The sequence below is a fragment of the Mytilus californianus genome, unplaced genomic scaffold (assembly GCF_021869535.1).
Source record: "Mytilus californianus isolate M0D057914Y unplaced genomic scaffold, xbMytCali1.0.p SCAF_2, whole genome shotgun sequence".
NCBI lineage: Eukaryota > Metazoa > Mollusca > Bivalvia > Mytilida > Mytilidae > Mytilus > Mytilus californianus.
The window spans coordinates 84033182-84177360 of NW_026262668.1; the positions used below are offsets into that span (position 1 = coordinate 84033182).

At 33.9% G+C, this 144179-nt stretch overlaps 3 protein-coding genes across 3 annotated transcripts; 2 read left to right on the top strand and 1 right to left on the bottom strand.

The window, feature by feature from the left end:
- Window positions 1-256: 256 nt before the first annotated feature.
- LOC127727702 (pupal cuticle protein 36-like) lies at window positions 257-565 on the top strand. Its single transcript, XM_052234818.1, has one exon. It carries the CDS (start codon window positions 257-259, stop codon window positions 563-565), a length of 309 nt encoding a protein of 102 aa, XP_052090778.1.
- Window positions 566-12420: 11855 nt separating this feature from the next.
- Window positions 12421-14495, bottom strand: LOC127730329 (uncharacterized). Its single transcript, XM_052238704.1, has 2 exons — window positions 14402-14495; window positions 12421-12816 (listed from the first exon to the last, which is right to left on the bottom strand). Exons 1-2 carry the CDS (start codon window positions 14460-14462, stop codon window positions 12458-12460), a joined length of 420 nt encoding a protein of 139 aa, XP_052094664.1. The 5' UTR covers window positions 14463-14495; the 3' UTR covers window positions 12421-12457.
- A 52421-nt stretch (window positions 14496-66916) lies between these two features.
- LOC127730314 (NACHT and WD repeat domain-containing protein 2-like) lies at window positions 66917-117423 on the top strand. Its single transcript, XM_052238645.1, has 7 exons — window positions 66917-67723; window positions 76900-76988; window positions 99381-99497; window positions 104625-104828; window positions 105475-105619; window positions 106276-106832; window positions 110067-117423. Exons 1-7 carry the CDS (start codon window positions 67552-67554, stop codon window positions 113832-113834), a joined length of 5052 nt encoding a protein of 1683 aa, XP_052094605.1. The 5' UTR covers window positions 66917-67551; the 3' UTR covers window positions 113835-117423.
- The last annotated feature ends 26756 nt before the right edge of the window (window positions 117424-144179 follow it).

Below are 144179 nucleotides of genomic sequence, written 5' to 3' on the forward strand. Positions count from 1 at the left end.
GAGATGCACATTCGAAATTTTAAATTGTCTCTTAAACAGGAACTTTGTATGGATAAAAAGCGTGTGGAAAAGGGTAACTACAAAAGATTGGTGTATTTTTTTATAGGTTCTTCACATCATAATATGTTAATGAATGTACATACCTCCTAGGTACTTTCTTCTTGGTGGCATACCATAATCTGCAGGCTTAGGGACGTCAAAATCTACTGGTTGGTTGTCAAAATTGTATGGAAAATTATGGAGCATAGGATGAAGCATGAATGATCCTCCAGTACTTTTTATGGAGTTAGAAGATGACGTTTCACTTGACAATTGTTGTCCATTGCTTGGTATGGCACGTGGCTGTGGAACAACAGGTACTGAAGGCGGATTTCGTGGCACTGGCGGGGGAAGAATATACCCTGCAGGCGGACTGGGTGGCACTGGCGCGGGAAGACCATACCCTGCAGGCGGACTGGGTGGCACTGGCGCGGGAAGACCATATCCTGCAGGCGGACTGGGTGGCACTGGCGCGGGAAGACCATACCCTGCAGGCGGATTTGGTGGTGACGGAGGGACACCATAATTTGAAGACGGAGCGACCGGTGGTGGATAGTATCCGCCGGAACTAGGTGGACTTGGTGGACTTGGTGGACTTGGTGGACCAAAGTCAACTAAAAAATGATTAGAAATGAAGTTAATAGCTTTATTTTTATACATAGTTAATATTTCATCGATACAATGGATAATTAAACAAATCTTCATACATACACAGTTTTCTTCAAATATTTCTAATAAATTTCTATGATTTTGTACTTTTAGCATCCTGATTTAACCATCTAAGTTTGAAAAATGTTACTGAGAAATGTTTATGGTTCTACAATAATGCTTCCAAAGTTGCAGCCTGACTTTGCGTATTGAGACTATTTCCTTTGATTTTAAGGAAGGGATACAAACAGTAGTAACAGAAATGTCTCCTTATGTTGTTTTTTTTTATGAGGAAGGTGGCGCGAAATTCAAAATCGAGACCTTGAAAAAGAGACAAAAGATACCAAGAGCACAATCAAAACTTACCATTATAAGAAATACAAATGTGATGTAAGCAAATGGTTATTGTATTTCTTTTGATTAGCCTTCTGTGATACAACATACGTAAGCTTTGTTGAGGACCTAGCTCATACTTGTTGACATGCCGATAATCTTGCATTTGCACTATTATGTTTTAATTCAAATCATGCTTACTTTTTATATGGCAAATTTATGCTTTTATTTTCGGCACATTTGATAACTTATAGAATGACGTATAAGTTGTAGCTTGAACGATTCTTGAAGTTCTTTTAATGGCACAAAAAAAGATCGTCGGATGATTTTAATTTCTGGAAACTTTTTTCCATTCAAAGAGTATCTTTCAAATACGCTAAAAGCGTATTGCTTTAAAATAAGATTTATTTAATTTTGATAACTTACCGAAGGTCACACCGGGGTAACCCCCGCCAACTGCAACTCCAAATGCTGCAAAATAATAAAACCAAATTAATATCACAATACATATAATAATCTAAATTTAATTTTACATCTCTCTAGAACTAGTCTATATCCTTTTACGGCTAAATTTTTAATTAAATAAGATGAATGTTGTGTAATTCTATGCAATTTGAATTCCCAGCTAAACTGTTTAATGTTTAGTGCAAGATTTCTGCCCCTATTCGAATTGCCTTCTATGTCTAGCGACATCTAAATATTATTATTATAGTAAACAATGCCTTATGTTTATACAGACTTTTTTTGGCAAAAGAATCCCTTTCAAAGAGCGAACGAAAATAAAGTGATACATATAAGTAGGTATAAGAAGATGTGGTATGAGTGCCAATGAGACAACTCTCCATCCAAGTCAACATTTATAAAAGTAAACCATTATAGGTCAAGATCTGTAACTGGCAAAAAGGGTGAACGCGTGCAGAATGGCCTAAACAATAAATATTAAAGTCCAATATGACCATATAAATAGTTACTTAATGGATAGAACCTCCAAACCGGATATTTTTGTATAGTATTGAAAAATAATTATCGGTCCTGGAATTGGCGGAAAATATCATTTTCAGCTGACATTCATTGTAGCAAACAATTAATCTCTTACATTAAACACAAAAACCAATCGGAAACTTTTTCAGCTGTATATTTGTCACATTTGCAAAACATCATAGAGTTTATAGTATTTTTCGTCCCGATGGTACCAAAGAGTAAAGACACTGGACCAAGTTTTTTTTCTAACCGAGAGTAACAAATGTCTTCACAAGAAGCGTTTGACTTTGCGGGATGTATAAAAACGTACTCAAATTAAATTTGTATGAATTTATTTGATAAACAAAGACACAGTCACTGACCTACGGAAAATCAAATTATGCCTAATACAGAGGCGGATTTAGAGGGGCCCAGGGTGCCCGGGCCCCCCTTTTCTGGGAAAAATTTGGTTGATTATATATAGAATCACTGAAGCATGACCGGAAGTCACTGGGCCCCCACTTATGAAAATTTCTGGATCCGCCACTGTAATACATGATTGTTACATATGACTATATCATCATATGCAATCTTAAGCTAGAAAAAATATTTATCTTAATATTTGATAGATACAACTTTTCTCAAAATACAGTGAATATATATTCACGTTTCATTAAATCAATACAAAAGTTCATATACATTAAAGGATTTTTCTGTAGTAGCTTGAATATAATAACGTGTTTTATCAAAAATGGAGTTGAAATGGTAACTTTCTAAAGAACTTTTTCAATACTTCTTCGAAGGGTCTGTAGGTCAGCTGTTGCGTGATAAAAATTTCCCCGTATTCAACATGACCTCAAGTGACAGTTCAAATTATCTACCTATATCCCGATCGACCACTTTCCAAAACAGACATAATGAATGTATTGATAATTTGTTGTCTTTCTATAAATATGAATGAACTATTTGTCGCTGGAAACTCATCAAACAAACAATCGCCATATTTCTGTCATGTGTATCTAAATCGTAACGGTAAAAATACATACAAATCCACCCCATGCTGCTCACATAATACGATGACATTGACTGAACAAAAACTATAGTAAACCATTTTTTTAATAATCGACAATTTGGGTCTGATATTTTGAGGCTTTATTTTGTTGGAAAACTAAATAAAAGTTCTAAATCCAAATATTAAATATCCCATTGACAAACTCACTTTAGATAAAAAAAAAAAAACGAAAACAGTCCGTTACACTCATCGGCTGGACTACAGTTATCACAAGCCGTTTTTAATTTATATATGTACAGGATGTTCGTCGCGCAAAAAAAATCTGTTTAAATCAATCTGAAGTTTTCTATGTCGTCATTTCGTCGTTTTTCGTTTTTTTGTTATGACGTTGCCAGTTTTTCTTCGACTTGTGAGTTTTGAAAGTCCCCTTGGTATATTTCGCTTCTTTATAAATTACAATAAAAATGTATATTGACGCCTTGATGGGTTACAGTAACTGACAATCATAAAAGAATATACAAGCTATACTGAACAGTTTCGCTTGAACTCGAATAAGCTCCAGTGAGTAAACACAAATCATATATATGAGTAATACAAAGTAAACGAGTCAAGCTGCTGTTAGCGTATTTTTTTGTCAATTTAGGATAAAAGAAGACTATAGGCTGCCGATAAAAATCTATAAGGAGTCTAAGAAATATACGATGACATGCAACTATGCATTTAGAAGAAACTTTAGACCATTATGTTAACTTTTTTCAATATAAGAAGCTACATTTTGTTGTAAAATTTAGAAGTGTTTTCAAATTGTGGTAACCCATTCAACTTTTGCATATAATGAATTTAGGTCCGATGTTTGACCATCAGGTGGCACACTTAAAAATCAGGACAGTAATTCACCTACTCTGACTTACGATGGACAATTATACAAAAGGTCACGAAATTGAAATCAATAGCGAGCCACAGCAAACACATATGACGGCTAATTACTAAATGCTGTCATGACTTATTTGCAATAATAGTCTAATTGTGTAAGACTATTTATAATCCAGCTACCACTTTATAAATACATACCACATCCTATCACTACAAATGATATTGACAGCATTTTGTAAGTTTCCATTTTGCCAATCCAGAAAGAAATGTTAAAAGCCTCTCGTCTTTACCATTGATATATATGACTTCAGGAGATCAAATTAACCTTTTATATATCTATTAAAAATGCATATCATGTCAATAAACACTTGAAATTTTGACATTTATTTCTGTCACGAAAGCTGTTGGAAATATGCAGTATTTAATCCATAATTGTTAAGTAGGTGGGGATTGAGCACTTTTAAACTGATACAAACAAGAATAGCGAATCTTTAGATCACCAACTGCCAAGTTTGTAAATTGTTCTTCATTTAGAAATATCCAGTTTTTTAAATTATATTTGCTGGAAATTATCTGGTTTACAGGACAGCTTTTAAAAATAGACTCGCAAATACCAGGCCGAGTATAACGGGTTTTAATTTGTTCAATTATCCATTTTCTTCTTTTAAATTTTGTATTTTTTAATATTAAGATTAAAATGTATTCGCTAAAGTTACATTAAGCATACAAACTTGTTGAAAATCTACATTTGAATATATTAAGTGGTTATATATGCAACTCAAATTCTCCCTCAAAAATTCGTCCGAATTTAAAACATTTAAGGAATGACTGTAAATGTTGTTTCTGTCTATGAAGAAATAACATAAAAAATGTGGTGCAATGTGCACGTAGCGTGTTATTTAAAAGTGTACACCACAGTTTTTATGTTATTTCGAATAGACAGAAAAAATATTACAGTCATTCCTTATAATTTAATTCTAAAAAGGAGTAAATCATGATAAAAACGTTGATGACGTCACGGTCACATGCCAAAATTATGTCTAGGAGCTGATAGACAAAACACTTTCAGCCAATCAGAAGACGTGTTACATCCACAATTAAATTATTTCTAATATATATTGCAATTGATTCTTACAGTTTGTTCTTATGTTGTGCTGTGACACCACTGTCCAAGGTTAGGGGAGGGTTAAGCGCTCACATACATGTTTAACCCCGCCACATTCCCAAGTCAGGAGCATTGTAGTTCAGTGGTTGTCGTTGTTTCATGTCTGTCATATTTGTTTTCGTAAATTCTTTTGTTATAAATTAAGACGTTAGTTTTCTCAATTGTATTATTTCGTATTGTTTATGTTGGGGCCTTTTATAGCCAACTATATGGTATGTGTTTTTCTCATCGTTGAAGGACGGACGGTTTCCTATAATTGCTTACATCCACTTCATCTGAATTTTGGCGGATAGTTGTGTCATTTGCAATCATACCACATCTCCTTATTTTTATTTACATGAATAAATAAGAGGCAAGTTATAATAACATTAACAGTACCAATTTTTATGCACCAGATATTTAATGTCTCTTCAGTGATGCGCGAGGCCGACATATCTGAAAATCCAAAACCTGAGAAAAACGTTGGAAAAGCTGATCAAAACTATAATAGATAAAGTTTAGCCAAAACCAAGTAGGCTTAGTTTTCTCACAGTAATTTTGATAAACAAAGGAAAACAATTTTGAGAATTATATACCAAATTCAAAGAAACAGCCGTACATAGAAAATTAATGACGCAAGGCTAATTTGACAAATGAACAGTTTTAGCCTTAAACTTCGCGTTCTGCTATAAAGATGTCAGCATCTCCCTTATCTAAATTGAATTAAAGGATACCATAGAAAATGTTAACTTAAATCTAGAAACTGTATCATGAGGGTCGTATGAGAGCTAAATTTACGTAAAAAAAGAGATGATTTGATTTTCCAATCGTGAACTTTTCATTTCTGTTAAGTCACATTCCAGCACTGCTTACGTGTGAAGTTTATACATTTCCAACTTGATACGATATTTCAGGGCTTATGCTTCATGATTTCCTTGGCTGCTAATTACAAGGATTACTAAAGAGAAAATTGATTTGTTTACTCTTGCTTGTTTCACGTCCTACGGTTATGGAACAGCTGTGTCACAGCTGATCACGGACATTTCTAAATTGTCGTAGCTACAAGTTATTACATTTGTTTTCCTCGACTGTAATATCATTTAATGGTGTCTCTAATACAACTTATCAGAAGATTGCTACAAGGGGAACAGAAACTGCTTAACCTTCCGGAAAACCTGAGCTTTCCCCAGATTTTGGTAAAGGTTGTGTCTCTTAATAAAATTGAGAATGGAAATGGAGAATGTGTCAAAGAGACAACAACCCGACCAAAGAGCAGAAAACAGCCAAGGTCACCAATCTTAATCTTTACTTTTCTTTCCTGTGTTTTGTAGACTGTTGCTTGTCTTTTATTTTTAGCCATGTTGATGTCTGATTTTTTCGATTTCAAAGTTTTCGATTGCTTCTTTGTTACAATGTATTTCTCCTTTCAAAATACAACTCTCGTGGAAAAATATTCAAACCACGCTAACTCGTCTGATATATTGCTGTTATTATTTATCTTGTAAAAAAGGCTTTCTTAAGGACCCCTTCCCCCTCCTCCCCCCACCCCCCCCCCCCCCCCCCCCCAAAAAAAAGAAATTGATCGGACTTGATCGTGGAAATCGTTGAATATTATGATTATGTAAACTTTTCACTTACTTTTAGTCAAAATCTGTTGAGAATTGTAAATGACTGAACAACACGAACCCCATCAAAACCATGTAAATTTCGACATGCTTATGACGCCATGGCGCCATCACAACACTTAAGTGTCCAGTGTACATCAACATGTTCTTTTATCAATAAAATTAACATACATTTGATAAGCTTGAATAAGTCTTGTAATATGAGGAGCCTAACAGTTACTCTTAGAATGCTATCATAATACCTTCTCCTTTATTTACATTCTTACAACTATTTTCTGCATTTTGTCGGATAGAATATTGATTTTCATCCTGCACCTCCTCTCCCGAATATCCACGTCCCCTTGTAAAGTAGAATTACCATATAACATTTATTTCAGAAGGGGAAACTTTTTTCTATAAAAAACAGCAATCACTCCGCTCTTATTTTCGAGCTTACCCGAGAAATGCATTTTTTCCTAAATTTCTCCAGAGAGCTTACAATATCGATTTCCATATTAATTGCATTTCCGAGGGACATACCTCCCCCCAAAAAAATGAAGTTCTAATTTGATATACATTTTATCAAAATCCAAAGAGAACTGTAATCCAGTGTAGGAGTGCTTACAATGTTTGTTGGCTTCTTTTCCCATCGTTTCGCTTTGTGGCGGAGGCAAAGCAAATTTATATTGTGTTCATTTTATTTACCATATTTCATATAGTTTTGTAACCCTTTTTTGCACACACTAGAGTTATCTAGCACTATCAATTATCCTTTCAACGATTAACATTCTATAGATACAGTAATATAGGATTCCATTATATATAATAACACAGCTGTCTAAAGGTGCATATTATAAGATCGCATAAACCAACATTTAACACATATTAATTCCTTCTTTATATGTAAACGAATAAAATGTATAATACTACTGAAGTTTTGAATAGATAAAGACAGATTTACTACAGTTTTGGTCTAAGTCATGTGTAGAATTTAGAATGTAAGGCTTGCAGAATATGTAAACGTTTGCAAAAATATATAGTTGGATGCAGTCATATCTAGTTTAATTGAATGAGGTCTGAAAGGAGTAATACATGTACTTACCTTGACCTTTTTACATCGCGATGACCGTGAGGTCATTTCGATGTATTGCTATCGCCTAAATTTTTATTATGCAAATTAGTTTTGGGTTTTCAACCGATCTATAAAAATTATAGATCCGCGGTCATTATCTAGTGCAAAATAACATTACTTATCGCTTGTTTCAAATTCATTTTTTCAATGGATACTCCTATAAATATTTTTATTAAAACACAAATTAATTATATGAAAATGTGTTGTCGTTAGTTATATATATAAAAGTAAAAATCATTGATGATATCTATGCACACGTACCGAAAAATTGTGTTAAAGTTTACGGAAGAATATCTCAAGAACGTTTTGCGATACTCCCGGCAAGGACCGATAACTCTGTTATTGTTTTGCGGGAAAATATGAATGGCTTCTCATATCCAATCTTTTAGAAAAATCGATTTTTTTACAGAAGAGTGTCCACCATGCACTTGCACTGCACTATAATTAGAATAGTAGAATAGAATGATATACAAATAGATGAAAATTATATATACATGCAACCGTAATATTAATATAATATATAACAACAAACCGGTGTATACTCTGGGACTATTATTATATTTGTATAATAGTCCCAGGTATACTGATTTGTATCACTACAATATAATAGTTATTACGGTGCAGTTGAACTTCCTGTCATTTATTCATCATCCATGCATGAACTTGTATCAGAAAAAAATATATCAGTCTGTAAATTAACCTCAGTTTCAGGTATAGAGATGTGATCTATTTCTGTGACATGTGCTTTTGATCATCCACAAGAACCTGCGGTCATCCGATGTCCAGTACTTCAGTACTTTGATTATCATTGTAAAGAAGAAAACTCGCATATTCGAAGATACGCAAAATAAAGATGGTTTGATATTTTATTGTCTTAACGTACAGTGGCAAATATTTCAGAGAACTTAATAATAATGAAAACAACAGATAGGTTCTGCAATGGTGGTCTAGCAAATTAGAAATGATAGATAGTGGTAGAAATAAGATAACTACGGGCATTTAACCCTCATGATGAGATTTTTAGCCACAGCGGCCATGTGTCTTGCTATAGACTGTACTATTAAGAAAGAAAACTATAATTAAAACACCTTAATGATCAATAACATTGAAAAAGTACGTAGACGACGACGTGTCCGTGTCTCAACACACAACAGGCATGTTTTTTTCCAGTTTTATATCTTTAAATACCAGAAAAGTCATCTTATCCGTACATTTACCTATTCCCTATTGTGATATTTTGACAGAGTATGATTCCTTATTGGAGAATTTACCAATTATAGATATAAGAAGATGTGGTATGAGTGCCAATGAGACAACTCTCCATCCAAGTCAAAATTTATAAAAGTAAACCACCAAAGTACGGTCTTCAACACGGAGCTTTGGCTCACACCGAACAGCAAGCTACAATGTATAAAGGGCCCCAAAAATTACTAGTGTAAAACCATTCAAACGGGAAAACCAACCGTCTAATCTATATAAAAAACGAGAAACGAGAAACACTTATGAATCACATCAACAAACGACAACTACTGAACATAGATATAGGAAGATGTGGTATGAGTGCCAATGAGACAACTCTCCATCCAAGTTACAATTTATAAAAGTAAACCATTATAGGTCAAGGTAAGGCCTTCAACACGGAGCATTGGCTCACACCGAACAGCAAGCTATAAAGGGCCCCAAAAAATTACTAGTGTAAAACCATTCAAACGGAAAAACCAACGGTCTAATCTATATAAAAACGTGAAACGAGAAACACGTATGAACTACATAAACAGATGACAACTACTATAATCAGATTCCTGACTTAGGACACTCAGGTGCAAACATGTCCATTTGGATTGCTCACCGCCAATTTTGTCAATAAACCGGAACTATACACATTTGTCTTGCAAGTGGGAGGTTTAGATGGCTAAAAAAAACAGGTTGAACCCACCATTTCCCCCCAGAAAATGCATGTACCAAGTCAGTTGTTTTCCATTCGTTCTGTTGGTTGATATGGTATAACGTTTGATTTTGTCAGTTTTTATGGATTTTCCCCTTTTTAAATTTACCTTGGAGATCGATATTTTTGTTAATACTTTCTTAATGTGGGCGATGCATGCATAGCACGAGACGCTTATCCTTTCGAATTCGACGCACCTGGTCTCGATCTGTTTGGAGTTCATGCGATTCCCTCTTGTATTATTTATATATATAATTGGTGCCACGATATTTCAGTAACATGAGTTCGAATCCCGGCCAGGGAAGAACAAACAGGTCTAACATTGTTGGGCTGTTATTTAGACGAATTATACATATTCATATATATAGATTGTTACATTGGTAAACAACATTTTCCTTTATATAAAAATTCATACTAGGTCTTCTCATGAATATGTATAATTCTAACATTGTCCTAACTTTACATTGTAGATAATGTCCTCTCACCGAATAATTCAAAATTGTGTGACTGTTGATCGCCTATTTTCGTAAATAGTAAATGAATTAACGAGATTTGAACATCCGTTATTTGCTTTTGCCTGTACTTTAAAACTTAAAAATATAAACATTCGAAATTATCTAGACAGAATAGCCAAGATCACCTTAGAACACACTAGCTTACAGTTACATAGTTGTACGTGCTAGAAGTACAAGCACAATGTAATCATGTCAACACCGAAGTACTTGCTATGGAGCGAATGGTAGTATAGGGACTAATAGTCCACCAGCACTTAGACCAACCGAATGATCGTAAACTATTAAACGATTTTTATGTGGCTAGTACTTGGTTTTGGAAGACCCATTATTAGATAAATTCGAGATCAAAGGTTTGGTAAGCAACAAAAAACAACAACAACACACAAACAAAGCAGAAAAACAAACAAAACAAACAAACAAACAAACGAAACCCACTATTGATAGCATAAACATTAGTCAAAACAATCTAGGGTTATAACTTTCCTGGGAGTTCTATTCGGTATATTTTATTATGTTACTTTTTGCATTTGGGAATGTAAACCTTAACTTTATAGCAAGTTAAATATTTTGAACGGGAGTTTAACAAAATCATTATGAATTAGTTAAATCATGACAAACGAAAGTACTGGCTTATAGTTTCCCAGGGACTAAAATTTGCTGCGGTATTACCCTGTGATAACAAAATAAGTATGACAAGACTTCCATGTACACAACGCTTGTTTCCAGAATTATTTCGCTATAACTCTGCTTCTCTTGAAGGGAATTATATAATTTTATATGTAACGTATTGAGCTTACCACGCAACTGATGCACATCTTAATAAGGAGATGTGATATGATTGCCAACGGGAACCCTAACCATCAGACATATTTGGTTTCAGGAAAATAAAACAGTTTTCTTCGGCAAAGGTCACATTATTTCATTAAAAAAGGATTTTATTTAAATTATTGAGGAGGTATTATACTTACAGTGTATCTCACTTATTCTTGGCTGAGTTAGTCTTTACTCTTTATCTTTTTAAGTTAAATCAGCTCTTCAACAATTGAATAAAAAAATAATCAAAATATGTTTTGGAAGGAGTTGTTTTGTACTTGAAGTGAGGTATGAGCTTTGTTTTTAAGGTGAAAAAGGGATGCTTAAAACCAGTTATCAATTACATGTTAGTAGTGCATGTTTATTTCACATATAACCATCTTTATGCAGTATCTATGTGCAATAAACAAATCTAAAATGTATTGAAATTCTGTACAAAATAGAATTGAGAATGGAAATGGGGAATGTGTCAAAGAGACAACAACCCGACCAAAGAGCACAAAACAGCCCAAGGCCACTAATGGGTCTTCAACACAGCGAGAAAATCCCGCACCCGGAGGCGGGCTTCAGCTAGCCCCTAAAGAAAAATGTGTACTATTTCAGTGAAAATGGACGTCACACTCAACTCCAAAATATATAAATGAACTAAAATTTAAAAACATACAAGACTAACAAAGGCCAGAATTTCCTGACTTTGGACAGGCGCAAAAATGCGGCGAGGTTAAACATGTTTTGTGAGATCCCAACCCTCCCTCTATACCTCTAGCCAATGAGAATAAACAAACACACAGCAATACGCACAGTAAAACTCATTTTAAAAGACGTCCGAGTCCGATTTCAGAATAGGTAACAGAAGAAACTAAGCAAAATGACAATGATACATAAATTAACAAAAGACTACTAGCAGTTACTTACATGCCAGCTCCAGACCTCAATTAAACTGGTTGAAAGATTATGTCCATCTGGTTTTTTTAAATATCTTAAAACATTATAGATAAAAAGGACAACAAGAATTACCAAATAATATTGGACAGTCCAACAGACTACCGGCACCTGACTGCTCTACTCCGAGAAGATAAAGGATAAAAACGAACAAAACATTGTTTAGATAGGTTGACATGGTTACAAATTAATTGAATATGTGACTTTTCATTTGTCAAAAAGGATAGTTTGGTTTGAGTAGTGTTCTTGAAAAGCATACCAGTATACTCTGTAGGATCATTTTCTGCAAGATAGCATTCTCGTGGTATGGCAATATTAAGGAGTTATGTTGATTTATGCATATTAGTTTTTAATAAATGATGAATAATTATTTTTATATCATACTATAATTTAGAATCAATTGAATGTAAGAACGTTGAAATACACTTACATCTATATAAACATTACACATGTTTACTCTTTTTCATATAAAAAATAAAGAATAATTGTTCTTTGAATTAACCCTTTTTACCCAAATCTGGTAGGCTTTCAGACTTAAAAGGATCAATGTGTACGGAAGAATCACCACCACTAGATCGCTTTTCACGGAACAAAGCTGGAGGGTCTTCGGACTTTATAGGATCAACATGAGGAGAATCATCACCGTCAGATCGCTTTTCGCGCGTCAAAGCTGGTAGTTCTTCATACTTAGGAGGATAAGCTTGAGGAGAATCATCACCGCCAGATCGAATTTTACGCAACAAAGCTGGTGGATTGGTAGGCTGTTTTGGATCAACATGAATAGGAGGATCTTTTACTTCAGATCGTCTGACTCTTTGGCTGTCTTCGGTTGAAGCATCTCTAACAATACTAGCTGCTGGAAATAAAAAATATAATTTTCACGATAGGTTTCAAATAGTGATTAATGAAAGACTATATCAAGCTCTCTTTTTGTGTTTTTTTTTTAAGTTGTTAGGTTGCTATATCTCATTGTTGTTTATCCAAACATATTTTTACTTGTACTGTAACTTGTTAACAACAATATCCAAAAATATGAATAATTAATATTAGTAATGATTTTAAAGAGTAGCACTATAAGAATACTTTATTAAATTCATTAAATGAGAAGGAAAACAAGATCCCTTTTTGTTTTGTTAATGTATCAACGTTAATTACCTTTTTGGAAAGCAATATTATTTCAAATAACGTATATCAATCTGAATTAATATCAATGGGTAATGTATATAGTTACATTCAATCGTTATCCTTATCAGAATAAAATAACCCTCCAAATAACGATATGTTTTGTCCAAGGGTGACTGATAAAAGTAAAAGACGGACATTTATTACCCTCATCAATTGTTGGTCGCTTTAAAAAATAAACTCCCTTAAGTTTTTTTAAAAACTTTGATTTGTATATATTTTTTAGCTTTAAGCTTTCCTAATGTAGGTTAATCCAGAAATTCATTTTGGATGCATACCATTTATAAAGTGTTTTTTGACATTTTTTAGTGGATTTTCGAGATTTGAACATTGGCACAATGCTGTTGCCTCTAATTTCTCGACACTTATCTGGACTGTCATAGCATTTTAAGCATTTAATTATACGGCACTGTCCTCCATCGTACTGACAATTCCCAACAGCAGATATCTTTTTAACAACGCGTGTAAATAACAAGCACTGGCAGTGCTATGCGTCGCCAGTAAAACTGCATTTGCGACCGTTAAATCACCAATTAAGGACAGCAACTATTCAACTACAGTATTTTTATTGCTGAAATATAATTATTATGCTTCAAGATTTGTACTGTTTTCAAGGAATTTAGAATTTAGAATAACAAAAATAAGTTTTGAAGTATTGGTCTCTAAAAGCCATCATGTTGTCTTTGTTTCGATGGTATAACAGATTTTCTCGTGCTTTGGTGCTTTTTAAATTTTGTTGTTATGACGTATTTTTTCTTGACATATCTTTTCATATATATTCTACCGGTTCTTCGTTTGCGCTCTTTCGGCTTCTTGTTTTTAGAATTGTAGACATGTGTATGCCGTCCATTTTGTATGTTGTGTTTTGTAGACTGTTGTATGTCTTTTGGTCTTCCGCGTCTCTTTTGATACATGTTTGTTACTTTGAAATGAAGAACTGCAATAAAACACTGTTCCTTTGTTACTGGTTTTGTCTATATCGTATGCTAGTTTTTTTTTGTCATGAATTAATACACCTACTCTCCTTTACCATTACGTAATACTATAAATAAAACGTATAATCAAATAATATGTCAAATCAATGAAAAGTATCATAAAATCAACAACAACATTAATTTATAAAATTGGGGAAAATTGAGTTTTTAAGAACATTTAAGAATGCAAGTTAGGGAAATGTTGTACATTACAGAATCATTTTCATTATAATTTATTATGCTAAAACTAATATTTTTCATTAATAGCTTTTCAAATGTACTTACTTTCAATTGCATATTTCGTTAAATATATGCAAAGCAGTGCTACATGTAACCAAAGTCTCATTTTATATAATTTTCAAATCGTTGACACCGACAAAAGTTGCAGTTGCTTGAGATTGCAGTCTGGTTTTATGTAACAGGAGTTGTTAGGAGCTTTATATACTCCATTTTTTCTACTGTTATATATTATGTCTTTTCATAACTGAAAATAGATGACATTATGCATCGATGTGGAAAATGAAGAATTGAGGATCATACATCTGTTGACAAAAATTTTAATATCGTGCATTGATGGCTTGGTTTTGTACAAATGAAAACTAATGGAACGAACTTGGTGCATACTTTCAGTATATTACAAAAAGCACACACTCTGACGTACGTGACATGTGTCTAGTGCACAAATATATGAACAATTAATGAGATTTATATTGGAGTCAATATTGATTGAACTTTAACATACTAAGAAAGCAATAGACAATATGCCATGTAGAGTTAAAAAAATATTTTACATCAACAGTTTCGCATTTATTTCGATTTGTTTGCCATATGTATCGAAGTTATTTGATATATGTGTACTGCAAATTCCATATACATATGACTGAACATGTGAAATTTAATATACATGTAAAATATGGGGTATATATGTAATGTTTTATTATTCAATATAATATTAAAAATTACCATCAAATCATGGTTCCGTGCCAACAACCTGTTTCGCATTTATTTCGATTTGTTTGCCATATGTATCGAAGTTATTTGATATATGTGTACTGCAAATTCCATATACATATGACTGAAAATGTGAAATTTAATATACATGTAAAATATGGGGTATATATGTAATGTTTTATCATTCAATATAATATTAAAAATTAACATCAAATCATGGTTTCGTGCCAACAACCTGTGTAAAGACGATATATAGGTTAAAAACAGAAACAGGAGTATAAGTTTTTTTTATCTACTATAATGTTGGCTAACTATGAAAAAATGGGTAAAAATCATCATTAAAGGGCAATTATGCATATAAGTAGTCAACCCACGATTTCTGAAATCTTGACAAATTGGTAGATCTTATCATGTTGAATAGTGTTGCTGTTTATAGTTTTTCTTTCTTTGTATTTTCGACCAAAAATGCAAAAATTGTTATCGTCATTCATGGGCAATAACTCTTATAAGGAGTCTACCAACAATTTTGGCCATGCCGACAATTTTTGTAAATCTTGTCCTGTTGATCATTTTTGCCATTTAAAGTTTCTCTTCAAGATTTCAAAAGTATATACTGTTATAGATTTCAAAAGTATAAGCCTAGACGCAAACAATTGATAAAAAATCGTCCTTTAGGGCTATAACTCCTATATATATATATAGAGAGAGTCGAGCCACGATTGCCATGTTGACCTTTTTGTAATATTTAAGCATACAAATACTAATAATTGTATCGGTTCTTATTCTAGAATCTAGCTCTGACATGGTACGTAATAGAAAATACTGTTCCTTATACAATGAATTGTAATTGCTGTTCCTTTATCTCAAAACATCTAAACATGTGTTTATTCTGACAATTTTCTTCTTCAGTTCTATATGTTATCTCTGCTGTTTTGTGAATTGGGTAGAGTTATATATCTTTGCATACTAATATTTGTCTGTTAGAAAAATGAGCAGATTTTTTGTTATGCTAGAAGAACAAAGATTACTGATTGTTAATATAATTATAAATACAAACAGTTAGTTTTATCAGAGATGAAAAGTCAGAGTATGCTAGTCAACACATGATGTCATTTGACTCAATTAACTTTGTTCTTCAACTACTTCCAATTTGTGAATAGTTGAATATAAAAAAACTGTTTGTACCTTAACATGAGCATTCTTCATTTTAAAATAATGACATCATTCACTGCTTCACAAAATTAAGTTTGGATTATCTTTTGTTGTAAAAGCATTGTTTAATTGAAATATGATACACATTGCACTTTTTATCTTCTATTTTCTTATTTAAAAAAAAAAAAACGACAAACATATGACTCATTTCAGTTTCTCTATTTGTCCAAATGACGCGTTTCTTTGATTAAGGTACATTTGAATTAATTGTAATTTTGATAAAAAAACATATACAAAATATGCTGTACAAAAGTTAACTGCATTCCAAATTTAACGGTCCAGGTACATAAAATATAAATACAATGTATGTATATACGGCATTTTACTGTGACAAAATACCTCGGTTATATTTTTGAAATCGGAATACAGATAGTATATATATAAAATATATACACTAAACAACATTTTTTGTTAATCTAACTTTCAATGTGATGTTAAAAGTTTTAACATCTGGTTGATAAAGTTTAGATTCTATAATATAAGCTTTCAATTTAAATACATTTATTACATTTTTCTTGTAAATAAATAAAGGTTTGTTCAAACGCTCGCATGAAATCAATTCATATCGGTTTAACAGAATCAGAAGAAAACACGTTTTAGCTAGAATTAACAAAAACAAATTACTACGCAAAAAGTTAAAAAAAAATAACCCGTAAGCCAGTTCTTAACAAAGTAATTGAGCGGTTAAATAGCCTTATAAATGTCTGTTAGTAACATGCATCTATCAGCTTCTCATTTCATTCTTATTGCATAGTTTCTAACATTACCAGATTTAGATAATAAGGTGTACATTTAAGTGTAAATGAGATAATGTTAACAGTAATAATGTTCACAACATTTATTAAGACAAGATTATAAATATCAAAAAGAAGCGATATGAAATGTATTTATTAAAAAACTCATCAAAGCTATACAATTCTTATAATTTTGTACGCCAGAGGTGTCGTCGACATAAGACTCATCAAAGCTATACAATTCTTATAATTGTGTACGCCAGACGTGTCGTCGACATAAGACTCATCAAAGCTATACAATTCTTATAATTGTGTACGCCAGACGTGTCGTCGACATAAGACTCATCAAAGCTATACAACTCTTATAATAGTGTACGCCAGACGTGTCGTCGACATAAGACTCATCAAAGCTATACGACTCTTATAATTTTGTATGCCAGACGTGTAGTCGACATAAGACTCATCAAAGCTATACAATTCTTATAATTGTGTACGCCAGACGTGTCGTCGACATAAGACTCATCAAAGCTATACAATTCTTATAATTGTGTACGCCAGACGTGTCGTCGACATAAGACTCATCAAAGCTATACAATTCTTATAATTGTGTACGCCAGACGTGTCGTCGACATAAGACTCATCAAAGCTATACAACTCTTATAATTATGTACTCCAGACGTGTCGTCGACATAAGACTCATCAAAGCTATACAACTCTTATAATAGTGTACTCCAGACGTGTCGTCAACATAAGACTCATCAAAGCTATCCAATTCTTATAATTGTGTACGCCAGACGTGTCGTCGACATAAGACTCTTCAAAGCTATCCAATTCTTATAATTTGTACGCCAGACGTGTCGTCGACATAAGACTCATCAAAGCTATAAAATTCTTATAATTTTGTACGCCAGACGTGTCGTCGACATAAGACTCATCAAAGCTATACAACTCTTATAATTATGTACGACAGACGTGTCGTCGACATAAGACTCATCAAAGCTATACAACTCTTATAATTGTGTACGCCAGTCGTGTCGTCGACATAAGACTCATCAAAGCTATACAACTCTTATAATTATGTACGTCAGACGTGTCGTCGACATAAGACTCATCAAAGCTATACAACTCTTATAATTATGTACGCCAGACGTGTCGTCGACATAAGACTCATCAAAGCTATACAACTCTTATAATTGTGTACGCCAGTCGTGTCGTCGACATAAGACTCATCAAAGCTATACAACTCTTAAAAATGTGAACGCCAGTCGTGTCGTCGACATAAGACTCATCAAAGCTATACAACTCTTATAATTATGTACGTCAGACGTGTCGTCGACATAAGACTCATCAAAGCTATACAACTCTTATAATTATGTACGACAGACGTGTCGTCGACATAACACTCATCAAAGCTATACAACTCTTATAATTGTGTACGCCAGACGTGTCGTCGACATAAGACTCATCAAAGCTATACAACTCTTATAATTGTGTACGTCAGACGTGTCGTCGACATAAGACTCATCAAAGCTATACAACTCTTATAATTATGTACGCCAGACGTGTCGTCGACATAAGACTCATCAAAGCTATACAATTCTCGTAATTATGTACGACAGACGTGTCGTCGACATAAGACTCATCCAGGGCGATCAAATTAACAGATGGGAGGCAAAATCAAATACAAACTTGAAAAGCATAAATACAGACAATTCTGAAAAAAAATTGTGCCAAATACGGCTTAGGCAATCTATGCCTAAGGAAATAAAAACCTGAGTGTTTCGAATAATTGCAAGACGTGTCGTCGACATAAGACTCATCAAAGCTATACAACTCTTATAATTTTGTACGCCAGATGTATCGTTGACATAAGACTCGTCAAAGCTATACAGCTCTTATAATTTGTACGCCAGACGTGTCGTCGACATTAGACTCATCAAAACTATACAACTCTTATAATTATGTACGCCAGGCGTGTCGTCGACATGAGACTCATCAAAGCTATCCAAATCTTATAATTATATACACCAGACGTGTCGTCGACATAAGACTCATCAAAGCTATCCAATTTTTATAACCTTGTACACCAGACGTGTCGTCGACATAAGACTCATCAAAACTATACAACTCTTATAATTATGTACGCCAGGCGTGTCGTCGACATGAGACTCATCAAAGCTATCCAAATCTTATAATTATGTACACCAGACGTGTCGTCGACATAAGACTCATCAAAGCTATACAACTCTTATAATTATGCACACCAGACTTGTCGTCGACACAAGACTCATCAAAGCTTTCCAATTCTTATAATTGTGTACACCAGACGTGTCGTCGACATAAAACTCACCAAAGCTATACAACTCTTATAATTATGTACACCAGACGTGTCGTCGACATAAGACTCATCAAAGCTATACAACGCTTATAATTATGTACGCCAGGCGTGTCGTCGACATAAGACTCATCAAAGCTATTCCATTCTTATAATTTTGTACGCCAGATGTGTTGTCGACATAAAACTTATCAAAGCTATACAACTCTTATAATTATGTACGCCAGGCGTGTCGTCGACATAAGACTCATCAAAGCTATCCAATTCTTATAATTGTGTACGCCAGACGTGTCGTCGACATAAGACTCATCAAAGCTATACAACTCTTATAATTATGTACGCCAGACGTGTCGTCGACATAAGACTCATCAAAGCTTTCCAATTCTTATAATTATGTACGCCAGGCGTGTCGTCGACATGAGACTCATCAAAGCTATCCAAATCTTATAATTATGTACACCAGACGTGTCGTCGACATAAGACTCATCAAAGCTATCCAATTTTTATAACCTTGTACACCAGACGTGTCGTCGACATAAGACTCATCAAAACTATACAACTCTTATAATTATGTACGCCAGGCGTGTCGTCGACATGAGACTCATCAAAGCTATCCAAATCTTATAATTATGTACACCAGACGTGTCGTCGACATAAGACTCATCAAAGCTATACAACTCTTATAATTATGCACACCAGACTTGTCGTCGACACAAGACTCATCAAAGCTATACAACTCTTATAATTATGTACGCCAGACGTGTCGTCGACATAAGACTCATCAAAGCTATACAACTCTTATAATTGTGTACGCCAGTCCTGTCGTCGACATAAGACTCATCAAAGCTATACAACTCTTAAAAATGTGAACGCCAGTCGTGTCGTCGACATAAGACTCATCAAAGCTATACAACTCTTATAATTATGTACGTCAGACGTGTCGTCGACATAAGACTCATCAAAGCTATACAACTCTTATAATTATGTACGACAGACGTGTCGTCGACATAACACTCATCAAAGCTATACAACTCTTATAATTGTGTACGCCAGACGTGTCGTCGACATAAGACTCATCAAAGCTATACAACTCTTATAATTGTGTACGTCAGACGTGTCGTCGACATAAGACTCATCAAAGCTATACAACTCTTATAATTATGTACGCCAGACGTGTCGTCGACATAAGACTCATCAAAGCTATACAATTCTCGTAATTATGTACGACAGACGTGTCGTCGACATAAGACTCATCCAGGGCGATCAAATTAACAGATGGGAGGCAAAATCAAATACAAACTTGAAAAGCATAAATACAGACAATTCTGAAAAAAAATTGTGCCAAATACGGCTTAGGCAATCTATGCCTAAGGAAATAAAAACCTGAGTGTTTCGAATAATTGCAAGACGTGTCGTCGACATAAGACTCATCAAAGCTATACAACTCTTATAATTTTGTACGCCAGATGTATCGTTGACATAAGACTCGTCAAAGCTATACAGCTCTTATAATTTGTACGCCAGACGTGTCGTCGACATTAGACTCATCAAAACTATACAACTCTTATAATTATGTACGCCAGGCGTGTCGTCGACATGAGACTCATCAAAGCTATCCAAATCTTATAATTATGTACACCAGACGTGTCGTCGACATAAGACTCATCAAAGCTATCCAATTTTTATAACCTTGTACACCAGACGTGTCGTCGACATAAGACTCATCAAAACTATACAACTCTTATAATTATGTACGCCAGGCGTGTCGTCGACATGAGACTCATCAAAGCTATCCAAATCTTATAATTATGTACACCAGACGTGTCGTCGACATAAGACTCATCAAAGCTATACAACTCTTATAATTATGCACACCAGACTTGTCGTCGACACAAGACTCATCAAAGCTTTCCAATTCTTATAATTGTGTACACCAGACGTGTCGTCGACATAAAACTCACCAAAGCTATACAACTCTTATAATTATGTACACCAGACGTGTCGTCGACATAAGACTCATCAAAGCTATACAACGCTTATAATTATGTACGCCAGGCGTGTCGTCGACATAAGACTCATCAAAGCTATTCCATTCTTATAATTTTGTACGCCAGATGTGTTGTCGACATAAAACTTATCAAAGCTATACAACTCTTATAATTATGTACGCCAGGCGTGTCGTCGACATAAGACTCATCAAAGCTATCCAATTCTTATAATTGTGTACGCCAGACGTGTCGTCGACATAAGACTCATCAAAGCTATACAACTCTTATAATTATGTACGCCAGACGTGTCGTCGACATAAGACTCATCAAAGCTTTCCAATTCTTATAATTATGTACGCCAGGCGTGTCGTCGACATGAGACTCATCAAAGCTATCCAAATCTTATAATTATGTACACCAGACGTGTCGTCGACATAAGACTCATCAAAGCTATCCAATTTTTATAACCTTGTACACCAGACGTGTCGTCGACATAAGACTCATCAAAACTATACAACTCTTATAATTATGTACGCCAGGCGTGTCGTCGACATGAGACTCATCAAAGCTATCCAAATCTTATAATTATGTACACCAGACGTGTCGTCGACATAAGACTCATCAAAGCTATACAACTCTTATAATTATGCACACCAGACTTGTCGTCGACACAAGACTCATCAAAGCTTTCCAATTCTTATAATTGTGTACACCAGACGTGTCGTCGACATAAAACTCACCAAAGCTATACAACTCTTATAATTATGTACACCAGACGTGTCGTCGACATAAGACTCATCAAAGCTATACAACGCTTATAATTATGTACGCCAGGCGTGTCGTCGACATAAGACTCATCAAAGCTATTCCATTCTTATAATTTTGTACGCCAGATGTGTTGTCGACATAAAACTTATCAAAGCTATACAACTCTTATAATTATGTACGCCAGGCGTGTCGTCGACATAAGACTCATCAAAGCTATCCAATTCTTATAATTGTGTACGCCAGACGTGTCGTCGACATAAGACTCATCAAAGCTATACAACTCTTATAATTATGTACGCCAGACGTGTCGTCGACATAAGACTCATCAAAGCTATACAATTCTCGTAATTATGTACGACAGACGTGTCGTCGACATAAGACTCATCCAGGGCGATCAAATTACCAGATGGGAGGCAAAATCAAATACAAACTTGAAAAGCATAAATACAGACAATTCTGAAAAAAAATTGTGCCAAATACGGCTTAGGCAATCTAACCTAAGGAAATACAAACCTGAGTGTTTCGAATAATTGCCAGAGGTGTCGTCGACATAAGACTCATCAAAGCTATACAATTCTTATAATTTTGTACGCCAGAGGTGTCGTCGACATAAGACTCATCAAAGCTATACAATTCTTATAATTGTGTACGCCAGACGTGTCGTCGACATAACACTCATTAAAGCTATACAACTCTTATAATTGTGTACGCCAGACGTGTTGTCGACATAAGACTCATCCAGGGCGATCAAATTAACAGATGGGAGGCAAAATCAAATACAAACATGAAAAGCATAAATACAGACAATTCTGAAAAATAATTGTGCCAAATACGGCTTAGGCAATCAATGCATATTGATAAGGAGATAAAAACCTTAGTGTTTCGAATAATTCAACATTAAATGAACAGTAAATGTACAGACAATGAACATATCTGTGATAATATGTCATGTCAACACACAATTTACTATGTCGTCGACATAACACTCATCAAAGCTATACAACTCTTATAATTTTGTACACCAGACGTGTCGTCGACATAAGACTCATCAAAGCTATACAACTCTTATAATTGTGTACGCCAGACGTGTCGTCGACATAAGACTCATCAAAGCTATCCAATTCTTATAATTTGTACGCCAGGCGTGTCGTCGACATAAGACTCGTCAAAGCTATCCAATTCTTATAATTTATACGCCAGACGTGTCGTCGACATAAGACTCATCAAAGCTTTACAACTTTTATAATTTTGTACGCCAGTCGTGTCGTCGACATAAGACTCATCAAAGCTACACAACTCTTATAATTATGTACGTCAGACGTGTCGTCGACATAAGACTCATCAAAGCTATACAACTCTTAAAAATGTGAACGCCAGTCGTGTCGTCGACATAAGACTCATCAAAGCTATACAACTCTTATAATTATGTACGTCAGACGTGTCGTCGACATAAGACTCATCAAAGCTATACAACTCTTATAATTATGTACGACAGACGTGTCGTCGACATAAGACTCATCAAAGCTATACAACTCTTATAATTGTGTACGCCAGACGTGTCGTCGACATAAGACTCATCAAAGCTATACAACTCTTATAATTGTGTACGTCAGACGTGTCGTCGACATAAGACTCATCAAAGCTATACAACTCTTATAATTATGTACGCCAGACGTGTCGTCGACATAAGACTCATCAAAGCTATACAATTCTCGTAATTATGTACGACAGACGTGTCGTCGACATAAGACTCATCCAGGGCGATCAAATTAACAGATGGGAGGCAAAATCAAATACAAACTTGAAAAGCATAAATACAGACAATTCTGAAAAAAAATTGTGCCAAATACGGCTTAGGCAATCTATGCCTAAGGAAATAAAAACCTGAGTGTTTCGAATAATTGCAAGACGTGTCGTCGACATAAGACTCATCAAAGCTATACAACTCTTATAATTTTGTACGCCAGATGTATCGTTGACATAAGACTCGTCAAAGCTATACAGCTCTTATAATTTGTACGCCAGACGTGTCGTCGACATTAGACTCATCAAAACTATACAACTCTTATAATTATGTACGCCAGGCGTGTCGTCGACATGAGACTCATCAAAGCTATCCAAATCTTATAATTATGTACACCAGACGTGTCGTCGACATAAGACTCATCAAAGCTATCCAATTTTTATAACCTTGTACACCAGACGTGTCGTCGACATAAGACTCATCAAAACTATACAACTCTTATAATTATGTACGCCAGGCGTGTCGTCGACATGAGACTCATCAAAGCTATCCAAATCTTATAATTATGTACACCAGACGTGTCGTCGACATAAGACTCATCAAAGCTATACAACTCTTATAATTATGCACACCAGACTTGTCGTCGACACAAGACTCATCAAAGCTTTCCAATTCTTATAATTGTGTACACCAGACGTGTCGTCGACATAAAACTCACCAAAGCTATACAACTCTTATAATTATGTACACCAGACGTGTCGTCGACATAAGACTCATCAAAGCTATACAACGCTTATAATTATGTACGCCAGGCGTGTCGTCGACATAAGACTCATCAAAGCTATTCCATTCTTATAATTTTGTACGCCAGATGTGTTGTCGACATAAAACTTATCAAAGCTATACAACTCTTATAATTATGTACGCCAGGCGTGTCGTCGACATAAGACTCATCAAAGCTATCCAATTCTTATAATTGTGTACGCCAGACGTGTCGTCGACATAAGACTCATCAAAGCTATACAACTCTTATAATTATGTACGCCAGACGTGTCGTCGACATAAGACTCATCAAAGCTTTCCAATTCTTATAATTATGTACGCCAGGCGTGTCGTCGACATGAGACTCATCAAAGCTATCCAAATCTTATAATTATGTACACCAGACGTGTCGTCGACATAAGACTCATCAAAGCTATCCAATTTTTATAACCTTGTACACCAGACGTGTCGTCGACATAAGACTCATCAAAACTATACAACTCTTATAATTATGTACGCCAGGCGTGTCGTCGACATGAGACTCATCAAAGCTATCCAAATCTTATAATTATGTACACCAGACGTGTCGTCGACATAAGACTCATCAAAGCTATACAACTCTTATAATTATGCACACCAGACTTGTCGTCGACACAAGACTCATCAAAGCTTTCCAATTCTTATAATTGTGTACACCAGACGTGTCGTCGACATAAAACTCACCAAAGCTATACAACTCTTATAATTATGTACACCAGACGTGTCGTCGACATAAGACTCATCAAAGCTATACAACGCTTATAATTATGTACGCCAGGCGTGTCGTCGACATAAGACTCATCAAAGCTATTCCATTCTTATAATTTTGTACGCCAGATGTGTTGTCGACATAAAACTTATCAAAGCTATACAACTCTTATAATTATGTACGCCAGGCGTGTCGTCGACATAAGACTCATCAAAGCTATCCAATTCTTATAATTGTGTACGCCAGACGTGTCGTCGACATAAGACTCATCAAAGCTATACAACTCTTATAATTATGTACGCCAGACGTGTCGTCGACATAAGACTCATCAAAGCTATACAATTCTCGTAATTATGTACGACAGACGTGTCGTCGACATAAGACTCATCCAGGGCGATCAAATTACCAGATGGGAGGCAAAATCAAATACAAACTTGAAAAGCATAAATGCAGACAATTCTGAAAAAAAATTGTGCCAAATACGGCTTAGGCAATCTAACCTAAGGAAATACAAACCTGAGTGTTTCGAATAATTGCCAGAGGTGTCGTCGACATAAGACTCATCAAAGCTATACAATTCTTATAATTTTGTACGCCAGAGGTGTCGTCGACATAAGACTCATCAAAGCTATACAATTCTTATAATTGTGTACGCCAGACGTGTCGTCGACATAACACTCATTAAAGCTATACAACTCTTATAATTGTGTACGCCAGACGTGTTGTCGACATAAGACTCATCCAGGGCGATCAAATTAACAGATGGGAGGCAAAATCAAATACAAACATGAAAAGCATAAATACAGACAATTCTGAAAAATAATTGTGCCAAATACGGCTTAGGCAATCAATGCATATTGATAAGGAGATAAAAACCTTAGTGTTTCGAATAATTCAACATTAAATGAACAGTAAATGTACAGACAATGAACATATCTGTGATAATATGTCATGTCAACACACAATTTACTATGTCGTCGACATAACACTCATCAAAGCTATACAACTCTTATAATTTTGTACACCAGACGTGTCGTCGACATAAGACTCATCAAAGCTATACAACTCTTATAATTGTGTACGCCAGACGTGTCGTCGACATAAGACTCATCAAAGCTATCCAATTCTTATAATTTGTACGCCAGGCGTGTCGTCGACATAAGACTCGTCAAAGCTATCCAATTCTTATAATTTATACGCCAGACGTGTCGTCGACATAAGACTCATCAAAGCTTTACAACTTTTATAATTTTGTACGCCAGACGTGTCGTCGACGTAAAACTCATCAAAGCTATACAACTCTTATAATTATGTACGACAGACGTGTCGTCGACATAAGACTCATCCAGGGCGATCAAATTACCAGATGGGAGGCAAAATCAAATACAAACTTGAAAAGCATAAATACAGACAATTCTGAAAAAAAATTGTGCCAAATACGGCTTAGGCAATCTAACCTAAGGAAATAAAAACCTGAGTGTTTCGAATAATTGCCAGAGGTGTCGTCGACATAAGACTCATCAAAACTATACAATTCTTATAATTTTGTACGCCAGAGGTGTCGTCGACATAAGACTCATCAAAGCTATACAATTCTTATAATTGTGTACGCCAGACGTGTCGTCGACATAACACTCATTAAAGCTATACAACTCTTATAATTGTGTACGCCAGACGTGTTGTCGACATAAGACTCATCAAAGCTATACAACTCTTATAATTATGTACGACAGGCGTGTCGTCGACATAAGACTCATCCAGGGCGATCAAATTAACAGATGGGAGGCAAAATCAAATACAAACTTGAAAAGCATAAATACAGACAATTCTGAAAAAAAAATGTGCCAAATACGGCTTAGGCAATCTATGCATAAGGAAATAAAAACCTTAGTGTTTCGAATAATTCAACATTAAATGAACAGTAAATGTACAGACAATGAACATATCAATAATATATCATGTCAACACACAATATACTGACTTCTGGGCTAGTGATACCCTTTGAGGACGAAACGTCCACAAACAGTGGCATCTACTAAGTGGTAATAAAAAAATTTCAAAGATACCGGGCTCATAATTTTGTATGCCATACGCGCGTTTTGTCTACATATGACTCATCAGTGGCGCTCGGACAGCAATCAAATGACCAAAAGAAAAAAACATATTTTGTGGTGATAATATCATTAATTGCAAACAAAACATACAACCCAGAATATTGAAATGATAAATAAATAGCATTCATTCGTGTGAAAAGAAACAAAAAAAGCATTGAATTGTATACATATACACGTTACTGTCTTCGTGTATCATTTATGTATTATAAGCCGTCGTATTATTTTTTTTATATGTAAACACGAAGTCATTGTTACTACATTATCACAAGTATTCATTGTTACTACATTATTACAAGTATTCATTGTTACTACATTATTACAAGTATTCATTGTTACTAAATTATTACAAGTATTCATTACTTTGATATATTTGTGAGAACTGACGCGATCTTCAACAGTAGACTCTAATTCTCATTCAGAGTAAAATCGATTGATTATTTCATTGTTGTTTGTCTTACCTCGAGTCGCAAATATTTCAGTCATGTTCAGGACGAAACAAGAGAGCGAGAAGATAATAAGGGCTATAAACAAAATAAATCGAACAAATAAAAAAATCATGACAAAACAATTACAAAAAAGAAATCAACATGCATAAAACAGGTGGGCTCTGCAAGGTAGGTTGACTGTGATGAAGGCCAGTAAATTTGAACTGCCACTAGAAAATGATGGTAGTGTACAGGGTCAGAAATTTTGCATTGCAAAAACCACCGACGGACCCCTTGGAGAGTTGTCGTAAGGATTCCTTAACGAACAGAGAGTGTGACACCAAACCTACATGGAGCATTGGCGAATACAGTCGATACATACCGATCTAATCGGAAGATGTATTGAAATTTGTGTCCATTCTCTTTGTGCCTTCTTAAGGTTGAATTTCTGTAAATATGCACAATGCAATTTGCCATAGGAACTCCTTTTACGGCTAAGACTGTGACACTTTTAGTATGAATATTAAATATCTCCCCAAAAGAGGCGTGGTTATATGAAACAACTGTATTTACAAAGTGCAACCTTAAACTCGACAAAAATTTGACGGTAGAACTAAGTATAGATCAATTGAGGCTTACATGTCGTCAATTTGCGTGGGTTTAAACATGTTATTCGTTTAAATATGCAAAAGGGATGAAACACAAGTTAATAAAACTTATAAAGGCTTCTCCCAATTTGCGTGGGTTAACTCCAGTGATCAAACAATTCCACATCAAATAAAAATTTAGAGTTCAGCATAGTTTTTACTATCTTTCAAAACAGAAAATGTGTTTTATAAAACATATAAAGCTATAAATCGTCAAGGGTAATTAAGACCTACGAGCAAATTAAAGTATGCAAATATACTTATAAAAAGCGTCTTTCTCATAATTTTTTTTTTGATATATTGTTTAATGTCAAATACCGTGATAATGATTCAAATAAAATGGACTGAATCAATAACTGTCGATCTTTATTTAAATGATTAAAGTCATGTGAAACTTCAAATTTAAAAAAAAAGTTGAATATGTTTTATATACTTGAATGGCTAAGTTTTACTATAAAACAAGAGCACGTGAACTTTCTTGTAAAAGAAAATCCTTTATATTATCAAAATCTTCATAAATGTACTGCTATTAAATTATTGTCTTCCCGTACACTAATTTGCCGATATTTTCCCGTATGCAGTGACCTTTACTACGAACTCTCGTTAGAACTTCGGCCACCGCACAGCGCAAGTGCGAGGGGAAAAATCTTGATGAAAAAAGGTAAACAAACGTGTACTGGATGATAAATAGTAATAACTGATAAAAAACAAATTTGATACAACAAATCATTTAACAACTGTTAATGAAAAGTTTAATTAGCAAATGGGAACGCATGGAAAATATAAAAAAAAAATATCTTGGCTCTATCAATTCGATTATTTGTCGCTTATTCCACGTGCTCTGTGCTGATTGTTTATCAATATCGCGATCCGGTAAACTTTGGCAACAAACTCGAAAGGTAGTTAGCTTGCGATCAACTATCACTGAATGTCAAAATATTATTTGTCGCTAGTACGTTATAGATTCACAATAAATATAAAAAAATGTGCTTACAGGACTTAGTTTAGTATATATGCAAGCATTGGTTCAATGATTTCGATAAAATTAAAAGTACAAGAAACTCGTTTCATGTTAATGTGTTCAAAATACACTTGCCTTTGTAGAGGATACTACCTCAGAGTTGAAAGGTAATTTGATAAAAAAAATTAACTTCTAACTATCACATAGTGTTAGAAAAACGCTATAGTTTCAAAGAGCTGCAACAGCATTCATATATGTATATTTATAACAACATTTCAACCTGTATTTTGTTAAAATATTCATTCGCAGTTCTTTATGTTATCTCCGTTATTTTAGGAATTTGTCATAGCGGTATTAATATATGTATAGACCCTGATGTTATGTGTTGTTTAGACAGGTAAAGAGGAACTGTTGAAATATAAAGGAAAATGGACCAATCTGTTCGATATCCTTTGATCAAAACAGTCTGAAAGGTCAAACATGTATTTTACTTTTAATTACAGGGATGATCCTTTGTTGGTCAACACATAATGTCATTGCAAACTTTGTTCTGAAAGTACTTTCAATTTGTGAAAAAAATGTGTACATTCATATGAGCATTTCTTCTTGAATATAAACTCATCCTTCACTGGTTCACAAAATTAAGTTTGGATTATCTTTTGTTGCAGATGCATTGTGTGATTGAAAAATAAATACAAATTTGGAAACAGATTGTACTTTTTATCCACAAATATTTGGTTATTTTTATGACTCACGTAACCTTCTCTGTATGTCAATAGGAATTATAAAGTCTTATTTTCCCCACATATCTAATTAATTTTAAAAGAACAATTTGGACGACATCCAGAATCAACAATAATAAAATTCTCAAGATATGCGGTACAATTTTGATTAGCTAACAATGCAGTGCAAATAGATCGGTCTATGTAAATACATGTAAACGTTTAAATAAAATGCATGTATATCATATATTTTACCTTGAAAAATATTTTGGTATGTCTTTTTAAATTGGAATAAATATAGTTTATATTATTGATATAATATAATATGATATAATGTTAATGCGATATTCCAGGGCTTGTATTTCCAATCATGATTTCCTTGATAGAGGGTTGCTGCTCACAAGGAAGCTACTAAACCAAGAGTTCCAAATGGTGAAGTTGAAATCATCCCTTCGTAAATTTAACGGACGCCATCACGAGTTGGTTGACCGCTATGGAATATCGGTTTCACAGATGACAGAGGATATGTTTCAATTGTCTTAACTACAATCCAGTCCCCTTTTTCCCGAATGTGACCTACCGAATTAGACTTATCACCTGGTTTGTACTTACATGAGCAACACGACGACTGCCACATGTGGAGCAGGATCTGCTTGCCCCTCCGGAGCATCTGAGATAACTCCCAGTTTTTTGTGAGGTTCGTGTTGCTCAGTCTTTAGTTTTCTATGCTGTGTTTTGTGTACTGTTGTTTGTCTTTTTTTCTTTTTTAGCCATGGCGATGTCAGTTTATTTTCGACTTATGAGTTTGAATGTTTCTTTGGTATCTTTTGCCTCTCTTTTAATATGGTTTTATCAAAATAGGGTAAAAACAAACTTATAACATGATTAAATGAGGTAGACATGCTAGGAAGTGTTTTTACGAGGCAAGACAGTGATGAAGTAAATCTGTATGATCATACATATACAATGAAAGGTTCTATAAAATTTGCTAAGGTATGTTAAAAAAATGAACAGGAAAAAATAGTGGATAGAACAATTAGGGAAGAAGGCTGGGTAATGTCTTAATGCAGATGAAGAGGCGGAATAAACAAGGGGACACTAAAAACTCATAAGTTGACAGAAACTGACAACGCCATGACAAAAAAATGTAAGAAAAACGACGAAAAGACAAACAAGTTCACAAAACACTACACAGAATGAGCAACCAAAAACTGTGGTGATCACAGTTGTCGTGATGAGTAATCATATTCTGCTCAACTAGTAACACCCTTCGTGTTACTCATGTAAAGTACAAAGTCGATGTTTACCAAAGCATTAATTATAAATAACATTTTTATGCTAAACCATGAAATTGCTAGATATGTTAAGTTTTTCGTTTGTATTCTTACGAGTTGTTATTACGTTGTCATGGTCATGGGAAGTACGTGCAGTCTTGACTGTTGTATTTTAATAGGAGATAAAATATTACTTTGGAACATTGTAGTTTGTTAATTAAAATTACAGATTCTTATGAAACACACATGTGATATAATCATATTGCTATACATAACAACAGTACAAGTATACGTCATTGAAATTCTTAGGTTAATATCAATTCAAATGAATATTAGATATAATAAACAATTCAACCGAAAAATTTTGTCTGAGGGGAGAAGGAAGATATAAATATTAATTGTAAAACATTATAAAATAAAATGACGCCTTACTCAAATTATATAACACAAAAAGTAGCTTTCCGTTTAAGGCTGATATTTATGTTTTATTACAATGATATATCTATGCTTGGATTCTGTTTTATTTTATCGGTTAGCACTATTGTTGATTCAGCTAGGAATAATCACAGTATGTTTTAGTATTTTTTTTATTTTCTATTTTTTGAAGACATGTAAAGCATTGTCCGCTTATTATATTTCATGTTAATATGAAAATAAGAAAATGTGGTATAATTGCAAATGAGACAACTCTCCACCAGATACCAAATGACATAGAAGTATCAAGTATTTTTAACCGTACAGCCTTCAACAATGAGCAAAACCCCTACCGCATAGTCAGCTATAAAAAGCCCCGAAATGACAAATGTAAAACAATTCAAACGAGAAAACTAACGGCCTGATTTATGTAAAAATAAAAATGAACGAAATACAAATATGATATACAGCAACAAACGACAACCACTAAATTACAGGCTCCTGACTTGGGACAGGCAAATACATAATGTGGCGGGGTTAAACATGTTAACCGGCGCACATACTTCCCATTAACATGGGACAGTGGTGTTACAGTACAACATGTGAACAAACTATAAAAATCATATGAAAAGGGCTTAACTCGTCAGATCGATACAAAGCAGAAAAACATATAACAAAAACACAGACCGGACGTGGCAGGGCATTTATACATCCCTACAACAAAATGACACTAAGTACAGATCTGAGAGTACTCGCAGTTACTGACAGCTAGATCAAAGCCAATAACAACTAAAGTATCAATCAGTACACACTCAACATCCAATGGATTTAGAGTAAAGACGTGATTAACAGTCAGAGAAAAACATGACCTTGTGCAATGCCAAAATACAGGTATCGACAGATTGTAGAACCGTGAATGTGCATATGTATATAAGAATAATATTAGTTTGGTTTTAATTTACTGATAACAAAATCAATATTTATACCAATAAAAACAATATTTAAATATCTAATTACAGTGTTGAAATGGTAACCTGTTAGAATGATTTTATTTAAAGGATCGATTAGTTTACCCGGATCGTATCTAAATTTCCGGGCTCGGTAAACAACATCTCCGTAAAAATTAGGATGTACTATCCGGTTTGAAATAAGTTTTCTACAGGTACAGCCAAACTTACAAACCAAATATTTGTATCTATAGAAGAATTTAGTAAAGGTTTTAAGTAATTTGTGGTAACGAAATCTCTGACCTAACAATTTACCAGTAATACATATATTACGTTCATTGAAATACAAAACGTCACTACAGACACGGGTATAGCAAGATGGTGCCAAATGAACATCACCATCCAAAAAAGGAAAATTAACAATAGGGACAGAAAAATCGTTCTTTTTGTCGTAAATTTTAGTGTAGAGTTTCCCGTGTAAAACTGAAATATGTAAATCTAGGAAAGGACAGTATTACCGTTTCCACATTTGTATTTGATTTACTTAAAGGAAGTTCCTTTTGGTAAATTTCGGCAGTATATTTAGAAAATTCTTGATTTTTTAACGAAAAAATATCATCAAGATAACGATAAGTGTTGTTGAATTTATCAATTAAATGCAATTTAGACGGGTCTTTACTGAGTTTGGCTATAAACTGTACAAGAACAAGTCTGCTACTAAAGGAGCGCAATTGGTGCCCATACGAATACCTACAACCTGTCGATACACTTTATTGCCGAAGCTTACATAAATGTTATCAAACAGAAAATCAACCTCTTCAAACATTTCATCATAACTCCAGTAAGTATATCTAGCATATTTATCTTTCTCATTAGAAAAGAAGGCTTTGAATGAGTTGCAGCAAATATATTTGCAATTCGATTTTTCAAATGACCATTTAGTTAAATAGGAAAAATTTTGTTTGATAAGATTGTGTGGAAGTGTAGTGTAAAGAGTTGAAAAGTCAAAACTGTCAGCAAATTCAAAAGGACGTATATTATCTAAAACATCATTAGAATTTTTTACACTCCAAAAATAGTTAAGACTACTATTTTCATATGTTTTATTACAATAGTTAATGATAAGTTCTTTGATAGTAGTTAATGAACTAGTTAAATGCACTGAAATATTAGTTGTAAAAAAAGAAAACTTATTAGAGGCCGAGATGAAACGGTATTTTACGGTTTTTTTTGGTGTAGTTTAGATAACCAATACATATTAGTAGAATACTAAGTATTCTTTTACGGGTGAATTACGTTTTGAATTTGCTATATCTTACAGGAAAAACACTTGGTTAACTACAATATGATAACACAAAATTATAAATAATGTGGATTCATTTATTTTCGTGGGTACCAATTTTCGTGGATGAAGGAAAACTTATATGTTTGTGGATATTAAATTTCATGGTTTTGCCAAAGTCTGCATACAAGCCTATAGAAAGTTTGTCATTCTAATTACGACGACAAAAGTGTGTCCGTTCTGCAGACAGACGTCGGGTTTCATTAAAAGTGCCAACTTCTTAAGAAAAGGAATGATAGCGTTAACAAACCATGCTCGTGGACCCGAAGGAAAGTAAATAATTTGTGAATATGTGAATTAGGTCTCGAATTCCTCCAAGAATTCACATTGGAAAATAGGTGATATGGTACGGATTCACCGATGTAGATAGTAAAATAGCAATTGATAGTAAATAGTTAATCAATGTTGTTTCTAGTATATTTATGTAATTCTTAAACGAATAAAAACAAGAAAATAATTAAAATTGAAAAAAAAAAAATACTATGAATTTTGGAGAGAAACAAATTTCTAGTCCTTAATTACCTGTGATTTATACTAAATTCGTATTTACATGTGCTAACCTAAACTTTTCATGAAGGTATATTCTTGCATAATAAATAATGTCTGATGACGTAAAAATATATTTGTTTTCATTCTGAAAATAATTACATTAGAGTACAGTAAATGACAAATGACATTACAGATGTTTTTCATATTGATATCTATAAGATTACTGAATGTATGCTGCTTTACAGTTTCACTTCACACCATGACTGTCGCTGATACTGCCTTTTTAAGTTGATATATTATAGAATAATACTGCTCACTAAGAAAATAAATGCAGTATTGTTTAAGAAAACACAAAGGGGGCACATGACTTTTATTACCAACGTCCTTTAAGAAATCGTAGCTATAAGAATGCAAATGATATTAATACACCTTTCAGAATTCTCCATCAAAAAGAGCGAAGCGGAAAGTTTTCTGTCTAGAGTTAAAAGAAACCTCGCGAATTTGTTTGAACAGTGCATTGAAACTGATGGTTGTTCCTACGATGAAGTAAAGGAACAGAAAAGCTATCATGAAGACACGGTAATACAACCTTCTAATTTAAGTAACTATATAGATTGCATGATTTCAAACTTCGATTTTTTCATTTAAAGAAACGTTTCTTTTATATAAATAAACGAAATACTAATAGTTTATATATATAATTTGAGACTTATAATTTGAAAATGTTTGCTGCAACTATGGTGGAAAAGGAAAACTTTACTGTAGATGGTTTTTAAGGCAATTGCCTACCGTGAGACGGCCATATGTGTGACATAGATCAAGAGGTCATCATACCAAACTGTTCAAAGTTGATTCTTCCTCTGCTTTGCTAAAAATCCTATGTTTTTACTAGTTTGATGTATTAAGAATAAACAAATACAGTTAAAACAAGAGTGGACTGGTGACGCTTTAAAACATTAACTTCTAGATGTGTTTTGTATTTTAAGATATTTACCAATTAACTGCTTCAATAACGTTAACTTAGATGAATTAAGAAGAAAGCCAAGTAAAAAAGTGCGTTTTTGTTATTTCCATTTTGTTCTTTAGATTTTTTATCATAGTATCATTATGTCAGTTGTTGATTTAATATTAAAAATTCGAATGAATAACCCCTGGTATCTGTATTTAGTTAGAGTTGTATCGCCACAAGTAACTATATAGATTGCATGATTTCAAACTTCGATTTTTCATTTAAAGAAACGTTTTTTTTTTGTTATATAAACAAAGGAAATACGAATAGTTTATATATATATAATAAAAAATTATGATAATTAAAACCACGATTAGAATCTTCACATATTTTGCTGTAAAATTGCATAACTGCGTCACGGATACTAGTTAAAATGTCAGTTGGATGATATAAATGAGTGAGTCATTAAAAATATTTTATTACTCAAAGAAAAAGAACGGCATAAATAAATGATAGGAATCAGCTTGTAAAAAGCTAAACAAGAACATTGTTGAAATATACGCCTTGTATGGATATTTCTATAGTTTGCATAACTATAAGTGTGTTAAAACATCACCAGGTCATTATTGTAATATCTTCGTTTATCCCGGGAACGTACCATACACACCTTCGGGATATTTACTTATTACGTAACGTCGCTACGGTGATACGAATTGTATATTTATGATTCATAATCAAAAAACCATCTGAATAATCAAGCCTTGCTCGGATCTGTCAATGGCGACGAGAGTTAAAAAACAAAGAAATTATTAGAGAATAGCAGCGAAAACAAAGAAGAAAATTAAACGGAACAGAGAATACAAAGAAGATAAATCATAGTGAGGAGAGAAGATGTCCAGCACATGGTAAACAATGTAGAAATTGTGGACAATATAATCATTTTTCTTCAGTATGCAGAACAGAAAAGAGAAACGAAGTAGAACATGATAATCAGCAACAGAACAGATCTGTCAACTATAGGAACAGAACAAATGTGAAGAAAACAACAGAAGATACAAATGAAACACATTCAAATCTAGACAAATCAGATTATGAAGAAGATGAGGAATACTTTAGAGAAACTACCAAGCACATAATGAAAATAGGCAAAGTGAAGACCATACGTGGATTAAAATATATTGAAAATCCAGTGACGGTGAAAATTCATGATGTGGATGTGAATATGAGACCTGATAGTGGAGCAGATGTGAATGTGATGGATGAGAAGCAATTTTTACAGTTTCAGAAAAGAACATACGGAAATTTAGTGTTAGAACGGAACACAATCAAATTGAGTACACTGCAAAATTCACTACCAATAAAGGGAGAATTTAAGACTGTAATTAGAAATGAGACATACGGCACAGAGACAAAATTTGCTGTTGTTCAGGGAGAAATTAATTCTCTATCTTTGATAAGTAAATCAACCCTTATTGAGCTAGGCATGTTAAAGATAAGAGCTGATGGTGCGTTTGCAAAACCAAATCACTTGAGGATACCAGACAATGAATCACCTTTCAATTCAGGGGAATTTGTCATTGAACAAGGAGTTAAACACCAGGACAGCAGTTACCAAATGGAGAAGCTGACGTGTTAAGTAAACCCACCAAAAAAAAAAGAGCAAATAGCAAGGTTACAATAGAAAAACAGTATAACAGCTGAAAAGGAGATGCATAGAGGTTACCATTCAAATTTATATGAAGATATAAATGAAAGAGACAGACGATACAAGGAGAAAATTGAAAAGTATGCTGAGAACAGAAACAAAAAGATTAAGAAAATGGCCCCCCTTCGCAAGATAGGCGCGGTAGGTGGGCGGAGGATAAAAGTAATGGGCCCCCGCAAGACAGGCACGGGAGGGGGCGGATAAAGAGACTTTGTAAAACTAGAGAAAATGATCATGACAATCAACTGACGGAAGTTTAGAGAAATAATAGAAATCAGGAAAACTAACCAGAAGAACCAGCTGATAGACCAAAAAGAGACAGACGCGCACCTTAACATTTTAAAGATTATGCAAATGTGATTGCGGGTGCATTAGAAAGGATGTGAATTTTATTACATAAACATAAGTGAACACCACAGAGACTGTGATAATCTAATTCATATATACTTACTTTATTTTACACTTTTTAATTTACATTTACATACATGTAGTTCTTTTCTAATTCAAAGTTAAGGAGGAATTTAGTATCTTCGTTTATTCCGGGAAAGTACTTCTACTTCTACCATTATACGGCCACCATCAATATATTGATTATTTTGCCACTTTTGGATGCGCAGGTTAATATTTTATAGAAAAATAATGAGAAGATTTGTGCTATACATTCTATATACAGTGAGGTTAAAAAATCCTGGACGGTGGTCTAGATTGTCTCATATAGGTGAGTCTTGATACATTCAAGACTACCTGCACTGGCGGTGATGAGTGGAAGTGCGTTCCAGTCCCTTATTGTTCTTTGATAGAACGATTCTTTCCACACTTCTGTTCTACATGATGGTACTTGAAAACCGTTGATGTTTAAGTTACGGGATAGTCTGTCATGTGGAGTGAGAGTGTCTTCTGTATTAACATTAACCATCACGTTGGCTAGTTTGTACATCATTGCAAGTCTTGCTGCTTTTCTCTGATCTTCAAGGGTTTTCCATTCGAGTTTGGTAATCATGTCACTAACAGACGAGGTGTTGTGATATGTGTAAGTGACGTATGTTGCTGCTCTTCTTTGTACCATTTCCAGCCGGTGTTTGTTGTTCTGCTAGAAAGGGTCCCATACTGTGCATGCATACTCCAAGGTTGGTCTAACTAGGGATTTGTATACAGTTTTCCTTTATAATGGTGCTATTGATGTTGAGGTTTCGTTTCAGAAACCCAATGGTCTTGTTTGCTTTGTTACATATGTTTCAAATGTGTTCGTTCCATTTCAAGTCTGAACTGATGGTACAACCTAGATATTTAGTAGATTTTACAGATTCAAGGGTGTGGCCATGCAGTGTGTACTCTCTAACAATAGGTTTGCGTTTTCTTGAAATTGTTAGTACGTTGCATTTATCGGGATGAAAGGCCATTTTCCATTTTGTTTCCCAGATTACAAGTTTGTAGAGGTCCGCTTGTAAGTTCTCACTGTCTGCGTCTGATGCAATGGTAATATATACTATGGTATCGTCTGCAATGAGTCTAACCCGTGAGCGAATACCTTCTGGCATGTCGTTAATATAGAAGAGGAACAAACTGGGTCCGAGTACTCAACCTTGTGTGACGCCTGATTCTACGTTGATTGTATCAGATTTCCCCCCTTCTACAACTACCACTTGTTTCCTGTCAGAAAGAAAATGTTGTATCTATTTGTTGGTTTTACCTCTGATACCATACAAACCTTCGGGACATTCACTCATTACGTAACGTCGCTACGAATTGTATATTTATTATTCATTCTTAAAATATCATCTGAAGTCTTGCTCGGATCTTTCAATTATGACCCTCTAGAACAAATAGTTACCAAAAAAAGTCTTTTAATCTTTACTTGAAATCTTAGAAGCTCAGACCAATATATGTACTTTTAAAAGGTTCTAATAATATTTTGGCTTATTTCTAATCAGGTTAGAATTTTCCTCGGAGTTCAGTATTTTTGTGATTTTACTTTTTACACAGTTATCCCATTGTAAACTCCCGCCTGTCTTTTATTAGGGCATAAAGAATGCTGAAAGCCGCAATTTTGAGAGATTTTGGCAATTTTTGGGGTATTTATCCTAAAAATATACAAGGACATCGTTAACCAGGACCAAAATTATTTTGGGAGTATAGCTATGTTTTGACTTTTGGATACAAATTAAGTCATTTTGGTTACCGAATTCCTTCAAAGCAGACCCATATAAAATTTTCAATTTCTTATCAACTGCTTGAACGGTAACATGTACTATTGAATAACTTTTTGATTTAATGGAAATATGTAAAATTGTGAAACTGTATTAAAGTTATATGATATAAACTCTCTAATATTTAATTTGCAGCAGAATTTGATAAATTTTAGATTTTGACCCTTTGAGTGAAATAATTTCACGAGAAACAAGCCCTACTCTTTTGTCTTCCATTTTATGTTTTGACTTAGTAACGCTGTTACATAATGATATCTGGTTGAAAAAATCTCTCTGCAAAATCTGTAACTGTTTGAAAATTGAGTTGACAAAGAACCCTACGAAACAGACTAAAATTCATCTTTTATTTCGTATTTGAATCTTATACATGCACATGTATACGCATGCACATGTATACGTGCACTTGCATAAGGTTGATTTCTATCCGACGCAGCTCATATTATATAATATCGTTAGATACATTTAAATTCTTTCTCTTTGTATGACCCATTTCATAGATTACCTTGGATAAAGTCCCTATTCGTTGTTTAGTAAGTAATACATTTTGTTTAGCCTTTGAATATGGTAATATTCACATACAGGCTCATTCGTTTTTCGTTTAAATTGTCTCATAGGAAACCATATTTTCTTACTTCAGACTAGAAAATGACCGTTTTACGATGGTTATTTTTGTATGTGTTCACAATGAAATAATAATTTAGCTATAATAAACTATTAAAAAATAATTTAAAATTCTCTTGTTGTAAATATGGTTTTATTTTGTTAATAGGATAATAATAATTATACATATTGATTACAATATCCATATATGACGGCAAATTTAGCTATAGTATCTGATCGAGAGGCAATGTTTATTTACAGGTTGAATTTATGGTAAACGTTAAATGCAATCAATTCTGTACAGCTTCGTCTATTTGTACAAAAGCTAGTAATGCAGATTACAGTCATACACATGTGTTAACTGTAAAGGTAAGACTGTTGAATGTAAAAGTAAGGTGGTGTTAATTGTTATATGTACAGGTAATGATGTAGTATTAACTGTTGATTGAACAGCACTGTAAAAAATGTGATAACTTTTGAATATACATGTGAGATGGTGATATCTGTTCAATGTTCAGGTAAGATTGTGTTTACTGTTGAATGTTTTAGTCAAGATTGCATTAACTGTTGAATGTACAGGTGAGATGGTGTTGACTGTTGAATGTTTAGGTAAGATGATGGTAAATGTTGAATGTACATGCAAGGTTGTGTTTATTGTTGAATTAAATTTTCTCCTTCAGGTACAAGTGAATTAATACTGTGAATTTACCGTGTTCTAAAGTTTATACCTGAAATATTGAAGTTATATACTTGTCTGATCTCATTGTTTTAGACACACACATTCTGAATTGTACAATGTGATAGTTTAACAAATTACTTTTAACAAATTTTTTTACATATCGGTCAGCATTGAGTAAACGCATCTATTATTTTCGAATATTATATGTGATTACTGATTATATGATATTAAAACCATACATTTCATACACAGGAAACAATGTGAATAAAACTAACCGTGTTATAGATATTTAAGCAAAGGAAATACGTAATTATAATTTTTTCATTTTGACTATCAGCGCAAGTTCAACAATATGTTCTCCTATATAGCAACATATTCCTCGCACGGGTCTCGAATACCCATACTGTCAGACCAACTGTTTTAATAATTTATTCTTCCCTTCCTAATGTGTTCCCAATAATTAAGCAATTCAAGCCAATAACATCTTAGCCACACCAGTTACCAACCAATCGGAACTAAATTTTATCAAGTAATAATTTCAAAAAGGCGTACATATCGAAACTAATAGCTTCGCACCGTGATGAACAGCAAAAATCTTGGGAAAAATGTTTACATCCGGAATCTAAGCTGTTTTGGTATATCAGATTTCAGAGTGTTTGTGAACGACCTCAGCATGACACATATTTTTCTTTGACTGATCGAAACTGGGTGCGTAGACGGGGTAAGCGTCTCCTGCTATGTAATCATCGCCTTCCAAATGAATCCACACTCGGCTTTAATGTCACAATCTGTAAATGTTCATATCAGACGACTATTCTTGTATCTAAAAATCGTATCGGTTAACCGATTCGCGATGATGACCGTGAAAGGTATGTAATGTCAATTTAAGTCGTTCTTCTTCATTACTCCGTTAAATCAGTTCTTGGTAGGAGCAAACCTCTGTTAATGACATTTATTTTTTTATAATTCAAATAAAACGACCATGGCCAAAAACAACAACAACTCCATCTATGTCTAACACAGCATACGAAACCCATTTCTACTTCCAAAACATATAAAGAAAAAAAAAGCACACACCATGACCGCAGATCTCAGTGAACACTCCACCGAAACAATAACCACTCGATTGAAGATGCTAAAACATCAAACAACATTGAAATCACAATGTTTGTGTCTATTTAAAACTGTTGGAAATAGATGGGATTTTTTGAAAGATGACAATTATACGGTAGAAGAACTGAAACAAATTCTGAAGGAAGAATTGATTCAAATAAGAAACAATCTGACTGTTGATTTCGACACTTTAAAATCTGGTCTCCGGAAACGAATATCTGCAAATGATGTTCGCACGTCATCATCAACCATTGGGTATTTTGGTATTGTTTTTATTATAATACTAATATTACTTATTATATTAACTGATTTTACAAGGTGTTTCATGAAATACCGGATTCGTCTTATATAAAACACAATACCAAATGAGGTGTTAATCTTTTTATACTGAAGGGAATATGGCAGGCTGTTTGATGGAAAAAATAATAATTTAAAAGAAATAAAATTGTTATCATCGTAAAATATTTTGTTTTTTTGGGAGGTATTGATTTAATATTGGTTAATGTAAGCATTACTTATAGATATATTTCTTACCCTTGATTTTTTTCAGACGTATATTTGAACATTAATTAGAGATTTAGTGTAGTGCAGCGATGACGATATTATACATGTAAATGATTAAAAGGGGAAGAGTGTTCAAATTCCTGATAAAAAGTCCCAATACGCGCTTTGCCAAACCTAAACCAAAGAAACAACACGTGTTACAAATTTTTCATTTCAGAGTCTCATCAGTTATAAAGTATTATTGATATATCTGCCAGTTGATACGATATTACTGGACTTGCGTTCCCAACCAAGGTTTCCATGATAGAAAATAAGAAAAGCTATTTGCACGGAAGCTATTGAAGAAATGTCTCGCAATTGTAGTCTTTAAGTCTTCGTTTCGAAAGTTGTATTAACGCCATCATGACATGGTTTCCCGTCATGCAGTATCTTTGTCACAAATGAAAACAGACGTGTTCGACTAGTAGCCACAATCCCGTCCTCTTTTCCGCGGTTGTGACATAACTAGATACGACTAGACAGGATTTGTTTTGGCCTGATCAACACAACGGGTGCCATTTGTAGAAAAGGAACTGCTTAATCTTTTGAGGCAAAGGAGTTCACCTCCGAATTTTGGTTGGGTTTGTGATGCTCAATCTATAGACGAGTCCTCTTTGTAGTTTGCCCATGGTATTATCAGTTTCTTTTCAACTTGCGCTTTTGTAGTGTCCGTTGGTATCCTTCCTAATTGAAATTTACACATTATATACTTACCATTTGTGTATTTTTGAATCCAATAAAAAATTATACAACTTTATACACTTTATGTTCAAGTACATCATCATCATGCAACTGACCAGACATGAACTCAATGTACATAGTACAATGTACAGTCACACCTGTATTAAGAGACCACTTAATGGGGAAGACATAATAATGTGGTTTCTTAATACATGTGCAATTTGACTCATGTATGTGTGATAAATAAAACATATCCTTTAAGTAATAAAATTTTTTTCTTTATTTTTTTATCTTCTTTATCTTTTTTCATTGAATTGTACACCACAATAAAAGTTTCTGCTTATATTAAATGTAAATATATTCAAGGTTGTTTATAACATTCACATAATCTTCCAGTTTTCAACAACATTTTAATAAATGGCCCAATTATATATCATTCAGTCGACAATAAGTGTTTCTTTTTGAGAAAGGACTGCAACCATCAATTTGATACTCTAAAAACATGAACATGACTGAATAATTTATTGTTCAGACTTTTCAGATGATGTTAAGATCAAAATGACCGTTTAAATCTAGGCTCACGGTGTTTCGGCCCTTTGGTTAACACATTTCGTAAATGTAGTAAACTGATACCGTCAGACACATTATCATCATAGCCTAGGAAAACATTGTTTATTCATTAGTTAAATTGGATTTTGAACAAGTTTTCAGTGATGGCGAGTACTCTGAGACACCTTGTGTCTTATGTCTGTTATTTGTTTTGTGGTTAGTAACAACCTGTTGAATCAAGCCCTTATCATTACACTATCATATATATAAGCCACATGCGAAGTATTAGTATATACCAAAACACCAAACAGCAACCTGTTCGCATCACCATGGTAGTAAAACATGTGGCTTTTAAAAGGAAAATTATGTCGCACATGTTTGGTAATTGCTTTACATTAAAATATCAAAGATTTTTAACCAATGGGATGTGAAGGTACATATGTAAGTGGTCAAAATGAGTCCAATCCCTGATACTCAAATTGACTGTAAAACACATTAACATGTGAATAAATCGAGAGGGAAAAATTTAAATGTGCAATTGGAAAAAAACATAAGGTATCATTGTACTAGTTGCATTATTTCTTAACCATGGTCACATTGTTCGACATATAGTTGTTTGAATTAACGTCATTTGGACTCTATTGGATAGTTGTCTCATTTGCAATCATACCACATATCTTTATTTTATTTGAAAGGTAAAAAAACATATGTATATGGAGTATGGAATTAGTAGTGAGGTGGGTTTTGATTGAGAAAAGTATAAGTACATTGATATTAAATACATTTTGAACTAAAATTAAGCCATGATTGAAAAACTCCAGGGAAAAGAAGGATAACTCGAAAATAAAATATAACGTTGACAGAGAGAATTATTTGCGCATATATGTGGTGTAATTAGCCTGCTAGACTAACTTATAATGTAAAGAACGCGAACGCATGTTATAATGAAACGTTTATTTGCGAAAGTACTGCTACATGACATTATACTCGTACATTTCACGTACAATTATCATTAACATTGTATGCAGTTGTTAAATATCTTACTTTATTTTTTTGGCGTGCAACATTAATATATATAAGTTTTTTGGGAAAGAAACAAAGAGGTCGATGTCAGAAGTTTATTGACAGATAAACATTTGAAAATGGCAGGTGATGAAATAAATGCCTTTGTTATAACTATTTACTTGTGTTTATTTGTTTGAAAATTATGACAATGTGTTCGTTCAATTTTGAGAAATATGCTGCAATGAGACAACCGTTTTTTTTTTCACGAAAAGACAGGGTGCGATAACCTTTTTTCGTTATATTGTCACTGAAATGTTAACTCACGTTTATGCATATTTGGAATATTAAAAAAAATCAAGTTGTTTAGAATCTAGCATGTCACAAAATTGCATCCTTAAAAAAAATATGCTCAAAGTTTGCTTATCAATTTCAAGAGGTATTCGAATATAGAGCGCAAGCAAGTACCAATTAAATATCTCTTAACGGCGTTAGTCTTTATATTAATAATCATTATTTATCCAACAACGTTATAACATAAAATTGAGAATGGAAATGGGGAATGTGTCAAAGAGACAACAACCCGACCATAGAGCAGACAACAGCCGAAGGCCACCAATGGGTCTTCAATGCAGCGAGAAACTCCCGCACCCGGAGGCGTCCTTCAGCTGGCCTCTAAACAGATATGTGTACTAGTTCAGTGATAATGGACGTCATACTAAACTCCAAATTATACACAAGAAACTAAAATTAAAAATGATACAAGACTAACAAAGGCCAGAGGCTCCTGACTTGGGACAGGCGCAAAAATGCGGCGGGGTTAAACATGTTTTTTGAGATCTCAACCCTCCCCCTATACCTCTAGCCAATGTAGAAAAAACAAACGTACAACAGTACGCACGGTAAAACTCAGTTTAAGAGAAGTCCGAGTCCGATGTCAGAATAGGAAACAAAAGAAAATAAACAAAATGACAATAATACATAAATAACAACAGACTACTAGCAGTTACTGACATGCCAGCTCCAGACCTCAATTAAACTGATTGAAAGATTATGTCTTCATCATATGAATATCAGGCACAATCCCTCCTGTTAGGGGTTTAGTATTATACCATCATAAAATATATGAGAAGAACATAACCCGTGTCATGCCAACACCTGGTTTTAGAATAAATATGTTTAATTCCGATGCAAAGACCCTATAAGTGAATCAATATAAAAGCCAAAATATGCAATCTTTAATGACCTAACAACAGTATCGTAACTATATCCCTTCTTAATAAGTCTGTTTAAAGGTTTTGTTAGCTTTTGAGGTGAATACTGACATTTTTGTGCTTTGTAAAGAATATTACCATAAAAGATTGGATGTGAAATACCCGAACGTATAAGATGTCTGCATGTTGAGTTATATTTACGAATGATGTCCTTATACCGATGATAAAATTTAGTAAATGTTTTGACTAGTTTATGATATCGAAAACCCTGGTGTAATAATTTTTCAGTAATACATAAATTATATGTATAAAACATATATACACATAGTTAGAGGGTTCTTGGTGGTAGGTCCTTCATTTCTTTATTCTTAAACTTTTTTTTCCATTTTTCTCTATTCCTAATTTAATTTTGACCATTAATCTCTTATCTATATATTTCAACATCCCGTTATTTCTCTATTCTTAACCTTTTGTGCCTCTTTTTCTTTTTTCCCCTTTTTCTTGGCCTTTTATTCTGCACTCTTTGCTCATTATTCTCTATTCTTTAAACCCCCATCAAGACCTTCATAGTATACGTTGAATAGCAGAGGCATTGTGAAACATATGATAACAAGTCAGATCTTAATTTTTTAACACTTTAACATATATTTTTATGTTATTCTAATTTACCCAAAATCAGCCTTTAAAAGCAACATATTTGCAGTGCTGAATTGTATTTTGATTAAATTAAAAATCTGTAAAATTGTGGGGAAATCATTTAAATATATGATAAAGACTTTCATTTCATTTTTTAACTAGCGTTCAGATTTTAGCGCTGTGATTGATACACACCCAAGGAAAATCAAAAGGTGTGTTCATTGAAACGTCATGAAAAGAACGCTAATATGTAAATTTCAACAATAAGGTATATTTCTTACCTAGTCATTGTTTTACTATTATTCAATGTAATATTGGTCAATAAATCTTATTTGAAATTATAGCAAGAAATGGAGGCTTTCTAAGCGTCTTATCGAACTTACTCTTTTAACTATCTGTAATGAATAAATATCGTCACATGTATCAACGGGGTAATGTGGTAAAATCTATATGCAGAAATCCCAATACTAGTACACTGTTTATCGCACTAATTACGGCGTTTTCCAATTACTTCCCTAAGATATTTTTGTACATAGCATGCAACAAAGTCACGGAAGCAAGACTTAGACGTGTTGTTTCTGACGTCAGTGGCGTCAACATTCGTTTTAGTTTGAGGTTATGTCTTTTTAAGAGAAACCTACGAAAAGTAAATAATATCTAATATGCAGTTATATTAGCATTGGCACATCTCATTTCAAAAAATGATAATTTGCCTGTCCCTTAATTATGGTCTATTTGGAATAAGAGGTACCAATCAGGGTAAGTCAAAGACATCTGCTTTGCGTTGACTATTTCGTTTTCCTGGATAAGGCCTTCTCCCCTCTGTCTTGGTCTTAAATAAGAAGTGTTAATCCTTTTTTTTTAGATTTTAGTGGGATTGGAGGATTGCTGCCATCTCATACAGAAAACCCTATTACAGAAGTATCGCCTTTAAGCCCCATTGCATCCTTATCATCTAAGGAAAACTGGAATGATGTTTTCATAATAAAACCAAAATGGGAAAAGAAAAATCTGATTTCCCTGCCCGACGACAAAATCTTGGACCCACTATATGTTAGACCACTATAAAAGAAGGTTCAGGTTTCACTGACAATGGGAAGTTGCATTTATATAGAAGTATAAGCCACCTCTGAATCAGCGATTTTTTGCGGTCACAATTTCCTCAGAATCTTAATTTCTCAATTTGGACGCCGTAAGTCCACTAACAGGCGGCAAACATGTACCAAAAGCAGTAAGGTTGAGTTTCATAATAACGATGTACCAATATATTCCAGACCAAACAGTCTATCTGCTTTGAAAGTAGTTAAATTTCGTTTTGGTTAATTGCCCGACGATTTTATTAGCATAAAGAAACCAGATAGATTCATTTCAGTTTTTATTGTGGATCTTAGTTCTGTGGACATGAAATCCTTTTACGCAGATTATAATGCCGTTTGGAAATTTTCGTCACCGTACAGTTATTTCAAACTCCAAAATGCAAAACGGGAAAGTTAAAAATGTGTTTCAAGCTAACAAATTTTCATACAGCCATTTCATAAAGCGGCAATATGGTACACATCATGCAATATTTGTAGAAAGGGCGATCACGTTTCAGCGTAGTATTTCATCCGGCGTCAGCAAACACAGAAATGGGTAACAAAATGATGTTATAGTTAACCACATGGAAACGCTTGTAAGTCAAAGCGTAAGTGTGACAAAACCGATCCAGATGTGTTACAAAAAATAAAAGAAAATCAAAAACAAGAAGAGTGTTTAAAACTCTTGTAGATAATGCTGGTGGACCACCTTACTCGTCTTTATCCGCGTCTGAGCCAATAATTTTACAACATATATATTTATATATATAATGTAAGAAAGAGAGAAAAATGCTGCCTAAACAACAGACGACTTTATGCCGCTTATTTCACAAGTTAAGGACTCCTCTTTGTTAATGGCCTCACACAATAGACTCCAATGCAATTTAATATGTGCTAGTATCAGAGAAACAGCTAAATGAAATGGTTCACTGTTGTACACATCCTTATACTTTTCTGTATTTTCATCAGACTCTACTTATGATGTCTGTAGCTTATTCGTTACAAACAAATGTTTGAAGTGGTTCACGTTATGATGAATACCGTGGTAGACACCCTTTGGAAATGGGTCTAACATGTGTTCATACTAGTAGGAATACAAATGTCTTTATTTGGTTCTTCAGTTCTATCTTACAGAAACCTGACCCGAAGACCATTCGTGCGATAGGCAGTAATGGTAACCTGGCAAATATGAATGCTTCTCTGATTTGTTTTTAAGATTCACACTGAAAATCCTATGTAGCAATCATAACTTAGAAAGCATCGAAAGAAAATTAAAATGGGATTACAGATCACGAGAGGCTGCATCAAACCATTTGCTATCCGATATTTTTGGTATAGTTTATGATCAAATATATGAAAAGAGACTCATAGATTGCGCTTGAACCGTTGACTTAATTAAAAACTGGATTAAAATCTACTTGGGATTGCTTGGTACATGGGGTTTTTTTTTCTTGGTTTTTAAAACACACCTCATCAAGGATGTTACATATTTAGTGAATATATAAATGGACACTTTTCACACAACCGGACTGAAAGTGTCAACAATGATATTAAGGATTGACTTAGGCGATCCGCAAGCTTAAGTTTAGCAGCTGTGAATACAAACATTTAAGAATACGTAAAGGTCCACCAACAAGAGTTTGAAATGACTGTACATGTATATAGTAATGGTTCATATGAACTTTCAAGACACAGTCAAACTCGTAAGAAAAGACGACACACGAATGAGCGACGGGATGTGTTGTTTTTGTCGTCAATAGTTGTCAAAGTATGGAAAACAGTCATTGTAATAGAGCCTCCTTAGAAACCAGTTACTCGTGATCACCCAGTACAGTCGGATAGTAGGAAAGTTTTCATTCTATTGGACCATTCCGGATTGCTTTTTGTATCTATGAAAGTACTGAGAGAGATGTGGGATAGGGCAAATTCCTTAATGTCGATAACAGGTATCACTGTTAATGCTCCTGGTTACAATGCATTGATGGTCCAATATACAATTGGAGAGAAAAAAACAATCCTCTTCATCTTATAATTTCCACACAGAAAAGGAGGAATGGAAAAAAAAATCATCAAAGATACCAAGCTTATAATTTTGTACGCCAGACGAGCGTTTCGTCTTTTAAAGACTCATAAGTGACGCTCGAAAAAATTTTTAAAGGCCAAATAAAGTAGAAAGTTATAGAGTATTAAGTGCAAACAGTTCCCAAAGGTTAAGCCAAATACTGTTAAGGTGAACAAAAACCGGAGATCATATGTGCTCTGGAAGAGTAAGCAGATCCTGCTCCACATGTGGCGTTTGTCATGTTACCCATGTAAGTACAAAATCCGGTGATTATTCTAGTTCGGTGATGTCACAGGAAAAGAGGGCAGGATTGTGGTTACAGTTTGAACATATCCGTAATCATCTGTGAAACAGATTATCGATAACGCTAAACCAACTCGTAATGGCGTCCGTAAAAATTTAGAAACTTAACTTCCGCAATTGGCACCTATTGTTTAAGCAGCAACCGTCTACCAAGAAAATCATGATTGGAAATGCAAGCTCTATCGTATCAACTTGGAGATATGTTACCCATATGAAATGGTTGCTGAAAATTTGGCTTCATAGAACTGTAAAGTTCATAGTTGGGAAGCTGAAAACGTGTCTTTGTCATAAAGTTTCAGAATGTACCGCACAATTGCAATTCACTTGATTACACGGACAACTCATCTTACCGTCGGGTTAAATATACAGGAAAGACACTCATAAAGCTGACACTCATACTTTTTGATCCGAAAAACTGAACCTGAATGTGTTTAAATATCAATAAGGCATTTCTTAAAAAAAGAAAATTATTATTGTTTTTGAATTTTAAAGACTAAGATGCCAAAGTTTAAATTTTTTTAAAACAGATTAATCACCCCAGGCCTTACGGTCATAAATCTTTCAAGTACGATTATCGTACTCAGATTCAGAAATCAAACAATCAGCTACTGGATTCGATGTTTCGAGCACTAATTGTGTACTCCGAGTATTGAGTAAAGTTTTATGACCGAGGCCCCAGATATGAACTATAAGAATGAAAAGTAAAAATTGTAAGGAGAAAGATTATTAGTGACTTAATATTTGAAAGGAAGAAGCGCTCAGGTCGATAAGTTACGTTAAGCAATATCAAGTGCAACTTTGTTTTCAATGCTCAAGATCCAGGCGCCACTTTATATAAATGTTTTTTTATAATACATAATAATTCCACCTCCATCGGAATTCATATCTTTCCGTATAGTAGTTTCAAATCCTGTGAATGTAATTTTTTATGTTTTATGTATGGATAATATGTGTTTTTTTAATTAATCAACAAAGCCAAAATATAAATGTTATCCTATGCAAATGGCTTATCAAAAATATTTATGCAGGACTCACGCATCTTTCAATCTCAAAAAAGGTAAATAGACACTGTATCTACCGAACAGTAAAGTCATTGTAGTTATTGGGGACAGTATGAAAGCATTACATTCCATGTAGCATGATGTTCTGACCTTTTTTGGCTTTTAATCGTGTGACAGGAAACACTTAATCTTATTCAATAACTATAACAAACTGTCCACTGGCCGATGGTTTCAACTTCAACGAGATGTGAGTCGAGGTGGTCTGTTATATTTAGTCTTCATCAATGACGTCGTTATAGAATTAAGTAATGCGAGATGCGGTACTGTTCTCTATGAATTTCGAGTCGCATGTTCTGTCCAAGCGGATGATATAGCTCTTTTGTCTCCCACAACCCATAGAATACAAACTCTTATAAACATTTGCTAGTCAGGTAGTAAGTGTTGGGCCTTCAAGTTTTCATCAATTAAGAGCCATGTCCTACTTTACTGGAAGGATCAAAGTAACGTTATCGATATATTTGTTTCTATATGATTCAGAAATACCAATCGTCAATCCCTAAACACGTCGGTATTCTCTTCTATTCTATGGAAGATACGTTGGATGAATGTCAAATGTTATGAGCAACTTCTATTTCCATCTTGAACTATGGTGTTATTCCTGCTATAATAACTACATGACCCCCATACATTCACATGTTTGAAAATTGTGAACCAATTAGCTTACATGAAAGTATTGTATGGTTGCGGACAGTGGTGCGAGCTTACAAAATCTGAAATATTATTGCGTGAAAGAGCCCACCGATTTGAACGTAAAACAGTGCAATGTCTACCAAAAAGGCGAGATCAGACAAGTGTACCAGATTTCTTGCCTTAGCATTAAATGCTATATTTCTAATTTTCGGCAGATTATGAGGACTTGATTTAGCACTCCTACCAATGCAAAGTCGATAATGATGGCCAGACAGCTTGAGTGTAAATACGTTGCGTTGACGATCAGCTCGGTTTTATCCCTGATATATAAACTATTCAATATCACAATCTTCTACAGTATATGTTTAATCTTCTTGAACATGGAGGTTCTCCATTAAAAACTGTCTGGAACTATGTAGTGTCTTAAAACATTTACAGGATTGATCAACTGCAAAAAAAGGATTTCAAACGACATCAACTTTTTCAAACTTATGCAGTTGCATTGAGCATGACTAAAAGCGAAGAGATATCCAAAATTAAGAGTAGCTGTATCAAATTTATGTTATTGGCCTTTGTTATTTCTTTCAAGTTTATGTTTTTTAATTTTGAATTGTACTGGTGAGGTAGAAATACAAAATCGTATATTTTTTACATCAACTTTCTTAAACTTCTTTTTGAATGTTTATTTATTACAACATTTGCTTATGTTTTGATTTTGGCATTTTGTTGAGAAAATGAGATTGGCTTTGCGACATGAGCAACAAATAGTATTATACCTTTTCCTGCACATTTACAGACGGAAATAGATTGACAATCAGTACCTAGGTGTCTTTTTGTTTACACACTTGATAGTACAGAATTTTCGAGAGCGATGAGGGGTCAATGGAATTTAGTCTAGAGAAACAGACTGTGCGTAAATCCATAAGATCATCTTCCGAATAATATATTTTAAAATACCATCCCTTGATTAAATCTTATAGATTGAAATTGAATCATTTATCATCTTGCATGGTAGCAAATTTATTATTTGTTCTACCAATCTTGTACATTTTGATTCCAATAGTGTCACCTTTATATTTTTTTTTGCAAGGGATGGCTTGGACTCATGACGGATTCTTCTACGCTTTGCTTACCTCAAATAACTGACTGTTATTAAATCCCTGATGACATTGTGCCTAGATTCAGGAATATCAACAACCTGTAAAGCATGCTCTATATGTTCCAAGCAACAAACTAATACATTCATTAAAGTTATAATGTTCAAATCAGTTAACACGGTTGTAATTAGAAATACTCCGTATTTATCTGGTTGGATTTTAAAGTTGCGATCGGACTTCATCTCTTTCATGTAACAAGCCTTTGCTACAGGAACACCGTCTTGGACTAAAATGCTCTCTTTGGTTCGGGTTAAAAATAAAACAATAGCATTATATATTACCCTCATCATAATAGGATACCTTATCACATACTGGCAATTCTAAGTGATAAGTGATCAAGTGTACTCCATCAAACAACAATACCCTGCTGAAATTAGAGAATTTGAAGGGTGAAAATTTTCCAATGGTAAATTAATCACTGTTATACATGTATCATTCTTGTACCGCGATATGACCTCAACACAACTTAACAAGAGTAGCATGGCTGTATATCATTTCCATACCAAATCTGTAATCCGAGATATTGACCAATTCGGGTTTGAAAAACTTTTTTTCCCATTGAATTCATAATGATGGTTTAAACTTCCGTGTTATGATTCTGTTCTCAAGTTCACCACTTGACACTGGATTATGCTCATTTTTATCATCAGCATCAATTGCAACCTATAGGGTTTCTGAAAAGGGCACAAAGCCAAACATGAATCACATGTAAATACATATATATATTTTCAAAGTATGTATTGGCTTTCCTAAAGATTTGTAATATAATGTTACAATAAGATAAACTGTATATTCAAAATTATTATTTCATAATTTTTGGCAAAATATTCAAGTTAATTACATTGACCTAAAACTGCTTGAGTTAAATGCCTTCATTAGATGGTGCTGCTGCATTTATGGGATGGTGGTCACTTTTTCAGATAGTCCTGCACTTCCACTGGTAAGTCCTTCTCGTTCACTATTCCTTGGGCAGCGAGTTTTTCCATCATAGAAATCGAAGATCTCGGATGTTGTCCTAAAACTATCTCGTATGGGGTTGTCTTTGTAGTTGATGCCAATGAGGTTTTATACCATAAAGCAATTAATGCTGGATCAATACTCCATCCCTTCTGGTGATCCTCAATCTATTACCAAGTTTAATTTCCAAATCCCCATTGCCCTTTCATTGCATCCTTGTGATTGTGGATGTCTTGGACGGATATGAATGATAATCAAATCCGTGCAAGTATTTTTAGAGTTGTGATAACATTAGTAACAAACTCACATCCATTGTATGATTGCAGTATTTTGGCAGACCAAATTGAGTCATCAGTTTTTCGGCAATACCAGATGCTTATTTATTCACCAAGAGGTAAGCTCGGGAAAAATTTACTTAAGTGGTTCCTTGCTTGCAAAATGTAAGAAAAACCACTACCTGACTTTCTGAACATATATATCAAATATTACTGCATTCTTGTAAGGAATCCCAAAGAAATGACAGGTTTTCCCTCTACGGACTGCTTTAAGTGTTTTTTTGGTGAGACATGTCATACAGCTTTCAATAAACAATTCCATCAAAGGAAACCTGCATAGCTTTTTTTTTACTTCATGCCATGTCTTGTTACGACAAGAATGTTCAGTTCTAATATGACATTTAAATATGGCGCTAAATACCTCATCTCTTGTAACAACTTGACAGTCTGTCTTTAAGTAAATCAAAATATCCTTTTCACCAAGAGTTGTTTTCCTAAAATTGTTTTTTGCCCAGTATTTGAATTTTGCCTCTTCTACGGTTTCAACACCCTTTTTTAACTTCAAAATTGAAGTGTAAATTTCAATAGATAAAAATTTATCTTTATCATACTGTTTTTTTCAAATATAAATTGTGACTGTTAACTGGTACATTGATAAGCGAGTCACAATGCAAATGCTTATATATATTTCCAGAATCTTGAAAGTATGATCTAATTAAAATGTGGTTATGTACAATTTTCAAAAAATATACGAGAATGATTTGAAATGACCGCTGTAAATAAATTAGCTAAAACTCGAATTCGATTCAAAAATACAGCGGTCGTAAAGTAACAAGATCTACAATAATGTGTTCCTAAATTCTACAGGCCAGGGTCACGTGCTCGTATAGAACGCATAATATAAGGCTATTAGATATAACAGTAAAACTAAATCGTAAGACATTTTAACATTCACCTTGCTCCACATAGAAGTTACAACCTTTTATTCATTCTCAAAGGTGACAATGTTACAATTGATTTTCGTTCCCAAATTACACTTTACTTGTTTCTTTTTCGAGCATATCGTATGAATTTAATTGCAGAATTTGTGTTTTGTCTCGAGCATTGAAATCAGTATCACTCATTTATCTGTTGAAATTGACCGCTGTCATCAGTCGAACTACAGAAACGATCCAGTAGAAGATGTGATCGCTAAGTTCGGTCAGATAGACTTATTACATTTGACATATGTCATGTTACATTATTTAAAATATGTACTATTTTCAAGAAGCTCTCCGACACAACTCCATGGATTTCTTTATAAACTGCCTTACAACAGTAAAAAACAAAAACACACAGCAGTAGCGTGTGTTCACTATTCACTTCTGAGCACCCTTCCTCGGTTGAGGTTTTCGAAATCTCCGAAATCTGAATGGCCAGTGATATTTCCTATAAATCATGATTACTTCGACAGTCAGTATAAAAGATGACTGATAAGGCATGTCTTGGAACATGACATATCTTCAACTAGGTCGTTTCTGTAGTTCAACTAACGACAGCCTGGACAATTTTGACAAATAAACGAGTGATTCTGATTTCAATGGAAATTTTAAAGACGCCATCACGAGTTGGTTGACCGTTATGGAATATCTGTTTCACAGATGACGACGAATATTTTCCAATTGTCATAACCACAATCCCGTCTTCTTTTACTCGAATGTGACTTACCGAATTAGACTAATTACCAGGTTTGTACTTACATGAGGAAGACGACGGTTGCCACATATGAAGCAGAATCTGCTTACCCTTCGGGAGCACCCCTGGATTTTGGTGGGGAGCGTGATGCTCAAAATTTACTTTCCTGTTGTGTTTTGTTTACTGTTGTTAGTCTTTTGGTTGTTTGTCGTTTTTTGCCATGGCATTGCCAGTGCGTTTTCGACTTATGAGTTTGATAATTTCCCTTTGGTAACATTCGCCTCTCATTTGAAAAGCCATTACAAACGGTCATTTATAATCCCCTATGATAAGTTAAGTTACTAGCCTACTTTAATGTGTAGAGTGTATAATTATTCAAACATTGCGTATTTAAAGTTAAATAACAAAAATACCGAATTCCAAGGAAAATTCAAAACGGAAAGTCCCTTATCAAATGGCAAAATCAAAAGCTCAAACAGATCAAACGAATGGAAAACAACTGTCATATTCCTGACGTACAAGCATTTCCTTATATTATTTAAATAGATTTTTCTTCAGAAATAAGTGCAGGTAATCATACATACATACCTAAGTTTCCTTTCATATTATTCGTTATATTTATAGACACAATGTAAATTAAATCTTTCTATTTTTTGTGTGTATTTGTTTAAATATTTCCCCTACGTTATCAGTGCTACTGCAAACGAATAAATACCCTACGTTATCAGTGCTACTGCTAACGATTAGATAACGTTCAGGTTGTCCATTTTCCTCTACGATAGTCAGGAACAGAATATTGAGAGGGGGTTACGATAAATTGTTTGATTCTAAATTTCTTGAGAAAAAAAAACAATTGTTTCAAAGAGGTATTAGGGAAAATAGTTGATTTTTATTTAAATGAAAACAACACTTTACTTTCGTGCGTCCGAAGCGTCTTGTATGGATTAAACCTCATCAGGAACGCTCACAAACCCAAGGATTTGAAAACTAGGGATGTATAAATACATAATACTTTAGCAGCTATAAGGAACCCCAAAATAACAGCCAAGTTCACCAAAAGTCAACTTGGCCTGAGGAACCTTACTTTCTTCATAATTTATTAATTAATTAACGGGAAATTTAAGAACAATATCTCTTAAATCATGTCAATACCGAAGCAATATTTAATGAGCTAAAATTATGTTATGGAGGAAATAAATTCAACATAGAATTTTTAATATGTAGACAGTACTTATGCAATTTAAATAAATTTGTGTTAATTAGCACTGGTTAAAGAATGCTACGTTTATCATCAAAATAGTTATTCAGCTGTGCAAATTCAAAATATTCCTTATTGATATATCGATGTCGGTTTGCGACGCAATATTTAAATTTTAGACTTTGCAGGAACAAACCCTTAAAGTCAGCATCTTTACGTTGAATATTCCATCAAGTTTTACGGATTTGCTATTCCGTGTTTTCAATCATTAATTTCAATGTATACAATATAATATATATATATATATGTACTATATGAAGTTTTTTTTACGTTGAGCGTTTTATTTTGACGCGTTACATAGTAAATATTCACGTTATTTGACTTCTGGAGCTTACAAATATAAACGAATTGATGATGATGAAAAACTTTGATTTAGTAATTAATTTTAAGGAAGCTATCATAGTGATTTTTGCCGCTTTACTCTATTAAGTTTATGACTGACTGATAATAAACACCGCGTATTTGTTGAATTAACACCACTTTATTTCATTGGACAGAAAAACGTTTAAAGTGTTTAACGTGAGAATGTTTGATCCTATACATTTAGTCATGCACAAGTATTTGAACAAGTTCCATATCATGTTTAAAAAAAACTGGGTTATTATGTCGTTAATAGTTTTAAGAAATACAAGTACAAATAAAAGTACAAGTATAATACAAGTCTTGTACAATGTATTTAATCGTCCCTTCTTTCCAAAGACTCACATGTATATGGAAAGAGTCAATATTTGAAAACCATTTTTCATTACTCAAATTTATCAAATTATAAGTATTTAATTGAGAAGTTAAATATTGGAAGTAAATATTAAAGAATCGAAATTTTCGACCAAAATTTGGTAACTTGCTCTTAGTGGACTTAATCTAAAAAGAGGGTCAGAACGACTTAGCATGAATAACAGATTAAGAAATATATTGAAAGAACATGCCTAATCTTTATTTTATTTTATCTAGTCATAATCAGGCAGCCATATATATACGTACCTGCACAAATACTCTACAATATAAAAATAAGGAACTGTGGTATGATTGCCAATGAGACAACTATCCGCCAAAGTTCAAATAAAGTGGGTGTAAGCAATTGCAATTATGTCGCGCGGTATCTATAATACGATGGTTATTTATGTATATTGTCCGGAGTAAAGTTTTATATTTACGAGATTGCGAGTACAATATATGTTCTACTAGGGATACTATTCATCTATATTCATACAATAACCCTTTTGTTTTATAGCAAAGGTTGAAGAACTATTTTAAACATATTTTTGTCACTGATGATGTCGATAATTTGAAGCTATAATACTATATTATTGCATTTAACACTATTCCAAAATGGTATAAAAATAAAGACTGATAACCAAACAATAAGAATTCTTATGCAAATGTTCTGTGTCGTTTGATTTAATTGGCTACTATCATGTCCTGCGTTGAATTATCGATTCATACATACTCAACGTCTACTAAACGGATGCTATATTAATTATAAATTCTTTGAAATACAGAATTATTCAACAAAATGAGACGATTGTGTCTTTCTACACAATAGCCATGTCAAGTTCGGTTCTCTGTAATTGGCTAAGTGGTTTCAGATGAGATAAAGAAATTTGAAAAGTTAATGGACAGACATCGATGGCGAAAAGGTGAAAATATTTCGCACTGGCAATTCGAGCCAACTAAGCTAAATACCATTATAAACAAAGGAATTAAAGATATTTTAAATTTGGTTTCTAAGGTCAACATCAACATTTAGCACAATAGATTTCGGAGTGTACAGTACTAAGAGTCGAATTTGCGTTTAACATCTAATCCATCATCACAATTGTTACAATTGTTAGGATAGCTGAGTGGTTATAATTGCAAACTACCAATAGACACAAAAATATACGTCTGTTGTGAATCTGACATGTCAAATTTAGTTTGATATAACAAAAATATACAGTATAAAACGAACCAGAATATTTGACACACGATTCTAAATTTGCGATCTTTACAAACTTGTTGACAAATTTAAATATAAATTATTTCCAATGTAAAATGTGTTGGTATGAACTAGAACACGTTCAATAAAGGGAAAATGATTGGAAATATTTCTTACACAGAGAATAATTACGGAGGTTCTTTTCCCAAGCGCTCTGTTAACGGAGGCTAGCAAACCTAACGAACACCGCCATGAATCCACAAATGTTTTCCATTTATCTCACCATATTGACTAAGGAAAACATTAGCAAATTTGAAACATCACATTTATTCTACAAATGGATACACTAAATGACAAATTTTAATTGGGCATTAGCTGTCAAATAAATTTTCGCCGATTCGACTCAAAATTTCATATTCTATTTATAAAGATGCAAAAGATACCAAAGGAACATGCAAACTCATAAGTCGAAAATAAACTGACAAAGCCATGGCAACAAAGAAAAAAGACCAAAAGACAAACAACAATTTACAAAACACAACATAGAAAACTACTGACTGAGCAACACAAACCCAACCAAAATCGGGGGTGATCTCAGGTGCTCCGGAAGGGTAGGCAGAATTTGCTCCACATGCTCATATAAGTACGAACCGGGTGATAAGTCTAAACAGTAGCTCAAATTCGGGGAAAAGGAGGACGGGATTGTGGTTACGGCGATTGGAACATATTCGTCGTCATCTGTGAAACAGATATTCCATAACGCTCAACCAACTCGTGATGGCGTCCGTAAAATTTTTGAAGGGACGATTTCTCTTCATCACCTGGAACTCTTGGTTTAATATCTTCCTTGTGAGCAGCAAGCAACAAGGAAATCATGATAGAAAACGCAATACCTGGAATATCTTATCAACTGGGAGATATATACTCCATATACAGGCGCTGCTGGAATGTTGATACATAGAAATGGATAGTTCACAATTGGGAAGCTGAAATCATTTCTTTTGTCATAAAAATTTGTTTTCAACCGACCCTTATTGTTAAGTTCTAAATGTAAGATATGCGGCAGACTGAACTGTATCTGTTGTATCCTGTATTTCAAGTTCGAACGGCTAGATGCGTTCAACATATTCACCAAACTTTGATTTATATAGTGAGAGGACATCATCTATATGGCGGAAAGTGAATTCAGGATAAAGCTAGGTTTTATTCATTCTTCCTAAGAATCTCCTGTATGAAGTCAGCCTCATATGAATAAAGGAACAAGTCGGCAAGAAGAGGAACACAGTTTGCTTCCCATGGGAAAGCCGATTGTTTGTTGAAAAACACGTCCTCCAAACGTGACAAGTATGTTGTCAATCAAGAAATCAAGCATCTTTATAATGTAAGTTTCGGAAAAATTTTTGTTTGAATCAGAGTTGTTTTTGTACAAAGTACGATTTATCCCTCCCTAAGACAAGATACTTGGAGCTACGTTGGCCAATATTTTTTATGGAACAAAGCAGGACCGACTCTTCAATTTGTTTTTTTAGTTTGAAATGGGGAATACTTGTGAAAAGTGTAGAAAAGTCAAATGTGTTAATACTATTGCAAGATGAAAGAGTCATATATTGTAAGTTCTCTAACAGATCTTTGGAATTTTTCAGTATCCACGTCTGGCTCACGTTACCTCTAGAAGATGTAGTTTCACAATAACTTTGAAGCCCGGCTTTGATTGCTGATAAAATTGATGTTTATATTTTAGAAACAGGTTTCGTGGAACACTTGGAAGACCCAGCAATATAACGTTGTTTGTAATGACACTTGTATAGTTTAGGTATCCAATACAGTGAAAGAAGATCCAGTTCTTCATCTTTGGTTGAAATTCCAAAAGAACATAGAACAGACCTATGATTATCCAGGATTTCCTCCTTGGTAAGTGTCGTTGGGGGTATATTTTGAGTTTCCAAGTGAATTGTCAATACCTAATTCACTGATCAAGCAGTAGTGTGATTTACACACAAAAAACGATGTTGTTTGGGACTTTATTTGAGGGGACAACAACATACTAGTCATGGAAGAATGACAGGTGCTTTGCAATATTTGGATCTTTAAAGACAAGTGTAGCATGCGTATTAATAGACCCATTCAGTTTATTAATTCTGGTTTGTATCAACGACCTCACAGCATTGATACTTGGAGAGAGTGTCTACGTCTTCTTTCTCGCGTTTAACTCATTGCCTGGCATAATCCTCGACTGAATCACCAGTATTTTGAAGTTGTGTTTCCAACTGATGAATAACGTGGCCAGTCGGATTATATATGAAAGGGGAACTACCACAGGTGCAATCAGAAGGTTTCGACTTGAAGTCGTCAATATTGAAAGCCTGCAACACGTGTTTGTACTTGAAAATGTGAGTTGCAATTGGTTGGTATAGGTATAAGAAATGATAGGTACAGACTTATCTTTAAGATAGGGAGGTATTTTCGAGTGAACTGACCTATAATGACGGATATTGTCCAAGTTGATGGCATCGAGACCTTTGTTGGCAAAGGAAAGTTTTAGAAAGGATCTTTTCTCCTTTTCATTTTTCAGCGTACTAAAACGTCTATCAAAATAAAAAAGTCCTTAAGAAACAATTGACAAAGCATGGACTGGTTATCGTTATAACGTAACAACATGCCGTGTGTATTTTAGAATAAACGCCATCTAATTAACCATCGAGATGATTTCCGAAGAATTCTGTTGGTCATTTGAACTGTATAGCTGTATTTGTTTGTAAACGCGCTTATGGCGTACAAAATTTTAAGCCTGGTAGCTTTGGTGAGGATTTTTTGTCAGATAGCTTCTCGCGTGTTCAGGTATTTATACATCCTTGGCTTTCAAATGTTTGCTTTCCTGGTGAAGGTAAATCTTAAAAAGCGTTTCGGACGCAGCAAATTTATAAAGTGTCATATACACTGATAGCTGCTATCAACAGGGTTACGTGGAACTCTTTTCAAATTTTAAACTTAATTTCTTGTTTTTGTTGTTCTATCGAAGCATTATTTTGTGCGAATATTGAATGTATTGAAATCTATAGAATCAATTTTAAATATAGGTATTCGTTTTTATATAATATGGTTTTTACTGCCACTAGGTTGTTTCTGCTTCTTGTGGACTATCAGTTCCCAAGGGTATTGTCTAGATCTCAGTAGCCAGGCAAACGGTATTAGCATCATTTCATGATAAATTATTCTGTAATTTTCAGTTCATACAATTATGCAAATATGATAACACTAAGGTTGCAACTCCCTCACGCAAAGTTAACTTTAGACGATATCTAATATTCTGTTTAGGCACTTATGATTTTTCTACTATAAACATTTTGGCCTCCAAATTTATCTTCAACCACCTGATGAAGGTTATTCCATGTGTTGTGTGCACGTTAATCATATATGTTTTCCTACCACTGGGTCGGTACAAAATAAGTTGAAGATCTTCCAGTATTTTACAGTATTTTTGATATGCTGACTATTGACGTGTTCGGGTATTCCATGAGACTTGTTTTTCAATCACATTCACAGCACACCCATTGCTTAAAATATTGTTATATTGATAAATTGAAGAATATACATGACCAAGTATTGTCTGATCAATTGATATCATTTTTGGACATTATCTGTTGAAGACTTGATCTAGCAGTGGACTGATTTGAATGGGTTTTAAATGCCATACTGGACTGACCTCTTGGTGTGCAAAACTTGACTTCCTTGGTTCCAAGAAAAAGGATGGTAGTTTAACTTCATACACCCTAACGGTCGGAAAAACGCGCAACCATATCCCTCCACACTTTAAGAGTGCATACCCTACATACTTCGTATCTATTGTTTGTGGAGTAAGCTTGTATAAGTACAGTTTAGATCAGTTCTAACCTCTCTTAAATGTCAGGAGAACTGTTATAGAACAGTCTGCAAAAACAGTTCTCCAGTTTAGAACACTTTCTGTTAGAAACAGTTCTACTCTAGCACAATTTTGGTCATTTGGTCTCATTAGCAATCATACCATAAATACTAGTAATAATTTTTGTGTTGCATTTATGTGCATTATTTAGGAAAGAGCTTGGTTCTTTATAACCATGTGATATACTGTAACAGTTCGCTTAGATTTCTTAGTTAGACAATATGATATTCGTCATCGATTTCATGAGACAAATATCTATCGGAGACCAAATAACGTAGACATATATACATTACATAAAATTACACATATTTATGAGAGCTTAATTCTCCCCTATACTGAGAAACAAAAATATAAGAACACACTAAAAATCAGTTGAAAAGGGTTTGCATATCAGATCTGTGCTACGCTTAAAGACAACCAACAAAAAGATCAAAGACACAGTGATACCAATCAAAGAATATTCTCAGTTATTGAAAGCTATTTCAAAGCCCAATTTCAACTTATAATCAAAATGATGTTTTCCCGGAAAAAAATATCAATCAATACACCTTCAACGGATATTGTATAAAGACCTCACAAACAGTCAGAGAAAAAATTGAAGACATCATTCTTCGGGAGGCGTTGGAACCTAACGTTACAGTACACAAACAATATATTCTGTTACCTATTCTAACATCGGACTCGGACTTCTTTTGAAATTAGTTTCAATGTGCGTTTTGCTGTGTGTTGTTTATTCCACATTGACTAGAGGTAAAAGGGAATGGTTGAGTTCTCACAAAACATGTTTAACCCCGCTGTATTTTTGCGCCTGTCCCAAGTCAGAAACTTCTAGACTTTGTAACTCTTGTGTGTCCTTTTAATTTTGGGTTCTTTTGTATATTTCTGGGTTTAGTGTGGCGTCCATTTCGCTGAATTAGTATACAGTATTGTTTCATTATCACTGAACTAGTATATATATTTGTTTAGGGGCCAGCTGAAGGACGCCTCCCGGTGCGGGAATTTCTCGCTGCATTGAAGACCTGTTGGTGGCCTTCTGCTGTTGTCTGTTCTGTGGTCGGGTTGTTGTCTCTTTGACACTTTCCCCATTTCCATTCTCAATTTTATTTAAGGACCAGCCGACGCCTACCTCCGGGTGCGGGAATTTCTCGCTACGCTGAAGACCTATATGTGGCCTTGGGCTGTTTTCTGCTTTGGTCGGGTTGTTGTCTCTTTGACACATTCCCGTTTCCATTTTCTATTCTATTAAATAATCTGAATATGATTAAGAAATGTTTTTTTGTATTCGACATAAATTCATTTCTAACCACAAATATATAATAATAATAATGATACAGACAAAGTGGTAAAAAAGGGAGAAGCTACCTTGACCAAAATACTTGGTATTGGATGTGAATTTTAATTGACAGATCATCCAGACAAAAAAAGATCAATTGGAAATTTGTTTTTCTATTTGCATGGATTCATATCATTAATACTGTAATTTCTGAAACTATTTGAATTGCATGGAATCACACAAGATCACCAGATAGTGTCAAAAGATAAAATAAATAGCTTTAATATTTTATGCATCCTAGATCAAAAATAAAAGTAAATATTTTATTAATATGATCATTATCTGTCTGTATTTTCAGTCTATCTGCCATTTGTGTTGCGATTGTTAAATGGATTGTAGTTATTCTGGAAATAAAAACTGCAAAACAAAAACCCAAAAACATAATAAGGCCTGACATAGGCATGGCCTAAATATAATAAAAAAAGGTTAAGGATCACGTTTGTTTAAATAGTGTTTTTTATATTTTCACCAGCTTATATATGGAAATAACCGATCAGGTAATTGTTAGGATATTTTGCATACTGTTAAGCTCCCATGTACACAATTTTGATCCAAAATACTATTTTGAAATTTTGAGATTTAAGGAATCATATTTTTTACCAAAAATTTACATTTTAACAATTTCACTGAATTTTGTTCGAAGACTATCAGAATTCCTAGATTTAACAAGTTTTGGAGAACATTTGAAATATTTAGGGCTTTTTTGTTAAGGACCAACCATTTCCCCGTACCAAACATTTCCACCTTTGTTATTGTCTTTTCAAAATCGACATAAAAAAGATTGGTCATCAAATTTAAGGAAGAGAAGATTACACGGTAGCCAAGTTCCAGTAGAGTGCGATCTTTTTGTTTTGGATCAAAATTGTGTAGTAAAAGAAAACAGTTTCAAAATCTGTATTTTCAAAGGATCTGGTGTAGCATTGACTCCATAAGCTTTTTTAAGCGTTCAGCATGATAAAATCACAGATCAGTAAGTAAGAAGCTCCTTTGCCTCATTTTAAAGTGTACATTTTAGGAAGAAAATAAATTAGTTGAGAATGTAATTGTAAATGGAAGATCCTTAACTTTTTTGTCTAGTATGTGTAACAGAAGACCTCATCCAAACTACTTCTATATAAAATTAAGGAGATGTGGTATGATTGTCAATGAGACATCTATCCACCAAAGATCAAATAAATAGAGTTGATGTAAGCAATTATAGGCAACGGTACGGCCTTCAACAATGAGAAAATCCCATACCGTATAGTCGGCTATAAAAGGTCCCTACATGAAAAATATGAAACAATTCAATTGAGAAAACTAACAGCCTAATTTATAACAAAACAATTTACGAAAAACAAATATGATAGACAAGTACCAACAACAACCACTGAAATTTTATTGTTTGTTCTTTTATTGTTCTGTTATACCACTTTCGACGTAATGGAAAGGTTGAGAGGACACAGAAGTGTTTTACCCCGCCATGTTCTTAATGTGCCTGTCCCAAGCCATGAGTCTGTAATTGAATAGATGTCCTTGGTTGAAGTATGCTATATTTGTTTTTCAGTTATTGCTTTTGCATAATTCAGACTCTTTTTAATTGTTTCTCATTTTGACAGTCAGGGGCCTTTATATCTTAATCTAACTATACTGTATAGTTGAGTTGTGTTCATTGTTCGAAAGGCGTATGGTGACCTATAGTTGCTTACATCCTCTATCTTAAGGTTGTTTGTATCCTTATGACATAAATAACAAACTTATTTATCTAGCTTGGTAAATATAAATATTTCTTTTCTTCTATTCTGTGAGCACATATTAACATTGCCAATAATACTAAGAAATATATTGGAATCGAGATTGTAAATTTTAAATTGACAGTAAACACTGACATCTTGGAACAAACTTTAATAGTTATCAAACGAATGCGATAAATAAATAAACTTATATTTGTTACATAATCCTATAGTGTAGTCAAACCACTGTCTTTAGTTATATCCCAATTCAAGCAACAACAATTTGGAAAATCAAGTTAATCTAATTAAGTAATACGTAAAGTTTAGTTATAAATTACAAATAGATAGATATAGCATATTATTATTATACTAGATCTATTTGATCAAATATCAACATAAAGTATTACATATGCAATAATACAAAACAATAGCAGACATGCTGTTAAAATACTAAAATCATTAAATCTTAAAAACAAGCTTTGATACTCAATATGCATTGCCCACGAAAGCCCTACGGCCTATTTGCAATGGGGCTCAAGTTCATTTATGTTACATTCTTAAAATAAAATAACTCATTTAATATAAATGCATGTTAGGAGTTTCTGAATTTGTTCAAAATTCTGACAATATAGAAAACAGTGTGGTCTCCCTCAATACAGCGTTCTTTCGATCATAATGCTTTACAAATCCGAAAGTAAATAACAATAGATAAGGATTATCGCTCTAATTGCAGTAGTGTTTTACTGAAGCATAATTCCATTGCTCGCAGCTTTATGTTTATTCTGTATGTCTTATACAATTTCAACTATGTTTCATTAAAAACTGTCTTTACAAATCCAATAGTTTTGTTGAATATGGTTAGTTTTATGTAAATGTCTAAGTTCCTTTATAAACAATAAACGGCTAAAGCTTACATGGTTGTCGCAAAGGTAGCAGGTAAAAACCGATAACTGATAAATTCTATATAAATGCAGTTCATCGATCTTACTTTGTAATTACACTAAAGGATCGACGTGAAGTTGTGTCGCATTTAGCTGTGAAGGCGTCAATGTCCGAAGTCATTGTTTTTATAATCGCCAAACTTTGCTAGGAAAGACGGATTTCAGAGTTAACATATTTGATAAGAATTTCTACTACTATTTATATCGAACATATTTGATAAGAATTACTATTTATATCGACAAGTCTTTAATGAGTCTACCCGGAACCTGGAATTTATTCGGAATTGGAGAAAACTAAAATCGTTTGGTGAACTCGTGGTTTTTAAAATGCTGTATTGGTACAATATTTATCGTGTGTGATTATCTATTCACTGTCTAAATTACTACACAAAACAAACTCGTGTTAAATGTTTGTATTTATTGTCCAAATAAATGGCGTAGCAACGAAGGTTGACGATAAATGTTGTTCTAATATTTTCACTGATAATACCTTTAAGTTTAATCCGTAAACAAACGGGTGAAAATTTAATAAGACGGTGTACCTAGCAGGTCAAATATCGCGTGTAATATTTTATCCAAAAGTGATTGAGTGAAGCGATGTAGAACGAATAAATTCAACTAAAGAAATCAGTGATCCAGTGAACTTTTCAAAATGTTCTGTTGTAATGATATTACATAACTTTTGTGACAACTAACTTGCAACTAATATGGATGTAAATACAAATCAAGATGGGCATGTACCTGAAGCTGGACAGGAAAATGGTGATTTTTCGTCTGAAGACCAGGAAAGGTTAAAGCATGTTTTGTCTGGATCGTTGGAAAAGTTACCGGCTCAAAGTTCAAAAATTGTTCGTATTTTCACAAGTTCAACTTTTACAGGTAAGGAGTAAAGATCACTTGACATTATAAAAAAAATCCATTGTGTCTTTATCGCGATAAGATCCTCTTATATAAAATTTGATCAAATTACTGTAACAATATTCCGATACTAAGATTGGTGCAAACATCTTCTCAAAATTTATCTTTTCGTAGTAAAACTTGATTTTCGTAGCTTATTTTAGAACTTTTGATCTACATTATACCAAATAAAATGTCACACAACAGAATAATTCTGGAAAGCTACTTTGTTGGTAAGCACCTCGTGTGACAGTTGGGCACACATGACATATGTGTATATTTATCCATCCTATTTATATACATAAACCATGTGAATAGGTACAATGAATGAAATCAATATATTTCACTTTCTTCAGATCAAAAAATGCAAAATTCGAAACAATCCTGCATAATCTTAACTTACAATTCAGTCACACTTAGAGGTTTTATTTGTAAAATGTGTTCGACTAGTGTTGTTTTTAAAAGAGGGTTCAATCCTTGACAGCGTCATGTAGTTACTCCATATTAAAAGTAAGGATTATAAAACACATTTGTGAATATATATTCTAAGCAAAACCGTTGGTCGTTGTTTTCATTTCATGTGTCAACGTATATTTGTTCCGCCTAACAGAAGTTCCCCTGGAAACTTTGTGATAAACAATGTCAAAATATATGTTCCTGATGAAACAAATAATCTATACCCTTTATTCCGTAAGGAAAAATACTATAATATTTGTTCCAGTGGAAATAATGATACAGAATATTTCTTCCCCTTGGAATCTATATTATGAAGGAACTTCTATTTCATGACATTTACACGTCTGTGCGAAATAATGAGCAATCATTATGTTCCTCTCATGCTTTCGCAAGTTTCTTTTTACTACAAATTTATCACAAACAATTTAAATTATCATTGTCAGGAACGATTAAAACTCCATAATGATAACCAGACTAAATGAAAATAGAAAGTAATAAAGTAAACAAATCATCACACAATTATTTTGAAAACATAAGATGAGCTCCATATTTCTTTTGTGGATATTAAAGTTAATTTCCCCTAAGTGCTGTCCATGGCATGGTATTGTGTACAACAGAGTAAAGGAACAACGTTTATATTGCTGTTCTTTAAGAATACCTCATATCAATAGATGTACACCCTATTTAAATATTAATTTCAATTTTAATTTGGTTGTTGTAAGGGAACATTTTATAGTTGCGTGTATTAATCACAAACGAATAAAATAACTATGATAGTGCAAGTGTATTTTACAACTTATGTAGAATAACGATTGCAATTTTAATTTCAAATTCTAATGAATAGAGGAAATGAGTCGTGAAAATATATATTATATACAGGATTCAATATTTGTAAGCACCCCCGATAAATATTTAAATACTTTGGAAATTGAAATACTATATTAATGGAAGTTCGAATGAAATGAAATAAAAAAAAAAAAACAAATAAGAATAATTTAATTGTTTGAATCTAAAATATGTTTTCATTTAGTATTTTCATTATATGAAAGAGAGAAATAAACTCACATACATTTATAATAATACTAAAATGAAACAATTCCAGGTACAAAAGAGAGTAACGAGTAGATATTAATGTATAAGAATGATCACGTAAAACGTTTGTAATTTTTTTGTCTTTCTACTGAATTGTTTACCGAATGATAATTCATCCACAACCTAAAATATACCTTGACCAACTCGCACAAACTTCCTATTTTGACCATATGACACAAATAGTCCAAAGTGGACACCAATTATATTTTACGGAATGGGTGCTTAGTGAATGCAACTCAGGTATACAATGTATGTAAATTTGAAAAAGGTAAATATTAAATCACAAATTTACATTTCTTCAATGATTAGTTTATGGTGTAGTAAAAAGTCTCTATTATGAAACATTAACATTAACATGCTGGTTAAGCTTGCAAAGTTTGCACATTTAAATCAATATTGGGCGCTTGAGGTTAAGAAATTATCTTTTGAATACCTTTCCAACTTTATATTGAAACTACAAAAATGTATATGCTAGTTGAATTTTCCAATCTTTGGGCATAAAGCCAGCTAATTAGTCGAAACTCGTAGCCCAGCAAGGCAATTTATTTAGAAGATGGAAAACAAAAATAATATCAAACAAAGAGCGGATTCCTTTCCTCTGTTGAGCTTAAATTCCAATTCCTTGGACCTCACGTTTTTAGTGTTTATATAGAAATAAGTAGATGTTGTATAATTGCCAATAAGATAACTGTCCACAAGAGACCAAAGGATGTCGTGAGCTATTTATCCCTATAGTTTAAGGACGTCTGTTTTGCTGTGCTTGCTGTATAAATAAGCAGACATATTATGTTAGATTGGGGACTTTAAATCCGAAACTCTATGTCGGGAGCGTAACGGTCTCTAAATATAACCATTGGAACACCATTTGAATACTCCGTAAGTGACACATTGCAAGACAAAACTTTAATCATGGCCTCAATCCCTCTTTCTCCTGTGGTAGCCTTAAACTCCGATCCCTCATCCTCGTCTTTGCAGAACCTACACAATTGATTTATTTTTCAAATTTGTTGTTGCCCTGCATTTGTAAGAACTTTTTGTAAGTGGATGTTAATCAAACAACAATCAATCAATCGGTATATCACGTTCCTTCTGTTTTGGGACAATAAATATGAGGTATAGGCCGGCATATGCTTTTGATAGAATGCAACACTCTCCGCACGATATAGAGCCAAAAAATCATTTTAAGCAATGGCTGTATGGATGAACTGCTGTAAGGCTAAATTTTTTGCTCATGGTAAAAATAACATCATCAAAGATACCAGGCCCCGTATTCATAAAACTGTCGTAACGCTACGACTGTCGTCAGATAAAGTTTATAATTGTGTACGTCAAACGGGCGTTTCGTCTACAAAAGACTAATCAGTCTGTGATATATTTTAACAGAGTCAGTTTAAAAAAGTCTTGAACAGCTGCCAATTGATGAGATTGTTAAGTTGTTTGCTTTATTAAATAGCATAAAAATGTTTGCCATAGGACGTTGGGCAAACCACAGTTACTCTACAACAATTCAGTACCAGCATTTGATACTTACTATTAAAAAACATTTTTAATTTGTTTATGTGACATTAAAGATTGCCGTATTAATTAATTAAGCCTGATGGGGTTCGTGTTGCTCTGTTTTTCGTTTTCTTAGTGGTGTTTTAAGGAATTTTTCGTCTATTTGTCGTTTTTTTTTACTATGGCGTTGTCGGTTTTTCTTCGACTTAGCAGTTTTAAATATCTATTTAACATCGCATTTAATTCTGATTATATCTTTTTTTTTATTATAACCATGCCACATAACACAATAGAACAAAACGTTAACAGGAAGACCTAAGCGCCTGCTATATTGCTATATAATCGTGATTTTTAATTAACCGTGAAATATTTAATATTCCTTTGTTAAGCTATCTGTACAAGACATGTTGCCATTAACAACTTTCATCTGACAGCGATGTTACCTAATATTCTCGTATTATTTTCATCTGCAGTTAATGTTTAGTATTATTGGCAACACAATAAGCAGACAAAATCAATTCCATTTTCAATGATAACAAATGGAATAGTTCGATGTTTATAGATAAATTATAATCAGAGAGTGAAATGTTACTCCCTGCACTACTGTATGTCCTTATTTCGATTGATGTCCATTGTTTATATCGTTTGGTTTTTTTATCAATGTATATCGGAACTTTTATAATTTCAATTGTTCATTGTGTTGGGTGTCCGAATGTAATTGAAAACACATGTTTTAGTATCTTTAAACCAATTGTGTCGTTCATCCAGATCTATGAAATGACTTTGATCGGCCACAGTAATATAGAACAGTATATATTCATGGTTACTTGTACTAATTGTTAGTTACAGTCGGTAAGGAGTATATTAGATTTTTTTTATCCTTTACATACATGTAGGAGTTCTGCACATTTGTGCCTGTACCAAGTCAGTGTATGAGGATCACTTGTTGTTCGTTGTTGTTGGTCTTTCTTTGTACTATTTGTCTAAATCTCGCAGAAGTCGAGGTATCGGGGGTTGGTGGTTGTGTGGCCTGTTGTACTTTTTGTAGAATTCTCGCAGAAGTCGAGGTATCGGGGGCTGGTGGTTGTGTGGCCTTTTGAACAATTTGTCTATTTCTCGCAGGAGACGGGGTATCGGGGGTTGGTGGTTGTGTGGCCTGTTGTACTATTAGTCTATTTCTCGCAGGAGTCGGGGTATCGGGGGTTGGTGGTTGTGTGGCCTGTTGTACTTTCCATAGGAATCGCGGTATCGGAGGCTGGTGGTTGTGTGGCCTGTTGTACTATTAGTCTATTTCCCGCAGGAGTCGGGGTATCGGGTGTTGGTGGTTGTGTGGTTTGTTGTACTATTTGTCTACATCTCACACGAGTCGGGGTATCAGGGGTTGGTGGTTGTGTGGCCTGTTGTACTATTTGTCTACATCTCACAGGAGTAGGGGTATCGGGAGCTGGGTGGTTGTGTGGCCTTTTGTACTATTTGTCTAATTCTCGCAGGAGTCGGGGTATAGGGGGCTGGTGGTTGTGTGGCATGTTGTACTATATGTCTAATTCTCGCAGGAGTCGGGGTATCGGGGGCTGGTGGTTGTGTGGCCTGTTGTACTATTCGTCTATTTTTGCAGGAGTCGGGATATCGGGGGTTGGTGGTTGTGTGGCATGTTGTACTTTCCACAGGAGTCGGGGTATCGGGATCTGGGTGGATGTGTGGTCTGTTGTACTATTTGTGTGATTCTCGCAGGAGTCGGGGTATTGGAGGCTGGTGGTTGTGTGGCCTGTTGTACTTTCCACATGAGTTATTTATCTGTTCTTGTCATCAAAAGTTGGGGTTCCTGCATTTGTTTTATTTATAAACTGAGCCGACTCGTTCACAAACTGAATAATGTCCGAAGGAAAGTCCAAGATTATACATGAATAAATCCTCAAAAATTACCTTTATTAGTTATACCCCCTATACAATATTTTTTCATATGCCGTTGATAGTGTTTTGATGGTCCTATCCCTACTGATTTTCAAAAACTTTAAGTTTCTATTGAAGATTACATTCAAAAAAAATTAAGTATAATCAAACATGGTAAATTTTTATCGGAAAAGATGCATGTAATCTTGACCAAAATTATATTACATGTCTTCCCTATACCTATCTATGTATACGGTTTATTTAGAATAAAAAAATACAACTATATCACAGAAAACGAACATTTTTTCTTGCATATGAAGTCGAAACATCACGAAATCCATTGATCAATAACTACATTTTATGGTTTGCATTACGCTGACCATAAATCTCAAGCGTACAAAAATATAAAATTGGATTTATAATTGATTGATAGCCAAGCAATAAGTACACAAAAAATGTTAAACTACAAATTATTCTTTTGACATCGAAATAAAAGATAAGGAAATACTTCACATGCACATTGTATACATTGTTGTCAATTGCATGCGGATAATACACAAACTGTAGATGCATTATCGAAAATAACAATAAATGCAAGATATGACTTCATTTAAAGAATGTTGCTTAAAAACTTCTTCATTCTTTCTAACAGTTGATAATTTGTTTCATTAAGATCTTTGATACTAGTAGTTGAAATCTGAGTTTCTAGATGGATTCACTATTGTAATAACGCAGTTAAACAGTTATTTCCAACTATTCACTTTGGTTTTTATTATTGTGATAAGAAATGCTGTTAATACTTTCTTTCATATTAAACTTTGACTTTTCTATGTTTCACATGATTAGTATTACATTGCAAGTTCGATGCTACCTAAATCACAACATCAATTATTGATAAACACAAAGAAATATCTTAAACATAGAAATCAAAGAATGCAGAAACTAATGCACTGTTAAAGCTATTTACAAAATATAAATATTCCTCATTATATAGCTACTTTTCTCAATATCGAAAGAAAACAATGACTTTTTTAACTTCTTTGTTTTGAAGTTGTATGTCAACTATGTTTGTTTGAATCTATTTCAAAAGAAAAATATTTGTATAACCGAAAAAAGAAATAATTCAATCAATTATATGAAATTGCTTTATCAAAAATAATGATCGTAATGCATGCAAAGATTTTGAATTATTGTTCTAAAATTTGAAGAAATTTTTCAAAGCGATAATGTGTCTCGACTTATCAATCGTGCAAGCATTTTTAGTCAATAAATATAATTAAGTGATCTAGTGATCACTGCTTGCAGACAAAAAGTATTTTACGGTGAACACCAAAACATAAAGTTCCAATTGAATGTGACCTGCAATTTATGTTTTATAGCATTGTTTTAAAATCTAAAAAAAATAATAAAATAATACTTTCATTATCATCTAAAATGCTTTAAAAAGTTTTGAGGTTACTAAAGGGAATAAATAAACTCTTGAAAAGTAAATCTCTAAATGATAAAAATTGACTTCAACATGTATTTTAAGGCCTATGACATTATAGGGGTTTACCTATTGAACGGTAAATGTCAAAACCATGAAAATCGAACTGACCCTGTATTTAATGGTCTATGACATTGTGTTTAAGTTTCAAAAGATTTAATATATCATTATTATCTGAAGAAGTCACAACTTTTCAGGTAAGAAAGGGACATAACATGTTAAAACCATCAATATTAAACTTGACCTGTATTTTATAGTCCATGTCTTGTGTTAACATTACAAAAGATTTGGTCAGGCGGTTATTTGAGATTCACCCGGAAACTAAACTTGTGACGGATGAACGGTCTGACATGTGCATTACTATGTACCCACTCCCCTCTTCAAGTCAGTGGTGTTAAAGCTACAAATATATTTATTTAAACTTTATAGTATTATAATTTATTTTTACATGATGCTTATTCGATAACATTGCGGGTAAATTGCAGCATTACAGGTCGATTTAAAGGGGGGTGTCTTTGTTTTGTCAGAATGTATTTTTTTGCCTTAAAAGTGGCAGTTTTTGTGTAATAAACGTGATTTGACTCAATGTATAAATTCATAATTTAACAATAATATGTTTGAATCTATTTCAAAAGAAAAATATTTGTATTACCGGCATTTCTTTTTTTTTTAGAAAAAAGAAATAATTCAATCAATTATATGAAATTGCTTTATCAAAAATAATGAACGTAATGCATGCAAAGATTTTGAATTATTGTTCTGAAATTTGACGAAATTTTTCAAAGCGATAATGTGTTTTACTTATCAATCGTGCAAGCATTTTCAGTCAATAAATATAATTAAGTGATCTAGTGATCACTGCTTGCAGACAAAAAGTATTTTTGTCTGAACACCAAAACATAAAATTCCAATTGAATGTGACCTGCAATTTATGTTTTATAGCATTGTTTTAAAATCTAAAAAAATAATAAAATAATACTTTCATTATCATCTAGAAAGTTTTAAAAAGTTTTGAGTTTACTAAAGGGAATAAATAAACTCTTGAATAGTAAATCTCTAAATGATAAAAATTGACTTCAACATGTATTTTAAGGCCTATGACATTATAGGGGTTTACCTATTGAACGGTAAATGTCAAAACCATGAAAATCGAACTGACCCTGTATTTAATGGTCTATGACATTGTGTTTAAGTTTCAAAAGATTTAATATATCATTATTATCCGTAGAAGTCACAACTTTTCAGGTAAGAAAGGGACATAACATGTTAAAACCATCAATATTAAACTTGACCTGTATTTTATAGTCCATGTCTTGTGTTAACATTACAAAAGATTTGGTCAGGCGGTTATTTGAGATTCACCCGGAAACTAAACTTGTGACGGATGAACGGGCTGACATGTGCATTACTATATACCCACTCCCCTCTTCAAGTCAGTGGTGTTAAAGCTACAAATATATTTATTTAAACTTTATAGTATTATAATTTATTTTTACATGATGCTTATTCGATAACATTGCGGGTAAATTGCAGCATTACAGGTCGATTTAAAGGGTGGTGTCTTTGTTTTGTCAGAATGTATTTTTTTGCCTTAAAAGTGGCAGTTTTTGTGTAATAAACGTGATTTGACTCAATGTATAAATTCATAATTTAACAATAATATGTTTGAATCTATTTCAAAAGAAAAATATTTGTATTACCGGCATTTCGTTTTTTTTTTAGAAAAAAGAAATAATACAATCAATTATATGAAATTGCTTTATCAAAAATAATGAACGTAATGCATGCAAAGATTTTGAATTATTGTTCTGAAATTTGACGAAATTTTTCAAAGCGATAATGTGTTTGACTTATCAATCGTGCAAGCATTTTCAGTCGATAAATATAATTAAGTGATCTAGTGATCACTGCTTGCAGACAAAAAGTATTTTACGGTGAACACCAAAACATAAAATTCCAATTGAATGTGACCTGCAATTTATGTTTTATAGCATTGTTTTAAAATCTAAAAAAATAATAAAATAATACTTTCATTATCATCTAAAAAGTTTTAAAAAAGTTTTGAGTTTACTAAAGGGAATAAATAAACTCTTGAATAGTAAATCTCTAAATGATAAAAATTGACTTCAACATGTATTTTAAGGCCTATGACATTATAGGGGTTTACCTATTGAACGGTAAATGTCTAAACCATGAAAATCGAACTTACCCTATATTTGATGGTCTATGACATTGTGTTTAAGTTTCAAAAGATTTAATATATCATTATTATCCGAAGAAGTCACAACTTTTCAGGTAAGAAAGGGACATAACATGTTAAAACCATCAATATTAAACTTGACCTGTATTTTATAGTCCATGTCTTGTGTTAACATTACAAAAGATTTGGTCAGGATTCACCCGGAAACTAAACTTGTGACGGATGAACGGGCTGACATGTGCATTACTATATACCCACTCCCCTCTACAAGGCAGTGGTGTTAAAGCTACACATATATTTATTTAAAATTTATAGTATTATAATTCATTTTTACATGATGCTTATTCGATAACATTGCGGGTAAATTGCAGCATTACAGGTCGATTTAAAGGGGGGTGTCTGTTTCTGTATTTGTTGTGTCAGAATGTACTTATTTGCCTTAAAAGTGGCAGTTTTAGTGTGATAAACCTGATTTGACTCAATGTATAAAATCATAATTTGACAATAATACACATATATTCTAATCGTCTTTTACAGATACGACACTGGAAAGAAATGCATTAATGGAAAATGTGTATCCAAAGTTAAAAGAATATCTCCGTGAAAACTATGGTCTGGAATTTCAGGTAGGGATTTATCAAAATTCACTTAAATGTTTAAATTTAAATTTTGTATTCTTTCTTGTGTGATGAAGATGTCTAGGTTTACCTTATCAATCGTCCAAACAAACACACATATTATAAAGGTCTGTCAACAGACATATGTATTTATAATTATATTGTTAAGCCCTATATCAACCTAATATGTATAGAATAAATGATGTGTGATATATATATATACATAAACTGTGGAGGAAATTCAAATTTCTTTAAGATGAAAAGGAGGCGTGCAAAATTTCATAAATCATGTTTTATTCAAGCAGGGACTTGAAAAATTCAAACTTAGAATATGTGAAAAATTATCCAAATGTTAAGATGAGTAAAAAATTAAGCAGGGTGGATATGAATCGATAATGAGCGGTTGTAGGGGTTAAAGGTTTATAAAACCTTTTTTTTTGTGCTCTAAAAAGGACAATTGATGATAAATTACCAGTTGTTTGGACCTTGCTCAGCTCAGCATGGTATTTTACCACTTAACATCCCTTAACTGAATCTAACTTAACTATGAACCCGCCTTTAAAACAACGAAATATCATGATATTGCTAAAACATAAACACTATATCTACAAGACACAGTTTAACTTCAGGGAGATATTGATGTGATAATAACACTTACTCTAACTGTTGACAATGATGCACAAACAACCTAACATGTATAACGTTGCTGAATATAGCACTATGCCGAACAATAGTGTAGTGTTGAACTATTACACATATATACTCATAAAGTGAACTATTACACATATATACTCATAAAGTGAACTATTACACATATATACTCATAAAGTTCTCTGAGAAATAGAGTTTTGATTGATATATTATTATAGTTTTCTGTTTTAAACCTTCATAAATCATAACTTTTGTATAGACAAACATACATAATTAATACATATGGCTGTTCGGCCATTAGAAATAGGTCACCATTTAATGGCAAAGGTAGTCTTATAGATGCAATAAGACATAGGTAGATCATTTACTCCCCCAGGGCCCCTTGTCCTTTAACAATCAAATGGTAGCACTCTTTAGTGCATGTTAGATATATGCAGCATTTTGTGTAAACGGAAGCTATTGGCTGTGTTATGTATACAAGCAAGGTATACTATTCCTATTCCGGTGTGCCATTTACATGTAAGATGTTTATTTGTTTGTCTTCCACTCGAATATTGTACTCTTAATAAAAAAAAAAATCCATCGAAACGCAATAAATACGTCTGTTGAAAGATCAACGGACACCATCCTAATCAACTGCGACAAACTAAGTTGTGTAATACTTTGATAAGACTTAGTTCTTTAACAATTAGCACCAGACATAGCTTTTTTATATAAATGATTATATAAAGTTATTTTTGTACATTTTATGTAGTTCTTCAATCCCAACCCAACATGAAAACCCCAAACTTATTGATAATATCACCCATACAAGGTACTTATACACTTATTTGAATTTATTGGAATATAATTTAAATGGTTTAGTGAAAAGACGGAATTCTTATGGTAAGACGTATAATCTTAAGATTCGGAAGAGAACGGTGACCTACAGTTGTTAACTTCTATGTCATTTGGTCTCTGGTGGAGAGTTGTCCCATTGGCAATCATATCACATCTTGCTATTGTCATAATAACGAGTTCAAAACCTGTTTAATTGATCAAATATACGGACTTTGAAACTTTTAAATTCTAAACCGCTGTGTGATGATTTTTATCAATTCTTCATACCGTTGTTACTAACTATATATTTCTTTATGAAATGTGTCAACATAAAAGTTCATAAAGTACTTGACACTATTCAGAACAGTAAATTTATTAATTTAATGCAAAGAAGGATACGGTGCATTCATTCACGACACAAAATCTACAAATACTTAACAAACTAAACCAAAGAACAAGGGTTTTTCTACATGTACCTGGTAACCACGCTCTTTAAAAGTTATTTCGAAACCAAATTATACTTTTTTCATACTATTTGTTAAGCAAATGAATATTACGAATAAAAAGAGTGAAATATCATGCGTCTAACTCTAGTATCAACTATTTGCAGTGGTTTTGCCAAAGTTAGATATATTTATAATAGATATAATAGTTGTGTATTATATAGAACGTGCATGATTTATGACCAAGCTTCATACATTAAAAAATTGTCGATATTATATTAGACCTTATACGTCTTTTATAAATTTTGGTTTGTGTACAAAATTCGTCATCTTTTTATCTGCGTATGCCCCATACTAGCATTATTGACAGTAACACCATTTTATTGATGAATAATCCAAAACTAAATTCCGAGGATTAAAATTAACCCGGTCCACTTCCAGTATTGTTCATGCTAGATATACGCAACTTTCAAAATCAATTAACGCCTTTCTATGTCTTTCAGAAATGATGGAGTATTATCATCTGTGTGATTTAAATTGAAATCCAATAACTTCACTTTTTATCTGGGATTAGCCGTCAATTTCACAATTATGGTCCAGTAATTTTGCATTTGTACAGGAATGAATTAAAAACAACGACTTTAGTTCATCAAAATCGATTGTAGCAAAGGAGTATTTATAGCTTGCTATTATTTAATGATGCAGGTGCAAGTATGGAATGTTTCATGGTAATCAGCTGTATTTCCATAGTTGAATGTCCAACGGTCTGGTAAAAACTATCACTGTCGTTCATGTGCTTGTCAATATGAATATCCTGATTCATTATAAATGTTAAACAAAGTTACCTGAACAAAAAATGGCTGCGCGTAATTAAGTGAACAAGTGGCATATTGCAGCTAAGTGACCACTAAGTGGTCTCCAAGACTAATCATCAGTATGCATTAGATACTGATGAATTATATTTTTACCCCCCCCTTTTTCCACCCTCCCCCCCGAAAAAAGTTTAATGGACACGTGACACTTTCATGTACATTGGACAATTTTGTCCCCCATTTATAAACAGGATTTAATATTACACTCGATATGAGTACTCAGACGTCGAAAAGAGTAAATAGTTTATTTTGTACACAACATACTTACGAAAAATAAGGATTTGGGGGTATATTATTGAGTTTATATTGATGTTAGATGAATGACTTCATTAACAAATTGTCTAGTATCTTTAGAGTTTACCACGATGTATATCCATTATTTGACCGTCTATCCTTATCCGGCATATGGTAATCATTTCGGGGAACATTTATCTTTTTGTTATAAACATTTTGTATAAAACTTCATATTTCAGAAGGTAGAAGACCTGGCTGCTTCATACCTTATATGCAGATACCTTATGTTACGAAGTTTCCGTCTGTCATATGCCTTTGACCTCATTTTCATGGTCCAGTGACAGCTTAAAAATCAGTGATCAGTGACCAAGGTTAAGTTTTCGTGGTCAAGTTCGTATCTCAGATACTATAAGCCATAAGTTAACTATATTTGGTGTCGGGCGGATTCAGGCGGGGGCGTGGCGGACGTGCGCCCCCCCTAAAATTTGCAAAAGCATGGGTTGTCCTCAGCTTAATAAAGTATCTGAAGAGGCTCTAGAAGAATATTTCGATAATTTTACCTCAAAAAAATTTTCGCCTCGCTCCGCTCCGCGAATGTTTAAGTTGGCGCCCCTAACCTAAAATCCTGGATCCGCCCCTGGGTGTATGGAATGTCCGACTAGCAGATTTCATATAACCTTGACCTCATTTTCAGGGTTCATTTGTCAATGTTAGGTTTCGGTCGTTTCGGTTTCGGTCCGTTCGATTATAAGGTATGCATGTCTGTATGGCATATGTCACCTGACCTTGACCTCTTTTCATGGTTTATCGGACAATGTTAAGTTTGTGGTTTGGTCTATTTCGCAGATACTATAAACAATGGGGACACTATATTTAGTGTATGAAATATTTGTTACGTTTATATCTATCTGGCAGGTTCATATGACCTTGACCTCATTTTCATGATTCATTGGTCAATGTTAATTTTCTTTTTTTTTCTATATCTCAGATACTATAAGCAATAGACTATCTATAAATGTTACGTGTCTGTCTGGTAGGGTTCATATGACCTTGACCTCATTTACATGGGTTATTGGTAGTTTTAAGTTTGTGCTACTTGTAGTAAAACATCCATATTATTACTTTCAGTATAAGTTTAATCATGATATGTTAAATAGGCGAGACATTTCAGCGTGTGCTCTCTTATTATAATAGATAGTACTGAAGTTGCAAAACAATAATCGTATATATATATATATATATATATATATATAAATTGATCGTGGCTTACTTAAAATTCGACCACCACAACCTTACCAATCACATTATGACTTACACTATATCATTGAATTTTAGACATATTTATATTCATTAATAACCTAGTGTTTCGATAAACATGTCGACCAATGTTTACACCTTGTCATGGGATTTAAATCCTTTGATCTTTCTCTTAATCTTGGGTTCACAGATATTGGATGAAAGACAAACCAATTTTTATTAAATTTTATCTAATGGAAAATGCTTTAATTCGTGATGGTATTTCATTTGAGGCATCAACCCTTTATGATATAAGAATTTATAGCCACACTTTTAGTTTTTTGCACTCGATATATCTCCGTCCTCTTCATTGTAGTGTTATAGGCGTGGTTTTGTCTGAAGTTTTCTTTAAAAACAAAAAGAAGCCTTCCTCTTATTTTAACATCAAATTGTCGTAATAAAAACATGTTGTGATGTAGCGCCATAGTGAAAAAGACTCGATCTTGGCTGTATAATTTTTATTAATCTAAAGAAATTCCCTTCCCCATTTAATACACAGGTGTATTAAATTTTCAATCGTAAAAATTGAAATTGAAATACATGGAAACATCTTATCTGATTAGTCATTCGTGATCGGAAGAGAAGATTTTCACGCGACTGAATACATACGTAGACATTTTAGTTTCTTTCATAGATACATTATATCAGTATTTAACTTTCAAAGTCCACATTAGCACGCTTTCAATTAGTCGTAAAAAAACTGTCATTTGGCTGTCCAGAAGGGCTTGTTGAAATGAATAACTTTCGGTCCCCCTAAAATTGTCCTGCCTCTGTTTATGCAATATTACAAAATCTGATTCTTATTTTACTGGCCCATAGGGCCTGTTTTAAATACCTTTCACTGGTCCATCTATAAAGTGTTAAACATATTATGTATCTTGAAGGTGTAAAGCTAACTAAAAACTGACGCACTCATAATCCCCGTTATGTTCGTATCCTTCGGACAGGGCTGTTACCGCTATACTCTGTAGATTGTTACCGCTATACTCTGTAGATTGTTACCGCTACACTCTGTAGATTGTTACCGCTATACTCTGTTGATATGACATTTCTTTCGATATTTTATGCGCCTACAGTCGGACTTTTCGTTTTTTTTTAATCCAAAGTAACAACCGAAAAAATTACAGTGACTGAAATGAGTTCTTTTTATGCCTTTGGGCATATAACTTACATTTTCATTTCAAATTTCAAAAACACCACCATTGCGTCACATAATTAATAAACTGAGCTTTGCTTGACTCAAGGATTTATATTGTAATCATAATATAGATCCTTGCTTGACCACTGATATGTTGTGAATAAATAGGACCTCCCCTTTCTTGTCGAAATGAATGTGATTTTAACTATGTCGTGTCGGAAGGAACGTGGTCCTGCAAAAGAAATGACAAATGAGAGATTTATAGAAGGTTTAATGGATACAAACCATTTCAGTTTAGCGTTATTATTACAAAATGGTTTATAATTTTAACATTTTATACTTTTGTCCATAATACACAATAACTGCCCACCATCTACTGTAGTTCAATAAACAATTCTAATACGTTAACATCTTTGTGACAATTTCAGTATGAAGTCTACCGAGTTCTTCAAGTACATAGATTGATTTATTGATTTTAGGATGCTTAACGTCCAGTGGCCAATATTTCATGCCATGTACATAGACATATAGGTGCTATTTCTAAACTTCTGTGAACTTAAATAACAGTTTCAGCTGCAAGTCAGTAGCTAAATTTAACTTTTGATTTTTTTCTTAATTACTTATGATTTCCAAAAATTATATTTACATATTGCTAGATATTGTGAAATTTACTTCTGCACCCCCCAAAAAAATAGTTTGAAACAGGCCTGCATTTCATGAATTATTATAATTCGATAAAAATCACGAGTTCAAAAAAGTTCTGCCAAATCTTCGTTCAATTTTAGCACTATGTATTTTTAGAAGGTCATTACATTAGAATACATTTAATTATAATCTTACAAGACACGCTCAAAACTTTACAATATTACTTTTAGAATATCACTTTTAGTGATAATTTTGTAATTATAGAATACTAATTAAAATATTTACCTTTCTCTTTTGGTTTATGATTTTTTTTCTTATTACATTGTCCCTTTATTGGATGTTTGTGCATTATAGCAAATAAAAGATTCATTGTGTCTTTGTAGCAAATAAAAGTTAACAAATACCACTCACTATTCACTCAAGGTGTTCATTGACATTGGTGATTATCTCTAAAATCAGGGACCAAAACACCAAATACGTTTTTATTACGGAAATAATCCTTTTATGTTTCGCTCATTCACAACAAATTAAAGATTGGCAGATATCATGTCGTTTATTTGAGCTATAGTAGACAATTTTTAGAACATGTAGGAGATAAAATGCGGAACAATTTTAAGAAGTTGCCAAGTTAACATGCATGTTTCGGTAGGATGATAATTTCTGCATTTGACATATCTTTAGTATCTTTATATCCTGGATCTTAATATGTGATTGTTCTGATTACTATCTACCACCTGATTATTCTGATTACTATCTATCACCTGATTGTTCTGACTACTATCTACCACCTGATTATTCTGATTACTATCTACCATATGATTGTTCTGATTACTATCTACCACCTGGTTGTTCTGATTACTATCTACCACCTGATTGTTCTGATTACTATCTACCACCTGATTATTCTGATTACTATCTACCACCTGATTATTTTGATTGCTATCTACCGCCTGATTGTTCTGATTACTATCTATCACCATGTCCTTTTATATCTTTTTATTGTAGTCAGTTTATTTTTTGTAGATGTAAACAGATTGTAAATAATGAGATATACTACGTTTCTGTTGTTTGTTCTGAGAATTGACGTTTTCCCTGTTACAGTTGAATTAGCTTCATGATCATCGTGTCATGGTGATTGTAAAAAGCAAATTCCACTTTAATACCATAAAGTCCAGATGTTTAGAGCGGCCAAATAAAAAGCCATTATATATTACACTTTTGAATAAGTTAAAAGCTTTAAGACATTTTTCAGATTAATTACGGATACAAAATGCCTTCGCCCTCTTTTGTGGATATATCAAAGTCTATGTTTTGCTGTAGGAAATCCCACAAATCACTTGGATCAAAGATTAAGAGTACAGGAGGTGCCCAACGAAAAATATCGTATGAAAGTTTCATTGAACCCAAACCTGTAATTTATGAGTAGTTAACAAAAAAGATTCCTATCCCTTTTGTAAAAATGGAAAAGTCCATGTTTTGCCACGTAAAAGGCCAGTCATTGATCAAAGAGGAGCCATGGACACATTAAGAGGAAGTACTAACGTACTTAAATCCAATCACTATATACCGTTCAATTCACTAAAAGAAGGAATGTAAAGAGAGATACATTTATGGGATTAACTTCAGTGAGACAGCCATCCGATAAAACAAGATTTATATTCATAGATATAAGAAGATGTGGTATGAGTGCCAATGAGACAACTCTCCATCCAAGTCACAATTTGTAAAAGTAAACCATTATAGGTCAAAGTACGGCCTTCAACACGGAGCCTTGGCTCACACTAAACAGCAAGCTATAAAGGGCCCCAAAAATGACTAGTGTAAAACCATTCAAACAGGAAAACCAACGGTCTAATCTATATAAAAAACGAGAAACGAGAAACACTTATGAACCACATCAACAAACGATAACCACTGGAAATCAGGTTCCTGACTTAGGATAAGTGCAAACAAATGCAGCGGGTTTAAACGTTTAATAGGCGCCAACCTTCACCCTACCTGAAAAAAAATAGTGTAACATCACAACATAGAAAGACACACTATAAAATATCAATTGAAATGGCTTAACTCAATCATAAGGCATATTAACAAAAACAAGTGAACATACACTGAACGAATAAATTTGATCTATGACACAATGTAAATACAAAATTAATAAAACGAGAGAGTTAGATATTTAACAATATCAGAAAGACAACCATAACCTTGGACAAAATGCCGCCAAATAAAATAACGTACACAGGTAAATAAAAATAATTTTGTTGTAAGGTATACATGGAGTACGGAAATAATGTTTACAAAATAAATAATTTTGTTGTTCCTAGTACGAGAACATAAGAGAAAATTTATCGTCATGCTAAACACTTATCAAAGGTGGTATATATTAAAAATAGACTAGATAGAACACTGAACAAGTAACATTAAGTAACAAAAATACATTACAAATTGTATCAACAGGTCAAATTAACACGAAAGTACGATTTGAGAGTACTCGCAGTTACTGAAAGCTAGTTAAAAGCCAAAAACAATTAATAAAAAATAATCATGCATCAGAGACTAAAATCAACTAAAACACATCCCAGGGATTTAGTGTTTTAACGTCATGGACAGTCAAAGAATACATGACTTGTGCAATGCCAAAATAAAAGTATCGACAGGCAGTAGGATAGTTAGGAGTTAACCTGTTAATAAATATGTATAATGTAATATAGATAGAGTAATCTCTTTATAGAAAATGAACGTGGATAACCATGGATATGTCCCAACTGTCATAACCGTAACCCCGTCCTCTTTCTTCGTTTGTGTTGGACATCACCGAACTTGTACTTTCCATGAGCAAGACGCCGGTTCCACACGCGGAGAAGGATGTGCTTGCCATTCCGAAGCACCTGATATCACCTCGGGTCTTGGCGGGGATTGTTGCTCGGTCTTTAGTTTTCTATTTACTTGTAGTGTTCTGTAAACTATTGTTTTTCTTTTCATCGATTTTCGTTTTTTTAGCTCACCTGGCCCAAAGGGCCAAGTGAGCTTTTCTCATCACTTGGCGTCGTCGTCCGTCGTCGTCGTCGTCGTCCGTCGTCGTTAACTTTTACAAAAATCTTCTCCTCTAAAACTACTGGGCCAAATTTAACCAAACTTGGCCACAATCATCATTGGGGTATCTAGTTTAAAAAATGTGTCCGGTGACCCGGCCAACCAACCAAGATGGCCGCCATGGCTAAAAATAGAACATAGGGGTAAAATGTAGATTTTGGCTTATATCTCTGAAACCAAAGCATTTAGAGCAAATCTGATGAGGATAAAATTGTTCATTAGGTCAAGATCTATCTGCCCTGAAATTTTCAAACCAATCAGGCAACACGTTGTTGGGTTGCTGCCCCTGAATTGGTAATTTTAAGAAAATTTTGCAGCTTTTGGTTATTATCTTGAATATTATTATAGATAGAGATAAACTGTAAACAGCAATAATGTACAGCAAAGTTAGATCTACAAATAAGTCAACTTGACCAAAATTGTCAATTGACCCCTTAAGGAGTTATTGCCCTTTATAGTCAATTTTTTACAATTTTCATAAATTTTGTAAATTTTTGTAAATTTTTACAAAATATTTTCCACTGTAACTACCGGGCCAAGTTCATTATAGATAGAGATAATAGTAAGGAGCAAGAATGTTCAGTAAAGTAAGATCTACAAACACATCGCCATCACCAAAACACAATTTTGTCATGAATCCATCTGTGTCCTTTGTTTAATATGCACATAGACCAAGGTGAGCGACACAGGCTCTTTAGAGCCTCTAGTTTCATGGTATTGTCGTTTTTCTTCGAGTTATGAATTTTGATTGCCGCTTTGGTACGTTTAGTCTCTTTTTCCTAAATGAACATACATATTGATACTATCATACGGGTTCAACTATGAACAGATACTTACACCATATACAATATAGCTCAATAAGATTTAATCTTACCAGCTTTGTAAAAAAAAAGAAACAGCTGATTATTTAAAATAATCTTCAGACAAAACCATGTGAATGCAAACAACAAAGTGAGAAAACTACCATTACTCACAATGATACACAATAACACGTGGCCGAGTTTAAATAGTACTAGGTTAACTATTTGGTCAGTCTTCTATCACGGTCAGCGACAAAACCAGTACAATATAAGCCTTCTATTTTTGTCCATGACAGAACTTGTACAACATCATTCTTGTAGCATGGTCAGTAACAGAACCAGTACAAATTCAGTCAGTGACAAAACTAGTACAAACTCAGTCAGTGACACAACTAATACATAATCAGTCGTGTACAATGGTCAGTAACTGAACCAGTACTATATTAGCCTTCTATAGTCAGTGACATGACAGAACTAGTACAAAATCAGTCAGTGACAGAACTAGTACAAAATCAGTCAGTGACAGAACCAGTACAAAATCAGTCATGTACCATGGCCAGTAACTGAACCAGTACTAAAATAGCTTTCTATAGTCGGAGACAGAACTAGTACAAAACCAGTCAGTGACAGAACTAGTAAAGAATCAGTCAGTGACAGAACTAGTACAAAATCAGTCAGTGACAGAACTAGTACAAAATCATTCAGTGATAGAACTAGTACAAAATCAGCCAGTGACAGAACCAGGACAAAATCAGTCGTGAACCATGGTCAGTAACTGAACCAGTACTAAAATAGCTTTCCATAGTCAGTGACAGAACCAGTACAAAATCAGCCAGTGACAGAACCAGTACAAAATCAGTCAGTGACAGAACCAGTACAAAATCAGTCGTGTCACGGTCAGTAACTGAACCAGTACTAAAATAGCTTTCCATAGTCGGTGACAGAACTAGTACAAAATCAGTTCAGTAACAGAACTAGTACAAAATCAGCTAGTGGTAGAACCAGTACAAAATCAGTTGTGTACCATGGTCAGTAACTGAACAAGTACTAAAATAACTTTCTATAGTCGGTGACAGAACTAGTACAAAATCAGTCAGTGACAGAACTAGTACAAAATCAGTCAGTGACAGAACCAGTACAAAATCAGTCAGTGACAGAACTATTACAAAATCAGTCAGTGATAGAACTAGTACAAATCAGTCAGTGACAGAACTAGTACAGAATCAGTCAGTGACAGAACCAGTACAAAATCAGTCAGTGACAGAACCAGTACAAAATCAGTCAGTGACAGAACTAGTACAAAATCAGTCAGTGACAGAACCTGTACAAAATCAGTCGTGTACCATGGCCAGTAACTGAACCAGTACTAAAATAGCTTTCCATAGTCAGTGACAGAACTATTACAAAATCAGTTAGTGACAGAACCAGAACAAAATCAGTCGTATACCATAGCCAGTAACTGAACCAGTCCTAAAATAGCTTTCAATAGTCGGTGACAGAACTAGTACAAAATCAGTCGGTGACTGAACTAGTACAAAATCAGTCGGTGACTGAACTAGTACAAAATCAGTCAGTGACAGAACCTGTACAAAATCAGTCGTGTATCATGGCCAGTAACTGAACCAGTACTAAAATAGCTTTATATAGTCTGTGACAGAACTAGTACAAAATCAGTCGGTGACAGAACTAGTACAAAATCAGTCGGTGACAAAACCAGTACAAAATCAGTCAGTGACAGAACCAGTACAAAATCAGTCAGTGGTAGAACCAGTACAAAATCAGTCAGTGGTAGAACCATACAAAATCAGTCGTGTACCATGGCCAGTAACTGAACCAGTACTAAAATAGCTTTCTATAATCAGTGACCGAACTAGTACAAAATCAGTCAGTGGTAGAACTAGTACAAAATCAGTCAGTGACAGAACTAGTACAAAATCAGTCAGTGACAGAACTAGTACAAAATCAGTCAGTGGTAGAACTAGTACAAAATCAGTCAGTGACAGAACCAGTACAAAATCAGTCAGTGACAGAACTATTACAAAATCAGTCAGTGGTAGAACCAGTACAAAATCAGTCAGTGGTAGAACCATACAAAATCAGTCAGTGGTAGAACCATACAAAATCAGTCAGTGGTAGAACCATACAAAATCAGTCGTGTACCATGGCCAGTAACTGAACCAGTACTAAAATAGCTTTCTATAATCAGTGACAGAACTAGTACAAAATCAGTCAGTGACAGAACTAGTACAATATCAGTCTTCTATCATAGTCCGTAAGAGAGCCATTAAAACAACTGGAACAAGAAAAATCAATAACTTAATTCACTAAAATTGAAATGAAATATGAAAAAAATACAACACATCAACATTAAACAATGCAGTATAATCTGACTGCTTAGTATTATCATTCCTCTGATGACTATAACATGATGAACTGTCAGACATAAACATCGGCTGAATAACCGTTATATAGAGTTTCTTTAAAAAAACTGTTTTGTTAAACCAACGTGTTAATTAAATTGAAGATTAGGCTAAGCGTCTGACTGAGTAAATAGATTATTACTGAATGGAGAGTGCGAAGTTTATTGTAACTATTTTGACATAAATTTATGAAGTTTACATTAACTTTCAATGAACCAAATAAATATTCAACTTACAAAAGATTAACAAGTAATAAATATGACTCTAAAATATGCTCCATGTAATAAATGTAGAATTGGATTATTTATATTTAGTCCTTCAGTTAAGTGTATTAATAAAACATTTAACCTTAAGACGTATTAAAATGATTGAAGTGTGTTAAGGTTTTGAAATCTTTACCCCTCGGTATGATTTATGACTAGCCGACAAGTTTTCCATTTGAATTGCACAATATTTATTAAAGGATTTCATGTTTGGACTTCTTAAGGTGTGTCGACTATTGTAAGCTTTTGGGTTGATAGAAGAATGATTTATTACGAAGGATTTTAGATGTTTAGTGAAAAATTCTCTGAAGAATTATACAATGGAGGGACAGAAAGGATAGATATATGAATGTATTTGAAAGTATAAATCGATGTCTACAGAAAACCACATATTTAAAAAAAAGTTTATAATTTTTCAGTCACGATTTATTTTTTAAAAGGTTACGAACTAAGTCATGAAGGCATATATAACTATAGTTAATGTACACGTAAAAATACGAATCACCTCTCAAACCATTGTTGTAATAGTTTGTACATTGATTTGAATTTGAATTGCACTTTTAACAATAGCATACATTTTATGTAAACATCAAAATGCAAATACACGGTACTTTTTTGTCAATTAATCATTCCCTTTTCCACTTCTCAAATTGAGAAGAATAGACTAAATACTGGATTAAGTTTCATTTCAATGAAAGTTCGGTAAAGGATCAGTTTTATAATAGTATGGTTTTAAAAATAATTTAAAACATATTTATAATTGTTGAAATAGATAAATTCAGGAAGTGCGTCATTGCGTATCATTGTACGTATTTCTCGTATCATTGTACGTATATCTCGTAGCATTGTACGTATATCTTTTATCATTGTACGTATATCTCGTATTATCAATACCATACCGGTATCATGGTACGTATATCTCGTATTATCGATACCATATCGTTCAATCGATCCTTATTATTTTGATTGAAACCCGATGGAGACGACAATGTACCGCTGTGTCACATAGAACAAGTCAGGATTTGTTTTCTTTTTATTTCTTCTCTTCTCTAATAAAATAGGATGTTAAGTGATTGTTTAATTATAATGAATATTATCGAGAGTTTATTTTGATTTTCCTTTTGCGATCTTAAACAATGAGGTTATGTTATTGTAATTAAATTTGATAAAATTTAAGAAAAAGGATTCATGATAGATATTATGTGCAATTGTCAAGACTAACATTGAAGCAGTAATGTTTTTTTTGGTGGTGGTGGTTTGGGGGGGGGGGGGCATTTTACAAGGTACCCCTTGATGACAATGATACATCATTGACCGTCTGTGAATACGACTGTATATATCCTATGTCTCGGTACGTATGTTAAATATTGTTGGTTTCTTATAGAACATATTAACTGGTTGCTGAAAAAAGGACAATTTATGCTTATATGTATTATCAAAGAATCACTATTCACAAAAGGTCATGTGATTTTTAGAATAAAAACAAGAAATTTTTTTTGAGGCTGTATATATCCACTTGAAACAACAATGTTTTCGTTGGCGTCAGAACATCATCGACAGACTCAGTCAAGATTTATTTTTAGACTGTAGAAAAACTTGATCCTATTTATTGTATGATTGCTGAGTATCTTGAAAAGGGTGAAGTATTAGGTATGTGCTCAAAAAGGCAGGCTAGAAAAATATGAGCAGAGCTCATTATCTGTTGAAATGGTTTTTTTTTTCTATGTGAATACGCCAATTCACTTAGATATTAAAGACATGAAATGTGAGGTGAACAAAGGCATAATTGTATAAGAAAGCTTATGTGAATGTTTCATTGCAAACGAGTCAAAGTTTTAAGAGAAGTTATAAGATGCTTGATCTGGTAATACATATTTCCAAATCCCGGATACCAATAGAGTTATTTGATTGTAAAAACAAGTATTAATTACAAAGTGATTTTATATGACTTAGAAATGAGTTTTTTTCGCGATATACAGAAAATAGCATCGGAAGAAAAAAAATTGGTGGAACTTTTTCTGAATTTTACTGATAAATGGACTTTTTTGACAATCAGCATTGCACTTTTACACTGACAACAGCAATGGCAGGCAAATCACAGGGTTCCGGGGAACCCTTTCTGGATATTTTGTTTATTGTAATAATGTCTTTTAAAACAAAACAGAAGACGAAATAATCGATATTTCAGGTCTTAAAAAATCACATTATGCCAAATTATTTCAAGTAATTGAGATGTTAATTATTTTGTAATTTCCCTAAATACGATGTACATGTATCAATTGGAACATTGAAAAGGATTTTTTTTTATGAAATTAGCAATGGAGACTTTCGTCACGCTTTATATTGGTATATAATAGTTTATATTCGTATGTTGAAATTATTGAACAAGTCCTAGGTCAAGCATTATATTGAATGAGGTATCAGTTTGTTAATGGAACTTATTTCATATTATTGAATTATTTGCACATTGTATTGGCGAGGTGAACTTTATACAGGAAACTCGAGTATCGCATTAGTAACGACCTGTACTTGAGAACTGATAAAGCTATTGATTAACTATAAATAACAGTCTTCTGTCAATAATTAACTTTTTAATGACTACAATTGATAATGAAAATATAATTGTCATCAGAAATATAAATAAAACATAATTGATACAACTTTTATTTGACATATCTTTATTTTTCATTTTGATAGATTGTTCACGCATTTGTTGAACAACAAATATAACAATATTTCGATCAACACGAATTCCCTCCATTCTTTTTATCAAAAATAGGCAGAAATATCGATGTTGTGTTGGTAAACATTGATACTCTTACTCAGTTCATAAACAATTATACCTTTAAAGGTGAAATGTGAGTGTATGTGGTGGATAAAAAGTAATGTAACAAATAAGAGATAGTGAAAGTCCGAAGTTTATAATAAATAAAGTAGCAAATCCAATATCCAATGCTTTACTTTGTCATGGATATAATCAAATATCCTTCAAAATTGCTTTATTAATCGTTACTGAGAGTTACACGGTGCTGAGCATATCCTAATAAATGTAATCATATCCGATGCCAGGAAATTCTGTAGGTCAACAAATTGTCAACCTCAAATCTACTGAAATATTGTTACATAATTCATGTATCGACCAAGGTCGCTCTTGGAAGTCTATTTCCGAAGCATCATAGATAATTTGCTGATTTAAGTTAGTATAATAGAGCAATTTTTAAATGCAGCTTTCAATGAATTGTAAGTCGATTTTCAATTATGTTCATGTCTTACCGATATTCTGCTATAACGTGAAATAAAAATGTTTTAAAGCACCTTGTGTTTCAGTTGTTTTCGCGTGGCAGGTATTTCCGGTTAACATTTATTGCTCACGATAAAGCACTCAAATGACGCAGCTTTATAGCTAAAGCTTTTCAGTCAAAGACCCAATAACGTCGATTACAGCTTCCGGTACTTAAATAATTCAGTCATTGCAAATTATTGCTATTTTGTTATTTTCGTACATGTAATATTTATTCTAGTGTATTGAAGCATGCATTGTGATTTGTAAGTCATTTGTGCCCAGTTAGTAACCTGCTAGTAGCAAAATATCTGCCCTATCCAACATATAAATTTCTAGTGGCAATCACAATTTCTCACCATTCACCCTGTTCTCCCACTTTGTAGAACCTATCTATTGGATTTATTCTAATTTGTTCTCTTCCTGAATATGCATGAAGTATTTTTTCAACTGGACGTAAACAACAACAACAATCAATCAATCAATCAATCAATCAATCATAAATCGTCATAAATACATTAAAGTATCGGCCCGAGTCCAAAATACCTGGATGTAGAAAACTATAGGTCACGGTACGGCCTTTTACAAAGAGCAAAACCTTTGCAGCATATTAAGCTACCGACATGACAAAATTTGAAACAATTCTAACGAGGCAAAAATTAAGAAAAAACAATTATGACAGACAGCAACTAACTGCAACTACTGAATTACAAGCTCCTGACTTGGGACAGGCATATAAAGAAATTTGGCGGGTTCAAACATGTTTGCGAGAGCTTAAACCTCCTCATAAACTAGGACAGTGGTTTAATAGCATTGCATAAGACCCAATTGTATAAATCAGATGAAAGTGGTTTGACTCATCAGATGATAAGTTCTGAAAAACTATAATTGGCATTGTTTTACTTTAAAATGCCATTTATGATGCTTCAAGCTTTATCTTATTATCTATTTCTCTTAAGGTGAAAAATCTCTTTGTATTACCTGTTTTGTTGTTTCGATTGATAAGTCGACATCCAGACTGATATATTGGTGGGAGAATCTGACGTTTTTGTGTCGTCGCTTAAGGCCAAAATACAGGAAATAGGCTTTGTCACAGATTTTGGTAAAATTATGCATACAACTTTGGCTCCTTGAACTTTGCCTGAATACTGCTTTTATCTCTTTTATTTTCTGAAACATTAGTGAATTTATTCTTTCAAATAGGTGACCATTTGTATAAAAATAAAAAAAAAAAAATCGGCGAAAAACTTTCTTAATTTTGTTATAAAATCATCAGATTTCCAACTACAAATCTTTAGATTTTTCTTGTAAAAATGATATGTTGTTGAGCCTTAAAATTCCGTTTTAATAATGTAAAATAAGAGTAAGGTCACCGACCTTGTTTTTATAGTGCACACCATTCAAAGTGGTATAATATGTAAAAATAAATTTAGCATAACACGTCGAAATAAGCGTAACGTCATCGAATTATAAGTCGTATTTGTTTCGATTTCATTTCAAGTTTAACGAGCCAAAGTTGTATGCAAAGTTTTACCAAAATCTGTGACATAGCTCATTTACTGTACCGACCGATGCTCACAGTTTAGGAGATTTTAAGCTGGCGTCACGACCTTTCCTAGTCATCATTTATCCTTGAGGACCAAAAATAACAAATAGATAATAAGGTTTTGGCAGTATTTGGCCACAGCTTTATCTTGAATAAAATATAACATATATGATATATAATATGTATATAAAATTGGCAATCTTGCTCTTAAATATATTTACCAATGTCTGTATCTAATATATATGTAAATCATAATGTAGCTACCGCAAATTATGGCAGATCATTAATATAAATATATTTAAGTAATATGTCTGGTACGAGAAGTTGACTGATGAACCCTGGTAATCAGAGGCTTTCATAACTGTTCACTGAATATATGAATGTTAAATCCAGCACAGCGAAATGTGTCAGTCTGCCAATGTCCAACTTTTACATCTACATTATGTTCACTAGTTGTCTCCTACTCTCCTATCTCGGTACCATTACCAGAAATAAGCTGAAATATAATCTTAAAAGCAGTTTTTGGTTTCTTACTTCCATTCAGAACAAATAACATAAAATATTTACAATGGGAGAGTGGTGGGTTTTTAAGAAGATTATTTTCTCGTCAAATTTTCGTCGTCTGCAACCTTGCTGTCGTATTTCGAAAAGACCAAAGCGGGGTTGCGATCAAACTAATCAACACAAATGTTAAATACCCAATAGTGAACAACCATCTACCCAAATTAAGATATTTAAGTATGTACCCAATGAATAACTGGCTTTAAAATTGTAGATTTTCAATCCTTTTATCTAACGAACAGCCAATGAAAATGTAGCTATTTCGTTTTTCATTGTAGAATAGGCCAATCAAATTAACGAACTTAGAGCAGATGTATGACTTGTTTATATCACACTCCATGATTAGTGTGGTCTGGGACTAATAGTCCCAGGTGTGGTACGAGAAATATTTATCTCTCTATGAAGGGAAATCGTGAGCAAAGCAGAATTTGAAATAGTGTAATCTATTTTTTACTTCTTAAACACCAATCGAAAACGTGTTACAAAACTGGTATAAAATCTCTTTTAGAAGCTATAGAAATATCTTATGTTTTTTTTTTAAATATGCAACTTCAAAGAAAAACACAGGATATGGGATATCCATCCATGACACAAAATCAGTAAATGCACAGCAAAAAACACAACAAAGAGTACAGGAACAGCGCTTTTATTGCTGTTCTTCATCTCAAAGTCACAGTGAGGCCTTCAACACGGATCCAAAAAAAATCACCTCACTGCAATTTTAAGACGGCTCCTAGCGTTAGTGGAATTATTTGCAAAATGATTTGGATAGACTTTGTAAAATTTATCACCACCAAATCGGGCCCGGTCAAAAAAGAACAGACTAGAAAGTAGTACATATTTAAAACGTAATAGTTCCTACGCATAGGTGTAAATATAAAACTATAGAATATATATTTTAGTTATTAAGATATCAAATGATAGTTAAAGTACTGGTGATCCTTGTAGGACGCATATTGACTGATAATTTTGAATAATATAAAAATTGTTTGAATGAATTCTAAAATTGAGAGCATATATTGCCTGTTTCTCAGATATGAAATCACTGGTTTGGTGTATCCAAAGTTCCGGTAACCAGTACGGTCTAATGTATACATAACGGTATATTGATCCCGCCCCCATAAAATGTTTGGAAGTGAAAAATTTTACGTGGATAGGAATGAGGGCCAAGAATAGGCGGTATGCGTCTTATTGAAATTTTAGTACACAAACTGGCCTTAAATTGAGAGAATGATGTGGCACACATAAAAGAAGTTATCTCATGAATGGATACACAATACCTTTAAAAATACAGAAGATCATTCGTTTGATTAATAACGTAGTGTGACTAAAACATAATAGATGATCAGTATATAAAAGTGTAAGCTCCTTTTTGATGATCGGTATATAAAAGTGTAAGCTCCTTTTTGCGGCCTGTTACAAAACAAAGATATTTTTAATTCGTTTTTAAAAAGTGTGCTTTCATTGGTACAAAAAGTAATATTGAAATCAATCATGTCAGAAAACAGCTTTAAACAGTTGGTTTTCCCGTTTGAATGGTTTTACACTAGTAATTTTGGGGGCCCTTTATAGCTTACTGTTCGGTGTGAGCCAAGGCTCCGTGTTGAAGACCGTACTGTGACCTATAATGGTTTACTTCTATAAATTTTGACTTGGATGGAGAGTTATCTCATTGGCACTCATACCACATCTTCTTATATCTATTAAAGTTTACTAGACTTCTGAACATGATATACATGTATATAAAAGTATAATTTGTCTTAAAGGAAAGGACTGTAACTTTCTGATCATGTTTTTATTTTGTATTTTTGATACTTCGTCAGTCCTTCAATAATTATGCTTTTGTGAAATCTTATTATAATTTCTCCTCACAAATAGCAATAATTCATACTTTGAAACTATTTTAAGACATTTGTTTGAACTTCATTTCTGCAAATTCACCAAACCATTTGTTATAATTAACTCCACTTTAAGCTCTAATGTTGTCATTGAAAATAATCTAGAAATTAGATGGAATTGATAATTGTTCGACAATGTTAGACCGGAAGTTGTGTTTTCATTTACGGCAACAAATAAAACAACGTATCTTATCAAATGACAGATAATTGAGGGCGATGATGATGAAATAATGAAAGAAAAGTGGTCGTTTATGACAATTAATCATTTATGGCTTTTCATAATTGCTTTTGAAATGGACATAAATATTTTCAATTGATTTCTTCCAAATTGATAGAGAGTTGATGAATTATATTTTCCGGTTATTTGAAAAGTCCCGTGTCTTAGATTTTTAATTTTAAACACTGACAACATAAAGAACGCACCCAAAAATTATCTAAAGTTTTAGATAAGAACTGCGATTGTTTCCCTTTATCCTTAGATAAAGATGAGTGCGGTCATAACCTATACAACTAGTTAGCTTGATGACCAGACATTTTGTCTGTCCAAAGTTAGCTTGATGACCAGACATTTTATCTGGTCAAAGTTAGCCTGATGAGACAACAACCCGACCAAAGAGCAGACAACAGCCGAAGGCCACCAATAGGTCTTCAATGCAGCAAGAAAATCCCGCACCCGGAGGTGGTCCTTAGCTGGCCCCTAACTAAAATTGTGTGCTAGTTCAGTGAAAATGGACGTCACACTAAACTCCAAAACATATAAATGAACTAAAATTAAAAAACATAATAGACTAACAAAGGCCAGAGGCTCCTGACTTGGGACAGGCGCAAAAATGCGGCGGGGTTAAACATGTTTTGTGAGATCCCAACCCTCCCCATATACCTCTAGCCAATGTAGAATAAAGAAACACATAGCAATAACTTAAGCTTGCGACAGGTTTAATGACTGCTTCGACAGTCCTAGGACCAAAGTCAATGTAATATTAAAAACGGAATTTTTCCTAAGGCTGTTTTCATGTCTGCCGAAAACTTCATACTGAAGTTAACTTTTAAAAGGTCCACTACTGAATTTAACTTTTAATAGGTCCGCTACTGAAGTTAACTCGGGGTAATTAACTACGAAACCAGTCCTGCTCAAAAGTGAATTTCGACAAGACCGCCCAGACCTGTTCTAAAATATACTTTGGTCTGGTCTACTCCTCAAGTTGCAAAAGTAAAAGTCACATGATCTTTAAAATTTAACAAAATAGTTGAATATTTTTTATACACTTGAATGGCTAAGTTTTACTATAAAAATGTTGTACATAAACTTTCATTTGAAGGAAAATCCCTTTATTTTATCCCAATCTTCATAAATGTACTTCTGTTAAATTATGTCCTCTCGAACTCTAACTCCCCGAAGCTTTACCGTATGCAGTAACCTTAACCATGAACCCTCTCGTTAGAAATTCGACAACGAGAAAAAAGTGTATAGACCAAATCTGTTATGTCAAAGTTTAATTACAAATAGGAACCCATGGAAAATATTTTAAAAAACAAATATTTATCGCTCTATTTATGCTTTCATTATTACCTAACGTATTTTTCACGTTCAGCGTGATTCTGTGCTGGTCGAGGTATCAAAGTTATGATCCGAAAGTTTATTACCAGCCAAAATTATCGATAAACAATCACCGAATAAAATATATTTTGTCAATTATACGTCATGGAATCGTATAAAACGTTTAAAAAAACGTACACGGAGCACTTATTTTCGCATATATGCTTGCATTGGATCATGTGGCCTTTAAAAATTCGAAATATATATATATATATATATATATATGTGTGTAACACTGTTACATTCAAAAGTAGACCTATCTGCAGGTCTGAACAGGAACAGATCTGTCCTCACGACCAGTTAATTGCAGACATGTATTCTGGACAGGTCAAAAGCTGCTTAATTTCACGTCATTTGCATGGGAACTGGTTGACAGTTGTCTCATTGGCACTCATACCTCATCTGATTATTTTATACTGGAGTAGTTCTAAAAGGCAGACCTAAACTTCGTCTGCCATCTATAAAGTTAACTTGCTTGTCTGCTTGAAATAAAATTATATTATTTTAACTTTGAAACCATCCAAAAAGTCTGCTCAAAGTTAACTTTTGTACAGGTTTTGGCGCCACCATTTGTAGTTTGTATATACATAAAGTAAAAAAGGAACAAAAACGAAGTTGAAAAGGAAATGGGAGCTATACTACATTGTTCTGATGCAGTACTTTTGGCGTCCGCGTCCACACGAGCTTGCAAGTCCACGTCTAGTAATCATATTGGAATTAACATACAGGCATTTGATTTTGTGTGCTTTATAAAACGAAACGAACTAGAAATCGTGATTTATCTTTTTGCGATAAAATGCTCCTTTATAAATGTTTGATTGAAGTCTTCAATGTTAATTTTTCAGGTTGTTGACATGAGATGGGGTGTAAGAGATGAGGCGACAGATGATCACATGACAACATCACTTTGTATGCAGGAGATACACAACTGCCAGCGGCTGTCTATAGGACCTAATTTTGTGGTAAGAAGCATCAACAAATAACATAATTACCACCGAAATAAAATTGAAAGTATCGGTCTTTAATCAACTTGAAACTAAGTACATATGTTCATTGTGAGGAGAACTTTAAGAATTGTATGCCAAATTACGAGTTTCTCCCTGATTTCACGGTTCACTGAACATGACCTTATGATTGTGTGAGAGAGGCATGGTGTTCTGTGGACATATATTCGATACAATATTTTGTGATTTCTTGAAGGCATTTGATAAAATGCAGCATCATGGTTTGATTCAGACATTGCAATGCTATGGGGTATCAGGAAATATTATAAACATACTAAAATAAATATAAAATATATTTATATAAAAGAAAATTAAATTCACTCAAAATAGAAACCTCCTGAATCAAATTTATTTTTAACTAAATTTTGACTAATATAATCTATTGATACAGCCCACCTTTTGAAGGTTGTGGAATACATTTTTTTCTTCGTTTAATTCATGCAGAATGTATCAGTTTTCCACAATAAATCTCTATATCTATGATAACATTTAATTAGAAGTATTCTCGAAATCGTAATGCAAGATTAAGTTAACTGGAACGAATCTGACTGTTAATGACGTCTCTTTACTAAATCCATTGGATGTTGGATGTGTACTGACTGATAATTTAGTCTTAAATACATGATTTTTTTTATTAGTTGTTATTGGCTTTGAACTAGCTGTCAGTAACTGCGAGTACCCTCAGATCTGTACTTTGTGTCTTTATTGTTGTTAGGGATGTGTAAATACCCTTGCACGTCCGGTTTGTGTATGTGTTAGCTGTATTTCTGCTTTGTATCGATCTGATGAGTTAAGCCTTTTTCAACTGATTTTCAGAGTTTGTTCTTATGTTGTGTTGTAACTCCACTGTCCCAGGTTAGGGGAGGGTTGAGCTCTCTCAAACACGTTTAACCCTGCCACATTCTTTGTGTGCCTGTCTCAAGTCAGGAGCATGTAGTTCAGTGGTTGACGTTGGTTCATGCCTGTCATATTTGGTTTTCGTAAATTGTTTTGTTATAGATTAGGCCGTTGGTTTACTCAATTGAATTGTTCATATTTTTCATGTCGGGGGCCTATAATAGCCGACTATAAGGTATGGGTATTTGTCATTGCTGAAAGCTATACGATTGCTTTTAATTGCTTAAACATCCAACTTCATTTGCACTTTGTAAGATAGTTGTCTCATTGGCAATCATACCTCATCTTATTATTATAAGAAAATCCAACTTTAACCGAGATGAATCGGAAACAATGCTGACAGTTATTCAGATGAAAAAAATGCTGTAACATGTACTCGGGACATTTTTCGATTTTGTAATCACGGACAATCCTACTGTCGTCTAGGAAATCCAATGGATTTGCTAGATCTCTGAAGATCCTTATGGATATCCTAGTTTGCTCTCTTGAACGCACAAGCAAGATCAGTGCAAGTGTCATTTTATCAACTAAGAGAGAAATAGGGGTGCCTCTGACCACTCTTAGAAATTTCTGTTAAGTTTTCAGTATAAAAAGAATGGTGATACACTTAAAATTTGCTAAGTGTAATCAAAGATGATCTTAAGTTGATTATCGACGTTCGAGATACCCAGTCGTTACGATACTAAGATCTAGCGTTCATAGAAGGATAAAGAGTACTCTTATGCTTGCGAGTGCAACATGAATGTTAAGGGCGGTCAATAATTCTAAGATTACTTCAAGATACGCTCTTAGCAGTTAAGATGATCTTAAAATCATCTTAAGCACTAAGATTGCTTCATGATACTGGCCCCAGTATTGCAACACCCATTACTTAGTTCCTTTGTATTGTTCATGTATTGTATGTTGGTGGCGTCATTTGAATTAACAATAAAAATATAGTCTATCTTGGGCAAAGTCGTGTTCGAGAGGTTTAAAATATTTTAGAGGAGAATGTTTTTTTCAAACTGTTTGCTACTCTGAGTTTCGTACAAAGGCAATGTGATGAGAAAAGATGACGCTGGTCTTTCGGAACTTTCGGGACTGGCGATCTAAAAATAAAAATTGCATTGAAAAAATCAGAAGACATTGTAACCTCCGACTAAATACTTCTTTTTGTGTGTTAGTGTAGATATATATTAATCGTTACTTTCTGCTGAATTCAAAAGTGGTCTTAAGATACATTTTTGAATTTCAAAATTTCAGGGTGATATATTTGTGGCAGTATGTCTTGTCTGTTAAATTGAAGGTCACAATAGTAGCCATATTTAAACTACTTTAATAGTATGAAATCCCAACTGATATGCGATTGGAGTAACGTTTATTATGTTAACTTTGCATAATTTATCTTTAAGGTAAATTGTTAATTAAAGAAATAAATCGTGTCGATATTAGGGCGGATTCGGAAATGAGAAAACGGAAAATTGAAAATTGAAACGATTGAAGACGGTAAAAGTTACATACAAATTTTAATCCAGAAAGTAGTCAATTTAACACCAAACAGGATAGACAGAAAAATAAAAAAGGTTAGGCATCTGTCGCTTTGGCTCGTACAGATGAAAAATGGCCCTTTACTCCCAAAGTCTTCCCTTACTCTTAACTAAGTCACCCTGATTACAATTACAAAGCGGTCTGGTGTATACTGCCTCTTTTATTGTCTAACAGAAATATGAGGAGTAATCGCCCGACTCATTCATTGGCTGTTTTTATTGAACCAAGGAAGTTAATACAACACCCTTGATTTAACGAAGATCTTAATTCATCAAATGCATCAAATCAGATTGAAATTAACATTTAAAAATGTGCATATTTAGGATTTCTGTTAATTTGCAGCAGGAAAAAAAACATCTAGTCAATTTTAAAATGGTATAAAACTCCCAATTTGAATTTTTTGAATTATCTTGTTTAATTCAAACTAAAGCTATTTGGAATTCCATTTTCTCATTGATTTGACAATCGAACTCCACTTAGAAGATTAAAACTCGTTAATAGAAGTTGTACGAACTGTTTATGTTAACTATTATTACTCAGTTCAAGTCATTGAAGTATTATTTTTTAACATTTTGTGAAAATTAGAAGATAAAGATAACCGACGGAATGGAAGTGAACCGGGGCTTCGTTAATTAAATGTATATAAGTAACAAAATTTATTGAAATTTTTTTTTTCAAATTAACATTTTTGCTATTCATATAAGGTCAATCGTATTAAGAAACGATTGCAAATTACTTCTAAAGATCAAAATAATACATAATAAAAGGCGCCAAAAAAAATGACCAACATTAAATAAGATAAATACCAAAATAATACCTAACAAGACGCACAAAAACTTACAAACATTAGATAAGATAAGGACCAAATAATACCTCAGTCCTAACAAAACGCGCAAAAACTTACTAACATTGAATAATATAAAAAATGGAAATTTTAATAGTAGTGCAGCAGATTGTACCTAAATAATTTTATTCAATTGACTTTCAACCAAACAAAACTACCAACAAAATGCTATTTGGTGTATAACCAAACACGATCCTTTTAGTTCAGGTTTATTTCACGAGTAAAGTTGTTATGCGATGTTTTTTATAACCTTTTTTGTTTGTTCTAGTAGCATCTTTATCAATTTTGGAGCTACATTTATTGAAATACATAATTTCGGAAAGTACATTCAGACAAATCATTGATTTCTGAGCTACTTACTACTGTTACGGGTATTTTTAGGACAGTGAGCCATATTGATTGGATATAATTGTCGCGGACTAGAGAAGCGGTCTCCAAACAGGTCTCAACGCTTTCTAATATGGAAAAAATATGTTCAAAGAGATCTAAAAAAAATTACATATAGATTCCTCTTTTAAATGGTGCGATTTTTCAAGAGTTGAATTGGATGTTATCGACAATTAGAATGTAGTTGAAAGCAAAGTATTGATCATAAATTATCAAAAATCATCAAGAATCATTAGACATAACAAGCCAATTTACCTTTTATTTATTTTATTGTCTCTCTTAATCATAAAATATTCACAAGAAAATCGAATATAAATGACGATAAAATGTAAATTGTAACAACATCAGTGTTCAGTGTTGAAATTTCCATAATTTAATTATAAACTTTATTTGATCGGAAAGTATAGCTTGTAGCTTTCAATTGAAATTCGATAGGTACTGTTTGAAGATGATAAAAATTTTATGTAATAATTGAAACGAGACGTAATTAATTTATTTCTTCGCGTGCGTGAAACAAGAGAATGGGCTGAAACGGCCCCACATTTGAGTAAATGTCATCTTCATTTTTCTTGAATACCACGAGGCATACATACGAATTATTTCCGTTTGCTTCAGAAATATGCGCAAATTATTCGTTCGCGCACTTTCAACGTATTCATAGATTCCCCTTTCCTATTGAAGGGTGTTACACTCGAAATAAATATTCACATTCGAAGGAGGGATGGAGTAATTTACGCGCTTAGAAACATCGATTTTGTATGAATTAATGCAGCACAATATTTCATCAAGATATTTGTATAGATCAGAATGTAAAGACAATTTAACAAAACTCCAAGAAACTCAAGTTGTTGACAATTTAAGATATTAAACAATCAATGACATGCAAGAATGTAATATATAGGTAGAGGTTAGTTTGAATATCAAACGTGAGTTTTATTAAACCTTCTACCCACCACACAAAATTCATTACAGTATCCTTTTATTACTGGACACATTTTATAAAATTTTGTTTTAACGTATAAGCTTAAAAACGTTTTATTTAATCAGGCGGTATATATGTAAGCGATTGAAAAATTTAATTTACAGCGTTTTGGGTCGCTTAAGGACAGTGTTATACAATAAGTTATTCTTAATGAAGAAAAAAAATAATACATTTGATATACATAGCCAATATTGTTCTTTTCTAGATTTTGATATTTCAGATATATATGGTAAACTCTAAGCCAAAACAGACCATTTTTCGTTTCATAGTGTGAATGTTCCTTTTTAGGACTCAATTAGATTCATGACTATACATCTGGAGCTAATAGTGATCTTAAAATGACTTAAGTTAGACTAGTTGCATTGGATTCGCGACTATACGTCTGGAAGTTGTTCATTTTTAATTATTAAATTAAAATAACTTTATTTGAAATTATTGTTATTTACAGGTGTTTCTTGGTCAAAAGTATGGATACCGTCCGATACCAACACATATAGATGCTAAAGAATTCGAAATGATGAGAGACTGTATCAAGACGGAACCGGAAGAACTTGAACTGATGGACAAGTGGTACATTCAAGATGAAAATACGGTCCCTCCCGTTTATATCCTGCAACCAATCAGTTCGATTCTTACTAATTTTAACAACAAAGTAAGTTTAATCTCAAGAGAGCACTAGAGATCCATTTATTTTAAGCATTCATAATTTTGTATACTAGTATATTGAAATACAACATAATGCATTGTAACTAAATTTTAACTGGGACGAAGTTCTCTTATAAAGCTATAATTTTGCCTTGATATATGGAGTTCATCAACATCTGTCCAATCATATTCCAAAGAATCAGGAATAATAAAACTTATACGTATGACTAGGAAAAATCATTTTCCCTCCGAATAACGATGAGAAGCTTTTAGTTTAATTCGATATTCACGCCATCTTGAAATCATAACTTTAAACAATCGGTTCTGATTGATTGCCTTATGATGTAGCAATGATTCAATTGGCTAGAATGAGATATAGATTTGGAAACATGTCCCGGACAGGAATAGACATTTAATACGGAAGATACGGGAATTAATTACAGTATGGGTATTCAAACCGGATAAAAAAATATTGTTGACGTAATCTGATAGGTATCAGAATTATGCTTTTATTAATCAAACAAAATATAAGATGCATGATAATACCGTTCCTTTGCTGCAAAGATATGATGGTGTATACAAAATAATAATGAAAACATTAGTCAAAAATGATTAACTTGCACTTTATAATATAATTTACACCTTTTTTATAGAGACACAAAGGTCTGCAAGATGCTGATCAAGCAACATGGTGGGACACGTTTACAAAACTTCAACGAATTTGCAGAAAAGCTGCGCAAGTTTTATTCATTGCTAAAAGGATAGACAGAGAACAAATGCACAACTTTTTCATGTCTGGTAAGTTTTATTTAGAAATCAGATACCATTTGAAAATAAATTTAAATAACAGGAGATATGGGATAAACATCAAAGAGACGGCAACCCAACGACTGCAACAATAGACAAGTACCTATACTGGATGTAAAGCTCTTAAATCGCCCCAAGTCTAGGTAAGTTTTGAAAAAAATGTAATATGTCGCAGATTACGAGACAATGGGTTTGTTATCAGACGACGGAGTACACAATCGGCATAAAACTTTATATTTCAGAAGGTAGAAGACCTGAAAACCATATCTTTTATGCAGATGCCTGATGGTCTTAAACTTCCATCTAGCATTTTCCGTTATCGTTATCTCATTTTCATGGTTCAACGACTGCATGATGAAAACAAAATGCTTAGTTTTTTCAATGCGATATTATTTATCGTTCTGCTGACCTTAACTTCTTTTTCATAGAATCTATGTCATACCACTAGTAAGACTTTGATATTAAAGACTATCAACATCAAACCCAATCATGATCAGTAAAGACATTTCTGCATGTGCACTCTTATTTAACAAACTTTTAATGAAAATTTATTTTGCATTGTATTTATAGCATGCAACGAATTGGGATGGTACAGAAATGTATTTGAAACTAACACACTGTTAAGTGTCAATGTTTTTAATTTACAGTTACAGAAAGAGAAGTAGAGCACGGTATATTAAAGGCTCCAAATGTAACAGACCACACTCTAGCTTACATACGGGAAATTAGCAATATCAATGTCGGACTTCTCAGGTTTGCTGCAAAATTTATTGACTTTGCAGCTCGAAATGTTGATGGCGAAGCACAAAAGTTACTAAAAACATTACGTGATGAAAAACTTGCAAAGAAAATGCCTGAATCAAATGTTGCTCGTTTTACAGTGGATTGGTCTGGAAAGGAAGGAATCGATATGGAATCCCATTCAGATTATATCAAGGAATTCACAACTCATTTTCATACATCTATTCTTAGTTTGGTAGAGAGGGCAATGATGCAACACGAAAAGTTATCCCAGGACCCAGTATACACGGAAGTCTTACAACATTCCCACGCTTGTGTCAATTTTTGTAAAGTGTTTCAAGGACGACAGGATATAATTGACCAAATTAAAGCTTACGTCACAGGAGATTCTAATTTCCCATTTGTTCTGCATGGTGAAAGTGGCTGTGGTAAGACATCTTTAACAGCCAAAGGAGCAAGTCAAGTAAGTACACAGTAAACAAACAAAAAAATGTTTTTCGTTTGTTATTTTTTTTTAATCAATTCATTTTGTCTCGCCTCGACTAAGTCAAAAAGCGATACTTAAGCAGCGTCAAAAGTTTGTTAAAGTTTTTGCCAGGTCAGTTTAAAAGGGAATCATTAAAATGTGCATGCAGTTCAAAACGTTTTAACACATCTCATATCTGTGTAGGTTATTAACCCCGCTCCCTCAGCCATGGTCTATTGATTTTGAAACTTTTGCTTAGTTTTAATGTTAAAGTTTGTGATTAGGTCAGTTTGAAGGGAACCACTTATGGTAAGTCAACAATATTTGGTGTGTAGTTGTATTGGTGTTAGCCCGTCTCATTTCAATGGAGGTTATATGGTCATTGCCCCTTAGTCATGGTTCAATAACTTTCGAATTTTTGTATAGTTTTCATGTTCAAGTATTGCAACAGTTTATTATTGTTTTTGTATAAAAAAATGCTTATTTATAATCCGTGCGTAAATTTATGATGAAGCTCATATAAAATCAAAGAAAGTAGATTTGTAGGAAGTATGATAAATTTGTACTACAAATTAATTTGACTTCTAAATATCTTTTTATAATTTGAATCATTCGGTTGCTGTCTCAATTACTTATTTTTGTTTAAATTTGGTTGATTTGCAATTCTTGTAGACACTTTTCCTTCGTTAAGCACTATATGTATAACCGCTTGTTATGTTGTCGAGCCTGCGACTTTTGTCGCAGAAAGCTCGACATAGGGATAGTGATCCGGCGGCGGCGGCGGCGGCGGCGTTGGCGTTAGCTAACTTCTTAAAAGCTATATATTTTAGAAGCTAGAAGACCTGGATGCTTCATACTTTGTATATAGATGCCTTACGTTACGAAGTTTCCGTCTGTCATATGTCCATTGTCCTTGACCTCATTTTCATGGTTCAGTGACTACTTGAAAAAAAGTCAATATTTTTTGTAATGTTAATTTCTTTCTTATTATGAGTAATAGGATAACTATATTTAGTATGTGCGTACCTTGCAAGGCCCGTCAGACAATTTTCATTTGACCTCGACCTCATTTCATGGATCAGTGAACAAGTTTACGTGGTCAAGTCCATATATCAGATACTATAAGCATTAGGTCTACTATATTTGGTATATGGACTGATTGTAAGGTGTACATGTCCAACTGGTAGGTGTCATCTGACCTTGACCTCATTTTCATGGTTCAGTGGTCAAAGTAAAGTTTTAGAGTTTTGGTCTTTTTTTCTAATACTATATGCAATAGGTCAACTATATTTGGTGTATGGAAATATTTTATGATGTACATGTCAGTCTTGCAGGTTTTATTTGACCTTGACCTCATTTTCGCGGTTCATTTCTCAGTGTTAAGTTTTTGTGTTTTGGTCTGATTTTCTTCAACTACAAGCAATAGATCAACTATATTTGTTGTATGGAAGGATTGTAAGGTGTATATGTCTGTCTGGCAGGTATCATCTGACCTTGACCTCATTTTCATGGTTCATTGGTCAATGTTAAGTTTTCTTGGTTAAGACTGTTTCTTAGAAACTATAAGCAATAGGTCAACTATGTTTGGTTTATTGAATGATTGTAACGTGTACATGTATTTTTCGTTTGGTTTATCTGACCTTGACCTCATTTTCTTGGAGCATGTTAAGTTTATGTGTTACTTGTAGTAAAGCTTTATATTTAGGACTATCAACATAAAATCAATGGTTAGTAAAGAAGGCGAGACATTTCAGCGTGTGCACTCTTGTATAATTCACTTGCTGTCTTTTTAAAGTTCTAATACCCGCCATTTTCTTTTAATCGACCTTTAACGAATTTTTATTGAGCTTATGTTCGAACTCGATTTATAACTGGACTGTAGCTCTAACTTTAATTTTAATTTTAATGAGATAGAACTTGAACTATTTTTAGAACTTGAACTTCAACTTGAATTAACATTTGATCTGAAGAGCAGTTATTAACTCGTGCTTGAAATCCAACTCGGACATAGACGTTTACTCATTGACTTTTATTTTCATATCAAAATAGGTTGGAATTTCGATTTTAAATTAAGATGTTAATACTTTAAAATAAAATTCAGTCAAGACATACAGTCTATCTACTCTAATGCCGGAAAATTTGAAAGAATGAATATCGTGTGGACGAGGAAAAAATTCTTACAAAAAATATTTGAAAATTACTTAGTATGTAAGAATGTTGACGTTCTGATCTTCATCGTAGGAGTTTATAAGATACTAGCTCTATTGGACTTTCAAAATTAGATCCCTTTGATATGTGTAATGAGTATTCGTTTTCAAGTAATTATTTCATCTGAACCTAAAACTTTAAAGGCATAATAAAAACAGCACAGTTAGTTGTAATTCTATAATAAACTTTAACTTCCATTTTTTAAAGATTCAAATGTGCAATTTTTTAATTTGCACTCAGCTTAAAACCCCCGTCACTTTCTTTATGTGCCTGTTCCAAGTCACGAGCCTCTAGTTCAGTGGTTGTCGTTGGTTCATGTCTGTCATATTTGTTTTTTCGTAAATCATACCACATCTCCTGATTTTTAAATCATTTGAAAATTTTGAATGCATTTCAGTTAAAACGTAGTTCGCTAGCCTGTCAACACCGAGGTTATGAGTTATTGCTTAAGTATCTAAGTATGTTGGTCTTTATTATTTTGTTTAGATTTGGTTGATTAGCAGTTCTTGTGAACACTTTTCCTTCGTTAAGCAATAGCGCAGTATGTATAACCCGCTTGGTTTTTTTTATCATTTACTTATTGTCTTGTATAACCCGCCCGTGGGCCTACAAAGTGTGCTTGACTCTGATCTTATTGCCTGTTTTCCTGTCGAAGTTCATTGGTTCTCTCCGGATACTCCAGCATATTCCACTAATAAACACTTGCCGCCGTGAAATATTCAGTAGTGCTGAAAGTGGCGTTACACACTAACAATCAACATCAAATCAGTAAATAGCAAGTAAACAGATGTGAAATGGCTCTTATAATTCATTATAGCTCGATAAACCTAAGTTTCGTTCTAAAATGGACATACTTTCTTGTAATACAAACACAATTATGCATACTGCAGTGTTTTAAATACACAATCTTCAATAAGTTGTGCAATTTTTTATTAATACTATTCACAAAATGCAATAGACTTTTGTTTCTGATGCTGCTTCAAGTAAACACTTTGATAACTAGTGATTTTGTTTTAATTTCAGTCAAGGTCATGGTTGCAGAAAAAGGACAACGAACCAACTCTAGTTCTACGATTTCTAGGTACAACGCCAAACAGTTCTACTATCATCCCATTGTTAACGAGTGTCATACAACAGATATCTCTCATGTACGACCAGCCAGTTGACAATATACCTGATGAATTATCTCCCTTAGTAGGTCATTTCAAAAACTTATTAACACTTGCATCTGAAGAAAAGCCTATCGTGCTGATATTTGATTCACTGGACCAGCTATCGGGGTCAGATGGTGCTCATCAGTTAGCATGGTTACCCGCGGTTCTGCCTTCTCACGTCAAACTTATTGTGTCAACTCTCCCAAACATGTACAATATATTAGATAATTTAAAAATCATGATTGAGCCAAAAGAAAATTATGTTCAAGTATTGCCACTTGGCGAAAATTTGAGTACGACGATTTTGAAGTTTTGGTTGAAAAATGCAAATCGAACAATATCAGAGGAGCAATGGAAAATTGTTAATGAAGCCTTTACAAAATGCAATCTGCCCCTTTTTGTAAAACTTGTTTTCGATCAAGTTTGTCGTTGGAAGTCATATACTAAACCACAACAAACTGTTTTAGACTTCACAATTCATGATAGCATTATGAAACTGTTTGAACGTATTGAGAATCAACACGGCAAAACATTAGTTGCACATGCATTAGGTTATATCACTGCAGCAAAAAGTGGAGTATCTGAGAGCGAGTTGGAGGACTTATTATCTTTAGATGAAAAGGTTTTGAATGACGTTTATCAGTATCACTTGCCTCCAGTTCGGAGGATCCCACCTTTACTGTGGACACGAATCCGTAGTGATCTGCCAGGATACTTATCGGAGCGAGAAGCTGACGGCGTAAGTGTCATTAATTGGTACCATCGACAATTTATTGAAGCGGCACGGGAAAGGTATTTCAGAAATTTGAACTTTGTTGCACAAATGCATGCATCAAATGCTGAATATTTCATGGGAACATGGGGTGGAGGAATTCCAAAACCATTTGAATATTCAGAACACCAACGAAGGATGTTTCAACTGAACGAAATGAAAGGCGAAAGTGATCGCAAAGTTCCTCTTCAGCCACTTGCATTTCATGACACGGACGGCAAGCTTACTCGTTACAACCTTCGGAAGTTAAATGAACTTCCCTTCCATCTTGTGCGTTCTCACCAGTACGAAGACTTGTATAACACGTGCCTCTTTAATTACAACTGGTTGCATGCTAAGCTATGTTCAATGCCACTGCAAGCGGTAGTGGCAGATTTTGAAGATTTGTTAGAACATGTATATCAGAAAGATGTTAAGTTAATTGCTGATGCAATTCGCTTATCCAGCTCCATATTGAATCATTATCCAAGTATGCTTGGCCCTCAGATTACTGGTAGGTTATTGCCATACTTTCAGTCTAATATGAATATTCGAAGTTTGATTCAACAGTGCGATTCTGATGGTCTAGTCAACTGTTCATTAGTCCCTGCTCATCATCATTTGCATACTCCAGGTGGCCCTTTACAGTTTTCACTGGAAGGTCACCCTTTTGCACCATTTGGAATATGCTGTACATCTACAGGAAGGTATCTAGTCTCAGTGTCAAATAAGTTTATTATATGGGATTTACATAGTGGAGATGTTTTCCGACAGATCATACCCGGAATAGAAGGCATAATGCAAAATCTCGCAATATCACCAAATGATATTTTTGCCGTAAGTTACACAAACAATAACCAAATAATCGTTGCTTGTATCATGACTGGTGATTTTATATCAATTACCCCAACAACCAAAGGAAATACAGAATCTGTAATTGGTACCCAGGTTTCAAATACACATGTTGCAGCTTGGACTTCCAAAGAATGGTATTTATACACAATCAACGGTGTTTATATTTCGTCACATACAATTCAACTCAAAATGCCACTGATGTCAGTCGACTTTGGTGTTGACGAGAAAACTTATCTTATTGTTAAAAGTGGCACAGATCGTGACAATGACATGGCTATAGAGGTTCAAGACCAATCTATAGAACCATTTGAATTTCATAGTGCAATAGCTGTATCCAAAGACAAGATGATTTTGTATACATGTATTGAAATAAGCGATAATAATATTGCTGTTTACAAGAAATCGGATGATGCCTGGCATTACGACAGAACTTTAGGAGATAATAAAGATATGGTGTTCAGCTTAACTCTATCCGAAGATGAAAACTATCTTGTTGCGACAATAGCTTTAGGTTTCAAATTGTGGAATTTGAAAAATGATTCATTGGTGGAACTTAAACTTCCTCCTGCTACCAGAAACATTCCTAACAGGAATCCACTCCTGAGCTCAGTAGTATTTACCAAAAGCAACCATTTTGTCGTGGCTGCTGTACGGAAGAATTTGTATGTATGGGATACAAAGCAAGGGAATATGGTGAAAGTTCTAGATGCTCACTTTGGAAGAATTATAGCACTTACCTCAGTAACAGCAGGAACAAACAAACTAATATCATCCTCTATCGACAAGACAATCAAGGTCTGGAATTTCGATAACATTTTGGAAGAAGTGTTCTCTATTGATAGGCTTGAAAAACCAATTGAATACATTCACCTTGCACGGGAAACTCATTTTGGCGTTACTACAAGTCGTAACTGTGTAGGTGTATGGAATTTAGCGACAGGAAAATTAGAACATTCACTGGAAACAAAATCTGTTGTCTTACTTGCCGTCATCAACAAGGATGCAAAGTTTGTCGCTGCTGCAGAAACGGGTAAATTGGTGATTTGGGAAATAAGTCAGGAAACTGTGGGAAAATCAATTCAGCAAAAAGATATTCAGCAACTCTTATTGAATGAGGATGATACTCGTGTGATAGCAATAGGTACATTGGCTTTTAACAAAGGTCATTGCGTTGCATACACGTTTCCCGAAGGCGAATCGGTGTTCACATTTGAATACAACATTAAAAAGTTCAAAAAAGGAGTTCTTACAATGGATGGGTCATTTCTGGCTGTTCCAGCAAGCGATAAAAGTGGAGATATACTCGGAGTTTATCATGCTAAAACTGGAACACATTTGTACAACTTGCAGTTGAAGTATAATGATTACAAAGAACTGACATGCTTAAAGCCAATGCCACATGATCCGAACCAAATTGTTGTAGTTGACGAATTCAAAGGTAACATACTCGATTTAAAGAAAAAAACTTTAGTGCGATCTACTACTAGATGGAACGGCATGGCGATGAAAACCGGAAAACAGGGACTTTTTGCACCAAGTCGAGGTGGTCTTGAACTTTTAGACTTAAAATCTGGCAAAACATTACGAACATATATTCCTCGCATTGCAGAAGGTGTATTCAGTATCGACGTTATGTTTACAGAAAACGACCGCCATGTTGTATATTATCATTCTGGTCATCGCACCATCCGCGTGTTCCGTATATCAGATGGGAAGCGTATCGCAAATTACAAAGCGCACGCAGAAGTTAAAGTCATGTCATGTACACCGGAAGGAGGTACGTTAGTTATAGGGGCAGTTGACGGAAGTTTTACTGTGTTAACAATAGCCGATCCTGAGTATGAAGAAAGTGTCGAGCTTTTGCAGTGCTTACCTAGTAGGAATACGCAGGGCAATCAGCAAAATGGCTATCGATCAACAAACGGTGATATTATTCAAGGCAAGAATAGCTTGGGAACAGCCTTACAAGTGGCTAGATTTGTTGCTAAGGCACGAGCAGCACAGAAGTCAAGGGCATGTTGTGTATCTTGACAAATCTTGTTGCTAAGGCACGAGCAGAACAGAAGTCAAGGGCATGTTGTGTATCTTGACAAATCAATATGTGTGTAGTTGTTACTAGCAATAACATTACTATTTGTTAATTTAAGAATGGGCTATTTCAATAAATATATATTGGATTTTTTTTTTAAAAAAACCTCTTAATATTAGTTGCAAGGTAATAAGTATGATTATTATAATGAAATCATAATTAACAAAAACTCATTCGAAAAACATTAGTCCCAGTTTATAATTTTAGAAGCGACCGATATAGCTCAGAATTTTAAAATGCGGCCATTGTTATACACAAATTAGGCATGGCATGATGATCACGTTTAAAGACAATAATATACGGTGTATCCATAGAAAAAGATCATTTGATTGGTTTGCATTCTTATTTCGCAATGCCGTTTCTTTTATTTGGAATATTCAAAATCAAAGTATTTGTTTTCTTGTGGATAACAATGCGCAATTATTCAGTTTTTCAGAATTATGACCATTTAGAAATTTTGTTAGTTCGTAGAATCCGAGTGCTGCTTGTATGACTTCTTGAAGTAACAATTACAAAATGTAACGGTGTGCAATAAAACTATGCCTCTATGAATAACTGACTAGGTATGAAGTATTATTTATACGATATCTCATATATATATATATATATCATGTTATGAAATTTATTGTTGATATGTCATCTGTGCCATTTTTATGTAATAATATATTTTTATTAGTACAATGTTATTAATCATATGCTTGGAATGTATCGGTCTTTAGTTATAGAAATAGTGCTAATTTACAATTAAACCAAATTTATTGCGTGCGAAATGTTATTCAGGCTGAATTTACCTCCACCATTGTTTACTCGGAACCAAAAAGTTTGGAAAGGCACACATTGTATATATATAGATTCTACCACTGCATCGAGTGTGATACGATATTTATCCACTCGAGACAGTTAAATTTTCAAATTTAAAACGCGAGGCTCGCCGAGCGTTTTAAATATTTAAAATTTAACTGTCGAGAGTGGATAAATATCGTATTACACGAGATTTGGTGGTGGAATCTGTTTCTCTAATGATTTTCAAACAATACACAGGCACATTTATTCCTTCTTTTCGAATGATCTGCAAAAAGATGTGTTCTTTCTATATGACGTCATCAGGCATGGTCGCCTTTTTTCATGCCGTCACAATGGGAAATTCAGAGGAAAGCAAGAAAATTCGACGTCATAATCGGATTTTAACCAATACCAATGAAGAACTGAGATCAAACAAACCACACGTTGATTAATTTTTTTTTATACAATGGGTGCAGAAAGGGATAAATTGACGAAGAATTAGAGAAAAATATTTATGAATACTTTGTGTTTGAAAAGGAGAAAATAAATATATAAACTACTAGAAGCGCGGCTTGAAGACTACTTGAAATGTTAATTGTGATACACAGCACAGCCCTACATCGTGCAGTTTGGTTCGTGTTTCTCAAACTTTTTTTTGTGCACTGATGCATGGTGTTGATCGTTTTTATTAGTTTGTCAGTTCCTCTTCAATAAGGAGTTTGAATGTCAAATTGGTTGCATCTGTCTCTGTGTTACATAGGTGCTCCGAGATAGGAGGAAATAACTAAGATAAGAAGAAGACAACAATGATGATTAAAACATTTCTTCAGTGCTGCGAGCTTATAGTATTTTTTTCGAGTGGTGCGAGTCAAGTTCTGTCTCTGTGTGATAAGGGTGCTCCAAGAACGGAGGAAATAACTAATAGAAGATAATCTAAAACTCTCTGATGATCAAAAACAATTCTTCAGTGGTGCGAGTTTGTAGTATAATTTATTTCTTTTTGTTCTAGTGATGAACAAGTACAAGTACAAATAAGGCAAATATTTATTTGTATACCTGTTATTTGTACATTAGTTGGCTAATTGCATGATAAATAATTATTATGGTCAACTGAAAAACGAAAATTGACATTATAAGAGAGGTCGGAATCGTCTGTAGTCAACCTTCATGAAATATTTCGAACTTAAATTTCTATAGAAATTAAACAAATTCATCAGCTGGTAAATTACCGGAATGTATGTTAGAAAACCATGGCGTTTGAAACTCTCTAACAAGGCAAAACATGCATAGATAATGTAATTGACTTGAAATAATATTACAGCATCTGTACATCTTTTTGTATTCAAACGACATGATGTTTCGTTTTAAACAAAGACAGTATGCATAGAAACGTAGTGTGTAGTAGTTGTTTCTAGTATACTTAAGTTGATATGTTAAACAAACCTAACGATATACCGTCGGCGTATAAAGATATTTATGCAAATGCTTAAAACGAATTTTATTTGTGTTAATTTTATATTACTTGCATACATTTGAAAGGTTGAAACGAAATATCCTTAAAAAGGAATTAATTAATATAATAGAAATTTCTAGAGGCTTTTTTTTAAAGCATATAAATAGTATCATTATTTATTAATTCATTCAAAATGAATATATTTCATAAGACATTATCCAGTCGGTTAATGAACATATTTTTTGAAGATGTGACGACAATCGTCTTAAATATATCATTCTTATCATTTATGTTACTATAAATTTTACTATTTTATTGTTTGCACTAGTTATAGATCACTTTTTAATATTGCTGTCAATATTTTGTGTAGATTGGTCCAGTGGTTCGAATAAAACAAGAAATGGATATTTTTTTATTTTTGACCACACGCAGTTTGAGCTGCATATGAAGTACAAGAGTAATTGTGTGAAAGTATTTATTATAGTTATATTCTAAGTGAACAAATTGTTGCATTTACAACAGTATTTTTTATTATCAATTCAGAACTCAGATTCTGCATCAGTACGTTATTTTTCACACTTGTTACTTATGCTATTTTTAATTTTTTGTTGTCTATTTGTATTATTACATTTCAAATCAAAAAATGTTTTGATTCGGGTACATCATCCGTCCTTCTCTCGCCCAATTTCTGACATTCAGTCTTCTAACGTGCTTTCTGTCATCCGTCCTTCTAATGCGTCTCCTGCCATCCGTCCTTCTAACGTACCTTCTGTCATTCGACATGCTTGCTCCGGTCCTCGTGAACCAGTGGTAAACAGTTACAAAAGTCGGACTTTTCAGGTCTGATTTTCATAATCTCAATTATTTCTAGTACAAAGATTTCGTAAAAAGCTAAATACTGTGCAAGTGGTAGCACTTGCATTACAACTTTGATTTCGAGTCTGTTAATCTACAAGATGGACACAAAAAGGATGTAGGCTACTTAAAAAAAACAATTGAGACTATAAATCAGTGTTTCTTTTTCTCGTTGTTAAAGTTCGAATTATTGTCCCGTATGTTACCTTCAATCAATTGGTTAAATATGGATAGCTAACCAACTAGACATGTATCAACGGACTGGTTAAGCAATTGGTGCAAAAAAAAACACTTTGTGTAAATGAAAAATGACTGGTGTTATTAATTTAAAATATATTGGTATATGTGAGCTACAGTAGTCATTTAAATTCAATGAATTTTTATTGCAATATTATATTTGTTCTTTGTTGTTTATGAATAAAAATTCATGTTGAACTGTTTTAACTTTGGATTCTCTTTAAACTAATGAAATAGTTTTTTTTTTTTTTTAAGTAATTACCCACATGAGGATTCAATGTTAATATGGATGTGCTCGTCTGTTAGTAATAATTACGTCTTGTTTGTGATGATGATCCCCATGGATACTTGAGATAGGTTGTTAACCGATACGATACTCGCCATTCAGTTTATTGTGCCTGATTGTTTGTAAAACAGAATAAATAGGATTTTGAGTGTCTACATTCTAGAAAAATACCAAAATGATGGCTAAATCCATATCCATTCACACGTTGAAGAAGGGGTGTTTGTGAATTGTTAATTCTTTACAATAATTAGTAGAGATAAGTAATACAGTAGGGTCCAGCATCGACGTTAAAGGTTGATAAGTAATACAGTAGGGTCCAGCATCGACGTTAAAGGTTGATAAGTAATACAGTAGGGTCCAGCATCGACGTTAAAGGTTGATAAGTAATACAGTAGGGTCCAGCATCGACGTTAATTGTAGTTTGTTGTTTGTTTTTTTTAACTTCTAGAACACTACTAATGGTTGAGTTTTAGTGTTTTGTTTTCAAGCTTTGAAAAAAAATCAATTCGAAAGCTTATGAATGAAAGGCTAAAATGATTGCTAAACATATGTAACTCAATCGAGATCAAGTACTGAAATCGGATAAAATTACACGAAACGATCTTAAATCGAATACAATTGTACACCCAAAACTGAGATACTTTAACCAGTTTTTATTGTCGTACTGATAACCATCGTTATACCGATAATTTGTGAGTATGTAATGATAGAAGATTCACTAATATACAAATGAAAATACTTTTAATTGTCCGTGCCAGTATACAGCAAATTCCATTTGGGCTTCAACATTTGTTTTTCAAGGAGCGGATTTCCGTCATCTGTGAAATCATTTTCACATATAGATGTATACCAATATCAGTAAATGACAGAAAGACAACAATGAAAACAAACACACCAAAAATTAATAGAAGTAAAATTGATAAAATTGAGAATGGAAATAGGGAATGTGTCAGAGAGACAACAACCCGACCATAGAGCAGACTACAGCCGAAGGCCAACAATGGGTCTTCAATGCAGCGAGAAACTCTCGCACCCGGAGGCGTCCTTCAGCTGGCCCCCTTAACAAATATGTATACTAGTTCAGTGATAATGGACGTCATACTAAACTCCAAATTATACACAAGAAACTAAAATTAAAAATGATACAAGACTAACAAAGGCCAGAGGCTCCTGACTTGGGACAGGCGCAACAAAATTAAACATGTTTTTTTGAGATCTCAACCCTCCCCCTATACCTCTAGCCAATGTAGAAAAAACAAACGCACAACAGTACACACAGTAAAACTCAGTTTAAGAGAAGTCCGAGTCCGATGTCAGAATAGGAAACAAAAGAAAAATAAACAAAAAAATTCGTAAGGGTTCCGCGGAACCCAGTGTCTCGCCTACTTTTGCTGTTAATCGCAGGCTCAACAAAAATGAGGAAAAAAAATAATAAAAATATTCCTCTCTATACTATCTTTTGATTGTAAGTAGCTTCTGTCCAAGTTTTGTAAAAATCCAGGATAGTTTATGAATCTAATAAATGTTTTAAAAACTTAAACTGCAGACTGTATGTAATGTTAACTGGAAGAAAAACTAAGTCCATTTATAAGTAAAATACGGAAAAAATGGAACAAAATTTTTACAAAATTTCCTTCTAGATACTATCTTTTAATCATAAACAAGCTTCTGTCCAAGTTTGGTAGAAATCCAGGGTAGTTTAAGAAAGTTGTTATAATTTGAAAAACTTTAACCACAGAGTGAATGTAATGTATATGGCAGAAAAACTAAGTCCATTTATAAGTAAAATACGGAAAAAATGGAACAAAATTTTTACAAAATTTCCTTCTAGATACTATCTTTTAATCATAAACAAGCTTCTGTCCAAGTTTGGTAGAAATCCAGGGTAGTTTAAGAAAGTTGTTATAATTTGAAAAACTTTAACCACAGAGTGAATGTAATGTATATGGCAGAAAAACTAAGTCCATTTATAAGTAAAATAAGGAAAAAATGGAATTTTTTTTTTACAAAATTTACTTCTGGATATTATCTTATGATCATAAACAAGATTCTTTCCAAGTTTGGTAGAATTCCAGGATAGTTTAAGAAAGTTATTAAAATTTCAAAAACTTTAACCACAGAGTGAATGTAATGTTTCCTGGCAGAAAACTAAGTCCATTTATAAGTAAAATACGGAAAAAATGGAATTTTTTTTTTTACAAAATTTACTTCTGGATATTATCTTATGATCATAAACAAGATTCTTTCCAAGTTTGGTAGAATTCCAGGATAGTTTAAGAAAGTTATTAAAATTTCAAAAACTTTAACCACAGAGTGAATGTAATGTTTCCTGGCAGAAAAAAAATAAGTCCATTTATAAGTAAAATACGGAAAAAATGGAATTTTTTTTTTTACAAATTTACTTCTGGATACTATCTTGTGATCATAAACAAGCTTCTGTCCAAGTTTGGTAGAAATCCAGGATAGTTTACGAAATTTATTAAAATTTCAAAAACTTTAACCACAGAGTGAATATTTGTGGACGCCGCCGACGACGACAACAACGACGACGACGACGACGACGACGCCGACGACGGAATGTAGGATCGCTATGTCTTGCTTTCTCGACAAAAGTCGAAGGCTCGACAATGACAATAATACAATAATACATAAATAACAACAGACTACTAGCAGTTACTGACATGCCAGCTCCAGACCTCAATTAAACTGATTGAAAGATTATGTCTTCATCATATGAATATCAGGCACAATCCCTCCTGTTAGGGGTTTAGTATTATACCATCATAAAATATATGAGAAGAACATAACCCGTGGTAGTGTCCAGATGCACAAACTGTTACATCTATCATCGCCTGAAATCAAAAAATAAAATTATTAAAATGGATATATTCAGAATACGCAATAAACATTAGCTATTGAATTGTGTGAATGTTTATAAACACACTTCGTTTAAAACAGACTAACAACAAACATACATTTGCCCTTCCGACGATAGGAGAGGAACATGATGTTTTCCAGACTGTGCCTCCGTTTGTCCGTTGTCCGTCCCTCTCGTATCTAATTTTGGTTTAAGTATGTTTTTAATAGGGTGGTTTTTGGTCAAGTTAACTAAAAACCTGGTACACATGCTTATTATGATATGAAAGATACCAAAGGGATATTCAAACTAACAAGTCGAAAACGAACTGACAATACAATGGCAAACAAAACGACCAAAAGACAAAACATACAACAGAATAGAATACTAAAGACTGAGCAACACGAACCCCACCAAAAGCCAGGGGTGATCTCAGGTAAGGAAGGATAAGCAGATCCCACATGTGACGTCCGTCGTGTTACTCCTATAGAATATGTTGATAAGCTATACATATGATGCGGCACAATAGAGGATTGGTAATCGACTCTTAGCTTACACTAAGGCATCACCAAATTCTTATTTCATCGGTCATGTTAATATTCTAACCCTGACACTTGGTCCAAGGACACAGTTATCGTCCTTTGGTTACTAAGTCCATTTATAAGTAAAATACGGAAAAAATGGAATTTTTTTTTTTACAAAATTTACTTCTGGATATTATCTTATGATCATAAACAAGATTCTTTCCAAGTTTGGTAGAATTCCAGGATAGTTTAAGAAAGTTATTAAAATTTCAAAAACTTTAACCACAGAGTGAATGTAATGTTTCCTGGCAGAAAAAAAATAAGTCCATTTATAAGTAAAATACGGAAAAAATGGAATTTATTTTTTTTACAAATTTACTTCTGGATACTATCTTGTGATCATAAACAAGCTTCTGTCCAAGTTTGGTAGAAATCCAGGATAGTTTACGAAATTTATTAAAATTTCAAAAACTTTAACCACAGAGTGAATATTTGTGGACGCCGCCGACGACGACAACAACGACGACGACGACGACGACGACGCCGACGACGGAATGTAGGATCGCTATGTCTTGCTTTCTCGACAAAAGTCGAAGGCTCGACAATGACAATAATACAATAATACATAAATAACAACAGACTACTAGCAGTTACTGACATGCCAGCTCCAGACCTCAATTAAACTGATTGAAAGATTATGTCTTCATCATATGAATATCAGGCACAATCCCTCCTGTTAGGGGTTTAGTATTATACCATCATAAAATATATGAGAAGAACATAACCCGTGGTAGTGTCCAGATGCACAAACTGTTACATCTATCATCGCCTGAAATCAAAAAATAAAATTATTAAAATGGATATATTCAGAATACGCAATAAACATTAGCTATTGAATTGTGTGAATGTTTATAAACACACTTCGTTTAAAACAGACTAACAACAAACATACATTTGCCCTTCCGACGATAGGAGAGGAACATGATGTTTTCCAGACTGTGCCTCCGTTTGTCCGTTGTCCGTCCCTCTCGTATCTACTTTTGGTTTAAGTATGTTTTTAATAGGGTGGTTTTTGGTCAAGTTAACTAAAAACCTGGTACACATGCTTATTATGATATGAAAGATACCAAAGGGATATTCAAACTAACAAGTCGAAAACGAACTGACAATACAATGGCAAACAAAACGACCAAAAGACAAAACATACAACAGAATAGAATACTAAAGACTGAGCAACACGAACCCCACCAAAAGCCAGGGGTGATCTCAGGTAAGGAAGGATAAGCAGATCCCACATGTGACGTCCGTCGTGTTACTCCTATAGAATATGTTGATAAGCTATACATATGATGCGGCACAATAGAGGATTGGTAATCGACTCTTAGCTTACACTAAGGCATCACCAAATTCTTATTTCATCGGTCATGTTAATATTCTAACCCTGACACTTGGTCCAAGGACACAGTTATCGTCCTTTGGTTACTAAGTCCATTTATAAGTAAAATACGGAAAAAATGGAATTTTTTTTTTTACAAAATTTACTTCTGGATATTATCTTATGATCATAAACAAGATTCTTTCCAAGTTTGGTAGAAATCCAGGATAGTTTACGAAATTTATTAAAATTTCAAAAACTTTAACCACAGAGTGAATGTAATGTTTCCTGGCAGAAAAAAAATAAGTCCATTTATAAGTAAAATACGGAAAAAATGGAATTTTTTTTTTACAAATTTACTTCTGGATACTATCTTGTGATCATAAACAAGCTTCTGTCCAAGTTTGGTAGAAATCCAGGATAGTTTACGAAATTTATTAAAATTTCAAAAACTTTAACCACAGAGTGAATATTTGTGGACGCCGCCGACGACGACAACAACGACGACGACGACGACGACGACGCCGACGACGGAATGTAGGATCGCTATGTCTTGCTTTCTCGACAAAAGTCGAAGGCTCGACAATGACAATAATACAATAATACATAAATAACAACAGACTACTAGCAGTTACTGACATGCCAGCTCCAGACCTCAATTAAACTGATTGAAAGATTATGTCTTCATCATATGAATATCAGGCACAATCCCTCCTGTTAGGGGTTTAGTATTATACCATCATAAAATATATGAGAAGAACATAACCCGTGGTAGTGTCCAGATGCACAAACTGTTACATCTATCATCGCCTGAAATCAAAAAATAAAATTATTAAAATGGATATATTCAGAATACGCAATAAACATTAGCTATTGAATTGTGTGAATGTTTATAAACACACTTCGTTTAAAACAGACTAACAACAAACATACATTTGCCCTTCCGACGATAGGAGAGGAACATGATGTTTTCCAGACTGTGCCTCCGTTTGTCCGTTGTCCGTCCCTCTCGTATCTACTTTTGGTTTAAGTATGTTTTTAATAGGGTGGTTTTTGGTCAAGTTAACTAAAAACCTGGTACACATGCTTATTATGATATGAAAGATACCAAAGGGATATTCAAACTAACAAGTCGAAAACGAACTGACAATACAATGGCAAACAAAACGACCAAAAGACAAAACATACAACAGAATAGAATACTAAAGACTGAGCAACACGAACCCCACCAAAAGCCAGGGGTGATCTCAGGTAAGGAAGGATAAGCAGATCCCACATGTGACGTCCGTCGTGTTACTCCTATAGAATATGTTGATAAGCTATACATATGATGCGGCACAATAGAGGATTGGTAATCGACTCTTAGCTTACACTAAGGCATCACCAAATTCTTATTTCATCGGTCATGTTAATATTCTAACCCTGACACTTGGTCCAAGGACACAGTTATCGTCCTTTGGTTACTAAGTCCATTTATAAGTAAAATACGGAAAAAATGGAATTTTTTTTTTTACAAAATTTACTTCTGGATATTATCTTATGATCATAAACAAGATTCTTTCCAAGTTTGGTAGAATTCCAGGATAGTTTAAGAAAGTTATTAAAATTTCAAAAACTTTAACCACAGAGTGAATGTAATGTTTCCTGGCAGAAAAAAAATAAGTCCATTTATAAGTAAAATACGGAAAAAATGGAATTTTTTTTTTTACAAATTTACTTCTGGATACTATCTTGTGATCATAAACAAGCTTCTGTCCAGATTGGTAGAAATCCAGGATAGTTTACGAAATTTATTAAAATTTCAAAAACTTTAACCACAGAGTGAATATTTGTGGACGCCGCCGACGACGACAACAACAACGACGACGACGACGACGACGCCGACGACGGAATGTAGGATCGCTATGTCTTGCTTTCTCGACAAAAGTCGAAGGCTCGACAATGACAATAATACAATAATACATAAATAACAACAGACTACTAGCAGTTACTGACATGCCAGCTCCAGACCTCAATTAAACTGATTGAAAGATTATGTCTTCATCATATGAATATCAGGCACAATCCCTCCTGTTAGGGGTTTAGTATTATACCATCATAAAATATATGAGAAGAACATAACCCGTGGTAGTGTCCAGATGCACAAACTGTTACATCTATCATCGCCTGAAATCAAAAAATAAAATTATTAAAATGGATATATTCAGAATACGCAATAAACATTAGCTATTGAATTGTGTGAATGTTTATAAACACACTTCGTTTAAAACAGACTAACAACAAACATACATTTGCCCTTCCGACGATAGGAGAGGAACATGATGTTTTCCAGACTGTGCCTCCGTTTGTCCGTTGTCCGTCCCTCTCGTATCTACTTTTGGTTTAAGTATGTTTTTAATAGGGTGGTTTTTGGTCAAGTTAACTAAAAACCTGGTACACATGCTTATTATGATATGAAAGATACCAAAGGGATATTCAAACTAACAAGTCGAAAACGAACTGACAATACAATGGCAAACAAAACGACCAAAAGACAAAACATACAACAGAATAGAATACTAAAGACTGAGCAACACGAACCCCACCAAAAGCCAGGGGTGATCTCAGGTAAGGAAGGATAAGCAGATCCCACATGTGACGTCCGTCGTGTTACTCCTATAGAATATGTTGATAAGCTATACATATGATGCGGCACAATAGAGGATTGGTAATCGACTCTTAGCTTACACTAAGGCATCACCAAATTCTTATTTCATCGGTCATGTTAATATTCTAACCCTGACACTTGGTCCAAGGACACAGTTATCGTCCTTTGGTTACTAAGTCCATTTATAAGTAAAATACGGAAAAAATGGAATTTTTTTTTTTACAAAATTTACTTCTGGATATTATCTTATGATCATAAACAAGATTCTTTCCAAGTTTGGTAGAATTCCAGGATAGTTTAAGAAAGTTATTAAAATTTCAAAAACTTTAACCACAGAGTGAATGTAATGTTTCCTGGCAGAAAAAAAATAAGTCCATTTATAAGTAAAATACGGAAAAATTGGGTTTTTTTTTTTTACAAATTTACTTCTGGATACTATCTTGTGATCATAAACAAGCTTCTGTCCAAGTTTGGTAGAAATCCAGGATAGTTTACGAAATTTATTAAAATTTCAAAAACTTTAACCACAGAGTGAATATTTGTGGACGCCGCCGACGACGACAACAACGACGACGACGACGACGACGACGCCGACGACGGAATGTAGGATCGCTATGTCTTGCTTTCTCGACAAAAGTCGAAGGCTCGACAATGACAATAATACAATAATACATAAATAACAACAGACTACTAGCAGTTACTGACATGCCAGCTCCAGACCTCAATTAAACTGATTGAAAGATTATGTCTTCATCATATGAGAATCAGGCACAATCCCTCCTGTTAGGGGTTTAGTATTATACCATCATAAAATATATGAGAAGAACATAACCCGTGGTAGTGTCCAGATGCACAAACTGTTACATCTATCATCGCCTAAAATCAAAAAATAAAATTATTAAAATGGATATATTCAGAATACGCAATAAACATTAGCTATTGAATTGTGTGAATGTTTATAAACACACTTCGTTTAAAACAGACTAACAACAAACATACATTTGCCCTTCCGACGATAGGAGAGGAACATGATGTTTTCCAGACTGTGCCTCCGTTTGTCCGTTGTCCGTCCCTCTCGTATCTACTTTTGGTTTAAGTATGTTTTTAATAGGGTGGTTTTTGGTCAAGTTAACTAAAAACCTGGTACACATGCTTATTATGATATGAAAGATACCAAAGGGATATTCAAACTAACAAGTCGATAACGAACTGACAATACAATGGCAAACAAAACGACCAAAAGACAAAACATACAACAGAATAGAATACTAAAGACTGAGCAACACGAACCCCACCAAAAGCCAGGGGTGATCTCAGGTAAGGAAGGATAAGCAGATCCCACATGTGACGTCCGTCGTGTTACTCCTATAGAATATGTTGATAAGCTATACATATGATGCGGCACAATAGAGGATTGGTAATCGACTCTTAGCTTACACTAAGGCATCACCAAATTCTTATTTCATCGGTCATGTTAATATTCTAACCCTGACACTTGGTCCAAGGACACAGTTATCGTCCTTTGGTTACTAAGTCCATTTATAAGTAAAATACGGAAAAAATGGAATTTTTTTTTTTACAAAATTTACTTCTGGATATTATCTTATGATCATAAACAAGATTCTTTCCAAGTTTGGTAGAATTCCAGGATAGTTTAAGAAAGTTATTAAAATTTCAAAAACTTTAACCACAGAGTGAATGTAATGTTTCCTGGCAGAAAAAAAATAAGTCCATTTATAAGTAAAATACGGAAAAAATGGAATTTTTTTTTTTACAAATTTACTTCTGGATACTATCTTGTGATCATAAACAAGCTTCTGTCCAAGTTTGGTAGAAATCCAGGATAGTTTACGAAATTTATTAAAATTTCAAAAACTTTAACCACAGAGTGAATATTTGTGGACGCCGCCGACGACGACAACAACGACGACGACGACGACGACGACGCCGACGACGGAATGTAGGATCGCTATGTCTTGCTTTCTCGACAAAAGTCGAAGGCTCGACAATGACAATAATACAATAATACATAAATAACAACAGACTACTAGCAGTTACTGACATGCCAGCTCCAGACCTCAATTAAACTGATTGAAAGATTATGTCTTCATCATATGAATATCAGGCACAATCCCTCCTGTTAGGGGTTTAGTATTATACCATCATAAAATATATGAGAAGAACATAACCCGTGGTAGTGTCCAGATGCACAAACTGTTACATCTATCATCGCCTGAAATAATAAAAAATAAAATTATTAAAATGGATATATTCAGAATACGCAATAAACATTAGCTATTGAATTGTGTGAATGTTTATAAACACACTTCGTTTAAAACAGACTAACAACAAACATACATTTGCCCTTCCGACGATAGGAGAGGAACATGATGTTTTCCAGACTGTGCCTCCGTTTGTCCGTTGTCCGTCCCTCTCGTATCTACTTTTGGTTTAAGTATGTTTTTAATAGGGTGGTTTTTGGTCAAGTTAACTAAAAACCTGGTACACATGCTTATTATGATATGAAAGATACCAAAGGGATATTCAAACTAACAAGTCGAAAACGAACTGACAATACAATGGCAAACAAAACGACCAAAAGACAAAACATACAACAGAATAGAATACTAAAGACTGAGCAACACGAACCCCACCAAAAGCCAGGGGTGATCTCAGGTAAGGAAGGATAAGCAGATCCCACATGTGACGTCCGTCGTGTTACTCCTATAGAATATGTTGATAAGCTATACATATGATGCGGCACAATAGAGGATTGGTAATCGACTCTTAGCTTACACTAAGGCATCACCAAATTCTTATTTCATCGGTCATGTTAATATTCTAACCCTGACACTTGGTCCAAGGACACAGTTATCGTCCTTTGGTTACTAAGTCCATTTATAAGTAAAATACGGAAAAAATGGAATTTTTTTTTTTACAAAATTTACTTCTGGATATTATCTTATGATCATAAACAAGATTCTTTCCAAGTTTGGTAGAATTCCAGGATAGTTTAAGAAAGTTATTAAAATTTCAAAAACTTTAACCACAGAGTGAATGTAATGTTTCCTGGCAGAAAAAAAATAAGTCCATTTATAAGTAAAATACGGAAAAAATGGAATTTTTTTTTTTACAAATTTACTTCTGGATACTATCTTGTGATCATAAACAAGCTTCTGTCCAAGTTTGGTAGAAATCCAGGATAGTTTACGAAATTTATTAAAATTTCAAAAACTTTAACCACAGAGTGAATATTTGTGGACGCCGCCGACGACGACAACAACGACGACGACGACGACGACGACGCCGACGACGGAATGTAGGATCGCTATGTCTTGCTTTCTCGACAAAAGTCGAAGGCTCGACAATGACAATAATACAATAATACATAAATAACAACAGACTACTAGCAGTTACTGACATGCCAGCTCCAGACCTCAATTAAACTGATTGAAAGATTATGTCTTCATCATATGAATATCAGGCACAATCCCTCCTGTTAGGGGTTTAGTATTATACCATCATAAAATATATGAGAAGAACATAACCCGTGGTAGTGTCCAGATGCACAAACTGTTACATCTATCATCGCCTGAAATCAAAAAATAAAATTATTAAAATGGATATATTCAGAATACGCAATAAACATTAGCTATTGAATTGTGTGAATGTTTATAAACACACTTCGTTTAAAACAGACTAACAACAAACATACATTTGCCCTTCCGACGATAGGAGAGGAACATGATGTTTTCCAGACTGTGCCTCCGTTTGTCCGTTGTCCGTCCCTCTCGTATCTACTTTTGGTTTAAGTATGTTTTTAATAGGGTGGTTTTTGGTCAAGTTAACTAAAAACCTGGTACACATGCTTATTATGATATGAAAGATACCAAAGGGATATTCAAACTAACAAGTCGAAAACGAACTGACAATACAATGGCAAACAAAACGACCAAAAGACAAAACATACAACAGAATAGAATACTAAAGACTGAGCAACACGAACCCCACCAAAAGCCAGGGGTGATCTCAGGTAAGGAAGGATAAGCAGATCCCACATGTGACGTCCGTCGTGTTACTCCTATAGAATATGTTGATAAGCTATACATATGATGCGGCACAATAGAGGATTGGTAATCGACTCTTAGCTTACACTAAGGCATCACCAAATTCTTATTTCATCGGTCATGTTAATATTCTAACCCTGACACTTGGTCCAAGGACACAGTTATCGTCCTTTGGTTACTAAGTCCATTTATAAGTAAAATACGGAAAAAATGGAATTTTTTTTTTTACAAAATTTACTTCTGGATATTATCTTATGATCATAAACAAGATTCTTTCCAAGTTTGGTAGAATTCCAGGATAGTTTAAGAAAGTTATTAAAATTTCAAAAACTTTAACCACAGAGTGAATGTAATGTTTCCTGGCAGAAAAAAAATAAGTCCATTTATAAGTAAAATACGGAAAAATTGGGTTTTTTTTTTTTACAAATTTACTTCTGGATACTATCTTGTGATCATAAACAAGCTTCTGTCCAAGTTTGGTAGAAATCCAGGATAGTTTACGAAATTTATTAAAATTTCAAAAACTTTAACCACAGAGTGAATATTTGTGGACGCCGCCGACGACGACAACAACGACGACGACGACGACGACGACGCCGACGACGGAATGTAGGATCGCTATGTCTTGCTTTCTCGACAAAAGTCGAAGGCTCGACAATGACAATAATACAATAATACATAAATAACAACAGACTACTAGCAGTTACTGACATGCCAGCTCCAGACCTCAATTAAACTGATTGAAAGATTATGTCTTCATCATATGAATATCAGGCACAATCCCTCCTGTTAGGGGTTTAGTATTATACCATCATAAAATATATGAGAAGAACATAACCCGTGGTAGTGTCCAGATGCACAAACTGTTACATCTATCATCGCCTGAAATCAAAAAATAAAATTATTAAAATGGATATATTCAGAATACGCAATAAACATTAGCTATTGAATTGTGTGAATGTTTATAAACACACTTCGTTTAAAACAGACTAACAACAAACATACATTTGCCCTTCCGACGATAGGAGAGGAACATGATGTTTTCCAGACTGTGCCTCCGTTTGTCCGTTGTCCGTCCCTCTCGTATCTACTTTTGGTTTAAGTATGTTTTTAATAGGGTGGTTTTTGGTCAAGTTAACTAAAAACCTGGTACACATGCTTATTATGATATGAAAGATACCAAAGGGATATTCAAACTAACAAGTCGAAAACGAACTGACAATACAATGGCAAACAAAACGACCAAAAGACAAAACATACAACAGAATAGAATACTAAAGACTGAGCAACACGAACCCCACCAAAAGCCAGGGGTGATCTCAGGTAAGGAAGGATAAGCAGATCCCACATGTGACGTCCGTCGTGTTACTCCTATAGAATATGTTGATAAGCTATACATATGATGCGGCACAATAGAGGATTGGTAATCGACTCTTAGCTTACACTAAGGCATCACCAAATTCTTATTTCATCGGTCATGTTAATATTCTAACCCTGACACTTGGTCCAAGGACACAGTTATCGTCCTTTGGTTACTAAGTCCATTTATAAGTAAAATACGGAAAAAATGGAATTTTTTTTTTTACAAAATTTACTTCTGGATATTATCTTATGATCATAAACAAGATTCTTTCCAAGTTTGGTAGAATTCCAGGATAGTTTAAGAAAGTTATTAAAATTTCAAAAACTTTAACCACAGAGTGAATGTAATGTTTCCTGGCAGAAAAAAAATAAGTCCATTTATAAGTAAAATACGGAAAAATTGGGTTTTTTTTTTTTACAAATTTACTTCTGGATACTATCTTGTGATCATAAACAAGCTTCTGTCCAAGTTTGGTAGAAATCCAGGATAGTTTACGAAATTTATTAAAATTTCAAAAACTTTAACCACAGAGTGAATATTTGTGGACGCCGCCGACGACGACAACAACGACGACGACGACGACGACGACGCCGACGACGGAATGTAGGATCGCTATGTCTTGCTTTCTCGACAAAAGTCGAAGGCTCGACAATGACAATAATACAATAATACATAAATAACAACAGACTACTAGCAGTTACTGACATGCCAGCTCCAGACCTCAATTAAACTGATTGAAAGATTATGTCTTCATCATATGAGAATCAGGCACAATCCCTCCTGTTAGGGGTTTAGTATTATACCATCATAAAATATATGAGAAGAACATAACCCGTGGTAGTGTCCAGATGCACAAACTGTTACATCTATCATCGCCTAAAATCAAAAAATAAAATTATTAAAATGGATATATTCAGAATACGCAATAAACATTAGCTATTGAATTGTGTGAATGTTTATAAACACACTTCGTTTAAAACAGACTAACAACAAACATACATTTGCCCTTCCGACGATAGGAGAGGAACATGATGTTTTCCAGACTGTGCCTCCGTTTGTCCGTTGTCCGTCCCTCTCGTATCTACTTTTGGTTTAAGTATGTTTTTAATAGGGTGGTTTTTGGTCAAGTTAACTAAAAACCTGGTACACATGCTTATTATGATATGAAAGATACCAAAGGGATATTCAAACTAACAAGTCGATAACGAACTGACAATACAATGGCAAACAAAACGACCAAAAGACAAAACATACAACAGAATAGAATACTAAAGACTGAGCAACACGAACCCCACCAAAAGCCAGGGGTGATCTCAGGTAAGGAAGGATAAGCAGATCCCACATGTGACGTCCGTCGTGTTACTCCTATAGAATATGTTGATAAGCTATACATATGATGCGGCACAATAGAGGATTGGTAATCGACTCTTAGCTTACACTAAGGCATCACCAAATTCTTATTTCATCGGTCATGTTAATATTCTAACCCTGACACTTGGTCCAAGGACACAGTTATCGTCCTTTGGTTACTAAGTCCATTTATAAGTAAAATACGGAAAAAATGGAATTTTTTTTTTTACAAAATTTACTTCTGGATATTATCTTATGATCATAAACAAGATTCTTTCCAAGTTTGGTAGAATTCCAGGATAGTTTAAGAAAGTTATTAAAATTTCAAAAACTTTAACCACAGAGTGAATGTAATGTTTCCTGGCAGAAAAAAAATAAGTCCATTTATAAGTAAAATACGGAAAAAATGGAATTTTTTTTTTTACAAATTTACTTCTGGATACTATCTTGTGATCATAAACAAGCTTCTGTCCAAGTTTGGTAGAAATCCAGGATAGTTTACGAAATTTATTAAAATTTCAAAAACTTTAACCACAGAGTGAATATTTGTGGACGCCGCCGACGACGACAACAACGACGACGACGACGACGACGACGCCGACGACGGAATGTAGGATCGCTATGTCTTGCTTTCTCGACAAAAGTCGAAGGCTCGACAATGACAATAATACAATAATACATAAATAACAACAGACTACTAGCAGTTACTGACATGCCAGCTCCAGACCTCAATTAAACTGATTGAAAGATTATGTCTTCATCATATGAATATCAGGCACAATCCCTCCTGTTAGGGGTTTAGTATTATACCATCATAAAATATATGAGAAGAACATAACCCGTGGTAGTGTCCAGATGCACAAACTGTTACATCTATCATCGCCTGAAATAATAAAAAATAAAATTATTAAAATGGATATATTCAGAATACGCAATAAACATTAGCTATTGAATTGTGTGAATGTTTATAAACACACTTCGTTTAAAACAGACTAACAACAAACATACATTTGCCCTTCCGACGATAGGAGAGGAACATGATGTTTTCCAGACTGTGCCTCCGTTTGTCCGTTGTCCGTCCCTCTCGTATCTACTTTTGGTTTAAGTATGTTTTTAATAGGGTGGTTTTTGGTCAAGTTAACTAAAAACCTGGTACACATGCTTATTATGATATGAAAGATACCAAAGGGATATTCAAACTAACAAGTCGAAAACGAACTGACAATACAATGGCAAACAAAACGACCAAAAGACAAAACATACAACAGAATAGAATACTAAAGACTGAGCAACACGAACCCCACCAAAAGCCAGGGGTGATCTCAGGTAAGGAAGGATAAGCAGATCCCACATGTGACGTCCGTCGTGTTACTCCTATAGAATATGTTGATAAGCTATACATATGATGCGGCACAATAGAGGATTGGTAATCGACTCTTAGCTTACACTAAGGCATCACCAAATTCTTATTTCATCGGTCATGTTAATATTCTAACCCTGACACTTGGTCCAAGGACACAGTTATCGTCCTTTGGTTACTAAGTCCATTTATAAGTAAAATACGGAAAAAATGGAATTTTTTTTTTTACAAAATTTACTTCTGGATATTATCTTATGATCATAAACAAGATTCTTTCCAAGTTTGGTAGAATTCCAGGATAGTTTAAGAAAGTTATTAAAATTTCAAAAACTTTAACCACAGAGTGAATGTAATGTTTCCTGGCAGAAAAAAAATAAGTCCATTTATAAGTAAAATACGGAAAAAATGGAATTTTTTTTTTTACAAATTTACTTCTGGATACTATCTTGTGATCATAAACAAGCTTCTGTCCAAGTTTGGTAGAAATCCAGGATAGTTTACGAAATTTATTAAAATTTCAAAAACTTTAACCACAGAGTGAATATTTGTGGACGCCGCCGACGACGACAACAACGACGACGACGACGACGACGACGCCGACGACGGAATGTAGGATCGCTATGTCTTGCTTTCTCGACAAAAGTCGAAGGCTCGACAATGACAATAATACAATAATACATAAATAACAACAGACTACTAGCAGTTACTGACATGCCAGCTCCAGACCTCAATTAAACTGATTGAAAGATTATGTCTTCATCATATGAATATCAGGCACAATCCCTCCTGTTAGGGGTTTAGTATTATACCATCATAAAATATATGAGAAGAACATAACCCGTGGTAGTGTCCAGATGCACAAACTGTTACATCTATCATCGCCTGAAATCAAAAAATAAAATTATTAAAATGGATATATTCAGAATACGCAATAAACATTAGCTATTGAATTGTGTGAATGTTTATAAACACACTTCGTTTAAAACAGACTAACAACAAACATACATTTGCCCTTCCGACGATAGGAGAGGAACATGATGTTTTCCAGACTGTGCCTCCGTTTGTCCGTTGTCCGTCCCTCTCGTATCTACTTTTGGTTTAAGTATGTTTTTAATAGGGTGGTTTTTGGTCAAGTTAACTAAAAACCTGGTACACATGCTTATTATGATATGAAAGATACCAAAGGGATATTCAAACTAACAAGTCGAAAACGAACTGACAATACAATGGCAAACAAAACGACCAAAAGACAAAACATACAACAGAATAGAATACTAAAGACTGAGCAACACGAACCCCACCAAAAGCCAGGGGTGATCTCAGGTAAGGAAGGATAAGCAGATCCCACATGTGACGTCCGTCGTGTTACTCCTATAGAATATGTTGATAAGCTATACATATGATGCGGCACAATAGAGGATTGGTAATCGACTCTTAGCTTACACTAAGGCATCACCAAATTCTTATTTCATCGGTCATGTTAATATTCTAACCCTGACACTTGGTCCAAGGACACAGTTATCGTCCTTTGGTTACTAAGTCCATTTATAAGTAAAATACGGAAAAAATGGAATTTTTTTTTTTACAAAATTTACTTCTGGATATTATCTTATGATCATAAACAAGATTCTTTCCAAGTTTGGTAGAATTCCAGGATAGTTTAAGAAAGTTATTAAAATTTCAAAAACTTTAACCACAGAGTGAATGTAATGTTTCCTGGCAGAAAAAAAATAAGTCCATTTATAAGTAAAATACGGAAAAATTGGGTTTTTTTTTTTTACAAATTTACTTCTGGATACTATCTTGTGATCATAAACAAGCTTCTGTCCAAGTTTGGTAGAAATCCAGGATAGTTTACGAAATTTATTAAAATTTCAAAAACTTTAACCACAGAGTGAATATTTGTGGACGCCGCCGACGACGACAACAACGACGACGACGACGACGACGACGCCGACGACGGAATGTAGGATCGCTATGTCTTGCTTTCTCGACAAAAGTCGAAGGCTCGACAATGACAATAATACAATAATACATAAATAACAACAGACTACTAGCAGTTACTGACATGCCAGCTCCAGACCTCAATTAAACTGATTGAAAGATTATGTCTTCATCATATGAATATCAGGCACAATCCCTCCTGTTAGGGGTTTAGTATTATACCATCATAAAATATATGAGAAGAACATAACCCGTGGTAGTGTCCAGATGCACAAACTGTTACATCTATCATCGCCTGAAATCAAAAAATAAAATTATTAAAATGGATATATTCAGAATACGCAATAAACATTAGCTATTGAATTGTGTGAATGTTTATAAACACACTTCGTTTAAAACAGACTAACAACAAACATACATTTGCCCTTCCGACGATAGGAGAGGAACATGATGTTTTCCAGACTGTGCCTCCGTTTGTCCGTTGTCCGTCCCTCTCGTATCTACTTTTGGTTTAAGTATGTTTTTAATAGGGTGGTTTTTGGTCAAGTTAACTAAAAACCTGGTACACATGCTTATTATGATATGAAAGATACCAAAGGGATATTCAAACTAACAAGTCGAAAACGAACTGACAATACAATGGCAAACAAAACGACCAAAAGACAAAACATACAACAGAATAGAATACTAAAGACTGAGCAACACGAACCCCACCAAAAGCCAGGGGTGATCTCAGGTAAGGAAGGATAAGCAGATCCCACATGTGACGTCCGTCGTGTTACTCCTATAGAATATGTTGATAAGCTATACATATGATGCGGCACAATAGAGGATTGGTAATCGACTCTTAGCTTACACTAAGGCATCACCAAATTCTTATTTCATCGGTCATGTTAATATTCTAACCCTGACACTTGGTCCAAGGACACAGTTATCGTCCTTTGGTTACTAAGTCCATTTATAAGTAAAATACGGAAAAAATGGAATTTTTTTTTTTACAAAATTTACTTCTGGATATTATCTTATGATCATAAACAAGATTCTTTCCAAGTTTGGTAGAATTCCAGGATAGTTTAAGAAAGTTATTAAAATTTCAAAAACTTTAACCACAGAGTGAATGTAATGTTTCCTGGCAGAAAAAAAATAAGTCCATTTATAAGTAAAATACGGAAAAAATGGAATTTTTTTTTTTACAAATTTACTTCTGGATACTATCTTGTGATCATAAACAAGCTTCTGTCCAAGTTTGGTAGAAATCCAGGATAGTTTACGAAATTTATTAAAATTTCAAAAACTTTAACCACAGAGTGAATATTTGTGGACGCCGCCGACGACGACAACAACGACGACGACGACGACGACGACGCCGACGACGGAATGTAGGATCGCTATGTCTTGCTTTCTCGACAAAAGTCGAAGGCTCGACAATGACAATAATACAATAATACATAAATAACAACAGACTACTAGCAGTTACTGACATGCCAGCTCCAGACCTCAATTAAACTGATTGAAAGATTATGTCTTCATCATATGAATATCAGGCACAATCCCTCCTGTTAGGGGTTTAGTATTATACCATCATAAAATATATGAGAAGAACATAACCCGTGGTAGTGTCCAGATGCACAAACTGTTACATCTATCATCGCCTGAAATCAAAAAATAAAATTATTAAAATGGATATATTCAGAATACGCAATAAACATTAGCTATTGAATTGTGTGAATGTTTATAAACACACTTCGTTTAAAACAGACTAACAACAAACATACATTTGCCCTTCCGACGATAGGAGAGGAACATGATGTTTTCCAGACTGTGCCTCCGTTTGTCCGTTGTCCGTCCCTCTCGTATCTACTTTTGGTTTAAGTATGTTTTTAATAGGGTGGTTTTTGGTCAAGTTAACTAAAAACCTGGTACACATGCTTATTATGATATGAAAGATACCAAAGGGATATTCAAACTAACAAGTCGAAAACGAACTGACAATACAATGGCAAACAAAACGACCAAAAGACAAAACATACAACAGAATAGAATACTAAAGACTGAGCAACACGAACCCCACCAAAAGCCAGGGGTGATCTCAGGTAAGGAAGGATAAGCAGATCCCACATGTGACGTCCGTCGTGTTACTCCTATAGAATATGTTGATAAGCTATACATATGATGCGGCACAATAGAGGATTGGTAATCGACTCTTAGCTTACACTAAGGCATCACCAAATTCTTATTTCATCGGTCATGTTAATATTCTAACCCTGACACTTGGTCCAAGGACACAGTTATCGTCCTTTGGTTACTAAGTCCATTTATAAGTAAAATACGGAAAAAATGGAATTTTTTTTTTTACAAAATTTACTTCTGGATATTATCTTATGATCATAAACAAGATTCTTTCCAAGTTTGGTAGAATTCCAGGATAGTTTAAGAAAGTTATTAAAATTTCAAAAACTTTAACCACAGAGTGAATGTAATGTTTCCTGGCAGAAAAAAAATAAGTCCATTTATAAGTAAAATACGGAAAAAATGGAATTTTTTTTTTTACAAATTTACTTCTGGATACTATCTTGTGATCATAAACAAGCTTCTGTCCAAGTTTGGTAGAAATCCAGGATAGTTTACGAAATTTATTAAAATTTCAAAAACTTTAACCACAGAGTGAATATTTGTGGACGCCGCCGACGACGACAACAACGACGACGACGACGACGACGACGCCGACGACGGAATGTAGGATCGCTATGTCTTGCTTTCTCGACAAAAGTCGAAGGCTCGACAATGACAATAATACAATAATACATAAATAACAACAGACTACTAGCAGTTACTGACATGCCAGCTCCAGACCTCAATTAAACTGATTGAAAGATTATGTCTTCATCATATGAATATCAGGCACAATCCCTCCTGTTAGGGGTTTAGTATTATACCATCATAAAATATATGAGAAGAACATAACCCGTGGTAGTGTCCAGATGCACAAACTGTTACATCTATCATCGCCTGAAATCAAAAAATAAAATTATTAAAATGGATATATTCAGAATACGCAATAAACATTAGCTATTGAATTGTGTGAATGTTTATAAACACACTTCGTTTAAAACAGACTAACAACAAACATACATTTGCCCTTCCGACGATAGGAGAGGAACATGATGTTTTCCAGACTGTGCCTCCGTTTGTCCGTTGTCCGTCCCTCTCGTATCTAATTTTGGTTTAAGTATGTTTTTAATAGGGTGGTTTTTGGTCAAGTTAACTAAAAACCTGGTACACATGCTTATTATGATATGAAAGATACCAAAGGGATATTCAAACTAACAAGTCGAAAACGAACTGACAATACAATGGCAAACAAAACGACCAAAAGACAAAACATACAACAGAATAGAATACTAAAGACTGAGCAACACGAACCCCACCAAAAGCCAGGGGTGATCTCAGGTAAGGAAGGATAAGCAGATCCCACATGTGACGTCCGTCGTGTTACTCCTATAGAATATGTTGATAAGCTATACATATGATGCGGCACAATAGAGGATTGGTAATCGACTCTTAGCTTACACTAAGGCATCACCAAATTCTTATTTCATCGGTCATGTTAATATTCTAACCCTGACACTTGGTCCAAGGACACAGTTATCGTCCTTTGGTTACTAAGTCCATTTATAAGTAAAATACGGAAAAAATGGAATTTTTTTTTTTACAAAATTTACTTCTGGATATTATCTTATGATCATAAACAAGATTCTTTCCAAGTTTGGTAGAATTCCAGGATAGTTTAAGAAAGTTATTAAAATTTCAAAAACTTTAACCACAGAGTGAATGTAATGTTTCCTGGCAGAAAAAAAATAAGTCCATTTATAAGTAAAATACGGAAAAAATGGAATTTTTTTTTTTACAAATTTACTTCTGGATACTATCTTGTGATCATAAACAAGCTTCTGTCCAAGTTTGGTAGAAATCCAGGATAGTTTACGAAATTTATTAAAATTTCAAAAACTTTAACCACAGAGTGAATATTTGTGGACGCCGCCGACGACGACAACAACGACGACGACGACGACGACGACGCCGACGACGGAATGTAGGATCGCTATGTCTTGCTTTCTCGACAAAAGTCGAAGGCTCGACAATGACAATAATACAATAATACATAAATAACAACAGACTACTAGCAGTTACTGACATGCCAGCTCCAGACCTCAATTAAACTGATTGAAAGATTATGTCTTCATCATATGAATATCAGGCACAATCCCTCCTGTTAGGGGTTTAGTATTATACCATCATAAAATATATGAGAAGAACATAACCCGTGGTAGTGTCCAGATGCACAAACTGTTACATCTATCATCGCCTGAAATCAAAAAATAAAATTATTAAAATGGATATATTCAGAATACGCAATAAACATTAGCTATTGAATTGTGTGAATGTTTATAAACACACTTCGTTTAAAACAGACTAACAACAAACATACATTTGCCCTTCCGACGATAGGAGAGGAACATGATGTTTTCCAGACTGTGCCTCCGTTTGTCCGTTGTCCGTCCCTCTCGTATCTAATTTTGGTTTAAGTATGTTTTTAATAGGGTGGTTTTTGGTCAAGTTAACTAAAAACCTGGTACACATGCTTATTATGATATGAAAGATACCAAAGGGATATTCAAACTAACAAGTCGAAAACGAACTGACAATACAATGGCAAACAAAACGACCAAAAGACAAAACATACAACAGAATAGAATACTAAAGACTGAGCAACACGAACCCCACCAAAAGCCAGGGGTGATCTCAGGTAAGGAAGGATAAGCAGATCCCACATGTGATGTCCGTCGTGTTACTCCTATAGAATATGTTGATAAGCTATACATATGATGCGGCACAATAGAGGATTGGTAATCGACTCTTAGCTTACACTAAGGCATCACCAAATTCTTATTTCATCGGTCATGTTAATATTCTAACCCTGACACTTGGTCCAAGGACACAGTTATCGTCCTTTGGTTACTAAGTCCATTTATAAGTAAAATACGGAAAAAATGGAATTTTTTTTTTTACAAAATTTACTTCTGGATATTATCTTATGATCATAAACAAGATTCTTTCCAAGTTTGGTAGAATTCCAGGATAGTTTAAGAAAGTTATTAAAATTTCAAAAACTTTAACCACAGAGTGAATGTAATGTTTCCTGGCAGAAAAAAAATAAGTCCATTTATAAGTAAAATACGGAAAAAATGGAATTTTTTTTTTTACAAATTTACTTCTGGATACTATCTTGTGATCATAAACAAGCTTCTGTCCAAGTTTGGTAGAAATCCAGGATAGTTTACGAAATTTATTAAAATTTCAAAAACTTTAACCACAGAGTGAATATTTGTGGACGCCGCCGACGACGACAACAACGACGACGACGACGACGACGACGCCGACGACGGAATGTAGGATCGCTATGTCTTGCTTTCTCGACAAAAGTCGAAGGCTCGACAATGACAATAATACAATAATACATAAATAACAACAGACTACTAGCAGTTACTGACATGCCAGCTCCAGACCTCAATTAAACTGATTGAAAGATTATGTCTTCATCATATGAATATCAGGCACAATCCCTCCTGTTAGGGGTTTAGTATTATACCATCATAAAATATATGAGAAGAACATAACCCGTGGTAGTGTCCAGATGCACAAACTGTTACATCTATCATCGCCTGAAATCAAAAAATAAAATTATTAAAATGGATATATTCAGAATACGCAATAAACATTAGCTATTGAATTGTGTGAATGTTTATAAACACACTTCGTTTAAAACAGACTAACAACAAACATACATTTGCCCTTCCGACGATAGGAGAGGAACATGATGTTTTCCAGACTGTGCCTCCGTTTGTCCGTTGTCCGTCCCTCTCGTATCTAATTTTGGTTTAAGTATGTTTTTAATAGGGTGGTTTTTGGTCAAGTTAACTAAAAACCTGGTACACATGCTTATTATGATATGAAAGATACCAAAGGGATATTCAAACTAACAAGTCGAAAACGAACTGACAATACAATGGCAAACAAAACGACCAAAAGACAAAACATACAACAGAATAGAATACTAAAGACTGAGCAACACGAACCCCACCAAAAGCCAGGGGTGATCTCAGGTAAGGAAGGATAAGCAGATCCCACATGTGACGTCCGTCGTGTTACTCCTATAGAATATGTTGATAAGCTATACATATGATGCGGCACAATAGAGGATTGGTAATCGACTCTTAGCTTACACTAAGGCATCACCAAATTCTTATTTCATCGGTCATGTTAATATTCTAACCCTGACACTTGGTCCAAGGACCAGATGCACAAACTGTTACATCTATCATCGCCTGAAATCAAAAAATAAAATTATTAAAATGGATATATTCAGAATACGCAATAAACATTAGCTATTGAATTGTGTGAATGTTTATAAACACACTTCGTTTAAAACAGACTAACAACAAACATACATTTGCCCTTCCGACGATAGGAGAGGAACATGATGTTTTCCAGACTGTGCCTCCGTTTGTCCGTTGTCCGTCCCTCTCGTATCTAATTTTGGTTTAAGTATGTTTTTAATAGGGTGGTTTTTGGTCAAGTTAACTAAAAACCTGGTACACATGCTTATTATGATATGAAAGATACCAAAGGGATATTCAAACTAACAAGTCGAAAACGAACTGACAATACAATGGCAAACAAAACGACCAAAAGACAAAACATACAACAGAATAGAATACTAAAGACTGAGCAACACGAACCCCACCAAAAGCCAGGGGTGATCTCAGGTAAGGAAGGATAAGCAGATCCCACATGTGACGTCCGTCGTGTTACTCCTATAGAATATGTTGATAAGCTATACATATGATGCGGCACAATAGAGGATTGGTAATCGACTCTTAGCTTACACTAAGGCATCACCAAATTCTTATTTCATCGGTCATGTTAATATTCTAACCCTGACACTTGGTCCAAGGACCAGATGCACAAACTGTTACATCTATCATCGCCTGAAATCAAAAAATAAAATTATTAAAATGGATATATTCAGAATACGCAATAAACATTAGCTATTGAATTGTGTGAATGTTTATAAACACACTTCGTTTAAAACAGACTAACAACAAACATACATTTGCCCTTCCGACGATAGGAGAGGAACATGATGTTTTCCAGACTGTGCCTCCGTTTGTCCGTTGTCCGTCCCTCTCGTATCTAATTTTGGTTTAAGTATGTTTTTAATAGGGTGGTTTTTGGTCAAGTTAACTAAAAACCTGGTACACATGCTTATTATGATATGAAAGATACCAAAGGGATATTCAAACTAACAAGTCGAAAACGAACTGACAATACAATGGCAAACAAAACGACCAAAAGACAAAACATACAACAGAATAGAATACTAAAGACTGAGCAACACGAACCCCACCAAAAGCCAGGGGTGATCTCAGGTAAGGAAGGATAAGCAGATCCCACATGTGACGTCCGTCGTGTTACTCCTATAGAATATGTTGATAAGCTATACATATGATGCGGCACAATAGAGGATTGGTAATCGACTCTTAGCTTACACTAAGGCATCACCAAATTCTTATTTCATCGGTCATGTTAATATTCTAACCCTGACACTTGGTCCAAGGACCAGATGCACAAACTGTTACATCTATCATCGCCTGAAATCAAAAAATAAAATTATTAAAATGGATATATTCAGAATACGCAATAAACATTAGCTATTGAATTGTGTGAATGTTTATAAACACACTTCGTTTAAAACAGACTAACAACAAACATACATTTGCCCTTCCGACGATAGGAGAGGAACATGATGTTTTCCAGACTGTGCCTCCGTTTGTCCGTTGTCCGTCCCTCTCGTATCTAATTTTGGTTTAAGTATGTTTTTAATAGGGTGGTTTTTGGTCAAGTTAACTAAAAACCTGGTACACATGCTTATTATGATATGAAAGATACCAAAGGGATATTCAAACTAACAAGTCGAAAACGAACTGACAATACAATGGCAAACAAAACGACCAAAAGACAAAACATACAACAGAATAGAATACTAAAGACTGAGCAACACGAACCCCACCAAAAGCCAGGGGTGATCTCAGGTAAGGAAGGATAAGCAGATCCCACATGTGACGTCCGTCGTGTTACTCCTATAGAATATGTTGATAAGCTATACATATGATGCGGCACAATAGAGGATTGGTAATCGACTCTTAGCTTACACTAAGGCATCACCAAATTCTTATTTCATCGGTCATGTTAATATTCTAACCCTGACACTTGGTCCAAGGACCAGATGCACAAACTGTTACATCTATCATCGCCTGAAATCAAAAAATAAAATTATTAAAATGGATATATTCAGAATACGCAATAAACATTAGCTATTGAATTGTGTGAATGTTTATAAACACACTTCGTTTAAAACAGACTAACAACAAACATACATTTGCCCTTCCGACGATAGGAGAGGAACATGATGTTTTCCAGACTGTGCCTCCGTTTGTCCGTTGTCCGTCCCTCTCGTATCTAATTTTGGTTTAAGTATGTTTTTAATAGGGTGGTTTTTGGTCAAGTTAACTAAAAACCTGGTACACATGCTTATTATGATATGAAAGATACCAAAGGGATATTCAAACTAACAAGTCGAAAACGAACTGACAATACAATGGCAAACAAAACGACCAAAAGACAAAACATACAACAGAATAGAATACTAAAGACTGAGCAACACGAACCCCACCAAAAGCCAGGGGTGATCTCAGGTAAGGAAGGATAAGCAGATCCCACATGTGACGTCCGTCGTGTTACTCCTATAGAATATGTTGATAAGCTATACATATGATGCGGCACAATAGAGGATTGGTAATCGACTCTTAGCTTACACTAAGGCATCACCAAATTCTTATTTCATCGGTCATGTTAATATTCTAACCCTGACACTTGGTCCAAGGACCAGATGCACAAACTGTTACATCTATCATCGCCTGAAATCAAAAAATAAAATTATTAAAATGGATATATTCAGAATACGCAATAAACATTAGCTATTGAATTGTGTGAATGTTTATAAACACACTTCGTTTAAAACAGACTAACAACAAACATACATTTGCCCTTCCGACGATAGGAGAG

What these genes read in the sequence shown, in the direction of transcription:
- LOC127730329 (XM_052238704.1), bottom strand. Translation starts at nt 14,462, where the DNA reads ATGAGACTTTGGTTACATGTAGCACTGCTTTGCATATATTTAACGAAA. An exon ending in AACGAAATATGCAATTGAAA is followed by an intron (nt 12,817 to 14,401) that starts GTAAGTACATTT and finishes TTTTATTTCCAG; the next exon opens with CAGCTAGTATTGTTAGAGAT.
- LOC127730314 (XM_052238645.1), top strand. Translation starts at nt 67,552, where the DNA reads ATGGATGTAAATACAAATCAAGATGGGCATGTACCTGAAGCTGGACAG. An exon ending in CACAAGTTCAACTTTTACAG is followed by an intron (nt 67,724 to 76,899) that starts GTAAGGAGTAAA and finishes CGTCTTTTACAG; the next exon opens with ATACGACACTGGAAAGAAAT. An exon ending in GCACAACTTTTTCATGTCTG is followed by an intron (nt 105,620 to 106,275) that starts GTAAGTTTTATT and finishes TTTAATTTACAG; the next exon opens with TTACAGAAAGAGAAGTAGAG.
- LOC127727702 (XM_052234818.1), top strand. Translation starts at nt 257, where the DNA reads ATGAATGATCCTCCAGTACTTTTTATGGAGTTAGAAGATGACGTTTCA.